We start from the raw sequence: 127,388 nt of genomic DNA on the forward strand, positions 1-127,388 counted from the left end.
ACATTATAGCGTTAGCGGACATTTTCAGCAGAGGACTAACATGATAACATCTTATTTATCACATCTTCATCTTATTTTTATTTAAACAAGCAATAAACTAAAGAATCTAAACTGAAAAGGCAAGTGTTAAAATTATTTCACGGTTTACTTCCACTATCTTACTATCTCACTTTACCCCGTTTCAGAAGTAGTGCAATGCACTCTGGGGGTTAGTAAATGTACTTTGGGCATAAAGAGACGGAGAATCAACAGGGTGATTGCAACTTCAACATGAACATTAGAACGATTCACAGGAATAAATACGAGTAGAAAACATCTAAAAGTAGATCACTTTGGGAATAAAAGTGCAATGAAAAAAAGAATAAAAAGAAAGCCACTAAGTGCAAATGCTCAGTCCATTATGAAGTTAACCATCCCTGACCCTGATGACATCTTTGCTCGAATGACAAAACGCTGGGTCAATAAAATAGCCCAGGTCAAAATAATGGCTCCAATCTATTCTGAGGTTAACGACCCCAACCTCAATGTAAAGCAATTCTTAAGGTGAAAAGTGGGACTTACAGGAAAGTCAATGAAATTATTTTGAGCACTTTCACAAAACGAATGCTAATGTGCTCTCATGTGAGGACTGATAATGTTTGTTCCTAATTTTCAAACGTTCCAAGATTTTGTAAAAGTTACTGGCGAACAAACAGAAAAAGGTAGCAGGGAGAAAGAAACCTCTCCCTCCGACTGTGGAAGAGTCAGCTAAGTGGATGCAGCTCTCTAGAAGGCTGAGGATGGTAAATCCACTCCTGCAGGCAGAGACCACATCAGCACTGACCTCCAAATAACCACAGGCCAAAGAACAGCACACAGGGTCAACCGCCCTCTGCAACACACACACACCAATTTGTGTACTGAACGCCAGGACTTGAAAGCGCACTCTCGTTCTGCACACCAGCACAGAGACGTCCACTCGCTAATACAGACACATCAATTAGCATGGTGCAAATGTCAGAGTTCAGAGCGGTGTCAAACTCTTGATAACAGTTGCACAAGTTGTGTAGGTGTTTCGCAGCACACTGGGGAAACAAGGGTACCCACTGGCCTCGTACCATATTCCCACACAGTGCTCAGAGTTTGATGCTTTGTTTGAATATTTCCAGATACATTGTTAATGTATGTAACTTCTGCTTTATGTCATGGCATAAATTAGAGAACAGGAAAACAGAAAAAGACATGAAAGAGTGACTGTGAGGAAGATGTGAATCTTGCACCTGCTCAGATATTCCATTTAGAGGGAAAGTGGCTGTGAATGTGGATGCCTATACATCGTGTGCACGTCACTGAGTAACTGCATGTGTGTGTGAGAGAAAGAGAGTGCGTGCACACACAGGCTGGTGGATCCCTTCAGGCCGGTGTGTGAATGACAGCGGGGGTTATGTAAGGAGCCACAGCGGGGCCGGAGTGGACAGTCCGACCGGAGATCAGGTCAGCAGAGTGTGACACTAAACACATCTCCCTGACACCACGCTGACACCCTCTGTCACAGACCCACACACTGTCTGTCAACGCTCTTCTCACACACACACACGCACATGCACGCACAGCGAGAGCAAGAAGTGTGTGAGCGGCTGTCTGTCAACACACCAGACACTGACCACCTCACTGTATGTGTAAGAAGGCAACAGAGAGAGACAAAAATATCAAGAGAGTAATAGAAAAAGGAAGGGAGGGAGAGGTGAGGAGTACGTCTACCTGAGAAAAGTGAAAGCTGCTGTCTACCGACCCAGATGTATTCATAAATTAAGCAATATAAAAAAGTCATTGTACTTTTCCTTTCTGTCAGGGTTGCTCACTTTTGTATACCTGAATTTATGACTTCTGTCTAATCAGGCGATTGTTCTTTTACGCGCCGAAGAATTCAGCAGTAACACCAGCGCAGAAAAATAAAAGTGATGCTCCAACTACCTTTTATTACGTCTTTGAACCGTACACTTTGTTGCCAACATTTTCACGCTCACAAAGTCAGGGTCTGTCACACAGTTGCTGTTCATGTTGGCATGAGCCGCAGCTCCCTAAATCCAAAGAAGGAACCTGCGTCTGGGTCTAATAAAAAAGGCCTGAAGGCAGGTCACGACCAAAGCGTCCTGCACATGCGAGAGCTGAAACGGATGGAGAGGCTTAGTGGCTCATTGGGCCGGGGTATAAACTGTACTGTGCACATGCAATGACACGGTCTGACCCTGTTTCGTGTCAGTGTTGCTATACAACCTTGCGGACAGGGAAGTGGAGATATTCATCATATTAAAAAAAAAAAATTGAGAAAGATAAAGATAAAAAAAATACTGCTCTGGCACTAAGTTAGTAAAAACTGCCTGAACTGAATGCACGTAAGACTGGACAGTAACTCTTTTTTACCAGTAGTTTCATTTTTGACACCTCATCCCGACACCTGAAAGAGTGACTCTGTGCTGCATGTAGTTATTTGGTTTGAATTTATCTCTAGCGGCTGCTATCTCAGCAGGTGTGTGTGCAAATGATGCTGTTGGCGGTGTACGAAACACAGCACAATTTAAAGCAAACACACAACATAGATTTCGGAGTGACATTCAGGAGAGAGTGTGCAAAACAAACACTCAACACAAACACGCAGACAGGGAATCTTGCAGGAAATCATCGAAAACACACTTAGTGCATTCATACGTGCACATCCACACACTTACTCACCCATGCACACACATTTTTCCTTTGTGAAATAAACTGTTCCACTATTCTGACTTTTTACTTCAAGTAACAAGACCTCCAAACACAATGCTTGAAAAATTATGAAAAAAGAAGAAGAAAAAAAAACTGAAAACCTGAAATCACTATGTGATGGTTTGATGTTGTTATTTACTTTACAGCAGGAGCGAACACTGTGCGTTTGTCACAGTCATTCTGCCAATTTGGACCACCTGCTGCAAGCACCCTGAAGGCAGCGAATGTTACCAAGCCAGTAAACTGTGACCAATTCTGCCTCTGCAGGTGGAGAAGGACACGCAGCCGCTCACTCTCTGCTTCTGTATCTCAAACTCCAGCACACGCGTGCACACACACACACACACACACACACACACGCACACGCACACGCACACAGTTTACAATTCATCAGAAAGTGTTGGGCCATTATTAGTGAGGTCACTCAGCACAGAACACAAATGTACATAATTATTTAGCTTATCTGAAAAAGCAAAGATTGGAATATTTGCAGTCAGTCAAACTAAATTGATGAAATGCACAACGAACTTTGTGTGAAAAGCAATAATGGTGCCTTCAAGGGAGAGCAAACATTTAGTCAAATTATCTAATCAAACGAAACACATCAATATTCATTTATAATAAATTTTAAATCTACACTTTTATGCAAAAATATGCACATTTATCTGTGTATTTTCTGTGATCCAACATACTGTCACACAGTAAAAGAGAACCCGGGAAGTAGAGGTCAATTTTAAAATTAAACTCTTCATTCTGTTGTTCCATTTTATCAATTATTACGTGAGGAGAAAATGACTTTGACTTTAGTCTCACTGCTAATGTAGTAATTTAGTAAGATAAATGTACTAAATATGGAACATTTCTGTTCTGTCCTAAATGAGACAGTAAAAAGTTCACCGCCGCTATTTTATCTCAGGGAAAGAAAAAAAGTACTTTAGGATTAGATTTAACAAAAAATAGAATAAAACTTTTAGATCTTTATCTTTTAATCTTTATCATGATGTGTACAAAGATAAATGTAGCAGGAGATTAACAGATCAAAATTCATCTGTTTTAATCTGACAGCAAAAATCTGACAAAAGGTGACAACTTGAGGTGTGTGTGAGAAAATCTAGCAAGCGAGTGGGAAAGTGTGTTTACACTCATGCATGCGTGTGTGTGTGTGTGTGTGTGTGTGTGTGTGTGTGTGTGCTGACCATAAGTTGTTAGATCCGTTATCTACTCACCTGACGGGCATTTCCAGCGTTCAGTCTGCTGCTGTTGAACTGATCCACTTTGTCTCTCTCTTCCTCCTCCTCTTCCTCCTCCTCCTCTTCTTCTTCTTCTTCTTCCTCTTCTTCTTCTTCTCCTCTCCGGTGCCCCTGCTCTGCCCTGGCGGTGCCCCCCACCACCACCACCACCACCAACACCACCACCACCACCTCCTACTCCACCAGCACCTCCAGCTTAAACACAGCAAACAAACACCGTGTGTGTGAGCCAAGGGGGCTGGGACAGGGGCAGCGTCAATCCCCTCACTTTCACAAAAGCCGTGGCCGCGCTGCCGGACACATCGTGGACTCCCGTTGCAAGAGTGTGTGTGAAAGAGCGAGCTTGAAAGAGAGAGAGAGAGAGTGTGCGCGTGTGTGTGTGTGTGTGTGTGTGTGTGTGTGTGTCTGTGTGTGTGTGTCTGTGTGTGTGTGTGTGTGTGTGTATGAGTGGCGCTAGCTGATGTAGCTCTCCTTGGCTCTCAGACTCACTTCACTAACACTCTGCTCCGCTGCTTCTTGGAGATGGACTCGGATTAGGACACAGCCAGTGTGAGAATCTCTTTCTCACTCTCTCTCCCTCTCGCTCTCTCTCTCCCTCTCCTTCTCTCTCTCTCTCTCTCTCTCCAGCCGGCATGCTCCCTCCCACCCTTCCTCTCTCCCGCTCACTCATTCACTCTCCTCGCTGAGCTTCTTTCTTTTCATTTCCTCTTGGGAAAGCCGTGCACACCAGTTGTCTCTGCCTTCAGCTGCTCCCTCTCTCTCTCTCTCTCAGTCACTAGTAAATATAAAAGGCATGCTTGTACAGCCCCTCGCCTCAGTCTCTCTCTGGCTCTCCCTCCCTAACTCGCTGTGTCTCATGCTTTCGTTTGCCCCCACCTCTCTGTGCCCCCCTCCCTCCTCCTCACTTTCTTTCTCACTGTCAAAGCTGCCTTTCAAATGCTGATTAGCAGCCAGAGTAAAAGAGAGAGAGAGAGAGAGGGAGAGAGGGAGAGAGGGAGAGAGGATGACTGAAACAAGTGGGAGATTCCATCACATCCAAACGTATTGTAAACTGTGACTCCCGTCCCGTACAGACACACACACACAAACTTGTTTCTGTCACTTAGCACGACATTGCATATTCCTGGAGACTTACCCTCAACCACAAAACATGTTTTACCTCAAACATATGTTTCATCATGGTGGTAACACATTTCTCCAAACTAAATGAAATGAAATCTTCCAAATCCACTAATACAGAATCCGCATTTTCTGCCTTTGTTGATCAATATAAAACATCATTTATAAGACCATTTTCTAATCTCTTCAAGGTTCAGAGATCAATTTATTTATCGTTAAAAACTTACAGAATTTATAGAGCTCCCATCCTAATAAACCAACACCAACCTGCCACCACTACTGACAAGGTTTAGGCACAACAGCTACAACTTTAGAGAAAGATTCTGGCCGTGGTTTAAAAGAAAACAGCGTTGACTGGCAGTAGGAAACAGGATGTGACCAGCAGTCATACAAATTTTTTGATCCGTCCATCCATAACATATACCAATGTCACGCTACGTCTGCCTCTGCATCTGAGGCAAAAAAAAAAAAGATCGAACTCGAAATGCCACAAGAGGTGCTTGTCAGGTACACATAAACATAGGTTGTTCTAGGCATTTAAACAAATGTCCATAAATGGAAGATGAGCCACTGTAACGTGACTGTGTGGAAGTGAGCAATACGACTACCTGTTGTTTTACTCACAACAGCTGCGGCGAAGTGTGTCACACACACTCAGCCTGCAAGCTATCCACATGACTACGCTGAAGACGGCCCCTTTACTTGAGAAAACAATGTAAAAACACTCCCACAAACAAAATCTTACATAAGTAAAAGGACAGAAGTCATAAAAGCAAAGTTTAAAGCAAAAGAAGTCATTATACAGGAAATGTCATATTACTGGATTACTATTACTGATGCTTTAATATTATGTTTTGGGTGACTACTTCATATATTGTTTTTGAATGAAGTATTACATCATATTTTATACACTGTTTGTCAATGTGCAAAGTAACACTATGTGTCAAATAATGTAGCAGAGTAAAAACTAAAGGAGTTTCTCTCTGAAATGTAGAGGAGTAATAATATAAAACAGCATCATGCCAGTCGATTGGCAAAGTGAAGGGCAGCAGAGAGCCGCTGCCCTCCTCTGACGAAACCTCAGCACCTCAAAGTTTCTGCACACACCACTGCTTGTGATGTCCGCTGCCAACAGATGACTATGAAGGACCTTCAACCATTTAATAAACTTACAGTTTTAAACCAAATTGCTCCGAGGTAAAAACAAAAACAGGGTCCCCTTTCCCGAAAGCGCCTTAAGGCTAAGATGATCTAAGTCCCAGTGTGAGTCTGTTGGCTAAGGTCTTAAGATGCTTTTGGGAAATGAGGCTCAGATATGGTCATTTGACGTGGCTGAAGGCTTTTTCCACAAAACCATCCACTTCTGGCTTTTTGCATCTGAAACATTTAGTGATCTTCTATAATGAATGCACAAGCCGAGCTTTTAATAAAGCCTGACTGGTCTTCCTTAATCATACGAGGCAAAAGTTTGGATAAAGTTTTGTGGTAAACATCCGATAGTGAGCTGGGTCTCTGGCAGGAGGCAAACTTTTCTGGGCACTACGTTTACTTGAGAATTAAAAGAAATGTGGATCTCTCTTAGTGATGGAGGCCAGTATGAAATTAATGGTCTAACATACTTAACGGTGTTCTGCCTTCCCACTCCGATATGGTCTCTAAAGTAGCATAAAAAGGAAACGCTCAAGTACCCAAATACTGTACTAGAGTACAGTATTTGTACTTAGTCACACTGTATGTTCAACCTATAGTCAACATGTGCTGAGACCCACATACACATAGGCAAACAACATATACGATCACAGATCCACACGCACACGCATCCACACACGCAGGCGAATACGTGAACAAATAATCACACTCAGAGACTCACTGAAGTACTCTCTCTCCCACCAATCCCCCCCCCCTCCTTCCCCCCTCCTCCCCCCTCTCCTCTGTTCGTTCCCCTTGCCCTCAAACACTACTCAGAATATTGATACATCACTCCCTCCTCCTTTTTCTCTCTCTCTCTCCGCCTCTCTCTCTCTCCCTCCATCACTCACTTTCTCTACTGAATACTGATAGGCTGTCTACTCCGTGGTCTGAGTTTCAAATCTCTCCCTCCCTCACGCTGCCTCCATCGCTGCACCCGCTACAAAAAAAAAGAAAAGAAAAAAAAAAAAACAGCAACATAAAGGAGGAAACAGCAGAAGTTAATGCACTGAGGTAGACATAAATTCACTTAAGTACCATTTCAGATTATGTCAAGCTAAAAATGGGCTTAACATTGTGGAAAAGAGGGGAGGGAGGTGACAGAGAAGGGGAGGGGTGGGAGGAAAAGTGCTGCTTTGGTTGGCTGTCTTGCCAGCGGAAACTGGCCGAGCGGCTCGCAGCACTGTAGTGAACAGGCAGCCGACAACAAAAGGAAAAAGACGTGTGAAAAGTTCAGGCAAATGAAGACGCATTCAGTGTTTTTTGTCCGACTCCCACCCTCCCGTCTCATTGTTGGGCATGTCGGCTATGGCGCGGTCGAGGTGGGGGGAGAGAAGGGAGTGAATGAGGTCGTCAAAGAGTCCCAGTGAGCCCCCTCCACTTCTCACACACACACACACACACACACATACACACACACACGCGCGCACACCAACACATACGCTCTCAACAGCTTGAAACAGCTGAGAGCAGGAGAGAGTCACAATAAGAGAAACAGAAAATGTCCTGCTTTGCTCAAATGGATGGGAAGGTGGAAGGGCCTTTCATGGTATTTGTGTGTTTAAGTGTGTGTAAGTGTAAGTGTGTGTTTGCGTGGGAGAGAGAGAGAGAGTTGGTTCTTTGGAGGAGGCTTTCTGTCTGCATTAGAAGTGCAGCGCGTCTGAGACACTGGGAGAGGGAGTGTGTGATTTTGTCCTCCAAGTCTTCCCCAGGCGTCCTTGAAGGAGACTTGCAGGGAATATCTGACTCTGTGTGTGTGTGTGTGTGTGTGTGTGTGTGTGTGTGTGTGTGTGTGTGTGTGTGTGTATCTGACTCTGTGTGTGTGTGTGTGTGTGTGTGTGTGTGTGTGTGTGTGAGAGCATGTGTTTGAGCCCTCATAGGCTTATTTTAGTACCGGAGGCTTGCCTCGCGGAGCAGTATTACAGGTGTTCCCTTCACAAATCAGGGTGCTCCTGGAAGTAAAAAAAACCACAACCCGAGGCCGGAGAATTAACCCGTCCTGATGAAAATGAAATGTAACGGAAGCGAGTGTGTGAATGAGAGTGAAAAGCCTTAGTCAGTGCGCGCGTGCGTCTCTGCGTGTGCGTCTGCACATGCATGTGGAATAGCATGTGACGACTATTGCAGTCAGCGAGACAGTCACACCCATGTCTGACCTTGTTTCTCCGCCTGTCTTCACATGCTATCGGCTGTGGTCAGTTCAATGTGGTGACAGAAAACTGCCTTTTCAGTCCAGTGACAGAAGAAATATCTAAAACCTTAGCATCTTGAAAGCGGCATTAGCTTATGAAAACATCCTCAATTACGAGGAATGGTTCAGAAAAATTTTAAACATATGTATTGAAAGAAAGATCGTTCTAGGTTTTTTAATCAAACTAATTACCGATTTATTATTGATGAGGCACCATTTTAATGTAACAGGTCAAGGACGAGACAGTTTTATCTCCATTAAATACTACTGAGTACTTCAATCTAGATCAAATATCATGTCTTATAAGCTGATCAAGTATTTTAAATGGTGTTGCCTTTTGCTGTAAAGCAACTAGTAACTCTAGCTGTCAAATAAGTGAAGCAGAGTATAAACCACAATATTACTCTCGCACATGTGTAGTACGAGTAGAAAATAAGAGTAAAAGGGAACAAATACATCTAACGTGTAAATAAGAACACTATGTACTTATACTATCTTCGATTCCTCCTCTGAAGCACAGGAGGCAAAGAATGACACTGAGATTAAAAGAATGAATGGAAATTGAGCGTAAATGTTTATTCCTGACCTTGGAAACTCGCTCTTAACTCCATCTGCTGATGAAGACTATGAGATGTGGTTGAAAGTTTTGAAAAAAGCTAGTAAGTCGACAAAAGAATGTAACATTTTTTTCAACATTCAGGGATTGCAGGTGACTACTACTTACTCAAACACAAAAAGCTGAGGTCACTAAACAACAGGGGGACAACGTGCGGCAGCTTCATGTTAAAACAGATTTGTAGTGGGTCTTCTGAACCGCCGCAGACTTTCTGTTTCCGTAGGAAGTAAACACGGTGAAAACTGGCTGATTCTTTACAGCTAAAACACACTGCGAGTGTGCAGTGAATGAAAATGAAGTTGCTCTGCTGAAATTCTTCCAAAAATAAACCTGACTACATCCGACGTATACATGTTGAAATTTGATTTCAACATACAGTATCTGTAATGTGTAGAGCACCCAAAGAAAAAAACTCTCTCAAAACAGTCATCTGCTGAATAGAGATTAAATAGAGATTATTTATTCTTGATAGTTAGTGAGTAATTGGAATATTTTCAGAGGCAAATTTAGTGCTTATTATACCAAAAAGCATTATGGGAAGTGTAGAACCCTTTATGAGAGAAAGACAAATCTGCCTAAAACAATGTTTGTTTTTAAATAAAAATATTGATGGTGTTGACATGATGCAGCCGTATGTGCAACACTGACAATAATTTGCTTTGTTCTGACATCCTTTTCTGTCAAGAGATAAAATACTTATCCCGACTCAGTAGCTGCCAGTGTAATATTTAAGACTGTTCATATTTAGCATAGCAGACTGCAACGTTTTCTTCACCTTCCCCTACAGCGGCTCACATGGATGATAAGTACGAAGGGGCTGTTTAAAGATAACTGCCATAGAGTAGATAATATTCCAAATCTATCAGACAATAATTCTTTGAGGGCATGTGGCCATTAAGGAGCTATTTCGCCTTTTGTTGAGTATGCTCCTCCATATTTCATTGAGATGCATATCTGCCTTTCACACTGTCTGCCTGCTCTGCTATTCTCTATTCAACAGTGACCCATTGCTCCCTGCCATACAATCCCTCACCTTTCTGGGCTTAAAAGTAATTACCACTTTAATTTTCTGTCTGCTTTTGTGCATGCCTGAGTGTATCTGTAACTGACTGGAGTGCTGGCTGTGTGTGTGTATTTATGTGTGTGTGTGTGTGTGTGTGTTTGGGGGGGTACATGTATGCATACAAGAGGCAATGAAGTGCATGTCTTCATATAAATGTGAGTAGAGCTGAAACAGCTAGTTAATAATTGATTTGTTGTTGATAGAAAGGGAATGAACTGACAACATCTTTCATAATTAGTTAAGTCACTGGTTCTAGCACCTCAAATATAAGGATTTGCTGCTTTACTCTCTTTTACATCTTTGTAAAGTGAATATACGTTGGTTTGGGGCTGTTGCTGAGACAAAGCAAGCCATCCGAAAATGTCACCTTGGAGTCTGTGAATTTGGGTTTTTTTTTTATTTATTTATTTATTTATTATTTTTCATTATTTTTTGACATTTTAATCATCATATTTTTCTATTTGTTAAAAGAGAAATTGACTGACTAACAAACAATTGAAATCATTAGGTCTGTGCATTCAGTTTTTCAGCGTGTGTACATTAATTTTCTTGCATCAGTCCGTGGTCTGTGCAGTGTGTGTGTGTGTGTGTGTGTGTGTGTGTGTGTGTGAGTGTGCGCATGTATTATTCACCTACATAAAATTTGTATTCAAATGTATGTGTGTATGTGAATGTTTTGGAACGTTTTGTTTATGCATGTTTTGAGGCATTGTGTGCATCTAATTGTGTGCATCTAAAAGAAGAAATGATTGTGTGTTTTTGTAGTTAAAAGTCTGTGTGTGCACGCGCGTGCGCGTGTGTGTGTGCGTGTCTGTGTGCATGTGTGAATGTGTGTTTATGGTTATCCTCCCATTGGCCCAATTACTCCAGAACCAAACCCCCCTTTGCTTCCCTGCTTCCCCCCTAAAATCCCTCACCCCTCTCACCTCACAGTCCCAGTGGTGGAACCCCCAAACACCCCGACCTTCCACCCCTCCACCCTTCCCTGCCCCGCATCCCTGCATAGCCAGATTGTCCATCACAATATACCCGACCCCCTCGTAGGACCTCCACCACCTCCACTGTACCACTGCTCCTCTCATCTCCAGAAGTCCCTGTAAAGCATCTCCATGTCTCCCACTTTGTCCCCCATCTACTATCATCTTGTCTTTCTCCTCCTTCATTTACCCCTTAAACTCCTCCTTTTGCCCCCCTCCTCCCAAACCCCCACCCCACCCCTCTTCGCTCCTCCATTCTTCCCCCTCTGCCCTCCCCAGTCCCAGGTGAGCTGACGACACAAGGAGAGCAGAAACACTTGGCGAATATTAATGGTTTGATCTGAATATTAATAAACCATGCATTTTAATGATCTTTAAAAAAAAACACACACACACACACACAAAGAGCCACAGAAAAGCGCTATACTACCAGGCTAAACACACACACACACACACACACACACACACTCACTCACATACACAGAAAGGCCTGTGCAAACCCGCACACACACACTCTGAGCTGAACTATCTGTCCTGCACTGTGTAGATTAGTTAAAACAGGGCCTTATCCTCCAACCTGCTGTTTAAATGCTGAGCATCACGTTCAAGACAAATGCGTTGTCTTTTTTTTCCTCTCAGTAAATGAAGACACCTCTCCTTTCCCACGTCCTTCTCCTCTATCTCCTCCTGTTGCTCTCTTCATTTTCTTTTTATCTCCTTCTACTTGTTTAGTTCAGGCAGCCCCCCCCCCCACCAGCCCCCCCACTCCCTCCCTCCTTCTACCTCTCACGGTTGCCTCATTTCACTCCCCCTCTCTTCCTCCTTACCCACTCCCTCCCTCCCACTCCCCCCAACCCCACTATCTCACCCTCTCTCACTCTATCACTTTCTCACTAGATTACCCCATCTCTCCCTCTCTCCCTCTCCCAGCCTCACCTACTCGATATTCCAGCCTTGTTCTCCTGCAGTCTCCAGCACAACTTTCTGACCCACTTCCTCTCCCCTCCCTCGCCCCCTGATCAAAGCCTGCAGGACGGCATTGCCTTGGGCAGAGGAGAGGGAGAGTGCGAGATGGGGGGATGAAGGGATCCGAGCCGAGAGAAGAGAGGAAGAGACAGATAGAGGAGGGATAGAGCGGCACGAGAGAGAGGGAACAGAGAGATCACAAGGACGGGAAGAGGAGCCAGGTGCCCTCTCAGCCCAAGGACAAAAGCTCTTCCTGGCTGATCACACACACACACGCACACGCACACGCACATACAGAGCGAGTCCTGTCAGCGCCGTCATTCCTGGTCATGTACGTTATGTGTGACGACGGCGTTGACATTAATGTAGTGTGATAAAAAAAGGCTTTTTTTTTTTTCCTGCAGCTCGAACCCCAAAACAGCTCAACTTTACAAGTGATGGCTATTAAAATTCAACAGGATGTTTAATAAATTACACTTTCAGATTACATGTTGTCCCATCTTGTTATTCTGTTTTGCATTCAGGCGTTGCACAGGTGAGCGCACTGACAATGTTTATCTGTATCTCAGCAGGTGTCAGTCAGGGTGTAAACCCTCCTTCTTAAGTCAATTTTGTCTCAAAGTTTTATTTTCTTAAAACAAGTGACTGAATCTATACGTGAAGTAGGATTTTTTTTTACTCTGTTTCAAGTAGTTTCTACAATCAAGCTGCATTTTTCCTTTTTTTGGAGCAGAAAACAAACGCTCGCTTCTAGAGAATTATAGTTCATGACTTGTTCTGACACATATAGGTGTTTAGGACTTTATAGACAGAAATAACTTAATAAGATGGATTTTTTTTTGCAGTGTACAGCCTTCCCTCTCAATGGAGTTGTTATAATTTTAAGAGTCTGTGTCTGGGTTTGGGATGTAGGATCTGTCCATCCCAGTGGCCGTGTCGGTTGGGCAGTCAGGGCGGGCAGAAAGGATGGAGGAACACCAGCCCATTTGTACCCAGAGCGAGGTGGCGTGTACTTTTAACATTCCCAGCGCATCCCGACAAAGAGCACTAATTATAAATAAATTAGGGACACGACACGGTGTGCCACAGGGGGACCAGCCAGAGCAGTCACAGAATAGAGAGACTGATAGAGAGAGAAGAGGGTGTGTAAAAGAAACAGAAAGAGGTTGGAGGGAGGGAGAGGAGAAGACAGAGAAGAGCAGACAGGAGAGATTTGGCAATGACATAGAGGAGCAAGTAGGAGAAGAAAGTAGATAAGAAAATAGAGGAATGGAGCATGGGGAGGCCTGGGGATAGAGGGAGTGTGGGGCGGGGGGGGTGTAAGCGAGCGGGTATACAAGCCCTGAATCCTCAAAATATAGCTTGAACAAACATCTACTGCCAAAAAACTGACAAGATTCTCTCTAGATGACAGAGGCAGTGCAATATGTTTGAACAGAGATAGAAAAAGGTGGCAGGGAAATTAACAACCAAAATGAAACAGGGACGCAGCGTCCCCAAAAAAAAAAAAAAGGACCTGATACAAGAAGAACTCTATAGGAAAAGCAAAATGGATCTGCCCCATATCTGTTATAAATACATTCCTGTTATTTTAGAGGTAAATAATACAAATCTGATTAAATAAATACTACACAATAATCATAAGGTGGCGATATCTAGCAAAGTGTTCTACACACACTAGTAGTCAACACTCCCAACCTGTCACTCAAGCTTATCTGAGATGACTTGTCAACCAAGCAAGTGCATGCCAAGAGACTGCAGTGTGTGTGTGTGTGTGTGTTTGTGTGCGCGTGTGTGTGTGCGCGTGTGTGTGTGTGTGTGTGTGTGTTTGCGTAGAAAGAAGAGAGATCCGTTTCTGTTTCTTCGTACCCGTGTGCGCACTGGTTTGTGTGTGTGTGTGTGTGTGTTTGCAAGTGCACAAGTGCTCACGCCTGTGTTTGTTTGTTGCATGGTGTGTCTTAAGAGGAAGTGCTCATGCTTGTGCGCGTGTGCGCAGGGAGAGCACCTCGCTGCTATCTAAATGGATCACACTTCAGAGTGTGCCACCATTTCTCAGAAGCTGCCATCTCCGTGCAGACAGACAGACATGGGGGGGGGGGGGGGGTGAAGGGGGGGGTGAAGGGTGGAGGGTGGGGGGCAGGCTCAGCCGACTTGCTCCACTCAAGGTTATGTCCTGCCTGAAGTTGAGAACTGATGACTGTCGCCACAGTAGGAAAATGTGCCAGAGTTCAAGAGGAAAAATAACCGTTGTCTTTACTTGGGGGCATTTCTCCGTGTGATGTGAATGTCTTAAATGATGGAGGAACAACCTGCCTGGATGATAAAGCCTGGAGACATTTATCGTCTGTGAACAACTGCTTTGTGTCTCTCAGTCGGGCTGTGGCACAGAGCTGGGGGTCAGAGGTCAGCCGACTGTGACACAGACAGCGAAAGGTCGACTGACTGACCTGTGATTGGCCCCTGACATGGCGACCCCCCACTGACACCATGGTAGCCATGGCTACTGAGCTGCAGACAAACATGATGTCAGTATGAGACTTGGTGGAGAGAGGGGTGGGGGGATGGGGGGGATACACAGACATTCACACAACTAACTTCCCATTAAAATCATTATCTTGCATTGAGGACACTTGCAGCACCTGATTTGCAGAACCAACATGCGCAGACAGACCTGCAAAGTGCAAATAACATAAAAGCATTGGGGTCCCCATTATCAAAGTCTATGCTTGTGTCTACAGTCTCTAAACTTTCTGCACAGAGGAGAGTTAAAGAAGAAGAAAGGTAAAGAAGGGAGGGAAGACAAGAGAGGAGCAGCTTGTTGCATTAGCATTCCACCAGCAGAGAGGCTGTCTGTTTGCCTCTGGCAGCAGCCGAGAGAGGGGGACACTCTCTGCATCCTCACACAGCCCGTCTATCTCTCCCTCTGTCACTGTCTATCTCTCGCTCTGTCTGTCTCTGCCTGTCTCTCTCTCTCGCTCTACTGTCTGTTACATTTCTCCCTCCACTCTGCCACTGCCTGTCACTGTTTTTCTCCACTCTGGACAATTTTCTCTGCAGTCTTCTTGTATCTCCCTATCACTCTATCTCAGACTGTCATCTTACTGTTTATCTTTCTCTCTACTAATTTCTACTTGACCCCTTTTCTCTTCACCTTTTCTTTTTAATTCATGACCTCATGTGCCCCCAACTGTCTCACCTTGAAATGATGCTATTCACTACCGAGACAAAATAACAGGTTGAGTGAGTCATGAAGCTACGTACTGTATCATGATGTTGGCACTTCAAACTTGTAAGGTTTCCATAATAAGTAACATATCAGATGTATCTATTAAAAAAGGCAGACCCAGTGAATAAATAATACATATTTACACATGCACAAATAAGCATTTTGTGCATGGCTTGCTGATATCAAAGACGCACTCCTACAGACGCTGTTATGATCACCTCATTAGATCATTCCATTAAAATGCTAAATGCCATAAAGACAAAATGTGAATTTGAATTTAAAATTAAATTGTATGACAACGTCGTCGAGTCACACAAGTGTAAATACAGTCATGTAGGTGAGTGCTGCAGGATGTCAGTCAAGTGCAAAGGCGACCTCCCCCTTTCGTTGCCATGGCGATTTTAATAAACACACGTCTTGACCACTCCACGCATGCAGATACATCAAAAGCAATCCATTAAATAGTATCATGTTCGTTTTCAATTATTCATTGAATGTATTAAAGGTTGTATTTTTGCATTCATTATTAAATATAATTCCTGCTGTAAATGAATACAAGAAAAACAGAGGAGCACGGCCAAACCAAAACTTTAAATTTCATCTTCTGTACAACAATCTGAAGGAAAAAGATGTTCACTCACTACCTTATCTTTATTGGACGATGACAGCGTGTGGATAAATGTACTGTGCAGTCCATAAGAAGCAGGACAGTGATTACATTGTTTTGGTTCTGTTCTCAAAATTGGATCTGAAATGAGGTTCAACTGCTGACCTTCAGTTTTTAGCTTTCAGCTAACAGTCTAGCAATCGTAACCATTTTCATCCACGGGATAACACTGCAGCAACAAGACTACAAACATAAAGACAATGCATAGTTTAAGGCAAACAGACTGTGTCTGGCCCAGTGAGTCACCTGACTTCAATCCAACTGCTCATGTGTTGCTGAAGACCAGAGGCCCGCACTATGAAGCAAGTTCAACATCCCCAGGATATTATGTGTTCATTATCTGACTTCACTAAGTCAAACAACAGTGATTATCACCTCCGTAACTCAACCCAGGTTTTCCCCGAGGGCGTTCACATAAAATGGGCGGTGTCTGCAGCATATGACCAATTGCACACAAGGACAAATCTACTGGCAACAGAGCAGCACGTTTTACAAAAAAAAAAGAGCAAACTGCAATATTAGACAAATCTGAAGAGCTTAAGCATAATTCAAAATGCAGGAAGGACAGCTGACCAAAAAAATCACAGACTGTATGACGTTAATAGATTCATAATATCACTGCCCCATCATTAGGGCACATAGATCTGACTGTGCCTGACAACTTTAGCCTCATTCTTTCAGCTGTCACCCCGGCAGTGTCAAATTGACTTGGGAGAAAATAAGAAATACATATAAAACCATAATTAAAAGCGATAAATAGACTTAACTAGTAAAACAATTACAAGGCTTTAGGGCTTCAATCAGTCTCTGTTGCAGGATGATATCAGTGCACAAAAGCACATTAAAATGTCTTTGACATTGCTTGCAGCCAACAGGGAAAAAACGAAATGAAGGAGACGGGAGGAGGTCCTCCAACATAGGAGCATACTCCTGCTGAGGAGCTGGCCCTCTGCAATAACGAAGGTCGCTCGTATAAAAAAATAGTCAGGGAAAGCCAAAGGGGTTCACCGGTCTCTGAACACTCTTGCCCTTCTTCGAGACCCTCTCACAATCTGGGCACCGAGCTTCCCGGGATCCTCTGCGAATGGTGATGCTGTTTTCCAAGAGAAGGGATTGGCGAGTAGGTTGCGCTTTTATACGAGTTGATACGTTATAACAAATATAAACTACTCCAGGGGAGGTTAGGCTTGCAGCATAAGTTACCATGGCAATGTACCCCAGTAAGAAGTTAACTAGCGGCCTAACCCTGAAAGTCCAGGGTTAAACCTGAAGTTACCTTGCTAACCCCAAATCCTGCTTCGTAGTACAGGCCTCAGACTGAAATCAGAAAGCAACTGAAACAAACAAAGTGAAGGTGGATGCAGTAAAAGCCTGAAAATGGCCTATGGTCCAATACAGAATTCTTAAATATGATGATTTTATTCACATTTATCTTAAAGTCTCCCACCACTCACAAATGTGTTTTGGTTACTTCACTTGAATATTTAACCTTCATGGTGCAGAATGATATATTTGCAGAGATTTTTTTTTTGTTTGTTTGTTTTCTGTGCTTAAGGCGTGTGCTGTACAAGATAATTTTGTGGCATCACAACTAGTTTGGAAGTGGTCCAATGGGCAACTTACACAAATGTAATGTGGAAACTTGAACCCTCCAGTGCACAAACAATGAGAATAGAATATTCACAAATTCTGGAGAAAGAAGATGTCATTTTTAAGTTTTTAACTGAACTTTTTTGGTTGAAAAACTACATCTATTCGTCTTAAAACATGTCTGGAGGGGATCTTTAACTTGTACTTCTGTCCCCCCACTAAGCAACTACAGTATGTACAAGAAGGGGTGCAGCTGTTACACAGCGCACTTGAACACTTAAAATCAAAAAAGCTTTGATCAGATAGTAAAAAGATTTCTTTTAAAAAAGGAAAATGAAGTATTAAGTGAGTTTAAAACAGCACTGAACAGGAAAAAGAAGAAAAAAAAAAGACTAAAACACAATATGAGAATGAAATATAAACAAAAACAAAAACAGCACAGAGCCAAAACAACAAAAATATGTCACTGTCCTACTACTTACAGACTGAGCTGTTTGTACAGGCGTCTGCACCCATTTGACTTGAATTGTCAAGAGAGGAAAAATGCTTTTCAACTTGTCAAGATCCAGTCTGTCTTCTCTGCCATGAAAGAAGTCAAACACTTTGAGAACTCAACTTTTGTCAGCATTTTCTACCGGCATGTGCGAGAGTTGTGAAAACCCAGCGGTTTACTGTCATTCTCCTCCTGAAAGCCGTGAACATTTGTTTTGCTTTGTTGCTAACTGCAACAAAGTGAATACAGCTTAAAACACATTTAGACATGAATGCAAAAAAAAAAAAAAAAAAAACCCTTAATGAAAACATTCAATCGCGACAGAAACAAAATCACCATATCAGTATGATGAGTACTCGCCCTAATACTCTGATGATTACTCTGCTTTATCAAATTTAATTGGATTATAAAGGCTTAGCCTCCAAATAGCTGTGGGTTAGTAAATCGCTCAGGAGCTGAGCTAAAGCCAAGCCAACTTTGTACTGTAGCCACCGAGACAAAATGCATTCAAACAAATTAATAGTCCATTAAATAAAAGCAAAGCTCTGGAAGCTAATAGTGCCTTAAAAGCATATTAGCATTAGAACAGGATAGACACTCATTTGTCTCATAGGAGAGCGTTTTAGCAGTGAGATACCCAGGGATGAGTTAGCAGCCTCGTGATTCTTTCTTTACATATATGTGACATCTGGCGGAGGTCTTTCGCCCAACAATGCTGTGAGTGATGGTTCCACCTAACCCTGACACGATCAATTCCTTCTTTTTTTCCCCTGTTTCTTTCCTTTTCCTGCTTTGTCACCAAAACTCATCCTTCTCATTTAAAAGGTACTGTATTTCCCTTGTCTCAATTAATCTCCCTCTCTGCCTCTGTTTGCCCTTCTGCTTTTCCTCTCCCCGCATCCCTGCATCCATCTTGTTCCTGCCCTCCCCCTTCCCTCAGGCCCAGCCACCACTCTGGTATTCCCAAAGTCATCTGCAATCAGACATCTTCAATGGATTAATTACACTGTCCTCACACAGCTTGATTGAGCATCTAACATCTACACCCCACCTCCTCAGACCCCGATTGCTCCCTCCTCACCTCCACCCACTTACAGACCTCGAATGCTTTCTTCTCACCCTCGTTTCATCTCTTTCATGCCCCCCTCCCCCCTAAAACCTCTACCTTCAACTCCAGACCCCACCCCAACCTCCTGTTCTCTAAAAATGACCACAGCGGTCGTCCCCCTGTTCTCCGGGCTACGGAGCCTTGCTAATTGGACATCGATTGGCGGGGCCCTCTCCATGATCTCTCCTGAATATCTGGATCACACTAATTGAAGAATTAACTTAGGTGAGACTTGGACCTGGAAAAAGGAAGAAGGAGAAAGGCAAAGACGGACAAAATGCCTCAGCTTAAAGAAATACAATACGGTACACTCAGGGGTGTATCCAGGCGCATGAACAGGCACTCACGTACAAAACGAGGAAAAGACATGCAAGGAGTCGGAGCTGCTTCAGAGATAAATAGGTATGGACATTTTGCCACATGGTAGGACTGCACTGATCATTATTGTCTGATTCAGAGTAAGTTTAACCAGCGGAGATCCCATTAGCTTCCTTAACAAAAGAGGAACAGTATAACTACAGGCCTATCGTTGCTTATTTTTAGCACACAAATACACACAATCTCTTTTCCACTCCTCCCACACACACACACACACATTCACTTCACATCAATCATTGATCCCAGACCATAACCCCAAAAGCAGAGTGCTGCTTTGAGTCATTCTAAAATCATGATGGATGACAACTTCCCAAAGCAATCCCTCTGCGTGCCAGCATCATTTAACTAAAGGCATCAACCTGCCCCAGCCAATACCACTCCTCTGTTTCCCTAGCCTGAGAACGCCGGACTCTGCCTTTCAAACCCCTGACATGACTCTGAAAAAAAGTCCTCCTGAAGAGACATATGAAGGCTGCCACAGAAGAATGAGCTTCACCCAAATTCCTGATCATGAATCTGTATATACCCCCCCCCCCCCCTCCCCAAACCCCACCCATCCCACTTTCTCAAGCGGTAAAGACGCCGAGAGATGAGACTGTGAGGAGGTTAAGCTGACCTCAGGCTCACGCTTTGGAGCAGGCTTACCCTGGAGTGTGAGATGACAAAACATTTAGCCCGATCTCACTTCCAGCTCACTGACAGGCTGAAACAAAAGAACAGCCTCGGAGGAATTTAAAATCATTGAATGAATGTCAATTAATTTCACAGGACGGAGTTGAATTGATTAGAATATAAAACAATCTTTCTTGAAAGCAAAAGGGAATTGATGTCCAAGGCCTTCAAACAGCGAGAGTGGGAAGACAGAAAAACGACTAAATGAAAGAAAAGACGGCTGATTTTGTGTGTACATGTGCATGTGCTTAACAGTGTATGTGCCCAGGTGCATGTATGTGTGTTGGTGTGCGTGTGTGTGTTTGTGTGTGTGTGTGTGAGAGCTCAGCAGTTGTGTTGCACGCTTGGTTGGCGGGGTGTGTGTAAAGTAATTAACATGATAGCCTCCCTCTCAGCCTGATAGCCTGTTCCCTGCAGCGAGGTCGTTCAACAGACACCAACAGACACCTGAGCTGCGTCTTAGACACAACCCTGGAGCGCATCTCTAATGCAAACACACACACACACACACACACACACACACAGACGTGTTCAACCCACATATGCCTAGTACCAACAAATACTATGAACATACAGCTATCAGCAGAAATGACATGGTACAGTGGCATACTGCACGATAGCTGACAAGCAGTTTATTCAAAATAAACTGACATTTATTAATTCACCTTGACAACCGTACAGATGCAGTGTAAAAGATATATTTAAGAGACAGTGTGGGAGCAGGAAATAGAGATAACTACAAAATCAGTGACTTCATACCACTGTCAAGGCATAAGGTATTTTATTTCAATAACAAACAATGTTAAGATTTTTTAAAGCACATCTAAACAAAAAAAATCAGATATATTTTGTTTAAAGTGGCTATAATTGATATTTGTATAATAACGTAATGTATCAGACATATAGAATAACAAGTCATTCATAGTGATGAGTGCCCCCCCCCCCCCCGGTCACTCTTGCCGCTCTCATGGTTGGCTACAAGCCTCTGAACATAGTGGAGCATTTTGCAGCTAAATAAATACAACAAAGTCAAAATGGTGGAAGCAAAGGGAGAGAGAGAGAAAGAGAGAGAGACTGGCTGACAGCCACAAGTTTATATAGTGGAGCCAGACCTGGTGAGAGAATCTCCCTGATGACACCTGCAGGGAGAGGCCTGCTCAGAGACGGTCGTCACTATGTTTACATCAGGAGTTTGTAGTTAGCAAATGGGGCTAAAACGAAGTCAATATTGGACGTACATTCAGGAAACACGAGTCCAAATTAATAATAATACTCTGGAACTGCCGAGTGTCTAAATAAGCAACTGTTTGTTAACAAGCTCAGCATATCAAATTAAAAAGTGACAATATGGCATTACTGTAATCGCAACTTGTTTGCTCCCAAGTGGCTAAAAAAATGAATCAGTAGTTTAAATCGTGAGGATTTCTGGGGATTGCCTAAATTCTGTGCTGTAATTGGGCTTTGCATAAGGATGAATTACACTAATCAGACTCATGACCAGTGAGTTATTGCCAGTTAACAGTAATTTTTATTTTAGCGCCACGTTCAGATGGTATGCCATCAGATTGAGCAGGATTGCTTAGAGTTGAGATGTTCATATTTTATCCGAATGTGGTTGCAAATGAACGATGCAGTCAAAACTTAGGGAAGTTCATCTACAAAAAACCTGGTAATAATTTGGCATTGTAATATATATGACATATCAAAAATAAACCAATTAATAACTTTTTAAGCATGATCCAAATATATTATGTGCCAAACTTGGTGAAGATTATGTTCTGTTCAGTTTGAAAATGACATAGCCAACAATGAAAAACTTGAATTATAAATGGTCACACAGTGGACATACCTGCACCAAAAAATACTTTTTTGGACAACAGTATAACTTTGCACCAGTGTTAGTGAAATCTGTAAGGTATATTTTGATCTTTCTGCCTAAAAAACCAAACAAAAACAGATGAGGAGACTAAAAACATAACCTCTTTGGTAGTGGTGATAAGACATCCCATATGACCGACCACCAGTGGCCAACACAGACCTGACAATACCCTTCCTTTTTTCTCCAGTACAATCTATTGTTTCCCTCTTCTTCATCCCTCATAACCCCAAGACCTTCCCTCTGGTCCTCTAATCCTAAAACTGTGGCTTTGCAGAGACCCCCAAATACCCCCTTCAGCCCCACACAGCCCTCATTTGCTAAAGGATTAGAGTGGGGGCACCAAGGTCAAAGTAAGGCCACCACCAGAGACCCTCAAAAAGAAGAAATGCACACACACCGGGGACCAAAGAGCCAGGGATACACAGGCAAACACACACACATTAGCATTATGTGAACTCTGCACACATTACGCTGCTTTAAAGCACACACAGTTTGAGGAGCAGAACCGCATTATGTATTCACATACTGTAGGTGTGTAGGCAGGACCCACATCGCCAGACACGAACTGAAACAGAGACACAAATTTGCATGAGCATGTGCAGAACTAAATAAATTGACCTTAACTCTCTAACTCAAAAAAATACGAATACATATTTGTGCGACTTTAAAAAACCAGGGTCAAATAACAACTTCAGAGAGAGTAGGAGGCTGCTGATAAATCGTAGCAGCTCTAAGGCGGCGTGAAGCACACCTTCGAAAGAAGTTTAAGCGAGAGAGAAAGACAGGAGGGAGAGTTAGCGAGAGAAGAAAAGTGATTGTCAGGGAGAGAAGAAACATCACTCTGAAAACTTCTAAAGAAGGCCCTGCTCTGGGTTTTAAATGCTCTCCTCCCTCTATCACTCCCTCTCTCTTCCCACTTTCCTCTCATCCCTTTCATGAATTAAAAGCACGGCCGGTCTGTGGGGAGAAGCATAGTTAATTCCGATCAGATCTCCTCCTCCCCTCTCTCCGCCTCCCCCAACCCTCCTCCTCTCCTCCCTGGGCGACGGTTGCCGTGCAGTCTGACAGACGGAGATGGGATCTGACAGTAAACAGGCGTGTGGATGCCCGGCGCGTGATTGACACGTAGGCAGGTCGGCGGGGGCCCGCCCCCCTCCTAATCCTGCCCTGTCAGCTCTAATTGGGGAGGTGGGGCTCTATGTCACCAAGGTGACTGATTGACAGGACCCCAGCTTTGCATAGATATGAGGGAAAGGTGGGGAGGTTCACGCAAGGCATAACACTGTTAACACTACTATACTGCTAATAGAGATATGTGTGTGTGTGTGTGTGTGTGTGTGTGCGTGTGTGTGTGTGTGTGTGTGTGTGTGTGTGGCTGTGTGTGTGTGTGTGTGTGTGTGTGGGGGGATACTGATGCCCAGATGCAGGTGAACACACTCAAGAACATGGCTGAGCACACAAATAAACCGACAGCAATAACCATGAGCAAAATCAACATGCATACAAGATGTCTGAACGAAGACTGCATCTACAAACACACACACGCACACACACACACAAACACACGTACACGTACACACACACACACACACACACACACACACACACACACACACACACACACACACACACACACACACACACACACACAATCTTTTGACATGCTGTGATGAAGAGCAGAGGTTGTAAAAGCTACAAGTGTTGAGATCCGGGATGCAGGGATTCAAAGGTCTTCACCATGTCGAGGCCAATGAACGACAGGGGCAGGGGTTAGACACTAACACTTCAACCCGTGAACACGCAAATGTACGTGCTAATGTGTTAAATGAAAAACTGTCTGAGAGTATATTTGTGTATATACGTGTTGGGGTGATGCATTGTGGGCACATTTAATGCTCTGTAAGACAGTGGTTCCAATCTTTGGGGTCACAATATGATTAACAAGACAGAAGGTAGAAACAAGCCATGCTATTACTCATGTAGCAGCTGTAATGTTTTTATCAGGTGTACCATCTTACTTTAGCGTGTTAGCATGTTGACATTTGCGAGTTCGAACCAAACAGTGAGTACAGCTGAGGCTGATGGGAATGGCAGTTTTGCGGTTGCTTAGTTATAAAACAAATTATGGGACAAATTGAAATGTTGACCTGATGATGGTGCAAGAGGGAGAGTCAGGGGTTCACCAGAGTCTCCAATATTCAACCTCTGGGCACAGTGAGTGTTTGTACAAAGCAATCCATCCAATAGTTGTTGAGATCCTTCAGTAGGGCTAATTACATAATACTTGCAGTTGCCAATTTATTAGTTAAAACTAATACAGTCTAATACGACAGCCTTGCAATTAATTCTACTTTCATGGGTATAAGGTTTGAGATGTGTTAATTCAACTTTATGACCATTTTGGAAGCAACTGAATTGTACTGAGTGATATTTGTATTGTGTGATGTGTTTTATAGCACATCGTCTCACCGTCCAAAGAGGGTAGACTGAGTAGGTAACAAGGCGTACCTAATAATCTCATTCTCAAAATTCGGTTAATTTTCTTTTAGACTTTTCTCTTATCTTTGTAGTTTTGTTTACATCCTCAGGCCTCTAAAAATGATCAAAATCTAAAAATCTGAGACGGAGAATCACTCTGGTTAAGCTGCTCACAACCTCACAGCAATGTACATCTTATGATGAGGGGTCCGAAGTGCACACTGTTTCATTTTAATGGATAAAGGTTGGGGACCATTTCTGTAAGAGGCCATACAATGATCTGCTCCAAGGCATCTGAATTTGTTGCTAATTATAAATGGTTAATTGTCGCACAGCATAGCTGTTATCTTCATGTATGAATTTATTTTAGCGTCAGTGTGTGTGAGTCCATGCGTGCACGTGAATGTGCACGTGCATATGTGTGTTTTGTGTGTTTTGATTGACAGCTGCCACTGACCTGTGCCAGCCAGAGTGCCATGCTGCGGGGCGGTGGGGTCGATCGCTACAGAGACGACCTTCGCCCTCATCTGCATCCTGCCTTCATTAGCAGAGCCAGGCAAGGAGCATAACAACCCAATAAATTAATAAAGAGAAAGAGGGAGAGGAGGGAGGCGGAAGGGAAGGAGGGAGGGAGGGAAGGGAGCAGACAAGAAGAGAGCAGGGAGAGCAAGGGTAAAATGGGAAGAGAGAGTGAGGGAAGGAAGGAAGCAGGCACGAGGGAAAGGGCAGGGAAAGAGCGGTACGAGAGGAAAGAGCGACGCACTGAAGTATAGAGGGCTGGGAGCGAGGACATGGAGAGAAAAGCTGCAAAAGTAGTGTGTGTGTGTGAAGGCTAAGGGTATGCGGTCAGCTCAGGTACAAAAAAAGCTAATGAACAAGAAACATAGAGAGACTGAAGAAGATGGGCAGAGAGAGTATAAGGTACATAAGTATTTAATATATCCCTATAGCAAATAAATCCAAATGTAGATAAAAGGGGGGTACTGTATATTGCAGTGATGCACTGAACCACAAGTCAACCGAATTTGTAAATTTACCCAAGAAGGACTGACAACCGATATTGCCAAAAATATCTCTGGGGCTGATTTAGAAATGTGGCTCCGAGCCCTGTTTAAACAGAGTATTGATACATTACCATCTGTACTGGCTCTTAAATGCCAGTATAGACAGAGACGTACTAACTGGTCCACAGACCAGCATTTTGACGGGGGCCAAATGTTCCAGATTTCCCCACTCTCATTCATGATTGGCCTGAATTTAGCATGGCAACCACATAGCAAATGTTTTAATCAAGATTGAGGTTTAATCATCTACGATTGTATTGGATGCATGGCCTTGCAGGTCTGGTTCACAAACAGACAGAGATGGAGGAAAATACCTCTCGAATACCTCCACGCTTGCAGTAAAACACACACAGCAGAGTCAAGGGGAAGCTCGCAGTGTAAATAAATTATGAACAAGTATGTTACGCGGGATAGACTGTTGGTTGGGAGCTTTCCCAAGAGGACTCTAGTAATGATGCTTTCTCATCTTCCAGCAGAGTTGTATAGCATACAACACTTTCCATTACTCCATCTTCATCACCATGATGGATTGAAATATGGCCTATCCTGAAATGCCAAGAGATCTGTGTTTTTAGACTGATCAAAGAGAAGTTTTTTTCCAACAATGAACGGTGTACTTCAAAATTATCCAGTGTTCTGCACAGAAGAGCTGCGGTGCTTAATATTTTTTTGTCTGATGTGTCCCCACAGACCTCTCAGATCAGCTCAAGTACCCTCGCACTGACACTACCAGTTATTTTCTAAATATGTTCATTTTGATTGGCCCTGATTGTTTAACACTGTCGATTATATAAAATTGGATAATGTAACAATATTTTTTTTCATTCAATCAAATTTTCAATGTTTACTTTGCATTCTATTACCATCCGGAATGAAAGGTGAAGAAGTTTCAACCATTTCTCCATTATGTTTAGCTGTTTTAACTGTTTAGACTTCTCTGTTCGCTTGCTAACTGCAGTAGTTTTCACACACTCTTAATCACAGCACATGGTGTTCAGATGTAATTTCTAGTTTTTCAAATAATTGAACCATACTGCAATCTTTCTAAGTGCCCCCTGGCAACTGCAGAAGCAGCTCATGGGGTAGTACTCCTGGTTGGGAATCATTGTAGTAGTAGAGGAATAAAATGGCACAGAGATCTAGACCAGTTCTGACTGCAACTTGTGTTAGCGAAGACTTTATAGACGACTCAGTTTGAAACATTGAGAGATGTTCACTGAGCCGATCACAGCCAAGTCAATCTGAATTTGGAGAGGCAACAACACCAGCACTCTCAGGAGCGACGTGCAGCCCACTATAACCACCTAATAACACACATCGCATGGACAGGACCCATCTGTTGAGAAGACACAGGTAAAGCGCCTGGCCCTGTTTTTTTTTTTTAATGTCTCTCTAAGTGAGAAGTGCTGGCTGTTCAGGGTCGAGGAGTGTGAGCGCAGAGGAGCGGGGCCTGCTGTGCTGGGGAGAAAATTCTCAGGGCGATCGATGAGGAGGATTAGGGCCGGCTTTGGGGCTCAGAGGCCTGGATCTGAGCAGTATTCTCAGTGGGGCCCCTGGGAGAGCTGGAGAGGAGAGCTGGAGGGGTGAGAAGAGGAGGGCCAGGAGAGAGAGGAGAGAGGGCTAACCTGGAACTGTCAGGAGGCTGAGAGAGGGTTGGCCAGGCTGGGAATAGAAGAACGGCCGGGGTCCCAGTTGACGTTATGAATGGCACTGAAATCCTGCCACCCACTCAGATAAACACACACTGGCCAGTCAGATTGGATAAGCTGCAGAGCAACAGGGGGAGAAGGGGAGATTTAATGTAAAAAGAGAGAGAAAACAGATTTACAAACATGGATGGGATTGGTTATTTTGTCTCCTTACACTCCATCTTTTAATTTTCTTCGGGCCAAATCGGTAGTTGTCTTCTAACTTGATGAGTGCAGCGCACAACAAAAGGCTCCCTCCGTCTGTGTGTCTGCCTCTGATGCTCATGATTGGTCAGCCCATTCGCCAGCTCGCCGCTCTCCCCCGGGTACAGACGGTTGGATCCATGATTCATTTTGCAATGAGGAAAAAAAAGGAGAGAGCGCATGTGAGAGAAGAAACAGCCAAGACCACTGGGAAATTATACGGTGGAGCGGCGTGGTGGATCTGGAATTAAACGGCATAATTAATCAAGCAAAAAAACAAGCACGTTGCTCATACATTTATTATTTGCATTTTTTCCACTTCAGGAGATGTAATCAGCAGATATACGTTGGGGCCCCTGATCCGTGTCACGGGGACCTGGAGGCCGAGCGCCTATTTCGACCACTGACCCTAAAAGCGTAAAGTGGGATCAGTTCTGCTCAAAGCTTGATTTTTTTCGGACTGACTATTATCTCCACACAATGCCCTCTGCCTCCAAAGTAATCTCCACAACAAGCAGAACAAGTCCCACAGAATCATGTTGTTGTCTCCCTGTCCTTTAAATTAGGGTGTCTGCAAAATTGGGTTCACAACTCTCAGCTCTCTGTGGAGTTGTTCTGCATTATGCAGTGTGTGCACTTGACCCATTGAAAAAAAAAAAACCTGGCCACTTTTAGAGAGATACTGCAGAAATATCACAGAAATATGATCAGATAGAAGTATAAGGGGCTGACAAAACCATGTAAACACCTCAGGAAAACCTTCATAATAACTAAATCACCAGTGCAAACACCGCTACAAAGGTCACATTAAGTTGCATGTCTATTAGCAGCAAGTGCTTAAACCCCTGCACACGACTGTACCTCCATCATACTGCATCCGTATGACAGTTTTTTGTCCCTATGGATGCCATTTTTTCTGTGTTTGGCATATGAGGATTTTCAAGACTGGCCCACTGATTTTGCAGTTGGGCACAGATGATTTGGCTTATGTGAAGATCTGTTAGCTGCCTTGAAAACTTAAATGTATCAATGCACTGATTGCCAGTTCTGTTTTATACAGTCTTTATCTGCAGCTGACAAATGACATGCAACATGACCTGATGTTTGCACTTTCTAATGATGATTTTTGTAATTTTTGCTGTGATGTTTTAAGGGTATTGTTACAAAAAGTTAAGTGCATAAGGAAACCCATTAAACACCTTTAACCCACAGTACCACTCTTCACATGTTACAGACACATCTATGAGCTACAACATGAACAGTTCAGCTACAGTTAAGTTCTCCTTTCATACTAATTCCATTAATTAGTGTTAGGACTATAAAATAAAAAGCAAACATTTGAGGAATATTGGTAAAAAAAAATAAAAAAAAATAGTGCTGCTGTGTCTTTTGTTTTCCTACCTTGTCGATCAGTTCACATCTTCTTAGATTTATCTTGTGAGGCATCAGGGGCTGGAAACCAGACACCTAAAAGAAAAGTTCACATACAGTTTATCACATTTATGCGCACTACATATATAGCTTTCCCACTTTGACTTAGTTGTATGTTGTTTTTTCTACTCATCTATATTAGACCTACCTCACTGGTCTTTTTGCGCTGCTGTTATACTTAATTTTCCTTCTGATGATAAATGAAGCTTAAGCTTATTTTATCTTGTTTTATAATAAGGAATGGTAATATGTCTGTGCAGCAGTCACACCATCTAGTTATAATTAGCACTATTATCTAAATTAGTAATGGCGGCAGTAAGAGTAACAGGTTGTTGTTATTGTAGGAATATTGATGTGATTTTCTCCCCATTTCTGAATTTACTCGTAAATTATATTTGCTCATCATGCATACCAAGATCTCCTGTGCTTCTGCTACATGTATCTAACCCTCATTATGTCCATTATGCATAAATACATCCGCCAAACCGTGTAAAAAACCTATCACTTTCCGGCTGGTCAATATGGCTTGTTCCTGGAGCGCCGTCATCAATCGAGGTATCAATATGGAAATACCACTGTGACCCAGACATTAATCAATGGGCTCCTTCGGGAGGAGAGGGAGGGCAGGGGCACCTAAAATCATCAATGAGACGGATCAGCCCGCAGTCAGACTCGGACAGTCCGTATTGATAAGAGCATTTCCACCTGTAGCGGCCGGAGCGGAGAGACAGGGCGCATCTGAATTCAATACCCGCCGCCGCAGCTGCGAGCTCGAAGCCCAGAAAGACACGGTTGAGCGGAGATACGTGCCTCGACTCATCATAAGGCCAGTCTCCTTTTCTCCATATATCCACCCCCCCACCACCCCCTTCTTCTCCGTCTACCTCGCAACTTTCCTTTTCTTGTCATGCTTCCACTAAAGAAGCACGTCACGCCTCTAATACTGAGCAACAATGACTTCAAATTAAGTTCTTTGTCTTTATTCGGCGGCTTACTTTGCCGAGCACCCCCACCTCCTCCGCCCCAACACAATCTCTGGAGTTTAGTCAAACCTATTTCCTCCTCCAACTTCAAACTGTGAGAGGGGAAGTGGAGCTCGACATCAATGAGAAAAGTCCTCAGATGCATTCATCTCTCTGTGAGCGCGGGATTAAAGCGTCGTCTCACTGCTGACATCCAAATCTTGACCCAATCAATTAGGCCCATTCTCTGCGTTTGCTTCCTTTACCCAGATACAGAAACAGCAATGGTTGATGGGTAACGTGGGACAAGTCAGCCCCCTAGTGGCGCTTCCGTGTATGCACAAGGAAAAGCAGCCAAAGTGCCTGTGGAGAAACATTTGATTAAATAAAAAAAGGGAATAGAATTGTGACTTAGTCAAATGGATTAATGTGGGCAGTGGAGCTCTAATAGCTGTATTAAGTTGTTTCACTTTGCAAACTGTGCAAATTCATTTCATACTTATGACTAATCCTGCCATTCCTGATGGGTTTCATCCCTACGTCGGCCAGTCAAGCAATGTTAACTATCCCCATATTTGACTTCCAATGACTTCCAATCAAACCCCACACCACTCTCTCCCTCATGACACTTCTTAAAGGTTAGAGTTCAAGAGTCGTGTGTCCTGTGTGCACACAGGCCTGCCCTTTTCATTCCCAATCAGCTGCTCTTTTTTTTTTTTTTTTTTTCCTGTGCCAGAATGGAGAGATGCACCACAAAGGTCATGGACATGGATTTCCTTTGGTTTGACTCAATGAAAAGGTCAGATGAGGGCACCATGAAATGGCAGTGAGGCCTTCACGTCGCCCTCACAGGGACCGCAGTCCTTACATCACCCTGAAATGGCACAGGCTGAGCCCACGAGGGTCTCGTGGGCCGCTGTGACCTCGTCTGGTCCCCCCATGTGGCTTCAGTGTCCCTCACCAGTGTGAAGAGACAACAGAGCAACAGTCCGGGGGCACAAAGATTATCGCATTTGTTTGTGAAACGTTTTAGAGCGCAGTGAGGAACAAATTAATGAACACGCCTTCTCATGACTGTAAATGCCTCTATCTATATTAAAATGAAATATATTCTACTAACAACAGTGTTACACAAACTGTACTGCAGCTGACAATAGATTTTGGAAATTGCTCTTTACTTTGTTTTCTTGTATCCAATATAAGTGTGTTTTTGTGTGTCGGTAGGGCCTGTCTTTGTAAAAGTGTATCAGGGTTGCTGTGTATTTTTGTTCCTGCAGCCGACAACAGTTTCTGAGTTGGTTGTAGCTCAGATTGGCCATTAATTGTAAGGTCTTCCACGTGTGGAAGTGTCCTTGAACAAGACAACGATTTTATCGTGGATTTAATTGTCATGTGTGCCCATCATTCTACACTCAATAACCCATAATTACAAAGTGAAACCAGGTATTTAAAATGAAAAACCGAAATCTCTCATTTACAAAAGTATTCAGGTCTTACTTTGGCAGCAATTATAACGTCAAGTCTTCTTGTGTGTTTAGAAACACCTGGATTTTGTCACATTATTCCCTTCTTTGTGGCAGATCCTCTCAAACTTTTATCAAATTGGATGCATGTGTGGACTGCCAGCCTGAGGTCTCTCCACAGATGTTGTATGAGGTTTAAGTCTGTTCTTTTGGCTGGGCCACTGAAGGACAGTGGGAGTCTTGTCCCAACGCCACTCCAACAATGTCTTGGCTGTATGCTTCAGGTCATTTGCATGCAGAGATGTGAACCATTACTCCGGTCTCAGGTGGCGTGCACTCTGGAGCAGGTTTTCGTCATGGACTCCCTACATTTTACATATATTACATTTTTGTCTCATCAGACCAGAGAATCTCTTTCCTCATGCTCTCTGAGTCTTTTGAATGCTGTTTGGCAAACTTCAAACATCCTGTCATATGCCTTTTACTCAAAGTGGCTTCCATCTAGCCACTCCACCATAAAGGCCTGATTGATGGAGTGCTGCTGTGATAGTCGTCCTTCTGGCAGGTTCTCCCGTCTCCGCAGAGGACTTCTAAAGCTCTGTTAGTGACTGTTGGGTTCTTGGGCACCTCCCTGACTAAGGCCAGGCGGCCAACTCTAGGATAGTCGGTGGTTCCAAACTTCTTCCATTTCCCAATTATTGAGCCCACTGGAGTCCTTGAAACACTCAAAGCTTTAGAAATGTTTTTATACCCCTACTCTCTGATCTATGCCTCTCCACAATTTTGATTTCAGAGGTCTGCAGAGAGTTCCTTGGACTTCGTGGCTTGACCCCATAAGGCGTCACAATATAAATCTGAGGGGTTGCAAGATGATTAACAGGATAGTAATGAGAGTAAACATATTTATGTTAGACTTAAAAATAAGTGTTGTAAGAATTTCAAATGAAGGAAAAACTCTCACTTTGGTAAAACTGGTAATAAGTACACACATGCAATGGTGGATGGACGAGATGCATGTCGACATCTAACTATTATTAAATAACTTATTTCTTGACTTTGTAAATACTTAACACAGTCTGAAGTTACTGGAACGAATGACAAATAATTATTTCCAGTCACTGCAAACTGTGTCCTGGTACATTCACTTTTCTCCTCAGACTTTTTCCATATCTGTTCCACATGTCAGCAGCTAATCACATGCAACAAGGAGACAAGAAAAGCAGGAGTTTTACAAGATTTGATTTATTAACTATGATACAGATCACATAAGGCCTTGCTGTATACACCATTCCCATTTAGACAAATTACCATACTCAGCAAATAATGACAGTTTTTTTGTTTGATGTTATCTTTTCAGTTTACAGTACTTCATTTATTATTTTTTTTAATATTTTCTCCCCCCCGCCCCATCATTTCTTAATATTTTTTTTTTTTATCATCTCTTTAAATAATGAGAGTGGTGGAGCCCTCTTCCTTGATCGGGAAGAAATCATGCACTATACTGGGCTGGTCTCTCAGTCGTTCACAAAGAAATTGTTAAAAAAAAAAAAAAAAAAATGCTTTGTATTTTTTAATTATTAAAATAAAACATAAAAAGAAACTTTTTTTTTCTATCACCACTGACTAAAGGGCAAAGTGTTAGACCCCTAACATACCAATAAACAACCATTTGAATATAGTTTTGCTTGTTTCTCATTTTAACTTAACAGACATCTGTCACCATTGTTGCAAAAAAAAAAAGAAAAAAAAAAAAGAAAAGCAATGCAGCCACATATTACCGCTGAACCAAAGTCACATTTTTAATTCAATTGTTCTTCTAAACTGTCACTTTGCTTCCCATCTTTACCTCGACCCTTTTTTCCACAGTCTTTGGCTGCCTCACAGTCAGTTCAGTATTAACACATTGATATACACAGGGAACGCCACTGGCCGACGTTCACACACACAAGTACCAGTGGTACCCCTCCTTCCTCCCTCCGTCTCCCAAATAATGATCCCATTCACCCATTTGCTGTCTGTCTGTCTTCCCTCCCTCTCACTCTCCCCCATCTCATCTCTCTCACACTTTCTCTGAGGATCAGTGTGTGTAATCTGGACGAGCTAACAGGGTTACACAGAGGGGTAATGACCGCAAGGAGAACTGCATTCCTCTCCTTCACGTTTGTTTGGATCACGCTGGTGTCTGGCCGTCTGCCAAGCACCGCTTGCTAGCATGTTAGCTCGAACCCACCCAAACATTCACTCTTAATAACTCTATAGCACACACACAAACACACAAATACACCCGCACATAAGGTAAATAGGTAGTGTAGACTGATAAAAGCTCCTTTAAGAGTTCAGTGATTTGTTAAAAGGGTTTTTTCTTTCCTTTTGGGCAGAGAGGGCAATCTAGGGAGACATGCAGAGATGCAATTTAGTGTCAAACAGAATAAGTGACCTTGGCGAGCATCTGCTTAGCGTTAACACACGTAAGTTCGCAAGCGCACACTCTTTCTCGAGCTCACACAAACACAGAGACACGTATGCGTGCACACACACACACTTTAAAAAGCTTCGATCAGGGCTCAGCAATTCTCCTCGAGTCCCATCTCGCTGGTTTCTATGGTAACAGCAGGCCGGGCCGAGGAATTCTGTGATGCTCCATTCCAGTCATGCAGACGGATGAATGGACTGTCTGTTCTGTCTGCTGTCTCTCCCAGACCCAACTGTCTCTCTTGGACAGGGAATGACTAGGGGGGAATCTGGTGTAGTGGTTACACTCTTGCAAATTATATTTCGAGTCCACTGAGAGCAGGTTTGAGTCTCCTTTCCAGAGGCATAACACTGTGTCCTAAGAGGACAGCATGCTGAGGCCTGGAGTGGTGGTTGCCAATTATTTCCAACCATAAGCCAAAGCCTCCCACCTGTCAAGGCTTGAGCCTAATTCCCAGCTCTTACTTTCTGGTCTGTAATGCTACATTGTGCCACAATCATGTAAGTCATCATTTCCTCATCTTGGAGGTGGTATGCACTTCTTTACAAATGGCTGGGTGTTTTGGTGCACACAGGGAAGTGGAAACTAATAACAAAAGACAGAGAGGCAATTTCATTCACTGCATGTCTAACCAACTGCAATGTGGCCACATGCTTTGTGGCAACAGAGCCTGGATCTATGTAATCTCAGCTGATGTGTACCAAATTTAAAACTGCGTTTTTTTTTCTTTTATTTACACTCTTACACTTCATGAGCTCTAAATTTAATTTCATCAGACATACAACGAAGATGAATCTCGACAATTGGACCTATAAGAGAATCTGATGCTACAAAAACCACAGCAGGAAAATGGTGCTACGCCCATGCAGTAGTGGAAGTGAGGTTATGGCTGCAATATTAATTTCTTCCTCTAGATGTCAGTGGTGTGCTCCCAGAGAGAGAGAGTGAGAGAGAGAGAGAGAGAGAGAGAGAGAAAGAGGGTAGGGTGGACTGACAATAAAGTGAACTGTGGCTGTCATGTCATGGCAGCTCCAATTTAAAATGTGCCTTCAAAGTGCTCAGAAAAGTGCTTTTTGAACAAGGTCCTTACTATGAAAACTGCAGCACTGACTCACTTTTAAAACCACCACAGCGTGAGTGAAGTAACATGACAGGTGAAGGTCCAACACTGGAATTATTCCCACTATCTGCCTTATACAGGTAAATTCAGGTAAAACAAAAAGGCATGGATACAGGTGCAGACAGACAGATAGTCAGCCAGCCAGACACTTACACACAAGTCCATTCATTGACAGATAGGCTCGGGTCTGTGTGTTTTCTCAAATGAAGAACATAACAGAAAAACACCATGGGAATGTGAATGTAGAATCGAGATTTAGACCAATTAAAAAAAAAGCAAATCTACTTTTTAAGCTGCTTGCTTTGTTTGTTTACAAGGACAGGGCATGAGGTCAAAGTTCAAACCGAGAGAGATGGGTGGAGCCAAGGGTTTGAGGGCACCCATAATCCTTTGCTCCAATTTGCTGCCCAGCAAGATCCAGTCAGTTGAGATTTTTGTTTTCTGTGCTTGGCATACTGTGTCGACTGAAACTGATTTTGTCTGAGTGTCTGTGTGTGTGTGTGTGTGTGTGTGTGTGTGTGTGTGTGTGTGTGTGTGTGCGCACTTGTGTGTGTGTGTGTGTGTGTGGTTGACAGTTAGGAATGTGTGAGTTGCGGAGGACAGAACATCCTGTTGGGTGAGTAGCAACACGTGTTTCTTATTTAAGTCCTCTCCGTACAGTGGTGAAATAAACAAACGTGTTCAGGACTCGCTCTCTGCCTCCACTTTGTCCCAGCCACGGCCTCCAGGTAGGTACAGCAGGTAGGTCCGTTTGCAAAAAAAAAAAGTTTGCCGGCCAACAAAATTCCCAGCACAGTTAGAGGCTATGGGATTGAGGAGAATGGTTGTCGGAGGCACAATGGCCACTGGATGTTTGTGTCAAGTGTGTTGCTGTTTGTGTGTGTGTGTGTGTGTGTGTGTGTGTGTGTGAAGCAATCCCAACGTATCAGAGTTCACATTCCCCCTGCACTTGACTTCAGAGTCCCTCCCTGAGTCCCTTTAACAGTTACTGGCAACATCTCACTCTTCATTAGTGTGTTTGTGTGTAGGTTCTCTATAAGGCAAGGAGGGCAGGTCTAGATGAAGTGAGACTGAGAGACAAAGGGATAAAGTGGGGAGGAGGGAAAAAGATCATTCTGTCAGTTCAGAGGCTCATCAGTGTTCCCCTTTTCTGTCTTGTGTGTGTCTGTGTCCATTATTCTAAAAGCAACGGAGGCTCAAACACCCCCTTCTTCTCCCAAATATGTAGGTTTTTCTCCCTGTACATACTGCGGCTCACTCATTCTCTCCCATCTTCTCCTCCTACCTCCTGTTCTCATTTCAATTTATCTTCTTTAGTCCCTTCCCAAACTTCAAGATCTCTATTTCTGAACCCTTAAACCTTTCTCAATCTTGTTATCTTCCTCGTTTTTTTCCTTCTTCTCTTTCCCTTGATCCCTGGTTCACAGCGTGTGTTGTTCCGTAGGGGGGTGGTGAGGATGCAGAGAGGGCGGCAGCAGGGCTGGGATTGGGGACTGGGGGGTAGGAGGTGGGGAGTGGGGTGGGGACTGATGTTGGTGTTGATGGTGTTGGTGGTGTTGGTGGTGGTGGTGGTGGTGATGGTGGTGGTGGTGGATAGGAGGCCCATAGTGTGGAATGACAGGAGGGGTGGCGGGGAGGACGTAGGGAGTCGGGGACGGAGTCGGTGAGGATGAGTAGCCTCCAGCCATGCAGGAGTAGGCGGAGGTTCCTCCCCCAGAGGAGAGCGTAGAGGTGGGGGAGCCAGGGAGGCCGTCTGCCAGAGGCTGATTGTAGAAGAAGTACGCGCACTGGTGGATGAAGCTCTCGATGATTGTCTGGTAGGTGCGGGTGGCAGTCAGAGCGTCCATGGTGGTGAAGTCTGGTCTCATCAGTGTGGGCCAGAAACAGATGGACAGGTTCTCACTGGTCATCAGGTTTACCTTGTTGTTCTGACTCACCCTGGAAAACACAGAGAAATCAAAATAATGAAATGAAGTGACCACAATTAATTTCTTCAGTTTCCACAGGAAACTTGTGATGCTTCAAATGATCTGCTGCTGAGAAAATCTGATGGTGTCCTCTAAAATCTCCACATAAATCAAATTACAGAGCAGGCAATGAAAACAGCTGGGGTCTCTTTTCTAAAATTGTCAGAAGAATCTACCGAGGTGGGTACTGTGCACTGTAGGTTTGCAATGAAAAATTTTCATTATTTTTTTTAATTTATTTATTTTTTGGGGGCTTTTTGTGCCTTTATTGATATTACAGTAGAGAGAGACAGGAAATGGGGAGGCAGAGAGAGGGGGAATGACATGCAGCAAAGGGCTGTCCAACTTGAACCGGGGCCAACTGCAGCGAGGACCTTAGCCTCTGCACATGGGGCGGATGCTCAACCAACTGAGCTACTCGACGCCCCCAATTTTCATTAATGATTCATCTGCTGATAATTTTCCCCACATCCTAGCTGATCATCATCTTGTTTTGCACACCTAACAGTCCAAAGGTATTTAGTTCACAATGAAGCAGAGGAGAGCAGAAAATCTTCACACTGGAGAAGATGAAACCAGAAAATTCTTAGCATTTTTGCCTAAAAAATATTAATCAATTTAAAAAAAAATCAAAAAATGTGTATTAATTTCCTTGCAATTGACTAATTGATTACTGCAGCGCCAATATTTTGTCTTTTGTCTATACTTAGGCACAGTGGTGCTGTAAGCTAAATGCTAACGCCAGCATGCTAGCAAGTTCACATTGTTTATGGAAATGTTTAGCAAGTCCCTTTGTTTAGCTGGTTAGCATGCTAACATTTGTTAATTAGAACTAAACAAAAAGTACAGCTGAGTCCGATAGAAGAATGGTTTAATACTAAATACCTGTAAAATTAATCAAAGTATTAAATTAATTCAATTCATTTAATGAAAGTCAGGAGATCAAAAAAGGCAACAGGCTTCATCCTCTGATGACCATGAATGTCTCTATAAAATTTCATTTCAATCCATACAATAGTTTAGTCTGGACCAAAACAGTGGACCGGTTGACCAACACTTCCTTTGCCAGAGCAATGTGCTAACATGGCTAAAAATTCCACTGCTTCAGATATCAAGTGCTTATACGGTGCCCAGTCCACACTTTCATCCTGAAAAACTGTACTATATTTTATGTTATACTGGTTCCCAATCTTTTTGGCTTGGGGCATTTTAGGATGATGCAGTATGTTGTTATTGTAGACATAAGTTGTGAACAGCTGAATCAAAGAGTGAGTGAGTTATACGTCTTAGACTGTGAAGGACTTTTATAAGCACAAAGCAAACATATATTTTATTAGACAATAAAAAAGCAAAAAATAACTGTGTAAAAGACATGATTTTCTTGCTCTTTTTTCTCTTTTCTTTTTAATCTTCATGTGAGCCCTCAGATTTATTTTAGGTCCTCTTGGGGGTCCTGAACCTCAGGTTGTGAACCACTGATCTATAATATACTTGAGAATACAAAGTTTACCTTGTATCTCTGAAGCACAGGAGTCAATTTGTCATATGTAAGATGACATAGCTAATAACACATAAACATCAACATACAAATAGAGATTAAATAACCACTGCGTTCAACCTCTATTCTGTCAATATGCTGGTTTCGGTGATGTCACTGCTAGGTCACTTGACCGGCGGTGTAGTCAGCACGGCTGTCAGAGGCCGTCTCTGACCACATCACTCACTCACTTGTTCAAGTGGCTGATGACATATTTGAAGACCTCGTAATTCTCCTTGGGGAAGCGGCGCAGAATGTCCTTCATCGTCTGGAAGCGCTGCTCCCTATCGTTGATCTCTGAATGGTGGCAGAGAGAGAGAGAGAGAGAGAGAGAGAGGACAGGTTAGATGAGGGAAGAAAAGTGCCTGAAAGAAAAGATTAGGGGAATCTGAGGAAAAGATGTCAGGGCAGTGAGAGGGGAGAGTAAAGAAAAGGGATAGGGGGGTGAGTACAGTGGACGAGAGGATAGTTGGAAGAGCATAGTGAAAGCAATTGGATTCAGCTCTCACAAAAATCTGTGCAGGACACAGTGATTTGATCCTACAATAGAACGAGTTTCACACATCCCTGTGATGAAAACAGAAAGACACACACACACACGATTCAAAAAGGACTCCATACTACAGTTCTCAGAAAAAAAAAAAAATCAAACAAAGACCACACACATTCCAGAGGAGAAACATACCAAGCATCCGCCCATCACAGTGTCCTACAGATTACAGCAACTCACACACAAACACACACATCCACTGGGTGTGTTAAGCCTGATGGCAGCAAGGAGTGAGTCAGAAGAGCTGACGTCACCCGCTAACACAGTCCATCCTGTGTGTATGTGAGCGAGGCAGAGAGCAGCAGTGAGAACAGCAGATGTTCTCCTCCACATCACAAACATGATTTACAATCAGAGAATTTGAGTTTGTTTTCCCACAATGAGGTCAGTGTGGATCAAAAACAGATTTGAGGCTGAATGACTTCACACAGCCCCAAGTCCCCCCCCCGCTGTACATCCATCATCAGTAATCAAAACGTAACTTCCTACAGCTTATTTAAAGTAATGTCACCATGACAACAGCCACCAAAATCCACCAACCCAGCTTCTTCTAAACCTCCTCCTTTTCTCCACCTCCCGGGCTGGTAACAGTTTAAAAAAAATTAAATAAATAAATAAAATTCTGAAATGCCAAGCCCAATTTGCTATTTCCTACCAAATGAAAGCTGTCTTGTCTCTAACTCCACCTCACTTTTCTTTTTCACTCTCTCTTCTTTTCCTCTGTTGCAGCGCAGACTGCAGGAGCTTTATCAGGTCTCTGTCACGGCTGAAGGGTCTCGCCGGGGCCGTTAAAAACACAAACTCGTACACACACACACACACACACACACACACACACACACACACACACACACACACACACACACACACACACACACACACACACATTTGCACACACACGCAGAGCTCGGTGAGTGACAGCCTTGCAGCCCTGGGGTAAATCTCTCTGGCAAGATGCAAGACTAAGCTATGCCTTAAATCTCCATTCCGACAGATTACAGGACACAAAGAGAAAAAGAGAGGAGGTGGAGAGCGCAGGAGCAGCCTCATTTATCTAAAATATGACTGTTTTCTCATGACTTCATTCAGACTGCTGTTATCCATAGCGCTCCTGCATCCCTCCATCATGTGCAATCATCCCTACATCCTCCTGCTTGTCCTTAAACCCTTAAAGCCTTGAATATTCTCTCCTCCTTCCCTTTCTCCTCCCTTCTCCAACTCCTCACCAAGTGGCAAATCCAATTCTCCCCATGGATGGAATAGGATTGCAAGAGTTTTGCTTGTTAGGTTAAAGAAAAGTTACAATGAAGGGAAAAGGATTTCAGGCAAAATCCAATACACCTCAGGTTTTAGTGAACAACTCTGCCCACATCCCTGTGCACCCTCGTCCCCTCACACCAGAGCCCCAGGACTTACTGAAGGCCTCCACCAGCTCTCCCTGCATGCTGTAGGGCACCAGAGGCTCCGGGAGCTCTGAGAAGAAGGCCTTCATGGCTCCTGCTACTGTGTTCATGGTGAAGTCTTTCTCCACCAGGTCCAGGTTGTGGTCTGGGAAAAAAAAAAAAAAAAAAAAAAAAAAAAAATGGAAAAGGAAATTTGAATCACACATCACAATCTTACATGTATGCAGTATATAAGAGAGGAAGCCAAAATAAACACCTTATAAACACTTTCCAAAATAACAGCTCTGTAAAAAAATACCACTCTTGTGAAGCCTGCTTTGAAAATGTTGAGTCACCCACAGACTGGGCTGTGAATTGATACACAACATGAGACAATATAAATTTGTCAACCATTAGAAATTTTTGCTGTACCGTTGGTACTCAAACTTTTCTTCATTTAATGTCCACCCAGGAATTTTTCAGGGCAGAGGACTGGCACAATACCATCAAAGTTGTACCAATATAAAGGTGAACAAAACCTTGAAAATATGTCTCAAAACTCAATCGCTCTTCCTGCCTTTGACTTTTATTTTATATTTTTGTGCAGCAAAGTGTCAGTTTGCCTCAACCTGGGTATGGTGGTAGGCATTGCTTTCACATGCCTGCACAAACAGGGCTGCCATAATCACTTAATCACAATTAAGAAATAAAAAAAAAAAAAGCATCTTTGCTGATATTCCACTGGATCATTTCTGTTGTTAAACGTTCTTGAATAAAAGAAGAAAGACACACAGCAGAGGCTAAAACAGTAAAACCTCTAGACCACCGCTATGAGTGTGTATGTGAGGAAGAGGCTTAATTAAAAAAGCCATTTTCTGGTAACTTTTTACTTAACAAAAGGTAGTATGTGCAGAAAGAAAAAAGTAATAGAGATATGGTTAGAGAGTTCTTGAACAGTCAGAGGAGAGCTCCCACTTAGAGCGTTTCAAAAGAGCGGTGCTTCTGCGGCTGCTTTCTGCTGCAATGAGTTATTTGAATCTTAAGGGAACTTATGAAGTGCCGTCTTCAGTGCAGCAATGAGACACCTGTGCTGTAGTTGCACCTGTAATTGTCTTGTCCCGATGGCCTGAGGCTCAGAATGATTCAAACCGGGGCTTCAACTCTGATTACGGACGTACACGTACACACACGCATACACAGGCCATCTTGCTCTGCTATCTATCTCGGCAGCGACATGCTTCATTAACCAAACCAATCTGGAGGTAATTAACTGCCCGCACCAGACAGACACACGCATGGAGACGCACATTGGGAGCATGTGTGAGCATGCACACGTGTGAACATGCACACGCACATGGGAGCAGGTAGACGATTGAGGAGGCAGCTCCATTGTCTAAAAGGAAGCAAAGGCCAATTCCCTGGCTAGAGTGAATGCTCCCTGGTTAATTAAGGGGATTCAGGCTTGTTATAGATAGAAGCAGACATACACACGCTTGCTTTTTCTTGATACCCAGCCTGTAAGTGTACTGCTGAGGCACGAACGAGCACATGTATGTGTGAGCACTGTAAGGAGAGAGTAACACACCTTGGTCAAATTGGCGCTGCATGCTCTCCATCTCTGCCTTGTTCCCGCTGACCCTGTAGATGCCCTCTGTGCTCAAGCCTGGTGGAGAGAGAGAGAGAGAGATAAAGAGGAATGTTATGAGCATGTTATTAGTTATTATTGTGTTTAATTTGCAAAAAAAAAAACTATCAAGTATTCATAGTGGCTGATCAATCACCTCTAAGATAAATCCCTTTGATACATTATGAGGTATACAGGTTCATTCTGAAGGGCTGAAAAAGAAGAGCTACTGCAGGCTGCTCTAATGGCTTCTCCCCATGTCCTCTTCCATCTAAACACAGTATAAGCACTATTTATTAAACCTATAAAGCACTCCTGCAGGCCTGCTAAGAGCCCACTGGTGCACTGGGACAAACTGAGGCTACCTTAATGCCACACACTTTAAAAAGGCAGTTCTGAGACCATCTGGTATCAACTTCAATCTTAAGAGGTTATTTACTTAGGATTTGCAGCTTTTCTTTAGACATTCAGACAGTCAAACTGCATCCATATTTACTGAAGTGTCACAAGAAGGTTTTGTGCCAGAAAACGGAGGAAAGGCAGCGCCACTAAAATTTGCATGTTTGAGCTCTTGTAACATGCATTTAACGCATTTCTGTTTTAGAGGCGCAAAATACACCCACTGGCAGCAGCAGAGCAGAGGAGACTGTGTTTGATATTTTGACATCTGGATAAAGGAGGTGTAAAGTCTGCGGCAGCGTTTTACTGAACACACACAGAGGGAGAAGTTTATAGGTAACTTTGGTCCATCTAACTTTAGTGACAGCAATAAAGGATACTGCAGCAAATTCAAAGATGCATATAAGGTGACTTAATGAGAGTGCTCCATTCATCTACAACAGTACAAGGCAAAAGAGCAGGAAAGGAGCGGTCTGATATTTTTACTAACATATCATGTCACTTACATATGTAGTCTTAGTAAATACCTCACAAATTCAATGAATTTAATTATGGTGATACAGAACTGTGCACCCCTTGATAGTAATTTGCAGTACTTCCCCTTCAGTCTTGTATTTTAGCAGTGCAGCCACGTACTCAGGCACGAAAAACACAAGCAACCGAGTCAAAGCAGGACAGTGACAGAAAGGAAAGGCACATGGATAAGTGGTGGGAGAGAAAGCTCACTTCATTTTGGTTCATTAATACTTTTTCCCAGTTTACAAAAAGATTAGATTTCACCTCCTACCCTTGATTCCCTCTTCGTTCACACTTTGCTCGCGATTCAGCAAGACAAAGAGCGATCCAGAGGGAGTGAGGGGGATAGGGAGTGGCAGAAAAAGAGGGAGAGATAGAGAGAGGCAGGGAGGAAATGAGAGAGCTCTCAGTCAAGGCATACGGCATCGATCTCCTCCTTCTACCAATCAATTATCCACAAAAGCTTTTCTAGCCAGACACTAGGAAAACAGGGATGGGAGGACAGATAGGGAGAGGGAGAGTAGTGTAGCAGTGGTGGGGAGAGGGGAGAGGGGAGAGAGAGAGAGATAGTGGCAAACAGGAAAAGCACCCAAAGATGAGAAAAGATAGTGGGGGGAGTGCGAGGACACATAGGAGTCAGGGTCAGACCGATGAGAGAGAGAACGAGAAAAAATAAAGGGATTAAGATAAGGGGGGATACATAGAAGGATGGGAAATGTGCTTGAAACAACAAAACACAGAGAAGATGGAGGTTGCAGGAGAATGTAAAGAATGGAAGGGGAGCCTCAAAGCAGTGGGAGTGGAAGAAAAGTCAGCAGATAAAGAGTTTTTACATGATGGCTTGGAAAGGTGAGCTCTCCAAAACAGACAGCAGCATCCTCTTCCTCTGAGGTTCAAACAAAACACTAGCACTTCCTGGGGTCAATGTAAATACAAGCACTTCCTGCAACAAACAAATGTTTTGTTCTGTATCCTCTTCTTTAGCCGTGATGAAAAGTATAACTTCTTCTGATAATGTTCCTTTCTTGACGGCTAACATCAATCCATACTACAGTGCATATTAGGACAGATAATTCAGCTTTCGGTGCCTTTATCGTCATGCACTGCACACACACACGCATATAAGAACCCAAACACACAACACATCTATGGTGACTTCAGAGCTTCCAACAACCCTAGAGTGACCAGACAAACACTTGGGAACCTGCAATCACAGAAACTCTAAGAGTGCGATAAATGCTCCTGCAGTTAACAGCTGTGCTCCTGTCTGACAACACTCCAGCTGATCCCGCATCAGCCCAGACCCCAGCGATTCTCTGGGTTCAGCAGCCCAGAGGCTGATTTCATAGTTCACCATGGAGACAGGCAGTCGCTGGGTGCTGCCCTTTACGTCGCTATGGAGGCTCCTACGGCCAGCAGATATGCCCGCACACGCTAACACACATTCATCACCTCGGCACCCAAGAGCAGAGCGCACTGCGGCTACCACGCTGAGAGAAAGCCAGAGCTGAGGAGAGATAACAGCAGTCACTGTGGATTGATTTTATATAGCTGCTTTTCTACAAGCTCAGAATGCATGAAAATAACACAAAATACCACATCCACTCCCATTATTCTCAAGGACAAAGGGAGTGAGCTATGAAGCATGAATAAGAGAAGCAAAAAAAAAAGAAAGACTTTAGTATAGAAAATATAAAAGCAGAAAACTGAATTTTTCTTCAGTACATTAGCACATGAACTGCCAAAATGTCGATAGTGCCAGCATTCAAATACATTCAGAATTTCTGTCTGGCTTGGGACACATTTTTTTTATATCACAGTGCCCAAGTCAAAGTCAAGTTTTGTCAACACAAGACTGTAAGAGGATTATCAGCGACGCTGGGTTTGGGTTTAAGTTAGCTGTGAGTATTTTCGTCTGCGTTAGAGGGTAAAGGGAAGGATGTGGGTCAAAGTTGCAGGTCCAGGGTCAGCAGCCCCACAATGTCACTCATTATCAGCTCACACTATTGTGACAAACACAGTGTCAGCGCTGTGTGGTAATTTCCTGTGTGTGTCATTATACGCACAGATTGTAGATGCAGATACAGGATAAGTAAAGTCTGACTTACCAGCAACTACAATCGAAACTCAATAACACATTGTAACTCATTTCCCCTTCCAGTCGCAGTGATTCCCCGTCTGGGTCTGCCATCCTGCACCACATGTGTTAGTATGTAAACAAAATGGTTCTGCGCACATACTCCTAGTGGATCTTACTGTAAGATGTGTGAGGCTGCACTACTCACACTTGCATACACACACAAAGAACAAAAGCTAAACACACACGTAGAAAAGAGCTGAGCCCAAACGTTCATCCAATTTCCTACTTTGTGATATTGATCGGACAGAGGGAGCTATGGGGCAGAACATTACCTGGCAACCCCCTGGCTAAAACAGGCCCGGACACACACACACACACACACACACACACACACACACACACACACACACACACACACACACACACACACACACACACACACACACACACACACAGCATTGATGACAAGAGGAAGGAGAGAAAGCAATGATTGGGGGGAAAGAGATGGAGGGGATAGCAGGAGAAAGAAAAATGAAATTAATTGAGAGAAGTGACAATAGGACAAGGGAAGAAATAGAAATATGGGTTAGGAGGATGATGAAAGAAATCACATCTGACAAGTGAAGGTACTGAGAGAGACAGAGGGCGAAGGATGAGTGGATCAGGAGAAAAAAGGACACGCAAAGAAAGGAGGGGAGAGGAAACAGAGGATTAGGAGAAATACTGAAGGAATGAGTGAGGGTAAAAAGTGGAAAAACACCTCTGAAGGAGCTGTACATTCATCTTCATGTGCACACACACATACACAGTGTGTAAGTGTAAAAACGCATATTCAACCAGTTCTTCTCCTTCATCCAGAAGTAACTGTGACTGCTCCAGTTAACAGCTGAACAGGCTGAGGTGAAATCTGACGCGATGCCTTGTTATCTAGAGCTTTGCCCCTACACTCCTACACAGAGGAAGGCGCTGGATGTTTTGTAAGGCTGCAGTAACCCGCAAATACAGACTCTTTAATCAGGACAGAGATTACAGTGGAATGCAATGACTTGTCAGCAAGCAACAGCAATGTTTTGACAAACTCACTCGCTCAGAGGCAACTCACATCATGGAAGGCAATAAACAGAGAATTTTATGCAATGGAGTGAAGATAATTTTAGTAAACATTACTTAGATGTGTAATAAAGTCTCCTAACACATTAACCACATTAAGTTAGCTGTAAGACAAACATTCAAACCCAAGTATCTGGGTAGTAACAAACACAGACGTCAATGTCCATCTATTTTTCCTGGGAATATGACGGGGTTTAGCAACCATGGGGAAATTTACATTTTACAGTTAAACTTATAAATTCTAATAGGCTGATTCCATTATTTTTTAGACCAAATATTTTTCCGACGTAGGAATTAAAAAATCCCGCACACTGTTTAACTTGGAATAAAGAATTTGTTTGCAATGGTTCAGTGCTAGATTTTCATCAAGCAAATGCTTTTTGACCATGAGGAGCCATCTTAAATAGAAGAGGCTGTAAACCTGCAACCACTCACATCACCCCACGAGCAATAGAAAGTAACAATTATTAAAGCTCAGTTCACTATATAACAGTTTCCGATATCTTACAAAAGGGGTAGAAGATTAAAAACTCCATGCAGTGACAAATAATAAGTGTGCCCTTAATTTTTTCCATGTTGACTAGGTAAATTACTGTAAAAAGATAAATGATTGCTGAAGGCGCATAAACTACAGACTTAAGAAATATATACTCATACAAATCCATCCCCAAATGTTTCAGGTTGCATTTGTAGATGAACCTCTAAGGGATTAATAAATGTTACATAAAATAAATAAGATCTCTCAAAATTCAAGCGGGCAAAAATATTTAACTCACAAATCAAATGTACCTGTACTGTATCATGTCTGCAAGTAGTTCCTTATAAAAGGCCCCATAAAGATGGCAGGGTCAGACTTGATGATATGCAAATGTTTTTTAAAGCAGATCTTATTGTAGCAGTAGGATACATGTAACCGAGTGTGTCTTCCTGCTCTTACGCACCTGCCTCACTAAATAGATGTGAAGTGTTCTTCTGTTTTGAGACCAAATATTTTTGAAACCAGTCTAAATGGATAAATAAATAAGCATTTCACTATTACTATTAGTAGGTAAATGTAAAATAGAGAAATTGTTCTGGGACGGGTTGTTTAGATAGGTATTAGTTAGTTCTGTTGAGCTGATAAGCTGTTGGGATTTTAAGACCACAAGCAAATCCTCCACTTAAGTAAAAGAGCAGAAAATGCAATTAAACAGCAAAGTAAATAAATAAAATCTGAAAAATTAAACGAATACAAAACCTTGAGAAGTTTGGCAGTAGAGGGGTGGGAGACTGACTCATGACTTCACTCTTTCTACAATCCTGGTCACAGCCCAGCCAAGAATAAGGAGATGTGTGCTAACATCTATACACATGCATTGACCCCCCACTAAGTCGCCTCTGGTTTAACGTAACAGCTGGTGGCAGGGTGAGGGGCAAGCTGGCAGTCCTGGGGCAGTGGGGCACCAGACCAGACTGACAGGGGGTTTGGCATCTGGGCAACAGGGTACCAAGGTTAGATGAGGCTATCCAACCACAGATGTGGTGGATAGCTGAGGGGAGAGAAATGGAGAGGAGAGGAGAGGAGAGGAGGGGAGAGGAGAGGAGAGGAGGGGAGAGGAGGTTGTTGATGGTTGGTGACAACAGACTGAAGACCCGTTGGCTAAAACACACCAAACCACCAGCTAATATACGTCATAGTTAAGGTTAACCTACAGTATTTCAGCTAAATACATACAACCACTCTAACATTACACTCCATTGCTTCAAATCCTCCTTGGCTTTTCTCATCATCCCATTCATCTGACTGTGGCTCTGATGACTCACTCTAAAGCTAGCACAAAATACTTTGACTGTGAGACAGACAGCCACCGTGATTGGCTATTACTTGCACCAGTTTAGGAGCTTCCATACAAACAATCAGTAATGATATTCATGTAATATGCATATGCAAATAAGGACCTTTATCATAGGCTTTATTACACTTAATTTTGCTTTTATTGACTATTGAGGTTATGGAGACGTAAGGTAACACCAAAACCTGATTCATGTCCCTGGAGTTGCCCACGAGTAAAGCCTACATCTGAGCCAAACACTACGCTTTATCAAACCTGAACAAAGAATAAGGGAGACACAAAAGCACAGATGCATGTGCACGTTCACATAGACACAAAGTCTGAGCACGATTCAAGGAGGATGACAGAATTACACTCTTAGCGTTGGTAGGTACAGTAGGTAACAATTCCAGCAGGAAGGAGGATTAAGATAAGGCAAAAATGCAGGGAAATAAAAAAAAATAATAATAATGAAGGGAGGCAGATGCAGCACACACAGAGCAAGGATGGATCCTTTGAAATCATTTTATAACTAATAATAATAAATGACTGAAAACAACAGCCGTTGCTGTGTATGACCGGATGCCATTAAGCATCTGCAGGCGCCTTAATACGTAAAGTAGAACAGATTTGTACCTGTCGTTTCAATGAAACGGATGCACTTCTCAATGAAGACTGGGATTGGCCTCTCAGGGGTGACCACGGTGGCCAGTGGCATGCCGAAGTAGTTGCTTTCATTGGGTTTGGAGATGGAATGCCTCGGTTTCGCTCGTGGTTTCTGGGAAAAAAAATAAATTAAAGAAAGACAGACCAGATTGGTGGGAGCACAAAGCATCAACATTATTTGAGCCTGATTGACATCGACACTGCTGACACAGGCACACATTTCCAAAATGACACTGAACCTAGAGGCATTGTTATTAGAATGACTTGATTGAGATGGAAAAGACCATGACCTTATTTTAAGGTGACTGTTTTTATGTTAGAATCTATTGAGCAAAAAGGCCAACACACACACATGCAGACACACACATCCCGCACATTCTTTCATACCTTGAAATGACAAGTAATCATACATTCTTGTTTTGAGCCCTGTTGCATGCATCAGTGAGATATATATCATTTCCTTCATCACTCCAGTCTCTTCATCCTTGCCCTGCTTCCTTTGGCATTCAGTGTTTCTCTTTTGCTCTCGCTCCACTGCGCTGCAACTCTCAGATAATCAAACTCTCTTATTCATTGTTTAATTACTTTCTAATTCCTGTTATTCTCCTGTTAAGAGACCTCCAATTCACTCCTGTAACATTCTCTGCCTGCTTCCATATGGCTGAGGCATCGGCAGTAATTGTACTGCGCTTTAATGGTGTTCGGTGGGAATGTTTTGAAGGCCCCTGAGGCCTGGATCTCTAGTAAGTCTGTCAGCCCCCTGAGGCTCTGCCCTGGCAGGTTGGGTGGTGAGGAAAGGATGCATGGTTGGCTGGGCACATAGACTGTGGGTGCAGTGCAGGGCTGACAGACAGACGCAGGAAAGGAGCAGGAGTGCTCATTAGAGAGAGGGGGAGCCCTGCGTGCCCTCTGCTCCAGATACTGGCCTCACTGCACTCCACCAAACATGTTCGATAACACATATACACACACTCACTTACAGCGCTACTGAAGGAAACAAGCAGGGAAACACTAATTAAGACTGACCAGATCAACAAGGGCTCACCTGGGCTTTTTCTGCTACGTCTGAAAACTATTCTGTTATTTTACTTGTCTTTCAGCCGGCTCAGTATTGCTGAGCTATCATCTTTCATCAAGTGTCTACCTAATAGAGCCTAACTGATACATCTGCAGCCCCTATATTATTGGCTAAAATGTGGAGATATAGAGATACAGATACATTGTTATCACTGTATATGTTAAGAAATACCAAAAAGACATGGCTAAGCAGGAAAACTGCAGTAATAAATGTTTTATTGATAGCATTCTTATATTTGTAGCTTTTCTCAGGTTCTATTCAATTCACATTCTTTATACTTTAATTTAATGTGTTTTTCTTTATAGTTAAAATGCAAAATGACTTGTATTTTATGATGTTTACAGTTCAAAGTAAATGTTACATTTCCTGTTATTTTCAACTGCAAGTCAACCAAAATTGGGTCCCTTGTTGACTTTGTCATTAAAAACTGAAATCATGTAATGATCTTGGCTATTCTACATATACTTAATTCCATGATGCATGTGTCTCTGCTATGATAAACTATGCTGCAGGGGTGTAGGGCTTAAACAAATCTAAAAATGCAGATTCTATACAGAATAGAGCTATACAGTGCTCTCTGAAGATACATAAAAACGTGTTTATGTGGAGTAAATCATACAGTTCTACATGGGTAAAAGAGCTTTACTCTGTTTCTAAGAAGATCATGCTGTATATTTAATAAGTGTTGTTATGTTAATTTTCAAAAAAGTGCCCTTTTATTGTAGTTTTGAAGAAAAGTGGTTTGAAAACATTGTGAGATTGTGAATCACATGTCATATCTTCTTTATCTCTAGAAGCCAAAGATCTAGTGTCACATTTGGGAGCTGGTATTCTTCCTCTGGCTACTGACGTTTGTCAATTCAAAAACTTCCAGAAGGATTGCATGATCTTTGTGATGTGGGTGAAGTAGAGAGTGAGTTTTTTTTGCAGTGTACAAATTATGATCATTTAAAAAGAGCAAATTCTCCATGAAATGGCTAGACAAAACCCTGAAGTGTTCTGGTGTAAAGATGATCAAAAATGTGTTTAATGCCTTTGAATTTAACTTTTCTAACTTTGTCTCAAAATCCTGGAAAAGAAGGTGAGATAGATTTTTAGCTGGTATTTACTTTCTGATTTTTTCAGCTACAGATTCATCAGTAATTTATGAAATCTGTTATTCATTCATTAATTGATTAATTCAATCATTCATAACTTTACTCAGACATGTCTTTTATACAAATTTGTTGGCCTGTACAATCCAGTATTACAAGGCTCTTCTATCTAGAGAGTTTTTCTATAATAAGCTGCAGAGAAAAGGGCACTGTCACTACTTCACCTGTCAAATTGGGGCTCAAGTGACATGAAAAAATGTCAAGAGATAACTTCGCAACACTGACAGGTCTACTGGAAGAGTCTACACTTCATTCAACAACGCTGACAAAGATGCTGTGCTGAAATATCTAGGTTAAATAACAGAAAGGCTTTCCCATCAAGTCAGTGACTTTTGCCCAATTATCTTCCCATTATAACCACACAAGAGCAAATTCCTAACTGGAAACTCCTTCACCTATCGCTACCTCCCCCACTGCCCTGGCCGATCCCTCTGTGACACCCCCCTCTCTCACATACATACGCCTTTACACTTGTGTTTTGTAGCTGAAGATCTGTGCATATAGGCCTACATTACATATAAAGTGTGCACTCATGTGTTCATATATGCACAAAAAAGCCCACATGACTATTTCACTGAATGAAAAGGGGTAGTACTAAAAAGACACAATGCTACAAGCCTCACTGGCAGCTTGGTTTTTTAGCTCCAAAGTAGCAGCTCATAATCTATTTGTGTCCTATCACACTGACTGTGCTGTGTATCTGTGCCCTATCTCATTTTAGCAGACTGTCTCTATACTACCCCCCCCTCCTTCTCTCTTCCACCCACTTTTCTGTCTTACTGTCTTCTCCCCCTGCAGTTTTGCCTTCTGGCCACTCCTTTTAGTTGCTGACTGAGACAGGATATGTTGCCAGCGCTGAGAAGACAAAACAGACCTCTACCACAAAAGACAAACGAAACATATCCTTAATAATAACATACAGACACCATGGTGAGCGTTTACATACACTGCACACTGTAGGATGCTGAAACCCGAAGCCACCATCCATAAAGAAAAAAAAGAGTCCCATCATTTCTAAAGATTCTCTACAGCTCCATTTTATTTTTTTTCCGAGGTTGTGTTTTCTCTTTTTTTTTTTTTGATTGTCTCCCTCCCTCTTATTTCTTGCATGAGGACACTAGACTGGAACTAGGTGACTGAGGAATTTGAAGCATTCCTCTTGCTGGCTGAGGAGGTTTGAAAAAAGCTGCAGGGGAGAGAGAGAGGAAACATTTCCGGCCTCTCACTGAGGGAGGGAGGGCGGGACAGAGACACAGTTGGTCATTGCCTGAGGTAAAGAGGGTTTTTAAAATGGGCTCTGAGTTTACTTTCAATTATTTGTTCCTACCTGTCATGACTCAGATTGGTTGACAGTACCCTAAGGTTCCAAACGGGAAAATGTTTATACTGCATAAACCCAAACCTTCACTCTAAAACCAACTGAAAATCTGAGTTTGCGTCAACCCCCGACAAGCCCACTAACATGAACGGCTGTTTCTATTCCAAACCCTGGTCACTGCTACAATGCATCTCCCTGAGACGACCAAATAACTCAATAAGATGTCATCCTGAGGGGATTTCAGGCAGCAGCAGATTGAAAATGGGCTTTAATCTTTGAGACAGCTGCTTAGAAAAACAGGTGATGGAACTCTATCACTTTGTTACAACCACAATCAGGCCATTATGGTCTGTAATGTTGATATCCAGATCCCAGACCTGCTGTAGGGCACAAATCTGAGGCACTAATTAGAGTAATGATGATGACACTGATCTAAATTCTGCTGGCTTTCATTTTCTTGGGGATTTGTTCAGGAACATGTAGGTTAATAATGCATCATGTGACACTTTATTGATCCCCTTTCGACTTGCCCCCCTCTGAGTACACGGTCAGAGCACGGGGTCAGGCAAAAGTCAGTGCTACTGGAACTTGAACACTTACTATCATGGGGCTTGGATTTGACTGTCCACTTCACTGATAGTCAGTTTGATCAATAAACTACCCCGCTGCCTGGCATTTGAGATGGGCTTACACAATTTTTTTCAGACGGACAAATGGCACTATGTCAGTTAGCGCATAAAGGAAAGGATGTGGTTTAGGCAGTAAGGAGCTATGGGAGATGACAGCCTTCACACAGGTACTTGGACATTACAGCTGTGTGTGTGAAAACATTAATCATCCTACTCCTGTTCCACCCTGCTGACAGCCATGGTAATTATCACAGACGCACGAGCACGACATCCACAGCTGTAACTCCTATTCAGCTGGCACTTCTGTGCCACGCCATGTGTTTGAATGAACAGCATGCCAGGTTGATAAGCCTAACAGTGTAAGGTCAAAAGTATCACCACAGCACATGTGAGAGACACGGACAGAAATGAACAGGAGAGGGGTAGACAGAGGCAGACAGAGGAACAAGTGGGAGGCACCGGTGTGTGCAAAAAAAAAAAGCAAAGCCTCCAGCAGAAAAATAGAGAGGAAAGACAGATATGAGGAGAACATAATGGGAAGAGAGAGAGAGAGAGAGAGAAAGAGAGAGAGAGAAAGAGTGTGACAGGAATATGAGAAGCAGAAAGTATGAATCAGCAAGAAGGGAAGACAAACACTGTGAATATGAGAGAATGAAAGGAAGGAAGCAAAGAAAGCCAAGCTGACATGGAAGAATTGGGAGGCACATACTTCACTGAAATACCCCAACGGTGAACAGTAAAAAAACACTGTCTCAACTAGATGATACTAATGCTGATCATAAGATCACTACTGGCATGTGCACTGCATCCTTTAGCAACTATCTTGTCAAAGGATGCAGTGCATGTGCCATCCAGACAAGAAGCCATGCTACAAGCGAGGCTGAAGGCAGGGTTTCACATTCCACAATCGGGTTTTGTAAATTACAATTAAAGAGTCAATGTTTTATTTCTGGACACAACTCTGTGCTGAAAGCCTCTCATTTTTACTACGATCATTTCCTGAACAGCAGGGGTGTTAACAGCTAATGTGCCGAGATGTGACATTAAGTTTAATTTCTCTTCATGTGCCACTAAAATAAGAATTGTAAGATGGATGTTGATGCTTTCAAAATCTTGGTGAAATAAATGTCAAACACTATTATGTCAGCTCTATTATAATGGGAAACCTGATGCAACCAAGCAGACATACACATGTGCATGAGCAGATAAAATAGCACAGTGTATACACTGTGGCTCTCTCCCTATTCATTAAGAGTTTCTGGCTTCTGGTTATAGAAGTTTAGTGACTGGAATTTGTCTCTTTTTGCTCTGATGATCTGGCTAGTTTAAAGGGCTCCCACAGAGCAGGCAGGGAAAAAAACATGGCAAACATGCTTTCAGAGGGACCCCTACAGTATGTTTTCACTGAACTAAGCTTCAAAAAGTAGAGCGATTATACTGAACTCACTAGGTATTCCTAAAACTTAGTGATAATCAGAATTATCCACCAAAGCAAACAGGTGTTGAATCTCTGCCAAGGACCAATTATACTGAGGATTTTGGACATTCTGTCCAAAAACAAATACATCTGCATACATATTGCAGATAAAGTGGTACAACATCCTGTATCACTGAAGTAGTCATTGATTTGAGTGAGACATTAAGTAGATACAATTTACAAAAAGTGTTTGGCTCAAAATTTCTGCTATTAAAAGACACTTTACCTGCCAAAATTCTTAACTTTGGCATGGTACTTTTCAGTTGGAAGGTTATTTTAAGCTTTAGTTAAGAAAACACGTAACATTTTTAAATTAATTAAGTGATGTACTTGGGCAGTGGATGTGTTCCAAACAAGTTAACTGTTGTGTTCAGGAACAGTCAGATCAACTAATTAATTTTAAATCTTCTTAATTTAAGATGTGAAACTTTTTTTTGTTACTTCACATAGTAGAGACGTGTTTGCATAATGAACCCATATATCATTCATATTTAATATAAACATACAGATGCAAAAACACTAACCTTCGTATTTCTGCGCAGGCTCTTGAGGATATTCCTCCTTTTGGGGTCCTCACTCTCTTCAATGGAGTTGTCCTTTTGGGCTCCTCCCTCATCCTGGCTAGCCTTGGGTGGACCCCCCATCTCATCATCACTGCCTATAGAGAAGCTTGTCCTAAAACTGCTGAACTTGCCCAGCCGTTTGGATCTGTCTCTGTAAAGCTTAGGCTTTACCCCAATGGCGGACAACTTTCTCCTGCGCTCGAGTGAGCTGCTATCAGCCTCACTGTCTGACCCATTCCCCCCAGCGCTCCCGTTGGAGTGACCTTTGTTGGCGTTGCGGATAGTGATAATCTTTCCTTGTGTGCTGTCGTGAGGGACAGAGTAAATATTCTCCTCTTCTGTGGGTCGAGGTTTGCTCACAGCATCCATGGGCTCTGCGTAGTCTGAGGGGTCATAGCCACCGTCGCTACCTGGAGCCCAGGTGACAGCTTGGGGCAAGGAGCGGCGGTTGGTGCCACCTTGCTGGTCCATGTAGGGGCTGAGATTAACTTTACGGACAGGCTTGGGCTTCACTTGAGGAGGAACCTTGTTGTTAAGTTTGCTCTCAAAGGTGCTAAGCTCAGAAATGACAGAAAAAGTATCACTTGAATCCAGATCTGGCAACTTGAAGCTTCCAAGGTGAGAACTGAGACTACTATCCTCCCTCAGGGTAGGATAAGGAGGTGATGGGTCGATATCGTCCTCTGAGTCCATAAGAATGTTAACTGGACTAGGAGAGCCACAACGAGGGCTGATGCTCTCATTGGTACATGCCTCAGCCACATGATCATACATGTGTGTGGCCTCAACAATAGTGCGCTTCTCTACCACCTCTTTGAGGAAGGGTTGGAAAAGATCTATCTTATGAAGTCCCCCTACTACCCCACCATGTCCACATATTACTGTGTTAAACCTGGCCTCTATTTCATGGGCCAGTTCATCTCCCTGACTGACCTGCTCCTTAGCTGACTCTGAGTCTGACAGCTCCATCTGGCTTTCCCCTACTGCTAGCAACTGGACTGGGATGATGTCTTGGACCTCACACAGGAAAGCACATAATGTCTCCATAGAGGCCTTGCGGCGTGCAGAGTAAACTGCGATGTAGCCGTGAACCAGCCTGGTCTTACGGAGGGAAAATGAGGAATGGAAAGAGAGTATTGACAGCTCAATATTCTGCCTCTGACCTCCTATACTGAGATCCAGCAGAACGGAGGTGCCACTGCTGAGAGTAGAGGCAGGACGACAATGCTGGGGCAACAGGAAGGGAGAGAGGAGCTGGTCTAGGTCATACGTGTCTCCACACATCAGGCACATGACTATCCTCAGGTCTGCCTCCAGCACTGGCTGGGACTGAGAGTCCCTGAAGGCAGAGGATGGAGGGGGCAAGGGTGGGGAGCTGCTCCCTACGCTTCTCCGTGATTCTAAGAGTGCCTTCAGCATCTGGTTGATCTGCTTCTCACTGACATTGCGAGTGTAACCCATACCTGGAGAGGCAGGGTCTAGGTATGCACACTGAAGCTTTCCAGACACCTGCTGCCCTTGTTGGATAAGAGTCTGAGCCGTCTCCCCCCCAATATCTCCTATGGACCCCACCCCCCGCTTGGTGACCAGAAGGAGGGACAGCGGGAGTTGGGATAAGCTGTTTTCCCTTTCCCTTCTGTTTATAGTTGACTCCCTAAGCTTCTCTATACTCTCGACAACATACGAGAGGGATTCCTTTGAGTTGTACAAACACAGGCAACCATGGGGTGTGAACGTTGGTGTGTGGAAGGAATTGACTGGCAGACGTACGTTGCCCTCGATAGGACGAAGGGTTAACTCATACATCTTGCCATCTAACACGTACCGGTCATCACTGGTGCACAAGGCCCTTATCTCATTTGCCATTTCTCTGGCTAACCCATCTTTCCCTAGGATGACAAGATTTATCCGTTCAGCCCTTCCCCCATCCAGTCTTGAACTGTCTGATGAGGGGTAGCGAGTAGGGAATCTGGAGGCCAGTATCTGCTCTATCTTACTGTCCACACAGTGGGGACTGTTGGGACATGTGTCCTTTGTGGGGTGGTAGACAAAGTGGATATGTTTCAATACCAGAGCATCCCTTTCTGCCTGCAGCTTCTGCAGGGCTTTAAACCTTTGCTCCTCCCCCAACACCTCCTGAATGGCTCCCATTTTCTCTTTACTTGGCTTTGCATCCACTTCTAGCTCATAAAAGAGCTCAGAGTATTCAAGAAGCAGTTCCTGAAAGTCCTCTTTGGCTCTGTCAATTATTTCCTTCTGGTGTTTGTTGTAGATATCCAGATATTCAGCCTCATCCAGCCACTGGTAGAAGTCTTCATTCATGATGAAGCTTCGGGCTTCCTCCCAGGGTTTCCCTGGTGTGATGAAAGGAGAGACACTTAGCTTCTCCTTGAACTCCCATCTCATCTCAGCCCGTTTGCGCTCATTCCTTAGCTGCTCCAGGTGGGTCTCATAGATAACTTCAGCTGCAGGGGTCTCCAGAAGGTCCTGGGGGATTCGATCATCCTCCATGTTATCAATGTGTGGTGTGGTCTCCCAAGGGGTGTCATCTAGCACTACAAACCAATGGGAGAATTCTCTCTTTGTCTCCAGGACTTTCTGAACTCCAGACCAGCTCAGGTGATCTATCTCATCCAACTCTGGTAACAGTGAAGACAGGGCCTGTGGTAGAGTAGTTAGATAGGCCTTCCTGCGTTTCTCTATATGCTCTTGTTTAAGTCTGTGCACATGCTGCTGGAAAAGCTTCTTGGCTTTAGCTGTCCCCTCAAGGAAAACATAGTCCTTGTACTCAGGGGCAGACTGCATGCGGCGACTGACAGTGGGCCATGTCTCATTGTGGTTCTTCACGATGCGGTTGACCAGCCACTCATAGCGGTCTTTGGCTGAGGCAATTTGTTGACTCTGCTGTTTCAGTGCCTCAAAGTAAGGGATAATTTTGGGCTTTCCCCTACCCTTGTCTATTAGCTGAACCAGTGTAAGAAAAGCTAGGTCAACATTGACATTAGAGCGTGCTGATGTTTCTACCACCTGTAGGTTCTTCTTGGCGAGGGCAAAGGTGTGTGAGTCTTTAATATAGCGCTCAACTCCTTCATCACATTTGGTAAGAACCAGTACCACAGGTTTCTTCGTTTTGGCTAGCTGGTTGTACAGGTTGGTGACAAACTTCATCTGGTCCTCAAAGCTACGGTTCATACCCCTGCTAACATCCACACAGAGTAAGAAGCCATCCACCATAAGCTTGCCTTCAGGCATCTGTTTCTGCTCAAAGTCCTGCTCCAGCCCCAGCTGATCTGTGCAAAAGTACATCAGCTTCTCAGCTGAAGCTAGCTTGGTGGAAGCTGCCCTCTTGATGTAAGGCTGGAGTGCCGTGCTTCGGTGTGGCTGGAACGTCTGATCATCAATGAACTCTGTCTGCTCCACCACATTCATACGGCATTCTGGCCCCTCCTCCATCGTCCGCCCAGCCTCACCCCAGAACAGGAAGTGGTCATTGTTCACCACACGGCCTCCAAAGTCACTGGTGCTGAGAACGGAGGTATGGTCTAGGTAGAAGTCATCTGCACTTGGCCGGACAAAGCGGTTACACAGGCAGGACTTGCCCACACCACACTGGCCTTTCTCCTTCTCCGTGCCGGACAGCCCAACCACGACCAGGTTGTAGGTGGGTGCCCGGACATCTTGCTTTTTGGCCATCATCATCGCTGGCAGAGGCTCATCCTGCCATGCTGGCCGCTAGCTTTAGGGAGAGGAGGAGGCTGCCAACGAAGGATGGTTTCCATGCAAGGGGAGCTCACTGGGCTGGGGTCTGGCCCTGCATGATATATATATAGAGAGAGAGGGAGAGAATGAGGAGATATAATTAATCTAGAGAAATACAGAAAAAACATTCCATTCCAATGACAGGCTTTATTATTAGAGAGCTATTGTGTCTCTCATCTAAATTCCTACTGTGTGCCTATGGGCTGTTAATAATGTTTAATCTGTGATCCTATTTCTCCACTGAATGTTTCCTGAAAAGATTGAGGTCAGAGGCAAAGCTGCTGGAATGCTGCACATTACTTAACTCAGCTGTAGCTGAGTAAAAGGCAATTTTTCCCCATTTAACTCATTTAATTTTTACACTGCCAGGACTGCACTGCTTTCACTGGTCCCTTCCACATTTCATTCCCATGTTATTTGAGACTTGATATGTGTTTTGGCTTATTATCTGACATCTTACAGTATGGTTGGTCGTCTCACTGCCAGCAGCAGTAGAATAAAGTTATGTGGGGTTTTCACTATCGCAGAAAACAGACACATGAATGTGCAAACACATGCGCACACGCACCACCACATACTTTTGAAAACAGGCACACTAAGCGCCCTGCACCCTAAATGAAAGACACACACAAGAAGATGAAAGCAGATAAGTGTTCCAGAGCTGAAGTTACTAATTGGCCAACTAGGGAAAGCCATCTGCATTTAAAAAGGCTGCACTGCCTGTTGGCTGACTCGTCTCCATCAAAAACATGTTTTCCTATGTTCCTCACCCAATAGCACTCTGCAAACAGATCAGAGTTGGCTGATGTACCATCACTAATGCCTCAACATATTTACCTACAGTAGAGGCAACAATTTGGTGCTGTGCTGACAAGAAATAGCGCATATACTTAAGAACAAACATAGAGGCTTAATTGACCAGTTGCAATATAATTTTATCCACTAGTAGATCAGACCTAAAAATAAATTAATGAGGGAGAAGACAAGCGGCGGGGGTGCACTTTATGGAATGGCCTTCTTTGACAGCGCAATTTGTAAGGAACAAAAATCTTCCAATGTTGTGAGACAGCCAGCACAGAGACTTGCAGTATGAGACCACCCCTTCCATGTCATAACTGAGGCGTTAATGTAGTAAAACAGACATTAAAACCACGATTAATCATGAATAGCTCTTTTGACAGAGAACACAAAAGCAGACAAAGCCTTCATTGCTGCTGAATTGAGTTTGTCAGACAACAGAGAACCGTGGATGCGCAAAGATGAACTTCAAAGTGTAACACTGCTACACCAGAGGGCTAGACAATGAAAAGGAAGCAGTAGGAGGAGAAAGAAACTCACTACACTGGATCACACTGTAGATAAAAATCAACCCCACAACTACCATGTATCAACTATTGCATATTGTGTATGCGAGTGCAACTAATTGAAGTTCAAAGCTGACAGTCATAGCAAAGCTTTGAAACACAGATCTCTAAAGCAAAGTCAAATCAGGCTATGAATTAATACTACAGAGACAAGACCTCCCCAGCGTTTCACCAGGTGTAAAACCAAGTGTCAGGAGAAAAGGGATTCAATATCAAAAAGAATGTCTTGTGTTTTGATATTTGTAGAGGAAACATGCATGAAAAATGTATCAAGGTGCAGAGACACATACCCAGTCCCTGCAATAACAAGGTGTGGTGTGTGTTGTGCTCAGCCCAGAGTTGCTGGTCAATATATTCGAATAAGTGTATGACCTGGGAAATACGGTTAATTCGTGGTCATGCTCTTTCTGGACTCTCTTGTATTTTTTACTCGGTACGTGTGTATTAGCTTGTCTGTAAATAGTTTAAGCAGGGCAGTGTATATACAGCCTTGACTAGATGAGAAGAACTGCAGGTGTGGAATCTATAGAGCTGGAGTCAGCAGGTTAAAAGCGCACCTGTGTCCTGACCTAGTCATGTTCACATTACAGAGCAGACAGCCTCTACTACAGAACATGTATCCAGCCTGCTAATCAACTTTTTCTTTTTTTTTTAAATAGTGTATCTACATGATCCCCTCCTGCGCTACCCAGTGACCAGATGTAAAAATGGTCACATGTTAAATATATTCCATATGAAGTCCATTAATAATCAGTAATGGTTCATAACTGCTGTCTTTTCAGTTTTGTGCTATTGCAATTATGTGTGGCAGATCTCATTTACTGTATTCTCAACTTGGATATTTCCTTTTCCATACATATTACCTATGAAAATCTATACATTTTTCCCATAGAGACTTCAGGTAGCTGTGTGAGGTCTGCTGTTGCAAAGGTTTCTGTGAACTGTATCTCTGCACAGAGTGAACTGTTGTGACATGCTTGAAGTAGCTGCCTTCTGAGCTGACAGAGGGTGTTACATTAACAGATAAGTATGGAAGTCATGGTGTAGACCCAAATTAACACAAATGACCTAAATGAGCTTACACATAAAATGCACACATGCATGTGCTCGTACACACACACAGCTCTGATTTTATCAACATCGTAGTGATCACCGTGTCATGTGTGAAATAGGTCATTTGTGACCAGTTGTGAGAGTGTGTGGATTAAATATAGTCAAACACTCCTAAACTCCCCATGGAGCTGGAGGCAAGCCAAGCTCAGCGCTCTCACAGATGCATTGCTAACATCTGCTTCAATGACCCCACCTATCTTTTTCTAAGAATGTCCCGATGTGTGCACTGTGTTCTGACACACACACAGTGCACAAGATCTACAAGTTCATACACATTTTGTGACAGTCAACTAACGCAGTACTGCACTACAGTGCAGGTTAGGTGTGTGCTTATGTGACAAAGAGCTGTGGCACTTTTGCAATAACCTCAAAGGGAATAGCAAACAAAGCGGTATTGCAGTCTTCTTTTTCTTTTTTTTTTTCTGGTCTGTCCGAGTGAGATGTCAATGCGAGAGGCAAACAAACAGCTCAGAATTCAGTCTTAAGTGATATGAGGATGCAATGGGTTAGAACACAGCAGCAGATGATAATGGAGGAAAATAAAATGCCTCACGAGACTGACTGCTGTGCCCAAGCCAAACTGACAGAAACATAGATTATACAACCTCACAATTCAGCTTGTTGCAACAGCCTGTCTACTGGCAGTCTAAGTGCAGCATTTCATACACAATAGATCTAGTCATTTAGGGAATACACTTCCTCTTTCCGCAGACCTATAAAGACACCGCTGCCTGTGCTTTACTAGCCTCAGTGCGGCAGTCCAGTTGCAGAGCAGTCAGGCAGCCAGTCTCCCAGTTCACCCTGAGGCCTGGTGTCTGGTGCGCATGTCCAGCCACATACCATTGTCTCGAGGCCCAGGGCTGTTTAGGGCTAAGGCAGTGATAGGTTAGGGCCTGTGTTGCATCTGCCTCTGACCTTGAAACATGAGGATAAGCAGAAAAGGAGAGGTATAGAGAGTATGAGGAGGTGGAAGAGATGCAGGAAGGAGTGGAAGGCATTGGGGGAGGAGACAGGGGGTGGGAAGTTAGTGCAAACGGAGAGGATGGGGGGTATAGAGAAGAATGGGTACAAGGGGAGGGGGATAGAGGTCAGCGGCCTGGGTCATGTGAGCTGCACATTGGAATCCCCTCAGGCAAGAGGGGCAGGGCGTGGTGAGGCCTGGATGAGTTGGCCTGATGAGAAGATAGGATGCATCTGTAGGGTACTGGAGTGAAGGCTGAAGTTAACGCTGGGGCTGCAGGGCGTGAAGTTCATCATAACACGTGCTACAAAGGGCAGCAGTGAAGAGGCTGTGTTCACTGCCCATGAAGAGAGACCATGTAGCTTTCACGGGGTGGCTGCATTCCTTTCATTACAAAGTTAAGAGGAGTTAGCAAGGGAGCGTTGCACAGGAGTTTGAAAGTAATTGTCAGCCAGGCCTGTTTTGATATACCAAAAAAATCCTTACTGCTTTGACAGATTAGCTGAACTACAGACTAATCAAGGGTGTAAGCAGGATCTCAGGAGTATGAGGAAAATCCAAGTCAAGAAAAGTAGATGTTAGGGAACTAATAAATGCTACACAATGTAAAAGTAAAGCAGTTTGGAGATTATATGAATATTATATGTCGACAATAAAGGAGGAGTTTTTCTAATATAATACAAATGAGGGTGAATATAGAGGGGGGTACTTTGGAAATGTTCTTTATGGTTTTCCTTAACACAGTGCCAAACATATCACACATTTCTTGCTGACTGCCACACAGCTCACATTGAAAACTGCTAAACGAGGATAAACAAGGAAGCCTGCTTGCACGGTCCCCCAGCAAGCCCTTCGGTTGTACAGTATTATACACTCAGGAAGGCAGGGAGTTGACAGAAACAAAGGTCATGAAATAGTCATGAAGCAGTGTAATGGTGATGATGATGACAGAAAGGCAGCAGGGAAAAACTCTTATTCTGTAAGATACAGGATTGGCTGGCCCTCCCTTTGCTTAAGTACAAAAAAAAAAAATGGTTTTCTCTCTATTTTTCACTCCCTCTGCCAGATGTAAGTCTGCAGCCAGTTTTACTTCCGTTCCCTTCTTTTCTCTCTCTCGCTCTCTCTCTCGTGCTCTCACCCACAACATAATCGTCATCATACAGATTTCCCATCCCCATCTGTCAAGATTTTTTTTTTTTCCAATTTTAACGCTGTCTCCATCAGTCTCTCCCACACTCCTCTTCCCTCCCATCTTCTCGCCCTCTCTGGAGACTTGTTGTCCATTAGTAAGAAACTGGGGTCGTGGGCAGAGGACTGAGCTGTGGGTGGGTGGAGGCAGTCCATGCACTGATACCACTTCCTGTCAAGCTCTCTCACTGGACACTGGAGCATGGATGAATACACCAAATAAAGAGGGGGTAGGTGGGGTTGCTGATGAAGACTTGTCCAATACAACATAATGTAAATGTATAATGTGTAACCAGATATAAAATTACTCAAATAAATACTGTATACATTCATATGCAAATGCCACCATCCACCACATTCAACGCACTTTACATGCAGTGCTCTGTGTCACTGTATTGAACACATCCACAACAACAGAAGTCATTTGTCTCTTCCACAAATGCGGCACATCCATCTATCACTTGCCAAACAGGAAATACAAATTTCCTCGCCGTTTCCATCCATCCCGTTTGTGTTCACACACCAACAGAAAACATAAACACTGCAATCACACCATTGCTAATTCATTTCACATGTGGCCAGGCACACAAAATACACCAACCAAACCACACAAGCCTATCCAACAGTCATAAATTATTCCTACAAGAAGAAAACACATAGACTAACCACAAAAGATCAGCACAGTCTGAGTCAATCCACATCTCCCTTATAAAATACAAAAATCAAAAATCAAAAGTCAAAAATCTCATCTTTATAAAACACAGAATATCATTTTTGTGCACAATATTAATGCAGCAACCAAACAGCCGTCACATATCCACATCCTGATCCAGCAGAGCTGGTCAGTTGTGACAGGGATTATGGACACTCTGTGGATTAGCCGCGGCTATTTGCATCTTTCCATTTGCAAGATCATAAATGGTGGTGCCTGTGCATTAGCATGATCTGATGGCATGGTGATATAACCACATGAAAAAAGAAGCAGATAACAAATCCCCCTACGGCTGCTCTATCACGCTGCACACTGACACATGTGTACAGGCACACAGCCATGCTGACACAGAAACACACATACAGTATGGGCATGAAGTAAATGATTGGTGATTCCATAACTTCTAATACTGCATTATTTCACATATGATACACATCACTTATTCCAAATTAACAGCTCCTGTGTTCCAGGTGTTCAGAGTATTATAGCTTTTCGTAAGCTACCGCCATGTAACGTCGCACTAGGCTCTCAGCTATAAGTTGACTTCCACTTCCTCCCTCCGTCTGGCACTGCGGAGATAGAGAGCTAGCTACTGATAGACCCCCTGAGGAGAGAGGCAAACGGACAGACAGAGGGAGGAAGGATGCAGGATAAGAGCAGAAAAAAAGCCACAAGAGAGGCAAAGACCATAAACAAACACTCGACAATTGAGAATGAAAGATATCAGTATAAGAATAAGACAGAAGGAAGAGGGCAGAGAAGACCATATTCACAGCGTAATTTGAAATTCAAGAGTATAACTGAACAGTTCAAGGAGCGAAGACAGAGAAAAGAGCAAGGTTTAAGTCAGATAAAGAAAGGATCTCGAAAGAATGGACAATCTATTTAGAGAGTGGAAGGAGAGAGCGGGGAGGGCAGAGAAGGAGTATGTAACTGTGGTTTAACCTCTTCAACTGCGCCAGAAGGCCTCACTGATAGCACAGCTAAATATAATGTGCTAGAAACATGGACAATGACAGCTATAAATTTGAACTACTACCACATAAATCCACTCCCACGTGCGCACACACATGCACACAAGCACAAATACTCAGTGTTGTACATCCTTCAATGATAAGGTCATTTCTCCCCAAAGCTGACAGCATGCGAGTGAAAAGTGAGAGGTTACAGTGTTTCTCTAACATAGGCTCTGTGACCTTCACACGTGTTTGCTGTGAAGTTTTCATTAATTTCAGTCATTTTAATTCATTTATCGAGCAAATATTCCAAACACTCTGATTTGTGTTTCTCAAATGCGAGGATGTGCTGCTGCCTCTCTCTATTTTTATGTCATTGTAATTTTAATTTATCTTCTGCTTTTGGAAAGCTTCACCTTAGGCTCTAGGAAATTATGTTAGGTATTTTTCACAATTTTTTGGTGATTGCTAAAAAATATGAACGAAAATAATCTTTTGTGGTGGCTGAACTGACAGGTAGAAACCAAAACGCTAAAGTCTTTGCATTCAAAAGACACACTATGGTACATGGAAACATTTGCTCCAGAAATTCCCTGTTCATCAGGCTACACGACATTATCAACAACAACAACAACAACAACAACAACTGTTGCTTTACATGCAAGGGCAGACAGACAAGCCTGTGTTTTTCTTTGGCACAAAGGCTCATCTGTGGGCCTCTTCTCTCCCTCCCTCTTAATTCCCTTTGCCAGACATGAACTGGCTTACTCCTCATTTCTTTCAATGCCCCTGGCCCTTGTCTAATTCTCCCAATATTTCCCTCTCTCTCTCTCTCTCTCTCTCTCTCTCTCTCTCTCTTAGCATGCTCCCTCAGCTGTCTTCTCCATGCAATAGCACCTAACCTCGCAGCCCAGCCCCTGTCAGACTAGCAGACTGTCTGCTGGTGATATTAGCATGCATCTGATCCCTGCTCCCCTGCCGAAGGCTTGTCAGCATCAGCACAACTGTATACACACATTCAGACATCCAATACGGTTGTCCTGTCCTCGCAGCCAAACTTGATGCAACAGCACAAACAAACAGCTACAACACAGGAAGATACAGACTGTACACAAATATGTTCAATACAATCAACAGGAGAGGGTATTAAATGCAGACGGGGCATGAATGCGCTCACACATACAGAAAGTAGTTAAATATTTCAGCATTTTGCTCTCTTCTTTAAGGAGGAGGATTGGGAGGAAGCTCTTCAAACCCAGCTGCTAATCTTCCACCTGAATAAGCCTCCAATTCTAACTGCTAGTGTAACTGGTTTGACAAATTGTGTGTGTGTGTGTGTGTGTGTGTGTGTGTGTGTGTGTGTGTGTGTGTGTGTGTGTGTGTGTGTGTGTGTGTGTGTGTGTGTGTATGTGTGTCTCATTTCAGAAATGGAGACATACTTCAATACAAACGGCTCGATATCATTTGGGGAACATTTTCTTACCTTATATTTTCAAGCAAGGCAAAAGTCCTACATTTGTCTGTGTTGTAAATGTTCATGTCTTGGTGCATTAATGTAAAATGAAAATTGCTTCCATCGCATCCTCACTGTTTACAAATAAAATCAGACTGTGCATTATAGATTTCCTCAATAAAAGAGCCCATAAACCGGAGAAGCAGTTGTTGCATGAATAGTGCAACTGAACAGTTGCTGAACAGAACTTTGTCCTCATAATTTCCTGAATAACTACCAGTGATGACGCCCCACTCGCACTCTGACCTCATTCACTCTGATTCATGTTGTAAGAAAACGTCTTGATGGAACAAATGTTGCAGTTATACATTTCTTAGATCTTCAATAACTCGACTCAGTGACTTGTGCTTATTGAAAACCACAGTCCTCCCTCCAAGGCAGAGAAAGTATCCACATAAAATACTATGATTTGTGAGCGACAGATCAACTGCGGGCATTACCTTTAATGTAATTGCCATTATTAACCCATTTTCAGTGGAGCGCTCATCCTTAGCTAGAGTGGCTTCCTAATAGATGCGGTGGGTGTGTTTTCCAGATGGTGAATGAGATGGGAAAGCTGTGCACACTCGCAGAGCGATGCTGCTGCCACCAGAGTTTAATTTTTATCACTTTATCTACTGCTGCAAAGATTGTGACGCCCAGACTAAACTCTCGGTACAGTCAGTCTTGATTGCAACAATTGCTCGATTGGAGCCACACAGCTTCCATTGTTTTGCCTTACTATGGCAAAGTTTCCATCTGGCAGCATATGGGCTGCATTCACCTGTGTCTTTTTCGTCCCCTGCTTCCTGCTTTAGATGGGAAGTGGAAGGGTGGGGGGAATAAGGCCAGTGCAAAATGGCTGCTGCTGGGAGATTTGATTTCAAAAACCATATTTCATTTTCATTCATTGGCAGCTCTCTATTTGGCCTCATTACACTCCCAAAATAATTGATATATATTGTTATATATCAAATAGAGGACCGTTAATAAACTGCAGCACCAACTGAAACTTGTCACCACACAGGATTCAGAAATATGCAGCTTCCAAGACTTTTACATTTGAATATTTTTCACTCTGAAGTCAAAAAAACACTGCAGTTTCCTTCTAATCAGTACTCTATGAGGATATGAGGACTATGAGGATAATGCTGCTAAACTCTTCCCATCTGGACGTGGAACCTGCAGGCTTTGTATATAATCAGGTGCTATGATCCCTACAGGGAAATCTTACATCAACCAGAGATCACCCAAACTGTTACTAGTTGACAGATGGTCTTCACAGCCCTAGTCCTTCAACAGCCACCCAACACCTCCACCATATGCTCCAACGTTGATACGGCACGTTCACATCTCACACATACACATGCCCTCTGATTCAGCCAGCTCTCTGTTTGAATAGCACAAGTTTAAATAAATAGTGTTTTTAAAACATTTTTTTTTTATTTTTTTTTATCTTCTCTGCCAAGAGAAATGTTCATGCGCTGCTGAATCTTGAGACCAATTAAATGTGAAAATGACAGAAATGAAGGAACAAGGATGGGCCAAGAGGGAAATGGATGATATAAACCAGTTCACTACAGAATGCTGGAAAGTCTCAGAAACAAAGCTGGCTGTGAAAACACTGTATGCCAGCAGCTATGGTATGCCACTGCAAGGCTGTGAATACCAAGCTGTATGCAGTCTGCTCCTGTCATGTTCTCATGTGTGGAGCCTACGTGCTAATGGGCTGTCCCAGGCAGCAGCATCCTTAATAGCATCATCTCACCCTGCCAGTAGCACGAGAAGACAAACTAGTCAATAGGTGCCACTTCCACTCGCATCTCAAGTCAATCCTCTCAATCCTTCCCTGCTCTGTGAAAGGCTAATAAAGCAACCAGCAGTAATAAAAGGTACGTCTGGACTCTGCACTGCCAACTGGTTTTGACAGGCTCTCCTATAGTTAAAGGCACAACCCAGATTCAAACAATAGTTGTAGACAGAGCATCCCAATACTGGCTTTGTCTGTGTAATTATTTTTTCATTGAATTGGACACTCTTTGCACCCACAAACCGATCGACTGAGCTAGCGATGGTGGTGAAAAACACCTTGTTATTATAAAATGGATTTGAGAACTACAAATGATTTTTGAAGAACTTGCATTGTTTGTCGACACCAGAGCAAAACTGTGTTTTTCGTTTTGAGGGGCTCAAAGAAAAATAAATTATTTTTCCATCAGTGAATATGAACTTTCAAAACCTTCGGTGTTCCAAACTATTAAAGAGAGATGAAACAGAACCAAACAATAGAATGAAAGTTTGTTGGTTGTGGATGTGTTGAAAGGGGTCGATGAGTGTGTGAAATCATAAATGAAGCAAAGTGAGGTAAGATGGGGGAAGGGGAGAGAGAGAGAGAGCGAGAGAGAGAGAGAGAGAGAGAGAGAGAGAGTGTGAGAGAGAGAGAGAGAGAGAGAGAGAGAGTGAGAGAGAGAGAGAGAGATATGGGGGTGGAAAGAAGGAGGTTAACACAAGCAGCTTCTGGTAAGTGCTTAGCACTTGCGGTTGGCTAATGGTACACAGACAGGGCTACTTTACGATCGCTCATCTGCACTTCTTGCTGCCGCTGTGACAAGCCTCAACACGAAAGAAATAAGGCCCTGTTAAAAAGGATAGACAACCACTTTCTCTACTTCTTAGCCCTCCACCTTCCCCACAGTTGTCTCCGCTACCATTCAATTTTTATATTCTTGTCATTTTCCTCTTTAAATTGTTCTCTCGTCACTTTGTGCTCTATCTGTCACCATGTCATTCATCCGTACTCTGTGCCATCTGGAAGCACAGTAGCATCATGCTGCATGTCCTAGGAACAGGGAAACCTTACAGAGGGAGACAGGTGTTAGAGATACACGCACACACACCCTAAATCACCCATTGAGGAAGCTAGAGAAAGGTACACCGCACGCTACAAGAAAGGATGACACGGGGGGGGGGGGGGGTCCAGAATGAAGTGGAGGACCACTGCCAAAGACGGGTGAGTCACCGCAGAGAGAAAAAAGCTAATGATACAATTGAAAACACCTGAACCTGCCACAGTGTCAATTAAAGATAATGACTTTTTACTGGTTGCCACAGAAACCAACTGTTGGCACGAAAGCAGATGGCCGCACAGGCGTTTCCCCCCACTAACGTTCCTTCCCACCCTCTATCACTTTCATTCTTTCCAAGAGCTTCACTCTCTCTTTCTGCCCTCCTGCGAGCGCCACCACAAAGTGCAATTCATGCAGGGGCAATAGACAGCAAAACAAATAAACCATTTCCAACACTTTAATTACTCCTAACTAAAATACCCTCTGCTTCGTCTGTTCACTGACAACAAATGAACCAGATTCAGGTGCAGAGATGAATAACCGAGATGGAGAAGTGGTGAGCAGGGTTAACTACAGTAAATCTCCTGCAGTCTAATGTAGCTTGTAAGTTCTAACAGAGTATGCATATGTAAACACATCATCTTTTAGTACTCTTCTCGCAGTGCTTGTGTGAGCACATGTGGGAGTGTCACCTCTGAGCTCCTTCTGCAGTCTGAGTGGAGGAAGCTGACAGGCTCTAGGGCAGCTAGTCCAGGGGTTACAGGGGTTATGCTTGGTCATCCATTTTAAATCAGTCTCCAGACAGACACTACAGCGCCATTACAGCTCAAGACTTTGCTGCTCTGCGCTGATCTGCCTGCAGCTGCAGCATTAGTAGTGCCCAAGGCCGAGCGCTGCCTGCCGAGACTCACTTAGTTGTGTCCACTGTGCAGTTGGTCCTGTCTACAGCACCGTCAGAGGAGTGTAGCCTTTCAGGGTGAGGGTAAGATATTACCATAGTGAGATAAACATTTTGCAGAGGGGTAATGTGCATGTACAACCACAAAACAGCTTCGTTAACCTCTGTCTTGTTGTCTTATTTGATGTCCAAGTACATAAATGACAATTCTGTGGTCACTGCACTCTTGTTATCACATTGTTGCCAGACATTTGTATTCTGTGGATATCACATTGCCAATGGATGTATGTTATCACTATAGTGTGCACTATTAATGCAGTAACATGATTTTTCCATGAGGGGAGCATTGAGTGGATGATGACATCACATACAACAATAGTTGTATTTTTTCACTCCGAAAGACATGATGCCACTTTCTACTGTTAAAAAAAAAAATTTCTTGAGCTAAATGTGCTTGTTTAGCTTGTTTTTACTAATTTGTGTTAAAGCCAAAATATCAATTTACGTAATAGTTTTTTTCACCACATGGTGCCGACTCAACAAGACTCTACTTGCTTTTGCTACCAGGTATTTCTTTTTCCAGTGCAGATAGTATCCCCTTGATACATTGACATTGCTATAGTGATGATGCACAAAGCTATTGTGACATCATCTTCAATGTGACACACACATGAACAAAAGAGGATATTGAAGGGATATCAAACAGTGAAACATCTGCATCTCCTGAACTGGTTTTGCAGGTTGCCATAGTAAACGTATAGCACAGTAACCAACAGAAATGTAACAGGCTGCTGTGAGCAGTGTACAATTGCTTGGCTGTTTAAAAATGGTGGTTTTGTAAAGTATGTCTCATCTCGTACAGTGATGACACAGTAGTGATGATTCTCTCTGAACAATCAGTGGTCTGCAGTGTTTTCATGTCACCTCTTGGTATTGCATCAACTCACTTGGAACCTCATTGTAGGTGATACCAAAAAAAGTTTTTGCCCAATGGAAAACCAAAAAAGGCGAGTAGAGTTTAGTCGAGCGGTACAATGCAGTGGAAAAGGGATATAAGACATACTGTATCACTACAACATTATGACACATGTAGCCAATGCACCCAATGAGGTGCAGAAACTCATTTATAGTTTGCATATTTTATTCTCTATGTGTCTGAGCGTTAATTCGCAGCTTAGCTTAACATAAAACCTGGAGGTGGGGGAAATAGCTAGCTTGTCTTACTCCAAAAACCACAACTTGTCTTTTTTTTTTTAACATTTATGTTTGTGCACATGTTAAACAAACAAGATGCAATATGTTAATTGTGAACTTTAGAGGTGTCAGTGGGAATATTTTTGAACTGTGGACAGAGTCAGGCTAGTTGCTTCCCTGTGCTACCATTCTTTATGCTAATTTAAGCGAATCGCCCTCTGGGTCCAGCTCCATGCTTAGTGCACAGACATGAGTATCAATCCTCTCTCTGCTAGAAAGCAAATAAGGGTAATTCCAAAAATGTCAAGCTATTCATTTAATACTGCATATATTTCATATTTCTTCCTGGGCTAGAGACCTTCCAGCCCGGCCTCCCAGAAACCTTTGCTTGTGTTGAGAGTGGCAGGTGGAGGCCACCAGGGGTCTACAAGTCTGGATCTGTTAAGACAGGTTGAAGAGTAGATTTGCAGACTGGAAGATAAGTCTGAAGCGACACTCTGCAATGCTGTGCAACACACATGCAGCCATATAGAAAAAAAAAAAAAAAAAAATCGATCTTGAACTCTGTTGACCTCATCCTCCTCCTCATTTCTAAAAGTTACACATGCACTATATTATTTATTATTCTTTTTATTATTTATTTATTCTTCAAACTAGTTTTGATGCACTGCTCCTTCTCCAGGCCCACAGGAAGAAAATGTCTCAGGAAAAGGCAGGGGGTGAGAATTACACCATTCTCTCTGCTCAAACAGGAAAGGAACCAGGTTGGATTTTACAGCAGCTCTCCTGGCTCTAATCCAAGCGTTAACCCCCAGCCTCCCACCCCCTGAACACACACACAAACACAAAAACACACACACAAGCGCACACACACACACTATTAAATTCCCATACTTAGTGATGCCAAGACTCCTTTCCACTATTCCCCTCCTCTCTCCACCCATCCCTTCTTTTCCCGCTGATTGGCACTGTTGCTCCACACTACCTCATATCCCAGGGTTCTCGTATGAGCCCACTGGCCAATCACGTTACCTGATATGTTTCCAAGTTCTTCAGGAAGGCAGAACAAGGATACCAGGATGAAAAAGTGTGCAGTCATTCATGCTGTGTTTTCCTCTAATATCCCCTCTCTTCTTAAAAATACAGAGGTTAAACTAAACCTGAATTTTCTGGTAATACTTTTAAAATTGAATTGATAAATATATTCATAAACACTTAGGTCTGCTGAAAAACTACGGTATTATGTGCTACCAACAATTTATTAAGTATTTATATATTCCTCATGAATGCTAAATAGGAGGCTTAAAGCAAAGTGTTTCCAATCTAGCCAAAAATAGGGGCAAAAACATTCCTGTTTTCAAAGTTGTGAAGACAGCGCATGAGACTATCATGATTTGCAGAAATGAAACCAAATATGTTCATGTCAAAACTTCCCATTCGCAGTACTGTGCCGGTATTTCAGCAGCCTCCCCACTTGATAGCGTTTCAGATGCAACACCATTATCTTTCAGTGCTGACGTCATGTTAGATAATGCTCACCTCACAAAGAAACAAATGCACGCACCCGGCTAGGCGTACCATCTTTAAGCCTTTCTAATCCTTGATCTCAGACAAACGGGGGGGGGGGGTGCACACTCTTGTCTTACTACACCCTACCTGTCTTCCCCCTGAAGACGCGAGTCTCCCTATTGATGAATGCAGGCTAAGGTCGGCCACTGTGATTGTCTTGTGAAGGTAAAGCGGGATTATTTTGCCAGTGTCCACTCGACACTCATCGGGGGACTTAAGGTTCTCTCTTTTGTATTTATCTCTCTCTTTCTCTCACAAATCTCTCCAGCTCACTTTCTTCTTTTTCTTCCTCTCCTGTCTCCATGGGGATTTGAGCAGAGAGAGATAGAGGATGGGGGAGGGGGAGGGGGTATGAGCCAGTCAACAAGTTGCAGTTTTTTGTTTTTTTTTTATATCAAGAGATAGAGGAAGTATGTGTGAGCTGTGTGTGCAAAGCTGCGACAGTCACAGTGACCAAATGACCTTGAGTGTGCTCTTTCATAAAGCTAAACTACATAGCAGGGGGGCACAACTAAACATTTAAAGGCGATACAATCTTCTGGAAGGGGTGGGGGCGGCGGAAAGAAAGGAATAAACGAATTAAGCCAGATAAAGCCTTGTTCCTATTGCACTCTGGAGACTTGCTGCCATGGCGGTGGAAAGGGAGGAAGAGAAACCTTTAGAAGCCACTTGGAAGTGAAAGAAAGGGAAAGTTGTGAGCTGAAACCCGTTACTAGAGCTGTTCACAACTTTATCACAGAATAAAAACGTCTTCTTTTAGATTGGCCCATACTGCAGCTACAAACATGTCTTCAACTTTTCAATTTTTTAAACAACACTGATTTAAAACAATGTACCTACATATTAGTTCCTAGCATCCAATAACCTTTAAAATCCTTCAGTGGCTGTGGCGCACGGCAGTAGCAGCAGACTGCTCTTGGCTCCCATCCCACAACCCACTCTGATGTTTAGGTTTCCAAGTGAGGCTCTTGCCTCAGTAGAAACAACCTGTGATGGAAGCTAAATCAAACTCTTGGCACAATCAGGGGAGTATGATAATGAATGAGCAGAATTAAATGAGAAGAATTTAAAGACAAATGACACGCAAAGGAACGGTGAGGACAATTTAAACACAATCTGACATTGTCCAGACTGGTAAATATTCCCCTGTTAAAATAAATCTACTATTCTTCCTTGGCTGCCTATTAAACCCTATCCCCTTCATCTCCCCATTAACTGGCCTGTCAGGTTGTCTGTTTGCTGGGCTGCTCTACACAATGACATGTTTACCCCCAGTCAGATTCCCATTTAGATCCTTGATGAAGCAGAAGGAGGTGAGAGTGTGTCTGTGTGCCCAACAATAACATAAGGCCTCGCTGTAATTTTGCTATCACCTCCTATGTTTCTAAATGCTTTTCTAAATAAACAGTGGAGTGAGTGAGTTTAGTCTGATTCCCGACCTGTGCCAGAATATTATCACTGAAAAGAAAATAAGCAATAATGAACAAGGTAATGAAAACAACAGTTGTTTAACTGAGTAAGATGATGAGTATCCTGTATTGTACTGTGTCTGGTAGGTGTGGGGCTTACACACACTGGCTACACTCAAACCATGCAAATTACCCTGCCCCACATCTATTGAGCAATCCTCCACCTGCTCCAATGATACCAGTATATTCAAATCCAAGGACATTAACAGGATGTTGAAAGACCTGAAGCACAGTGATACCAGTGTTTCCACTATATACACTTTGCAATGGCGGCCTGCAGCAATTTCCAGAGACGTTTTATGTGCCTTATGACGAAGGAGCAGAAAAGTCTGCACCATATCATCCAACATCAAACTTTTGAGGTCTGCGCTGGTCAGTAACATCTCCATCACAGCCAGAGAGGGCAGATGCATTGCAGAGAGAGGCTGGAAAACACTGTAGCATGAATCTACACAAATAATGAGTCTCACTTAACTGGGAGACACAGCAACATTTAAAACTAGGGTTGCGTGACCTTATGCATAGTCAGATCCTCCTATCGTCACCCTGTGAAATTGCCAAAAGCTGATTTGATTGCGCAAAGCATTAATTATTTACATTTAATAATCACAGCATTCACAATATCCACTCAAAATCATCAGGGGGAGACACATATAAACAGATGTTTATGGCTTGCAGTTGACCGTCCCTTCCCGTCCCCCTTAGGGCCTAAAGTTCTATCTACAACCATGAAAAGCAGCAGTGACATGTTTTGTCCATCTGTCTATTGAGCTCCTGAGCTCAGTTTAATCACAGCGTGGTACCTACGAACAACAACCCACCACTGCCCCCAGACACTCAGAGGGATGCTTTCCAGACGGTAAACCCAAGCATTAATGCATAGAAATACTACTCTAATTGACTCTCCTAGAAATTACAAGTCATTGCCGGAACACAGTTTCCTATAGCACTGACGGTATAAGGCTCAGCATCCATAGAAAATGTTGCCAGTGGCATTACAGGCTTCAGCTCTGACCAGAATACCTCACTGCAGAGAAAAAGCCAATGTATGATCAGGCAAGATGAGGGAAAATGTGTGTAAATGTTGGTATGGTGCTCGGAGTTATCAAGGAGTCATGATAAATGTTTGGTCAAAATAGGAACTCTTATGGCACTCCGTTAACTTCTTGCGTCCCAGAACAGCCTGCTTCCACACCCACTGAAGAAAGATCACAGTCTTATTCATCTGCATAAAGCACAGGAGAGAGGGCTCAAGTTCTCTACTCTCCACATAAAAGTGTGTGTGTGTGTGTGTGTGTGTGTGTAGTGCATGTCTTCCAAGAGAAATCCCAGTGGGACCAATATCCATGTGTAGACCAGCGAGGGAAAAAAAAAGAAAAAAAAAGCCATCCACACTTGAGCTATGGGTTTTCTCATATCACACACAATCTGTAAGCCATACAGCCCGTTACTTGAAGGCAAATTTATGCACACGTCACCGAATCATGAATGTGTCTGCAGGCAAATTTTTTGGCTTCTGCTTTGACAGCATTTTCTCAGAGCCCACTACTCACACACTGACATATCAACATGCTGGCACAGGAGACACCCTCTCTAAGCGGCCGAAAGCCAAAGACACACACATGCTCACGTAATTATCCATGCAATGTGTGTGTGTATGTGTATGTGTGTGTGTGGTGCAATCACGCGTCCACACAGGTGCATGTCTGGAGTTCTACGCATGGCTTATACACAGCACTCAAACATCCTCCGTGTTAACACTTGTTCACACACATGGCGCGTGAATATCTTAACACCCTCACACGTAACAATTGTTTAATTGAAGCTACATTAACACAAAACCCACCCACGCTCACTCCCTGTGCAGACACACCAAACATGCAGCGCTTGTGGTATAATAGGAGAACACGCAGCATAAAGGCAGCACAAAGAGCTGGACCTGACTAGTGACAACACTCCCATTCATCACCATGCCCCTGGAGACTCTACATCGCTTCACAGTGACAGCAGTCAGCAGAGCGCGCGCGCACACACACACACACACGCAGTTGTGTTACCAAGAGCACAGCACAACGGCCCATGTCAGCATCACCGCCAATCGAACAGGGTTACTTGTGTGTTTGTGTGTGTGTACGTGCTTGTATCCACATATATTATTCATCTGCATGCGAGCACATGAACGAAGTGTCTCTGGTAGGAGAGATAAGGGGCTTCTTTATTTCAGCCTTTCGCTTGTGTGTGAATGAATGTGTGCATGTGTGTGCTCTTCCCATCGTCTATTAAACAGACCATTTGTAAAAAAAAAAAAAAAAAAAAAAAGGGAGTGGAAACATACAGAGACACCATGGAAGGAAGCAAGGGGGTTTCTAGGGCAAGGAAAAATAAGAGGAGGCAGAAAAGAGGGATCAATTATCAGACAGAGGAATAAGAGAAAGTGGCAAGAGAAAGGCAAAGAAAGAGGAAGTGAGGCTTGGAGATGGCAAAGAAGGAGCTCAAGGGGGCTTATCGTCGTCAAATTTTCATTTTTGTGTACAACCTTGAATTTATCAAAGGAGATTTGTAGAATTCAGACACGTACAGTACACGAAAACACCGCCTTCCCATTCTAGCCCACAGTACTCAGCATTCATCCGCCCCATCAGCGCTAACAAGCCAATACTGTCAACACTCACAGTGGGCTTTATTCCATCTACAATGCAGTCTGCTTCCACAAAATCAAACATAGACGCTGGCACAGGCATACAGACTTGCACACATATTCTCACACAAAAAAACATCTCAGGAAGAAAGGCCTGGAAAGCACAAAAAAATCATTCTTTTTCAAACTGATATGAAAAAAAAGAACGCCAAATTTTCTGGGCTCTCTCATCATCCTCCATCTCTCTTTCCCCCGGACAAACCGCAGAGTCTAGTCATCAGACATGCAACGGACAGAGGATGGGATGAGCTAGTTTTTGAGAGCAGTTGAGGATTTATGTTTGAAGCGGTATTGAAGGTGTTGAGGATCTTTCTGTGCCCATGCTTCTGCATGTATTTGTATCTGTGTGAGGAGAGGGTTTAAAGCCTCAAAGTTTCATCTAGGGACAATATGGCAGACCTGAATGATAAACTGATTTTATATTGAAATAGTTAAAGAGCCAAAGTTTTAATTATAACTTACATAATTAACAGTGTCTTAACAAGCCGCTGGAAAGCAGAGTTTAAGCCAACAACTGCTGATTTCAACGGCTATAATGACAACGGTTATTGGCAAATTTGCTCAGCTGTAGCTAATTAATGTTAATTGAGTTAACCCACGATACACTGTTGTCTCATTATAATTATAAAAGGCTCTCTACATGGCTGCAGCTATAGTTTTTACAAGGTTGTTGAAGAAGAAACGCCACGCTGTATAATTTAAAAATCAAAGAAAACATTTCATTGATTTCAGACAGGTACTAGCAGCTAGCTGGACAGTTGTTGAGTGCAAATGACAGACAGCTGGTAAAGGGAGTCGTCGGAATCTGCCACTTAAACGTTTTTAAGCACATCACTTCGTGTCTTTAAGCTTATCAGTTTAAAAGCTCTACAGAATTCAAAGCTGTGAAGCAGCAGCTCGCCTTGTCAAGTCCATGAAGCCAACGTTAGCTAAAGCAGCTACAGTGCAGAGGCTGTTAATTATAGCATTAAGCGTAGTCTGTTATTACCATGACTGGCCCTGCAATGCAGCTGTTGAATCTGAATATTACTGAGTGATGTCAAGTATACAACTTGCATTGTTTTATGTGAAAACCAAACAAGATACGTTTGTGCTGGTGTGAGGTATAGTTATTATTGTTAAATTTTTTGTCGACCATAATTACAGGCCTGTGGTTTAATTCATAGAAAAATAATTGTAATATGGCTCCTCAGTGAGCACACCCACAATCTACAGGAACCTGCAGTGTGACTACCAGAGCATTCAATCTGACTTCTAAAACAACTCAATGGTCCTGGTCCCTCGGGTTTACAGAGGAGCTACATTTGGTGTATGTATGTGCAGACATTGAAGGAGAAACTACTGCACAGAACTCCTTCCATATTTTACAAGAAAAGCTATTAAAGCCCATCATGCATGTATTAAAGCGGTGCAGCGCAGGGATTCTGGGATTTGTCCTGTCTGAGTATTAACATGTTTCAAGCACAGAAATCTCAGGCTGCTATCTTGTGGGCTGAAACAAAAAATGGTACACTAACTATATGCATAATAATGCGTGTGCACATTTATACACACACACACACATACTTCCACAGGCAGAAAGACACACACACACAAACACCCACAATAGAAAGTCGGTCAATGAATGGGAGGGGGCAGGCAGACTAGCAGGTGCTGTGTTGGTAGAAGATATGGCTTCTGTCCACCTCAGCATTTCTAAACACTCACAGTTATCTTCCCTCTCCGCAGGAGGAGAGGTCATTTCTTTTTTCTTTTCTCCTCTGCATCACCGTCCTCTCCTCAATTCTGCTTTCCCCCTCTGCGCCTGCCTTTCCTCCCGTCTCATTTATCTACTCCCCACCTCTTCTTTTATATCCTTCCTCCTTTAGCTTTTTTCTTTTTTTTTTTTTTTTAAGAGCCTTCTCCTGCTTTTCCTTTTCCACTCCACCCTTCTCTTCTCCAGTCCCTCTTGCTCTTCGTCATCTTCCGTGCTCTCAGTGGAACAGCCCATTCAGCAGCAAAACAAAGCTGCCTAAAGCATCACACACTGGCTAATCAAGCGAGACCAGAATGCTGCAACCCTCAGATCCACTGAACAGCACCATGATACTGGGCAGCACTGGGACCCCGGCACGGGGAAAGGAAGGAAGTTTGTCACATAAAGAGGAGAGGCAGTGGGAGACAGAAAGGTTTGAGGAAAATAAATAAGCACAGGACAATATTACCTGTTAAGTGTTTGCGGCTGATAAGAGCTAAAAGCTATTTCATTCCAAAGGTCCAGGCCTTGTTTATATGTGCCTCATCTAAATGAATTTAAATACACACCAATACATCCAAGAAATAGTGAGGAGAATGAGTTTGACAGTACAAAAGGCCGTGAGCGCTACAGGTGAAGGCGAGGTGGGTAGGAGGGCAGAAGGAGAGGCAGAAAGATAATGGGGTGAAGAAAATTCTCTGACAGGCCATCACCAGTGAGGCAGCGCATTCATGACGATGATGAAACCCAACAATGGTCAGCTGCAATCTCCTCCTGGATGGAGGATGAGGATTTTCAAGCTAGCATGCCAGCCGCTCCTCTGCGGAGGAAAATAACTGCTGTTCGTCTTCAGGGAAAACTCAAAACATGACAAAGAAACTGGTCCTGCAAGATGCAGAGATAGAGGAGATATGTAAACACGCCACGGCAACAACAGGGGGGCACATCAAGAGCTGGTGTAGGAACAAAGCGTATTGTAAGCTGGCAAAATGTTGAAATCCCTCACCCACCTACGGATAAATATTCATACACATGGCCAGGGCGCAGATTTATCCCATGGTTGGATTAGTGGGGAGAAGTGTGTTAGTGACATGAGAAGCACTTCTTCTTCACTCCTCTTCTTACTGCAAGAGGCTGAGGGGCGGCGTAAGAACAAGGGCAGGGGAGAATGGAAGCAGGACTGTCTGCTACAGCGATGGGAATGTGCTAAGATACAGCATACTCTGGCAAGTATCTTGTGATAACACTTCCCCCGGGTTCTCAGTCTGGCTTCAGCCTTTTGAATTTTGGTCATAGTGAACCATTAGTGCCCTAACCTCAGACAGCCCTCATTGACCTCACAGAAATAATGAGTTAGCCCGAACTTCTCCTGCCTTTTACATATTTATATACATATACATAATTTATCACCAGTATTGTATTGGTGTTATATACTATTGTATGAGCATTGTACAACCACCCTCGCCCATTATATTCATTACTATAATTTTTTCAGAGTTTGAGTTTCATCTGTCATATTACCTTTCTCTATCACCTTAACCCCCTGTTACATCACAAATGAATTTTTGTAAAGATTAATCAAACAATATATAACATGTAAGTTAGTGAGCTTTAGAGTTTAAAATAAGCAGTTTGAACTGTTTCTACTCCTTTTGCTAAACTGAGCTAATCGTCTGCTGCAGCTTCATATTTATTGGACACATTTGAGATCGCTATCAAACTCGCCAAGAAAAACATATTTCCCAAAATGCCACACTATTCTTTTAAAAAGGTAAAATCTTACCTTTCTAAATGAGTTTCATTTTGAATTAATAATTTTCATTCATTTCAATCAACTGCTCAGGAAATACACCCCTGCATGTTCACAAGTGTTCAGATTACAGGCAGAGAGGCTAAACTATAAGTACAGTTTAATAGTCGTTTACCTTGAGTTGTCACATCCGTAAAATTATGTCCATTTCTGGGGTTCGACATGCTACATTTTCTGATGATATGCTGCTGCTAAACAGTAACAAACCACTGCTCTAAAGAAACAATCACACAGCAAAGTGCAGGAAGTATGAACTGGTGATAAAACAGTTTGAGGTGTTAGTGGCTTGTAATGTAGGCAGGACAGAGTGTTTGGGTGTGATGGAAGACATTAATGCTGTTCAAAGGAAAGAGTGGGATGGTAGGGAGGAAGACAGGGCAGACTGTGCTGCGAGCAGGAGAGAGTGTGATGGCAGGTAGCAAAGAGGAGAGCATAGTGATGAGACAGAGAGCGCGAGTGATGGTGTGGAGTAGAGGAGAGCGTGATGGTAGGATGGGATTTGAGTCTTTTAACTTCATTAGTTCCGCCTCAGTCTGGGGTCTGTAGATTATGTCTAATTAAGCAGCTTAACATGGCTTAAAAAGCACCACACAGAAAGCACAAGAGCCTTATCTGTCAACCTGCTCAAACGATTCTCTGCTTCAGCTTTTCTTCCCGTGGCAGACTAACATAAATTCCCTTTGCATGGCCTTTATGCAAGAGAGATTAGAGGCTCTGACATTGGCGCGAGCTGGATAGCTAGCAGCCGCAGCGATAGCAGTGTGGGCTGTGGAGAGAGAGAGAGAGAGAGGCAGAGAGCATGTGTGGCGAGCAGTGGGGAGGCAGAGGGGCAGGCAGATGCTTCCTTTCAGACTGCAGGGGGAGAGAGTCAATAAAGAAGGGTGGGGCTCACCAAACATGAGTCCCCCTGTCATTCTAATCATTACTGGTCCAAGCCAGAATTTGGCCATATACTCTGCTCGTTATCAGAGCGTGTAACAGGATATCGCCAAGCAGGCAGCAGCATTAGCAAACAGACCAAGACCAGGGTGGTCCAGGTAACACTCGAAAATTACATGGAATTAGTTGCCTAACAGTTTTATGAGCCAAAGAGGAGGAGAACATTTAGTGTGTTAATATACAAACTAGCATTCCAGTTATGATCAGGATGTGTACAATCATATATCCTGGTTTCAGACACCTGGTTGAAACCCTCATCCTGGCTTTAAGGAACCTGGATACACTAGCTGCAGTATGATAGAACAGAAAGGGAGTTAGTGTCGCACCTTATCACACCATATCCTGATTTCTGATCACTGCCTTGTACGCAGACACACCCTGGACTCCAGTTCTGTAGTACTTAGTAAGTAAAACAAAAAAATGTAATGAGAGATTATATCATGCCGATTATGGCCAAAAAAGATCGGATGATCCAAACTGAATGTCTGAAACCTCAGAGTAGAAGACAAAGCGCTCCGCCTCAAATGATTAGAAACCTGGGTCATGTTGTGATCTGTATACGGAGGCGTGAATAATCAGGTTTTTCATGTTCCTTGTAAATGTCTTTCCCCAAATATGATCAAAACCAGCATAAGACTCAAAACTCAGATACTGCCGTGCATGCAAACATACTCATTATAAAAGAAGTTACAACGGCAACAACAACAACCTTTACCGCACAGATATTTCTGCTGGCTTGAGTTACTGTAAATCTTATTTGGTGAATGACTACATCACAGCAGCGAAGCAGTAAAACACACTTTTAGAAGTGTTTTTGTGTGCATGTGGCCTCTCCACCTCTTCCTATACACCACCTGTAAATTATAGAGCTGGAGTATCGTTCAGCGGTGACAGCAGCACTGTGTGACATCAGAAATGCCTGGCTGCCATATGTCAGCGCTGAGAGACTCCACTGGCAGTTTTACGCAACCGAGGAGGAGTTAGCGGTAGCTGTAACAAAAACACAGGAGGTCACTGAGAGTTTGGCTTCACTCAGCCTTCTATGCCAGGCAGCGTTCCCCACCTCAGGGGAGTGTGTACTCAGACAGTGATTTAGACATAGACAAAAACACTCCCTTCTTTTTCAGTATCCATCTCACTCCCTAATCTTTATTTCTGCCGTGGTTAAGTTCTATCTTTTGTGACACAGGTATGCATAACTAAAACCACATGCAAAACACAAATTCCCTCTAATCCACAGACACCATCTTCAAGGTATTTAGGCAGGATGTACAGTGTTGTGTCTTGTGTGATTTCAGGCTGGGCAAGGCAAAATGGCTGCCCTGGAAACAGGTCCATCTTGTTAACATGCACAAACACAGCAGGGGATAGTGGAAACTGTTCACACACATGCTGTAATGCACTGATGTTGATGAGTAGCCCGAAAGCAAAAGCCATAGAGCTATTCTTTCTGACACCAACTCAGTGCACTCACTCCAAATCAGGTCTACTGCAGACACACAGAGGTGCACAAAACAATGCCTTTACATGACAAAAGAAAAGAAAGAATTAGAAGAGAAAAGAAGAGAGACAGAGAAGTCGAGGACAACAGATAGAGAGAAGAGGAGAGGAGAGGAGAGCAAGGTAGCGATAAAGAGATAAAGTCAAAGCCTGACTGATGTAGTGAAGAGAAAGAGAGTGCGGGACTTCGAATGGAGGGAGAGATGAAGAGAGAGCTGCTATCTGATAGAAGGGATTTGCCCTTCCCTGGAACAGTAATTTACTAAAGCCATTCTACAGAGGCCCATCAGTGGCGATCTGCTGGCAGATTAGGCGACAAAACCTCATCCCTCGCTTTCCCTCTAGCCAATCAGCGACAGGCAGCGAGCACAGGGCAGAGGATGAGGGGAGGACAGAGGAGAGGAGGGGCAAAATTTCCTGTCTCTGTCTGTTGAATTTAGGGAGGCCACATACACAAACATAGTCACACACATGCACACAGAATACATACAGGAGATTGGATTGGAGTCGGAGCTATTACTGTTGCATTTTCCCACCCTCAGGACACAGCAGCTAACGCTGTTTGGTTGCAAGAGCTTGGGATTTGTCATTTATAATCAGTTTTCTGCTCTTGTTTCCCCTGCACTCGCTTGTCCTTTTTGCAGTTTGTATCCTGCCCCAAAGGCCCTCACAGCATTCTTCTGTTGTATCGGTCCACTCACTCTCTCCTTCTCCCCTCTCTCTCTCCCTTTGTCGTCCTCCTCCCCACGCCCCTCTCCGTCGCCCTCTCTACATGCACTGCAGAGGCCCGTAAAGTGTGCCCCAGCTGTGCAAGCAGTGGGAACTGTTTACCATGGTACATCATCAGGGAGCCCTGGGAGCATCGCCCCACAAGCTCACAGGGCTCTCACAAACGTTGCAGAAGTGTTTAGCACATGGTGTTGAACATTATAGACCCTCTGAACGAGTCAACGACCCAGCGTGCGCTAAAACAACCTTTGCTTGAAAAGTGGCAAACTCCCACAGTGTGAAACGCAAATCTCAACTAACCATATTCTTCACGGCTACTGTATGTAGCAAAAACAAGCAAACTCTGCAGAAGAGAAAAACAAAATACTGCCGAATGACAAGTCAATTCAAATCTGTGACCTCGTGGCATATCATATGGTTCCAGCTGCTTATAGACACACACACACTCATGAATGAGCTCTTCTTGGCAGTGAAGCCTGAACCATTGACATCCTGTCTCTCCCTCTTTAGCACTGACATGTGAAAAAACAAATAAAGTAGAACAACAGCTAGTTGTTCCTTCCCTCTCTCTGCCATCACTGCTTCCCGTCTTCCCCTTTGGAACTGCTGCCCAACCTCACAGGATCCCCGAGGGCCTCCAGGGTCCCCTAAGGAGAGGGCTGACATCACCCACCCATGTCTCCTGTCAACTATGACCTCTGGAGGAAAGGCAGAAGAGGAAAAGGCAAGGCCCGAGATGTAAACTGTGCTCCGTGGTCCAAAATCCGCACCTGAATTCTCTCAGAGTTGCACAGTTTCCTAGAATCTGATCTACTGTGGCCAAACACTGACAGACTAGGGACAGAGAGAGGGTATATTGATATGGTTGTGAAGCAAAACCTGAAATATTGTGAATGGCAGACTGAGTATGTTGAAACAGAGCTTGCTCAAGGTCTGTGTTAATGCGTAATACCTTGAATTGTGGTTCAAGGACAGGTTAAACTGGTCTCAGGCACTTGTTTGGTTCGTTCTTCCAAACAGTACACAAACAAGAAGTACCCTGCAATCAAAAGAGCATGACTCAAATGATCTGACATGTTTAGGTCAACACCTATGCTGATGGCTCTGATATACTCTTAGATATTCTTTTCCTTTTCATTCTTCTCTTCCTATTTTTCATGAAGTCTTGTTTATTACGTCTTGCTATTCCTCCCTATTTCTTTTCGACTCTTGATCTTTCTGACACCCACATACACATTTTCACAATATATACCCTGCAGGTGGCAGAAATAATGGAAGCATCAACATCCCTATAAAGATTTTTTTTTTTTTTGTCATTTCTGGCAGACATTTGACAGGAAACTCATAACGGCAAGGTAATTGACAATTACTGCTATCACAGTGATACCGAATGTTCATTTCCAAGATTACAACAGCAGTGGAAAACACCATTTCAATCACAGGTCCCAGACAAGACCAGATTCATGCCTGGCTTTGTTTAGAATCATTATTTTAAAAGCTACCATTTGTTACATTGTGTATTTCACTAAATTAGGATCACATTTGTCAGAAAAATGGCTGTTGCTTTCTGTCACAAAGGGGATGTTTCCACCGTTCCATCACCATGTGTATTTGTTGTGTACTGGTGGTTAAAAGCAAAAACAGTTCCAATTTTATGATGTAAAACAATCTTTCTTTATGTCATCACTCATGCATGATATCTACAAATCTGGGCAGCTCACAAATGGAATGAAATGGTAAGTACAACATAACCTGGTCGATGCTGTTTTTATTCTTTGTGATCTTGTCTTGTTTGTTTTCAATAGTTATAATAATGTCTCACAATTGATGTATGACTAATGTGAAACGTAGTGTTCAATCCATGTCTCATTGTTAAAAGGAAAAATATTAGAACTCTCACACAATACGTTAGCAGAAAATTAGAATGGATTTCCACTTATCAGCTCAAACAACTCATTCTTCTCAAGCAACTTTAATTACTAATTTTCAATTGTGCTTATTAGAAGCAGTGGTGGTGTTTAAAACTTCATATGGATATTCTTGTTCTTGGAAACACAATAGAAGCTCTGGAATAAAAATTTGTTGGCTTGACTGTAGACTAGGAGGCTGGCAATGCCAACAGCCTGAGTTTACATTAATGTTGCTTTTTGTATAAAGTATTTTGTCCAAGCTACAGTATCTGCCACTCACGTGGTTAGTGAGGAGGTCCAATCCTGGCTGAGGATCTGTGTTTTACTTAAAAAGGATGATGATGTCTTCTCATTGACCAGATATGATCAGCAACTGAGAACAAAAGAAATTCTTACACAGCATTTCCCGCAATCACTGTAGGATGAATAACACATTAGTCATTCAGAGACATTAGTGATTAACTACTTTGCCTTTTGAAGTAACTGCATGACTGAAAACATAACAGCCTGCATGAACAAATACTGACAGGTTTGCCCCACATGCAGGAGTAAGATCCAGACAAGTGAGAGGGACCGTTTCCCTCTTGGTTGGGGTCCACTTAGAACGGACATGTCAGGTTTAGTGTCATTAGGGCTGCAACTAACAATTATTTACATTATTGATTAATCAGTTAATCATTTGGTGTAGAAACTGTGAGAAAACGGTGTCGACCAACAGTCCATAATCCAAAGATATTGAATTTACTGTGATGAAAAACAGAGAGAAACAGAAAATTTTCCTTTTTGGGGGGGATTTTTGCTTGAAAAATTACTTAACTACTTATCAAAAAAAAGCCAATTATTTTTCTGTCGATCACCTAATCTGTTAATGTATGATTGTCTACTAATATTATAATATTCCTCCTCTGTAGTTTCATTTAATTAATTAATTTACTTGTTCTTGAAACATCTTTTGAAAGGGTTTCAGTATATCTATTAATTATAATCATAATTAATTTTTAAAGGGACATGTAAAAGTCATTATACTAGTCACGGTTAGAACTACACAGCCTGTAAGTAAGAGCTATATAATGTTTTCTGTTGCTCTGGTGAAGCTGGTGTCTGACAGGTCTGGCAAAATGACTCAAGTAAGCTTGAACACTATTGAATTGCATTACGGGAAATGTAGGATCCAGTGTTTTTGGAGTTTAACCTATACTAGAGACAAAAAGTCAGTGCTTCTGTTATGAAAAATCTGAGCATTCATTTTTAAATCTTAAAAATCTCTTAAAACTTTATGGAAATGAATTACTTAATAGCGAGAGAACTCCTTTAATGGATGTGAATCATTTTCTCATTACTTGAAACGGTGCATTAGACATTTCATTTGAAAAGCTCACTTCCAGCTGTCCAAATAGCAAAATCCAAATGCTGATCCAAATGTAAAGAGGGAAATGCTGCCTCCACTCTGCAATATAAACTCCCAACTCTGGCATTACACTGGGGATAAGGTGTCTGTGTAAATCTAAGACTGTACTGACACTGTAGCTGAAATAACAAATTAACATCCAATAAGTCATCTAGAATGATGACAAGAAGTAAATACATAAACTGCACACACAAATTTGCCCGGTTGAGGTTCTCCTTTCTCCATCTCATACTCTTTCTGGCAGTCACATGAATTTAAGCTACAACAGGCCCAGCTCGCCCTGACCTGACAAACTGCATTCCCAACGACCTTTTCCCTCATTGGGCAAAAAGGTCTGCATTCTCTTCTCTCCGACAACTGTGACTAACACGAGCCGTGGTTTGGTGAAGGCTGTCCTCTCTCTGAACAACCCTCAGACCAAAAACAACTCCTAGAAATGTTTACATTCTTTGCCCATGTTTCCCTTACTTTTATCTCCACAACTTATGGCATACATGGAAGTCAGCATAGCAACAAAGGAAGAGGCAGGACTTGAGCAGACTCAGCTTTGCAGTTTGTGGCCACTTACAACCAAGGATAATGTGTTACTGTAGAAGTATTATTAGAAACACTAGCAAAACCTTTTGTGAGGCTGCCATTCTAAAACAACACAACTGTCTCACTACTGTGACACATGAACAGTAACTTCACTTCCACTTATACTACATGCACCATATCACATGTCAACTAGTGTATACCAGCCGTACTGTGACTTCAAATACACTTAGTGTATTCACTTTAGCTCGTTTGTGTGAAATTCTCTCTGACTTTCTTCACTCACCACTGGTTCAGTCAGCTGATCCTAGATTATTGTAAACTGAAATACATTTTAGGAGTGAAAAATGAATTGAGACACATTTTTCCAGTCCTCATCAGGAATGTTACAAAATGGTGGATCCTCAGGAGCTGCTGGAGCACTGCAACAGGAAATGAACTCTGACATAAGAGCTATGGACCTTGGGGCCTGTACTGCATCCTGGGAAATTATGGCACTGAGAAGAGAAATGACCCATGTCACCCCCCATGAAAACCAAACTTGGTGCAAAATCTATTTACAATCCTCTCAAATGGCACAGTGGACATGCATCTTTACGGCATTCACAGCAGCACTTTCTAATTGCCTCGAGATTCAAGCATTTAAGGTGATTCATCACTAGGAGTATTTATTTAGCACAAACAAATGTGCTGTTTGCCCAACAGTAACAATCAGAGTAACAAGGTCAAAAACAGGCCAACGCAGGGACTGGCAGGCTGTCAGAAATTGCGGTCTTTGTTTCATGCAGATGGACCAAACAGCATCACAATAAAGGCAGCCAACAACGAAAAGGAAAGGGAGGGGGCAGAGACAGAAAGAGTGCAAGCAGTAATAAGAATGACAGTGTTACCATCCTAACATAACACAGTACCACTTGGCTCAGGCTGCTTTGGGTGTGCCTGCTCTATCGGTAAAATCCATCTTTCTCTCTGACGCCGCCGTTAGTCGCCGCTCTCTGTTTTATGGCCATTTTCCCAGCCGTGAGACAATAGTATGGACATCATTAGCTAAGTGGTGGCTGGATGACAGGCAGTGGCGCTGCGATCGATAACGGCAGGCCCAGCCATCTGCAGGCTGAGCCGTGCTTACTCATCAGCCCTGGGCTTGCATGAGCCTTCACTGGGGCCAGAAACTGGGACTGGGCCAGATAAGGGATGTGGAGGTGTCAGGAGCTCGCTGCCTGTGATAACAAATGGCTATGAACAGCCACCTTATCTTCTCACCTTAAAGAGGATATGATGTCCACCGTCACACAGCTGCCTAACGGCCAGAACCACTCTGACAGTTATGTTATGAGGGTGAGGAGGGGTCAGCTACTGTTGGTCACATTGTGTGTAGAGTAGTGCACATAATGTTTCAGGTCTCTTTAATGCCCTCATGACAACGGTTAACCATTTCCACTGCCAATTTCCAAACTTTCAAAGTTGAGCCGCATCAACCATGAATACTAAACAATAACAGCCAGGTTATGATTTGCAAATGTTAAAATGCCTGGGGCAAGCTCTAAGTTAAGAATAGCTAATAACAACATTGTGAAAAAGTTACTTGTCCAAACACAGGGGTTTTGTGTGTTCCTGTATGTGTGGGAGAGAGACAGTGTCAGCACATGTTCACTGGGGAGATGCCAGAGGCCACCACAGTGGTGGCCAGATCCCCCTGAAGTGGCATCTGAGACAAACTTCTAGTGACAAGGTGGTGCCCTTCCTGTGTCCTTAACCACAGCTGACAATAACACTGCACTGCGCTCCTAGGACAGAAAAATTGAGGGATGAAAAGAGCCATGGGAACAGAAATAAACAGAAACAGAAATATTTTGGTCATGATGTGAAAAAAAGAAGTCACAGACAAAGAGGCAGAGGGAAAGCCTGAGCAATCGATAGAGCTTAAGAGGAGTTTGAGGAAAGTAAGAAAAACCTGAGGTCAAGTGAGGCTCTTTCAAAGGCCTCTGGTTGTCTGGGTCTGCAGGCCTTTTCCCTTCCCTCTCCTCTCTACTTGTGTCCCTGTCCCTCTGCTCTGATGCTTATCAGTCTGTGATTAAACTTGCCAACTTTAATTAGAATATGTTGCAAGTAGAACACCTCACTGCCTCCCACTCTCCACCTCTCTCTTCTCTGTCTGAGTGCTGCAGATGTACAACAGAAGACACTTCCAATAAAGTTGTCAGAGCACTGGGCAGAAGCAGCATGTTTAAGACAAGAGAAGATAAATAAAGACAACATGCCGGTATAACACACAAACTAAACATCATGTTCCAGCGGTGTCAATTTGCATTAACCATGAGCGTTCACATACACATACCTGAAGCGGTTATATTTTTGACAAGGCACAAACCTAAACCCTATGAGACAGTGATGACTTACAGTAGAGTGCCAGAGACTAAATTAAAGTATCACCACAACTTTACTTCCTGCCTCTGCACACAGTTTGCTGTTTGTAAACTGCCAAAGACTAAAACCATCCCTTCACCATAATTCACTAGACAACTAATCTTATTATGGCTAATGTGTAAAAATTTAATGAAAACGCGAATAGCTGTAATTAGTCACACAGTCTATTGCTTTTCAATTACAATGTTTATAGAACAGTTTGAGCAGAGAAGAGGAGCAGAAGTGGGGATGCTAAGTTTTGGCTGGTCCACAACAGCAGGGCCAGCTCTATGAATGCAAATGTTACTGACTGTCTCATTGACTCACTGACTGAGTGATGAAGTTACACCATTGGTCAGCCGAATGCCATGTGACTGAGTGCCTGGTCGGTGGGCCGGGTTATGGAATTTCCCCATTGGTCCTTGATGATTTGGTAAGGTTGGGCTTTCCCTCCAGTGACAAACCTGTCTATGCTGATCACACAGCAGCAGATGTGAATGAGCTTCTAACTTTCTGACTGGTCTTTAACTTATGTGTTTGGTGACACATAAGAACAGCAGCTCGAGAATGGCTTGGAAGTGACTGCTGGTTAATATGCAGCCTTAATGGGCTGTGTTTCAGTCACTATTTTATCCTTGCTCCATTGTCTGACAACAGAAACAGAAAAACATGTTAAGGAGTACAGCTTTATTGGTAATTTGGCCATAACCAGATGACACTAGGCAGAATTCAAATAGGACACAGTCTAGCCATATACTAGGTTTTGACTTAGTCTAGTATTTTATAATATTATACCTGACAGGTAATTATGTATAGCCAGTCTTCACAGATAACACCCAACCTCAGAGTCTCTCAATGGCATACAAGTTGCTGTTGTTTTTATTCCTATCCCAACGATGATTTCCAAGGAAGTGTAAATCCTACTGACCTGTTCCACAGCAGGCAAGGCTAATTATCGTGAAATTATTTTCCTTGATAGAAACATAAAAAATTTTCAATAAATGTTAGATAAAATTAATGCTTATACCATGCCCACAAATTAATCACGAATGGCCAATCATGTCGCAGGAACAGAGGTCTGCATTGCGCAAGTTAGGATGCACGGTGACGGGTATAAACACAGGCCAGCTGCAATATTATTTGCAGACGCATGCAGTGGCTGACGAGCTTGAAGTTGGAGTGGAGTAAGCAAATAAGAAATGAGCGACACCACAGAAAAAGCAAAAACAGAACAATGTGCACTGCAAACTGTGCCGGAGACATTTTCCATCAAAGACACAAAGACAGGCAGCACCACCTGTTTCATCATTTGAAACAATATCACCCGTTAGAACACACAGAAAGTTAGAAATTACAGGCCCAAACAAGTATTAGTGAACCCTCAACGAGTGCCAGGCCAGTACAAGTGTACCAGTGCCAAATAGTGTCTATTTCTTTTTATTTATTTTGCAGATCATGTTACATGTGTGCTGTATCACACTGCAGAACTTAATTTTCTATTCACTTTGTTGAGTAAAAAGGACTGAAGAGGATTTTTTAATGTTTGTACCTCAGAGTTTTTAAATGTTCTGCTGTTTGGCAAGTGTTTGTCATGTTCTGACTAAATAGAACAGAATAGAATAATGTGGCATTTATCGTGATAAATATCGATATCGACTGATATGGAAATTTTTTAATGCAGCACTCCTTCTCTCTACAATTGAAAATGATGGAGATTCATTGAATGATCAGTGCCTTTATCGTATGACTGATGAGCTTCCTACTGAACTAACCAGTTGTATCAGACTACACACAACTTTTCCTGCAGCTGGAAGAAGGTGTGGCACCAATGGCACCTGCCCCAAGCATGTGTAGTAAGTATTCAGAAAACAGACAGTAACTGGAATTAGCAGTTACATGACAAACAATCATCTGCAGAAAGGAAGTGTTTCAAATGGAACTGACTACTTTATTCAGACTGGATGGTTACATTGGATATTATACTGATTATTAGAAAAATACTAGACATAAAAGCAGGTATATTGGAGTCCAAGGACCCAAGGAAACACAAAACCAAAGGCGCATTGTCTCAGAGTAATCCAGAGGAAGAGGTCATCACTGAAAAGGGCTTAAGCTGGTTTAAATATGCCTTTATTTGTATGCTTGAGCAGACTGAGATGCCCTGCAGACAACACTGCCAAGACCTGCTCCAGCCTTGGACTACAACAGATGTGGAGACCAAGTGTGCACTGAAACTAATCTCAACAAATTATTTTGCATCTCATTTACATGTGTCAACCCCTCTCCTAGCCTGCACTCTTCTCTGCAACAGGTAAAAATCCAATGTATCTATTCAGTTCTTTTTCCTGTTAACTAATTTGTTACTTACTGTAGAAACAACCACAGCATGATGTATGTAAGAGGTATAGTTTTATCTCCAAATTAGAAATAGATGATATTATATGCAGAGGGGTATGTGACAATGACATAATATGACAAACTATTATCTGTGAAAGGGATGTTTCTTATGGCACTGGCTAGTTTATTCTGTTCAAAGTGGGTAATTGAGGCTTTTTTTCTGATTTGGCTATTATTCTGACTATAAGTAGAATAAAACAGACTCCATTGTTGCCCTCCTCCGAGTCTTTCCCCTCACCTTTGACCCTCAGCTCTCTTCTTCTCCTCGCCCTATTCACTTCTCCTGGCCTCCCATTTTCCCCCCACACAACCACGCATCGTATGGGGACTTCCTATAGGAAACTCCGGGGCGCCATGAGGGAGAATCTCCAGAGAGAAAGTCAAACAATGACACACAGGGACTTCTCCTCATGACTCCAGCCCAAGTTAGGCAATGGAGCCTGGAGACTTGCGAATGAGATGAGGGTAGGTCAGCACGACAGGTTGGGACAAAAATAAAAAATAAGTGCTGGGTTGGTGTGGGAAATGTGTGAGTCTGTGTATGTGTCCACAGACGACAAATATGCTCAAAGTTATCCTTTAATACTTGCGTAGGTGGATTTCAGGGCAGTCTCTTTGTCTCTGAGGGTGAGAGGTTTCCAGCGTCTACAGCCTCTCAAAATCCCAAGTACAGTCAGCATAAACACTGAGTCACTCGAAAACAATCAGACGCCATTATACCCTTTACATGATAATGTAATGGAGCGCTTTTTGTATTGATGCATAACAAGCCTCTCTTTTCAGACTAGTCCCCTACACAACCCACAAAACTTGGAGAACTTTAGGGTTAAGAACCGTGTTGGCACTGCATGTAGGTGGGACAAACTTTTGTGTGTGCGATTACAGAAGCAGAAGTCCAACCTATTGAACTCTGGGCAGTGGCCTCATTTCATTGGCAGCGACTCAATCATAACATCTTATCTACGGACATGCTGAGTCATGGAATTCAGCTGTGGCCAATAGCCAACCAGCAGGGTTACTTATGGCTGTCATTGATTGGTCGATCCCTGAGCACAAAGCTGAAAGGGCACATACCAGGAACACAGCCTGAAGCAGAAACTGGCAGCAGTTTGCTCGCGTTTTACTTTACTCTCTCATTCTTGTAGGTTTTTTTTTTTTCCTCCAACTGACTACCTACTTTGTTGTGTCACTCTCTCACTGTTCCTAGTTCTAGTTTCTCCCAGTTCTCCCCTCATGTTCCCTCTCTACAGCCTTTCCAAATTACCATAGCCCATTACCCTTGTCCCTCTGTTGTGTAATTGTATCTGGAATAGCAAAGCAGGGCCGCTCACATCCAGAGGTCACCATTCCTCTGTGGCTTACATCCTGGTCCTTTATCTCCATGGTCACCGTGCTTCCAAACAGTGTCAGTGCCTTTGACAAAGAAATGAATGTGAAAGCTAGTTTTAAACTATCTCAACAGAGCCCTACAGTGACCATTCAAACCATTAATCATATCTAAAGCCATTACTTTCCACTAGTCTTATGCATTAATAATGCATTTGTATTGGAAAAGCAATACCATAATAAGGTGGGATCGGGATATAGAGCAAATGCAATCTTTGTTAATGATTGATTTCATAGGTGACCCATTTGTTTCTCATGCCCTCAAACATACACTACGTACAGCCAGCGTTGCTGATTTGGGGTCAGCTCCCTCATACATAATTCGGTCATTCAGGATACAGAGTTAAACTGGCTCTAAAACAGAATAGGGGCACACTACAGAGGCCTTTATATCAAGCTGTCCCCATCTGCAAATCTGTAATGAGCAAGGGAGCTGAAACAGTGGGGAGAGAAGAGAACCTCAGTTCAACTGAGGCAGGCACACTTTCTAATGGAAATTCAGATACAATCATCCCAGAATGCACTTCTCTCTGCCTAATAATCGGCCACTAGAACAAGGCAGCCATTGAGAGGAGAGTGACTGTAATCTGGTCCACCAAACTCCAAAGCTGCCCGCTATAATTAGCTCCTTTCTCCATCAAACACAGGCTTACACTGACTCACAAGCAAACCTCTCCTGTATTACAAGTGAGAGAAGCAATTTACCGATTTTCAGATGAGCAGGGAAATTTTCCATCCTCGGCATATGGAATCACCCTGCGTTGACAGGTATGCTCGCTGTGAAATCTACAAATGAGCAGGTGAGAGTCCACTGTTTCATTCAGTGACACCGTGGTTTGTGGTTTGTGGGCTAACATGGAAATAATATGGTATGGGGCAAGTTTTCAAAGTGAGTGGTACAAGCCAGAAACACACTGTTCCTTTATTAGAATAACTTGCTCAAAGCTGGGTTTACTGATTTAGGGCATGTTTCAGACTAAAAAACTCAACTACTTACCAATTACCTTTCTCATTTGATTACTGGTCCAGGACTAAGAATTAGATATGATATGAGGAATATCAGATATCCCTCCGCTGTGTCTTTTACAAAGCATATCAAACCCTGTGTTTATCTGTCCACATAATATGGGACAGATTCTCACTTCCAGTGTCCTCATCATAGGATGTATCTGCATCTCTGACCTACATCCTGACGAGCAAAGCCTGCCTTCCTCTAATCCCACGAACATGTTCTAGCCCTGGGACTCACAACACGATCAGCAGCCCAGAGGCAGGCAGGCAGGCAGGCAGGCAGGCAGGCAGACAGACAGACAGACAGGGGTGAGTGGGTATGCTGGTAGCTAGCCTGCTGCCTGGGCAAATGGCACGGCTATTAGGGGAAGAAGAGGGTTCCTGGGGAGGTGTGACTGCACTGCAAAGGGCCCAATCAAGCAGAGAACAGAAGTGCTGACAGATGCTAATGCATTTACCTGAGAGTAAAGAGGCTGTCTTACCAAGAAATAGTGTGTACGTGTGTGTGTGTGTGTGTGTGTGTGTGTGTGTGTGTGTGTGTGTGTGTGTGTGTGTGTTTACTTCCTCTTTGGCATGGTCCTCCCAATAAGGTTGATTAAGATCAAAGGGAGAGAAACTCATCATAAAGTACTCAGCCAGAACATCAACAAATGCAGGGTTATGAGTCAATTCAGGTCCTGTTCACACCATGCAATCAACATGCATCTTGGGCGATCCAATCACAAGTGGACTGACGCATTGAGGACCCAATGAGATCCAATTGCTCAGACCACATTTGGAGGTGGTCAAGGCCGCATATGGCTACATTCTTTTAGCAGTGTGTACGCAAATGTGTCCTAGGCCACATTGAATGACCACCTACTCAACTGACGTCCTCTGCATGAGTGGAATACGTATTCATTCATGTGCCAATGGTGTCATATTAAAGTGCAACAAAAGGGAACTTTTTTATTTATTTATTTATTAAAAAGTCCCATAGAGATGTATTATGAGTGTGTCTTGGGCGATTTGGTTTGAAAGGAACATGTCAAGGAATAGACGCAGTCTGTATTGTTTTGATTTCTTCTTCTTTTTTAATTTCCAGCAGACTATGACACAGGAAGTGCATTTCTGCCTGCCGCCGGTTAAATACCACAACGCATTTGGTCTTTGCAAATGAAATTAATGTAAGTGTTTAGAGCGGGGAAGTGAGATCGGATCACAAGTGGTCACTCGAGACGCACGCAGAGACGCATTCTGATTCCAGATGTGAACTGACGTACTTAGAGCTGTACACTTGTGATCACATCACTCAAGACACATGTTAATGCCCAGTGTGAACAGGGCCTTATTTGCTTGAAAAAGCATGAGCTTGCTTGAAAAGACAAGTTCCTCTCTCTTCTTTTTGACAGTGACACAGCAGTATCCTCTTGCTACGCAATTCTGTGTTAAGGCCATATCCCAAACCTACACAGACATTCCCCCACTTATCTCACCCTCTGAAATCTTTCACGCTCAATCTTAAATCAATATTTCAGAGTCAGGTGGAAATATCACTTCGGAATTAAAGTACTGAAGTCTAGTGGAAGGACACTGACAAAAAGGGAGTGGCTGACAGGGCAATGACCACTTCGCAGTAGCTGTGAGATTAAGCTGTAACACACTGGTGACTAGATCTGGCACAAAAACAGATTATTGGTTGTGTTAATTGTTACCATCAGGTAACCCTAATCATCCTATCTGTGGTTCATTTTACAGCATAAACGGGTAGACAGGCAGCATCCAGAGATTCAAGGTACATATCCCTACCTGAGATATTTAATTGGTGGAGAATCAGCTAGGCAGCTAATCTAGAAAGATTTGAGTCATTTGTGTGACAGGTACAATTATATGAAAAGGGAACAGAACAGAGTTACAGGGCGTATACACATTAGGCAACTGTGTCACCAGGAAGCCCTGTACTGGCAGCTTTGATGTTTTCAAAGTTTAACATGAAAGAATGTCTTATATTATGACCTAAATCTGATAAGGGCCAAGGGTTGTTGCTATTAAAATGCTAATCATGCCAAATTAAAAAGCCCAGGATGTTACAATAATGGATTTAAAACTTTAAAGATAATCTAATTTATAATCCATTTAATTGTTATTTTTAACCAGGAGATGATCAGCACATTAATGAACGAACAAAACATGCAGACACAGCACCAAACAGTTGCTTGACAGTCCTATAGTCCAACACAAACATCCTATTTCCCCTTTAACAATGCAGTCCTGAAATTCAAGGTATACTGGGGAGTCTCTCTAGACCTGACAAGACCAATGCATTCCAGGTGTTGTTGTATAAACATATTTAATGTTTGGACAAAATCCATTTTTATGACCCATTTTATCCTCTGTAAACTTCCCATATTAACAAGCACAGGCTAACCCTAACCTACATTAGACTGCTTGCTTTATTTATTTATTTATTTGTATCCACCCATGCATCATCATTAAAATAATCATTATTATTACTACTAAGGGTTTCAAATCCCACCAGCCCTCAAGGGGGGGACAGGGGTTGACTCCCAGTTTCTTGTTATTCGCAGCAATTTCTTCTCAACCCCAAGCTGCAATGTGGGGAGTAGTGAACGCCTTAAAAACAGCTTTTCAGCATTGTTTCGCTCTTCAAATTGTCCATTCACGTGTATTATTTGGTGTAAAGGGAGAGTATATTATACATACCATAGCATTCCTCCCTGTCCAGCTCGCGTCCACTCCTTTCTTTCTCCCTCTGCGACTCTGCGACTCACAACCGGTGAAAGACTTTTTAAAAAACAGACAAAAACACTCCCTACAAGCACTCACATCGATTATTTTCCGCCTCTTTTTCAGTAAACGGGCTGTCTGTCCATTGCTCCCCACGTTAAGTGCTCGTTTTCATCAGTCCGAAGTTTTCAGATGCACATCTCTCCTTTTCTCTCTCTCTATCTATCTATGTCTTAGAAGAGGGGGGAACAAACAACTAAATTCTCGTCAAGAAAAGAAAAAAAAAATGCTGTTCAAACTCGTCTTTTCACCACGGCTGGAAACGAGGAGAAAAGGGGGAGGCGTTGGAAAGCGCTGTTTCGGTGTGTTTTTCCTTCTTGGTTCACCACCACGTTGTTTTGACCAATTATTATTTCCTTTGTTGTGTCAAAAATAAAAGAGTCCGTAGAGAAACGCGAACGCAATGTCCTGCCTTCATTTAGCAAAGCGCTGATTTTTGGTGTACAACAGCTCGTCGGTAACCGTTGTGTTTTCCTTTCTAATGTTAAGCCCCTTACAGGCTAAATGTGTGACGGTGTGTATAAGTCTATTTTTTTCAGCTTCCCAATAATGGCGGACCTTCTCCTGAATCCAGCATCTCTCCTCCTATTACGAGAGAACAGAGAGAGAAAGAGAGAGAGTCTCTCCCAGCGGTTCATGGACACAATTACAACACACGCACGCTGTTTATGATACCGCTGTTCACTCCGCGGTAAGATGTAGCCCAACGGTGACTATTACGTAAAAAAAAAAAAGGAAAAAAACTCTTGTTAAATGTATTTTAAACAGCCCGAGAGAATATACATTATTGGAATTCATCTCCGAGTTGATTTTTTTCTTTACTTTTTGGTGGTTTGATATATTCATTCATACAAATTTATTGTAAAGTAAAGTAAAAAAGAAGAGAAATGTGTTGAATACAAAAAAATGTATAAAAAGATTAATTTATAAAATAAAAAAATCACAGTAAATGTGAATTAAGGCAACTGTATGAATAAATGGTATTTTAATGACAAATTTGCAATGTTCACTTTGTTTCAAAATCCTTTATATAGAGTCGATGTAAGATGCATTGTTATTTTCATAAACTGACATTTATGAAGTATTTTTTAATATATCAAAACAAACAACATAAACAATATTATTGCCAGGCACCAGTACAACAGTCACTGGAAGTCAGGGACTTATACATTTATAATAAGCATACTGTACAACAACAAAAAGGGGGGGGGAGACTAAGGAGGAGGTAAAGGTGGGGGAGGCAAACCAACTGCATTTTTCAAACATACTGTCTATAGTAGCTATGTTTTCCACTTTTTCCACCTTAAAATAGATCATCTCTCAGTATTAGAGTCAGTCTTTACATCTGATGGATCTCAAAATATGATGCACTATCCTAGATTAAAGTACCCAACAGTGTTTAAAGTAGTTAAACTTCACCTCAACTTTCTACAACAGTAAAATACTGCTGGCATCATAAACAATAATAACCCAACAATATTACAATCTGATAATGGCCATAATCTGTGATGAGTAGGGGTGGGGTTTTTTCACGTCAAGCAATCTCTGAGATGGATTTTCAGTTCACTCTCCTCAGAGCCCCTGTTAAGTTGTTTTTATTGGTGGTTGTTTGTCTTATGATGATCAACTGCAGATCTGAGTTTACTTGCTTTTTATGTGCTACTACATCACTGATGTCAGGCCACCCTGGTCTGTTCTGTTGCAACATTGTTTCTGAGCTACAGAAAAATGTGTTCATGTCATCATTAGGGAATTTTATTTTTTTCTACTTTTTTACTTTTTTTAACTTTATTTTGGGCCATTTGTCCTCTTGGCCCTATGTCTTACACATAACTTCCTTTCACAAGTGATCTCCATTTCCCTGTAAAAGCGCCAACATTAGTCACCGACTAACAGATTCCAATGTTCCATGGCTGCATCACGTGTAATAGGTTTGTTGTGCGTTCACCTGAGGACTCCTACCTGAAACCTTATCGAGCAGCACAGAAGGAAAATATTTATTTACTGAGAAAATCAATCACCTCAAAGGTTAGTCCTAATTACACGGTATGCATAGTGCACTGAGTCCCCCGCTTGGTAATAGAATTCCTGTGTCCTTTGATCATTTCAGCCACTCAGTGATGAAAAATTTAAGATCCTAAAGAAGATTTCATACTTATTTTGGTTTGTTTTTTCAGGAAGACAATGCAATTACTTCCACATACTTGGAGAAATGTTTGCAATGTTGTACAAGACAACTGCCTGCACTAACAGTTCAAACAGATGTTCAGTGTCTTGCACTGGAGCTTTCTCCTGGAATTCTCCTCTCTCTCCTCATTAGTCCACCCATGAACTTCCTAGAACATGTAATTCCAATCTGGTAATCTAAACTCTGTGATGTGATGGCTGTAAAACATTTATTGATTTGAAATGGAATTAGACATTTTAGTGGAAATTTAAAACTGAAACATCACACCCTAGAAACAATACAGACATCATGTCAGAAGCTTATCTTTTAAGTTCCAACAAAAGTAAAGCTGTTACAGTATTCAGTATTCATGCATTTGAAAACCAAAACATAAGAAATAATGTGTAAATTTAAGCTCTATTATTCCTACATGAGCTGTACAGTTATGATGTATAAAGTGCACTATGTGTGCTTTGACAGTTTGAAATGTGACCCACCGTTAAACACACAGCCAGGCAGGGTTCAAGGTGCACTGCCCTCCGTTTGAATAAGTCCACAAGCTTCTGTCCAGTCACATTAGTCACTGTGTTCTCAGCAATATTTGCATGACCCCAATCATACAGAGCAAGATTAGAAGGGGTCAAAGTTTCTGTTGAATAATCTGCCTCTGTTTTACATCCCATTCTTCTACCACTGGGAAAGGCTCTATCATAAAACTTTTGTTCATTTATGACACCCACTGCTTATTTGGGCTATTTCATTTTCATATAAAGATTACCACTGGGTTGGACACACCATTATAAAAACACAGCTGCAAGCATTATGTAGAAGAAAAACTTGACACTTATCGTTTACTCACTGGTTGGTTTTCTCTTTCATTTTATTTCTTTTCCCATCCCACCTAAACCCTCTCTGTATTTGCAGCTGAAATATTTCTGGGTCCCAAGGGCAAGCACATTCCTCCACTCACAGTTGTGCAATCCCTGACAATCACAGTTCCCCCATCCCCCTCTGACTCCCTAAACGCCCTGAACGCTCAGAGAGGCGAGCTGTCCAAGCTGTCTGGGCAATGTTCTGCGGTGACTTGGCTGCCCAACCAGACCTGTAAACAAACTCTGAGCCCTGACTCTGCAGAAAACAACCACAAATAATGTAACCTCAAGAGGCTGGAAATGTATATTGCTACTTTTGCATTCTGTGTTTGAAAATAATTCTGAGGTGTGTCACAAATGTGGTACATGTAACCACACACACAATGAAACACAATTTTTAAGAAGTGACTAAAATAGGCCTACTATTTAAAAAAACGATTTATATTATATATATCTTTGATATGTTACATGTAAATACTGTTGTTTGTTTCATGTAAGACATTTTGATGTTACTTGAGCTGGATAATCTTATTTATTTATTTTAACTTAACTATGTCAAGTTTTTTGTTTCGTTCAATTTAGTGATGTGAGGTGGTACACTATTACATAAACGTTTGCCATCGTTATCTATCTTCACAGTTAAATTCAGATTTAGTAACTACACGTCTACACACAGACTGCTACAGAAAATAGCAGTAACATCCCTTTTGCTCCTCATGTGATCCAAAGCAAAATACAGAGCAGAGGGACACTGGTTCTTGTAGTGCCATATTGTCTTCAATGTGTTCCAAATGTTACAACAAAAACTACAGCCCCCATCATGCACCGTAATTTATCGACAGTTTGCTCTTCCTGTTAGCTCTGGGAAGATAGCGGACGAGCGGTCGAAAAAATTACCGATGTGTTTATAAAAAATCGCAGCATAATTGTTCAGGAACGTGCTATTGTGGAGTTTCTAAGGTCCATATTTAGGAGACGAAAATGGTAAATATGTCACAGATCAATACTGCTCTATTTTCTTCTCATAGCAGTTGCGTGTTAGCGCTAAATAACCACTTCATTCAGTCAGTAGGAAACTAGCTAGTTAGCTAGCTAACTAGCACGCTAAGGCCACAGACTTGAAGTCCCAATGTTTTACCACAGAGACTAACCACCTCTTAGCTGAAATACATCACATGTCAATCATTTTTACCCTGTCTATTGTCTAGCTCAATCATGCTGTCAAAATAAATGGGTGTGGTTAAGCTAACGCTAGCTTTCACGTTTGCTAAAGCTAATGCTAATCAGTAGTTACCTACAATGAAATAACTGTGGAGTTTAATGAGAGCCTCCTTGATGTCCATTAATTGGGTTGCTAGATATTAACAGCTTATAATGGTAACTATATAATAAACGGATGATAGCTAGTTGCCAACAGTGTAACGTTAGATTGTCGTGTCTGGTCATTGAATTCTCTACGTTTAATTCAGAGGTGCAGGAGGTAGCTATTCTAATCTTTTAGTTAAATAGTATTACAAATACCAAAAGCCTCAGCATATTCTATTCCACGTTAAAGTAGTGCGTTCAAAATCCCATGTAAAATTGTGAAATTATGATCAGGAAATGTACTTACATTATCAAAAGTAAAACTACTTAATGCAGATAAATGGCCCTGACTGATATGCTATTAACTTATATCATTTGGTTAATATTTTTGATGCAAATAATGTGTTTTTCACAACTAATGATTACTTTCATAATGTATTCATTTTGATTTTTCTTGATTGATTTTGAAACCCGTGTGAAATGTGCCTCAGAATTGCACAGAGCTCTAAGTGAAACCTTCTCAATGCTTGTTCAAAAAATAGTCCAAACCTAAATATCATTATATAAAAAACTCAAATTAAAATAATTAAAGTGAAAAGCAAAAAAATCATCCTGAGAAGCTGGTACCATGAAGAGTTTGGAATTTGTGCTTGAAAAATGACTTAAACAGTGATCAGAATAGTTGCAAGTTTCTGCTCCACTTTACTGTTGGGTAGTGTAATTTATGACACACATACATGATATTTTATAAGGTCTTCATAAGTTTTGTATGGCAAATAAATGTAGTGGTGTGAAAAGTAAAATATTTCCCTCTAAAGGTAGTTGAGTAGTAAAAACTTTATAGTGGCTTGAAAAAAAATGAAAGCACAAATGTATATTTAAGTACAGTACTTGAATAAAAGTAAAGTTATATTCTGGCAGAGGAATGGTTACAGCGAATGCCATACAATCACAACATTCATGATCAATTTCGACCAGGAACCTTTGTTGGGTGTTGTTGTGTTCCCCTTCTCTCTCCCCCATGTTTCCTGTTTGCGTCTCTATTCCGGACTGCCAAATAAAAGCAAAATCTGCCAAAAAAATCTAAAAAAAAAAAAAAACTAATCATGTTGTAATCTAATTTTGTCTATTTTCTTCTATTTTTTTTCCATATAGATCCGCTTTATCCTCATTCAGAATCGAGCAGGGAAAACACGACTGGCCAAATGGTACATGCAGTTTGATGACGATGAGAAACAGAAGTTGATTGAGGAAGTGCATGCTGTGGTAACTGTCAGGGATGCCAAACACACCAACTTTGTGGAGGTATGGGATCAGTCTGTATCTTATGTATGCATGTACAGTTGTATGTATCCTTTGTTTTTTTTTGGGCAGTTCAGTGACATGCCCCAATTTGTTACTGTTAAGTTGAACCAGAACTTTTTTTCTAAATCCTATTTAGGACCACAGTTAAACGACTGAAACTACACTGTCATTAAACATCTCTGTTGTGGTTACTTTACAGTAAAATAATAAGGTGACTCATGTGTGTCCCACATTACAAGCTTTTTCCACTAGCTACTCATAAGAAATTTGAGCAATTTCTAAAGCAATTTGAAAAGGAACCTTTATAACAATTGGGTGGCATTATAGAGAAATTCACTGTTAACAGAAAACAAAATCCTTGTCTGCTTATCAGTTTTATTATGCGCATTGTTCCAAAGCTATTATAGATATACTGTGTGTGTTTGTCTTAAAGCTGGGAAGCTTAAGTAAATCTGCTGTTGTCATAATATGAGAGCGACCAAATTGTTGAGAGGCTTTATCTGTGTTTTTCTCACAGTTCAGAAACTTCAAGATCATTTACAGGCGTTATGCTGGTCTGTACTTCTGTATTTGTGTGGACGTCACTGATAACAACTTGGCATACCTCGAGGGAATCCACAATTTTGTAGAGGTAACTGACGCGCACAACACATGATATATAGATTTAGTAAGTGAACTATGATGATTTAGTTCTTATGGTCTGATTGTTTTCAGGAATGTCTGTTGTTGATTTCGATTTCTGTTTGAGTTTTCTGTCTTCTACTGACTTGCAGCTCCTTATTATCAAACCTGTGAGAAGTGTGGACTGGAGTCTAATTAGAAGTTAATTGTGATTTATTCAGGGCTCAAGTTTGCTAGTGATACGCCTTAAATTAATAGACATACAATGCATTTTCCACAGTAACTGTATGATTTCACAGTGGTATTTAAATCACTGTGATAAATATCACATTATGTTTTGTCTGCAACAGAATATGGATTATCAGATTGTTGCAAAGCCAAGAAATGAGTCACAGTTTAAGCGTTTAGCGTGACAGTCCATTTGAGTACAAATTCCAAAACACTTAAATAAATTTCCATACAATCAAATTTACATTCTTATGTTCAGGGAGCAGCATTATCGACTTTTGATAAGTGTTTGATAACGCAAGGTCAAGTGATGCTAGAAATAAGTTGTCAGCAATAAAACAACAAATTGATTGGCAAATTGACTAATTACAAACTGAGTCTGATTTCACAGCCTGACTGCACAGACATTGTGCAAACACTGTAATGGCTAACAACTGGCTGCTCAAGATGGCAGACGGTGCTGATAGCAATGAGCAAATAATTTCAGATTTGGGAGCTAATGCTTTCATAAGGTGCAAGCATTTTGGTCAGATAAAAACTTTCCAGTTTCCTAATAATATATGTGCAAGTTACTGTATGACCTGCTTCAGCACATTTGCCTCCTGCCAGTGCTCATGTTGACCAAAAAGTGCTACTGCAGCAAAAACGGCAAACTAAATGCTTTTCAGTATTTTCTGTGGCTCATCATTTCAGATGTGCTTGATAGCAGATCTACTAATGATTTCATCTTTTTTTACAATTAGCAGACATTGCATCACAAAAAGTGCTTTTCAAAACTCTGTTTATCAGTACATGGGAATAAACCATGAATAATCCCAGTGTATTTAATTGCGAAAGCATAGTCATTTCAGTTCATAGACTAAAAAGGTTATTAGGAGCTGACTTTAAGGATAAGGCTGGTGATACTTTTTCCTATTGTTAACAAATTCCATGAAAAGACCAGAACCAACAATAAATTGATCCTTTTAACAAGTTGCCTGTGTAACCATAGTTTGATATATCATATCTGTCTATGCCGTAGACCTTCATTGTTATCTGAAAAGCATTAAAGATACTTAAATAAGCTGCACTGGGTGATGTAAACATCTTTAGTACAATGATTTGATGATGAACATTTTTTATTTTGTGTCGGTCTACACACTCTGTTTTGCTGGTGTAAAAAGTCCATCAATCCGCTACAGAAAATAGTTCCCAACTGATATATTATTTACTCCCGTTTGAGTGACGGGTACAGTGTTACAGTGCCCAGCAGTTTTAGGAAATAAAAAAAAATGAAACTATATGTTTGTCAGGGGTTTTTATAGACTTCTGTCTAAGTAGGACCAGTGGGCTTAGGGCTGAGACCCCCAGACAGAGTAGGGAGGTCAGAAAGTATTTAGAGATGGACTGATAAATTGTTGGTTTTGGCCCTTTCATGAAATTTGTTGACAAAAAAGGAAAATATGGAATAAAACCTGTCTTAACCTTTTAAAGGAGAATGAATAGAGCTCAGTAAAGTGAATCAGTCAAGCTGCTTTTATTTATGACAAATAAAATAAATGAAAGTTAGATGATATTTGATGATAATGGACCCAAGACTTTTTTTCTTTGGTGAACAGAGTTGTGACTCAGCTCACGAAGGGAACCAAAGACCTTTGACAGTGTGGTTTTGATGAAAAATTAGTGTTTCATTGGGGAGCTGTGTGGAACAGCAGGTTACATCGGACTGCATTGATCATTGCTCTTGTTTTAATTTGTCCTTCACACAACTGCAGTAGTGTATTAATGCCTGCCACCATGTTGACATTTGTTTCTGCAGCAGAGTTTTTCAAAGACTGTAAATCCATGATAGAAATTCCATACTTACACAACAGGTTTCTCCTTTGGAGCTGATAATATCATGAAATTTTGCAGCAGAAAATTTGCATACCAACTATGTGTTGAATGAAGACGAGTGAAGTGAAACAGAAATGTCTGAATTATTTTATTCCAATAAACAGAATCTATATATTGGAAATATTGACTTTGTCAGGCAGTAATTGAAGAAATTATTCTGTCTTTGGAGAACCAAAGATTAGGTAGTGTCATTGTTTTAAATGATGGATATATCTTTTAAAATAGAACTATTTTATGTGCTTATTATTTCATTATATACTTTAATCAATGACTTAATCAGCATAACTGTCTATGTTTATTCTGAATCTTGGTAATTATGTAGAGGCATTAGGCATCTCAAGTGCGTCTCATTCTATCACATAGTTTGTTAATTGCTGTTTAACAGCTTTTTCTTTTTCTAAACACATTCACTTTTATAAATCAAATAGTACCAACTTTAACTGTGATCTTGAAGTAAGAGCTATTGTTTGTGTAGGGCTCAGACAAACAGTAAACGATTTTCTATCCAGAGCCCTCAGGAGTGAAGGTCATTTGATGTAATGTTTGACTATGAAGGAATGCAGGTACATGCATTCTGAAATACACAGCGGTCTACATTTGTTCTTTCTAAGCTTGTTGCTGCATATTGCCAAATGCTTAAAGAAGAAATAACAAATATAAAATCAATACAATTGATTTTCTTTTTTCTTTTTAGATTATTTTTTATTTAGTCCCTGTACTCACTCAAGATTAACTGGACATAACAACTCAAACAGGACACTGTATCACTGCTTAAAATGATTTGACCGCGTACATTTTAATTTGGCGTATTTTGGATGGAGGTGCTTGCAGCGGAAATCATCTTATTACATGGTTGTTAAGTGGCTTCTGCTCTTATTACAGCGTCATTATATTTCTACACTAATGCATCACATTACAACACAGAATTACTAGATGTTTTCTCAAGGTAGACTATTTCCCTGTCTCTTGTCTGCTATCTGATTTAATAAAAGGTGTCCTCTCTTTCCTATAAGGTGCTGAATGAGTATTTTCACAACGTGTGCGAATTGGACCTTGTCTTCAACTTCTACAAGGTAAGGATAAGGAGAGATTATCTTTGTCTTGTGAGATCTTCAAATGACTTAATAAACACCTGGATCAAACACAAGGTGCAGAGGAGGACAAAAGGCAGATGAGAATATGTTTCTTTCATTACGCTGCCATGGCAACCGATGTAATATTTACAACTAGAGCAGTCATTTGTTATTCAGTGAGATCCATCTAAATGATCTTATATATTTTTCATAAAATGAAATGCTAAGCAACAAACACCCCTGAATTCCCTCCCCCCAACTGCTGCCAGTGTTCTTGCTAATTAGCTAAGGTGTCTGAACATCCACCCACATGCGTAACTTTAACGAAGCACAATGCATTTGCAACCACAAGTGGACCAGCATTTTTGGACAATGTGAGGAACCTAACCTGCCTCTCCTTCCCATCCACTGATATACTGCTGCTCCAAGGTAAAAAAAAAAAAAAAGGTGTGGTGCAAGGCAGCTGATTCATCCAGTCATATTTATCACGTGTGCTAATGTTAACCACTCAGTGTGTCATCCAGTAGTTATTTTTACATTTTGACAACACGGGGAATTTTTCCAGGAGCCCCAAAGCTTTCATGTGTAGGGAAGAAGATAATGTCGTTTTGGTTTCAGTTTCATCAATGCCACATGCAGTTTGTAGTTATCTAGTCTATTTTAGTCCTTAATTCCCGTAATCCTCTCATGTCTTTTGATCACAGTGTTGGGCCCTGTCTGCCCTCTAATGCACTTCCTCTCTCTGCACTCTAAGGTGTACACGGTGGTGGATGAGATGTTCCTAGCAGGGGAGATCAGGGAGACCAGTCAGACCAAGGTCCTCAAGCAGCTCCTCATGCTCCAGTCGCTCGAGTAGAAACCAGACAACCATCTGTCCTACCTGCCCAATAATCTGCTGCCCTGGCGCCTAAACCAACCTGCTCCTTGTTCCTGTCACTCTGGAAAGGACCCCCCCCAGCGTTTTCCTGCCTCCACAGAGCCAACACTTAAAGAACTTCAGGAGGGGGGTGTTTAGAAATAGAATATTGTTTACATATGGATATATAATATAGAAGCTTAATTCATCTCTTTGTCATAGCAGTCTATATGTTGCAGTATTCTGTAACTGTTGTACTGCTAATGAAGTCACCCAGTATAAAGGCTGTACATTTCAACATGTTGACATTTCATACACCACCTGAGTTACAGTCATATTTGTATCGTGTTCCCTATCCCCAAAGCCAGAGGCTGCAGAAATGCGTAATTTCATGTAGGTAGTCATTGCATTTATCTCCATGGAGCGTGGAAACACTGATGTAGAACCACCAGTGTTGCACTGCTCTCTCCTGCCCTCCTCCTTTCCTATTCATTAAACCTCAACATTCATTTAATGGCACTACTGTAACTAACAAGCACCATATATAAAGAGAGACCTCCTATAATGATTCAATGTGCACTGAGAAATAAAAACAGCCTTGCAGCCGTTTCTACAAACTCACGTAAGGAAAGACCTTGCAAGTTTTGTGGTATTGGACTCACCATGGCTACGCTGCATTTTATGTCTGGATCATAGTACAAGCAAACTACAACTAGAAAGCCCTTTAGAGCAATTGACCCAGCACGGCAAGTTCATAATTGAATGGAGTGTACTTAGGATGAGAGCCATTTTGACGGTGTGTTATGGTAACCTGTGCTGTGCCAGACATCCTCACAGCTGATAATGATAAATGGTGTAAGTTATGTTAGCTCAGATCACTTCTATAATCATTTTATAAAAAAAACAAAAAACAACTAATATTATATGGTGCTTGTTGGTCACACATTAAACACTTAAAACACAAATGCACTCAGACAGAAGAAGACCTGGACATAAAAAGTATATTTTACATAAAGCAGTACTGTGAAGTTTGCTTTGTGTACATAGTGTGTAACTTGCGTGTATTGAATATTGTGAAATTAACACAATCATTCCAGAAAAAGTGGTTCTTGCTCACTATATGGTCTGAGCAGTATTTACATGTTTAAGATCAATAAATTCCTCTAGCATTGCATAAAATAACTTTTTTTTAGATTCCTCTCACAAGCCTCATGAAATCTGACAAAGAAACCCACTTTTATTAATTTCCCTTTGCTGGACTTAAATGTTAATGAAATTACGTACTCTAACCGTATCCAGTCATGAAGGTGGTTTCAAATGTTACTGTTGTTGAATGTTTGTATTTTTTTTTTTTTTTTTTTTTTTAAATGATTAGGTAATAGTGAAATATGTACTGCTTCCCTTCTACACTTTTGTGAGTTTGTTGTTGGAAGGCGTGTGTATGTATTACTGTCTCCAGTTCAACTACCCACATCAATATGTCCCATTATATGTAAATAATAAACAGATGAAGTGATACATGAACATAAGCTATTTCTGATTAATCCTCTATAAGAAGGGAATTTTCTTAAAATTAGATCTGGATCTAACTTATCCCACATATTGTTATAACCTTAGCTTTAACAAGACTACAAGAAAACAATAGACTGAACCTCTCCTCTAAGTGCCATTGTCTTTAAATACAGGAGCTGGAGATTTTTCTGTCCAATATTTTAGCACCATCTAGTGGTAAAACATCAGCTCTTCCACAATAAATTATGCAATTTGGTTATGAGGTCATCCTGACAGCCTGACTACAATCAATAACTCAGTCAATATATCCACTTCAGCTACATTAAACCACTCTAGATGTTACTCCATCGACCCAGGAACATAAATCCAGACAATTGGACAAGGAGGGCATTTACTCTTCATCATAGGAGTCCTCTGATATCCTAACCTCACCCTGACTGCCTTTGAGAGAAATGATTTGACTGAAGAATAGAAGATGAGGCAAATGAATCACGTACACGGATTCAATTATTAAATTCAAGGGTCTGTTAATTCAGTAGGGATATAAATCTGATGTGTAATAGGTTGTGCTCACATTTGTGCACACAGGAGAGAGGGCAAAGACCTGAGATTTACCAATATTCACGATCGGATGTTTGTTAACTACCTGGAGCCACAAACTGACAGGAGCCTACAGCGGCTAAGAGACAGGCACCGATATAAACATCAACATCCAGAAGACAAGTGAAAAGCATTTACTGAAAAAACAAGCAGTTTACTGGGAATTGCATAATCATTACAATCAATGAGCAACACTCACCCTCAATTGACAATAGACAAATCTTATTTACAGCATAGGTTACTTGAGATGTACAGTAGTATTAAGGTTGATTATATAACATTAGTTACTAAACAACAACTGAGTTGGACTGCATTCATCAGGACTGAATTCAGACTAGAATAAGTGAAAAAAAAACAATGCTTACCATATGGCTATTTTGACGAGTGCTTAATATGAACTGTACAATAAATACATACAAATGAATGCAAGCTCACTCTGGTTCAACAGGCTTCACCCATTGAGATCATCTGATTACTGAATACAGATGATGATAGAACTTGTGACTGTGAGTGATCAGTCACTGTCGATGGCCTCCTACAGCTCAGGAAGTCAACATCCTTTCATCGTTACCTCCACGTCAGCAGTGAGCAACAAAAAAATCAAACCTCAGACAACAGTCTTGCCTCGTAACAGCAGAAACGAGGAAATCAAACTAAGAATCTCAGTTGTTATTTAGTAAGAAATTAAAACATCTACAATTAAAATCTTTATTACAGTATACAGTTCAAGTAAAATAAATTGTACAATTCTATAGTTACAGCATATAAACAAAAAAAAAATGAAAATTCAAAAGTAAAAGTGCACTTGCAGAAGAGACAAACTATCACACAATGCCAATATTTTATGAAAACATTTTTTTTGACCATCTGTCTCGTGATATCCTATACTATCTCACGTTTGCACAACTCACCATGTCTCTCCCTTGAGTGCTGGCTCACTTGAGCTTAAACACATATGGTTTGTCTGGGAGGCCATATGCTAACATTTGAAGAGAAGACATGAGATAAGTTTGCAGGCAGTTTGTTTTGATCTCCTCTTGGCTGGGTCAGTATGACCTGCTCTCTCAGTGGTTCAGACAGACGCAGTGCCTTTGACTCAATAGTAGGGCGGGGAGTTTGGGTTATTAACTTAACCTCATTCTCCTCCAGCAGCACCACAAGCCATACTGTCAGTGTTACATGAAGAGAGGAAACACGTTTCAGTGGAAATTCCCCTTTTCTCTCTGGGGCAACACAGGGTCTGCTCTAAGGACAAAACATCTGGGTCGGCTCGAAAAGTAACAGTAACATTTTGCTGCAGAGCAGAGCTACTTCTGTGCTTCACAAGTGAAAACTACTTTGAAGGTTAAAAACAGAATGAATTTTATCAAGGCAAAGCCTTGCATGATTAAACAATGTCAAACCTCTATGAGGGAACTGGGTGGGCGGCATGAAAGTTTCCCAAACATGGCACTGAGGCAAAACCAACTGTGGTTTCCTGTGACGTCCCTTATACAGTATGTGCATGTAGAGCATGAATCAAAGGGAGGTCATGGAGAAAAAACCCAGCAGGAGGAGTCAAAAACATTGTTAGCTTTGCAAAGATTGTTGATCCTTTCTTAATCTTTCACTGTGATAGGACCAGAGACACAGGGACTTGAACATGGTGTGAATCAGATAATACAAATCTACAGACTTTGGGGCCTTTGGAGTAAAATAAAGAGCAACAATTCTCTTTTTTGTGCTTTCAACCTGACCCACAGGCTTGTCTATGTGGATGTAGAGTGGAGTGACTGGATCATTCCCTTTGACAGTTTAGAGACATGATGACTGGGAATAATATACTGTAGATCCACAATATCAAGTATATTACTAAGGCCAATACTCTACGTCGTAACAGTGCATTTTAAGGCAAACCAAAAATTTTAAAGACTCGTAACACACGTCAGAGTGACTAAAAGTCCTCGGTTTTACATTTGGGGTTGTCTGACTTTAAAAATCTGAAATACAGTTTAATCTGCTGAGTAGCTGTTTCAATTTGCAGATCAGATGAAAAGCATTCATGGACAACAACTGCAGAAACCTTTGTAAAGATTTGAATAGCATCTGGTTTAGATTTCTATACAATAATTCTTACCCAAAATCTGTGCAAGTTGACTTCATATTATTTAATAAGAGGTCACTTTTAGACTATTTATCACTTAGTCACTATCAACAATAGGCTGAATTTATGGTAAATACAGTTAACTCAAACAATGGATAATAAAAAGCTAAATACCAAAGGGTGCCTTCATGAATGTTAAAACGCTGACCAAACTAATCATGAATCCCGTCCAGATTGCCTGAACAAGGAATATGCGCAAAATAGTTTACCAATAATAATTTACAAACAATGACGTGCAAACGCAGAAAGCATGTAGGTTCTACTAAAACCAGAATGAAAAAGCACAGAGATAAAACAACAGTAGGGCAGCCAATACACACAACCCTTCACCTGCCTGGTAAGTAACTGAGAAATTGATTTTTGAAGAAGAGAATTCTTCGTCTTTATGATCCCGGTGTGTTCACACCAAGTGGTTTCCCTGTCCAGACATAGGTGCAAAGCTGACCCCCTATGTAAGAAGTAGAAACTCTTACCAGAGGTCAGGGGTCAGGGGTTGCAGTGATCTCCACGACCACTCATCCAGGTGATCCAAGGTGTGTAAGACTCTCTGCAGAAAGAAGGGTCCCACACACCAAAAAACACCTGGAGCTGAAATGTTGAAAGAGAAGGGATACGAGAAGGTGATCACTGACAGGCCCTCATCAATATTGAGGCAAGTAGAAAAATCAAAAGAAAGAGATTTCAAGTAAAGTCTCTTATTCAAAAGTACTACTGTTACAGCCTGAGGTGAGTACACACCACTGACCTGTAGGGGACGTCCTGTCTGTGTGGGCCTGTGGGCTGAGGTGAGGGTGGGGCCCCGATCCCTAGCAATTACACTGCTGCTTATTCTGTGTGGTGGTTCCTCTAGGCTGTCGCAGCTGCCTCAACGAAGCATCTCCATATTGGATACCTGAACCCATCCTCTCTGGGTCCAACTCACCTTTGAAATGAACCGCAAAAAACGTGTCAGCAATGCGGACATATACAGACAAATACGCTCGACTAAGTGCGGATCCGCAGGGCTTCATGCACAGAGATCATAAGTACAAATGGCTGCATTCTCTCACACAAACACCCAACCTCTTCAAACAAAGAAAAGAAGTGTACCTGAATCTATCTTGTTGAGGATGGTGCGAGCACACTTCAGAAAACCCTCCTCAACATTTTCTCCTGTCAGAGCACTGGTCTCTAGAAACATCAGCTCTTTATAGACATAAAATAAAACAAACAATGAAAAAGAGGAGAAAAATACAGAATTGAAAGTGTAAATGAGAAGGAAAGTGGACAAAATAATAGAGACAAAAATGTGTGATCGATTCAGCATCAGTCACCATTCTCCTGAGCGAAGCGTGAGGCCTCTAGGAAGGTCACCTCTCTGTCTGCGTCCAGGTCTTTCTTGTTGCCACACAGGATAATAACAATGTTGGGGCTTGCCAGTGTCCGTGCATCTGTCAGCCAGTTGGTCAGAGCATTATATGTCTCCCGGCTGTAAGACAGGACACATGGACACATAGTGAGGCATAATGGCCAGTTTACCAATGAGGGTATAGGAGACAGTTGACAGTTTACCAGAGACCAGTTTACCCACTTTATCCTGTTTCATGGAACTGAAAAAATTTATTTTGATGCTTCATCACAATTTTGTATACCACATAAATAAGACAATAGCTGCATATTAAATTATAATGAAGGAAAAAAGTAACAAAACTAGTCCCGCTAAAAGCTAACTAGCCTAGCTTAGCAGAATAACCTCTTGTATTCATGTGATTTCCTGTGGTTGAGCTTCTTTCAAATCACATATTTAAATGCATTTAGTTCACAATTACTTCATTAAAGTAATTCCCAAATGTTAATGGACAACAAAGCTGATGCACCAAAAACATATTTTGTGAGTAGCTATTGCGTTTTTCTTTAGACGGACCAAAAAGACTGCAGTTTATAAATGTTTTGTAGAATTTATTATTAGCCTTCAAACTTTAAACCCTATAACTTCACTGTTTCTCTAGTCACTGCCTTTGTAAGGCCAAGTTGGGCAGTGAAGATAGAGTCACACAACTTTCATGGAGACTTCTTTGTGTTGTCGCCACTGGTCACCATGGAGACAGGACCCTGGTGACCATGGTAACATGAGGCCAGTGAGGTGAGCAGAAGGGTGTGGGTCAGCAGAGTGAGCAGAGAGATGTTTAACAGCTGCTTTCAGAAACAGCCAAAGAATGACACAACTCCTCGTCCGCACACTGATGGGACCGAGCAGCTCACGTACGCTCTCCTTTCAGCTCCTTTCCTGTCCGTCCTCCTGCTAACCTTTTCACCCGTGAGAAGTGATACATGTCTCCACTCACTCTCTTGTTTTTCTCCCCTTCAGGTGACACTTTCAGTGATAGACTTTTGCTTTGTCGACTGCTGTTGCCTGCCAGAGGATGCCTCTATATTCCAGCTCCTGCCACTCTGCACTCCACCACCCTCCCCTCTACAAAGACCATACATTCCAACAAACACAAACTATATTACATTCCTGTCTCTCTGCATTACTGAATTCACTCAGTCCTGATTTCACAATCCCTCCATTGTAACCCAAAGCTTATGAAATACAGGCCCATGATTGGGTTCTGTTGTTTATATCTCACTGTATGGGTCCAAGCACATAGTCATTAAATTGCACAATTTCTGGAGATGGTATGGACACACTATAGTTTTTCACACACAGACTGAAAACAACAATATAGTGTACAATATAAAGTGAGTAAAGGGAGAAGTGAAATACTATTTACGGTAAAGCTTCATGGGTCAGTAAATTTCAATTTCAAGTTCAGCCAGATCCAATTTCAGCAGTTCAAAATATCACTGCTGTGAATATCTAGTAGTATGCTCCTCTATGCTATGCAATGTTGTGTGTTTTTTAGCGGTTTATTTACTATTTTGTCCTGTAATGAAAAAAAAATATCAACAATATAGAGAAAGTTATTATTTGTGAATGTTAATTCTGTTACACAAAAGGAATAATTTGTGGGAAGGCAGAGGGCCAGTAAGTGCAGCAATTGTTTTACCTGGTAATATCATAGACGAGGAGTGCTCCGGCTGCTCCTCTGTAGTAGCTGCGTGTAACAGAACTGTGGAGAAAAAGCAGAAATCTTGGTCAAAATGAGGCATCCACAATGTCAGTGTCAGCTGGTGAGTTTTGGCTTGGACAGATGAATGAGAAACTGCCGGTTGCTTTTAACTATTATCATCAGTCAGGCACTTAATTAAGCATCTCCACATGCAACTGTGGGTAATTGGACATTTCCCAAAGAGCATGTAAGCTCAGTAATTCACGTTAACCTTGTATTTGTAAAAACTTTGCCAAACCCTTAGCGGGAAATATTGCAGACCATTACCGGAATCGCTCCTGCCCAGCGGTGTCCCAGATCTGCAGTTTGACCGTCTTTCCGCCAACGTTGACCACTCTGGAACCAAACTCCACACCGATGGTGTGGTTAGAGTCCTGTTTAACTGCGACAGGAACGCAGAGAGCAGAGAGTGAAAAATGAGAAAGGTGATGTAAAAGTACGGCAGAACATCAAACTTCTGCACACTCCTTGTAGTAATGCAATTCCTTTGCAAAATGATGTGGTGTTTAAAGAGATGTCATTTTATTTATACAACAGGTGTGCACTACCTCAAAGGAGACGTTCGAACTCTGCTCCCAGAATCTTTACTTCTAATCTATAATATGTTGGTTTGCTGTGCTTGTTTAAAAGACTTAAGATGTTATCTTCAAAGATCATATCCACATCAGAGCAAATTTCTGTTTATCGTTTACTGTTAACTGTCATGTAACCATAAAAAAACCACAGCTGAAACGAATCACTGTTACTCCAGGGTACAACCCCCCCCCCCCAAGAAATCAAACTCCATTTAAATAAAAATTGGAACATTAAGCACATATTTTCTTTTTATATCCTGTTAGTCCAGGAAAGTCTGAACCTGAGAACTCTGGTGTCTTGTGCTATATCTTGCTGGCTTGATAATTATCTATGGAGAATGTGAGGAATCTAGACAGACACAATTCATCCACTCTCTTTAGTTTGATTCCACATGGAAGTCAATGAATAACTTTCTCAGGACGAACTTTGAAAAATTCAGTGTAACCTCACAGGGGAGTGAGAGGGTTTATTTAATGTGTGTGAGAATGGAACAGCTCGGAAAATCAACAGCATTAAACACATGATCGTTTCCATTTCTGTGTGTGCATGTAGCAATACAATTATGAATTCATTGAGGAATTCACGTATTCCTGAGGTGACTAATGAGCTTTATAGAGTGAAAACTTACACTTGTTCTCAATGAACTGGTGGAGGAGGCAGGATTTCCCCGTCCCAGCACTGCCAATCACCAGGAACTTAAACAGGAAGTCTGAAAGCAGAAGAGAGGAGGTAGAGATCAATGCAACACCCACGTCAGGAGAGAATCTGAGCCTGCTGCTCTCTGCACTTCCATCCTCAGAGACAATCCTGAGATTTCCTCTTAATCCCATTGAGCTACTACTTTCACAGTATTCAACAACCTTAAATTAGCCTACTAATCACAACGCCTTGCATGTAATCAGTACAACATGTTACTTATGATTCTAATTTAATATGCTTGTTTGTCTGAGGTGGAAAATGAATGTGTGTGTTTAGGCCTTGAAGAAGCAACAGCACTTAATAACACAAGTCATCAGAGCAAAGCCAGAGCTTTAGAGTTATTAAACATGGCTTAGGGTAACTGACTTGTGCAAGGATTGAATGACCACAGCCAGCTGGTTGTACAGATGTTGTTGTTGTGGAGAATGGGGCCTTGCTCTGGAGAGTTCAACCCAACCTACGCATATGATAGAAAATGACTCGGGGCCCCTGACACGTAAGGCCAGTACAGACAGTCTTTGTGTGCTGTGGCCAAAGATAGTGCAGGGGACAGTTGAATACGTATGCTGCACTGCAGAAACAAAGTGATGACTGAGGACGTGAAAAGTGTGCATATGTGTGTGAGAATCATAAGCGAGTCTGTGTTAGTGACTAATGCATGGAGAGGTAGTAAAAGAATAACAGGAAATCCTCGAGTGATGCTGTGTTCCTAAGACGGTGCAAGCAAAGAAAGATTGCAAACTACACCTTTCCTCCTGAGAGTCTGCTTCAGTTGGAATTTGAAGGCAGAGTGCAATTTTAGGTTTAAGCTTAAGCGCTGGCTCTGCAGGCAGAAGTGCTGGCCTGGCAAATGATTAGTGACTGCTGTTGAGATTACCACCCAGGTGAACATCCTGTGAATATTCAGCTCCACACAAGGTCAACAGACACAGTAGTTTAGAAAAAAAGAGGGGCGGATGAAATTGATCTTTAGTTCCTGTGTGACATTTATCCTAATTATGCTAGTGCTTTTAGAGCCACCTTCACCGGTCAAAACACACACACACCCAAACACACACACACAACTACCATCTCAGTTTATGGTGCACCTTTGTTTGTTGAGGCGGGTGTTTTCTCAAGTAACACAAGCTAGAGGTCAAATTCATGGTAACAGAACAGCTACGGCAAAGCAAAGGTGCCTACAAGCACTTGCAGTTTTCTTCAGCAACAGCATTCAGCATTACATCTCCACCACATGTTGTCAATGGCCATGACAGCAGAACTGACAGATTCAAAGGCAAACAGCTCTGTTTTAAAAGCTTGCCTCAGCTTTTTAGTGTCTTCCCAGACATCACATATTCCCATGCGAGATCTGCATACAACAATCAAGCTGTCAATATGTCAAAGCAATGAGGAGCAAGGAATGCAGTGCTGCCCTCTCAACAGCAGCCTTTCAGGCTATTGTATTCTTTCACATCAATATTAAATAACTCCTGAGGGAAAAAGACTAACACTGTTATCTGCATTCACTTACACTGTGACAACACTTAACACACTCAGGCCCAGATCTACCTAAGGACTATGTCTGGTGTGTCCTCTGATCTACTGACAAACTGCAAAGGGCGATTACACTTTAAGTTACAGGAGATGTTGCCTTACTGAATATTTATCTCAACTCAAAGAATACAGTGCAAGACAGATGGAAAATATGGAAACTGGAGAGATTAGAATGAATTTCACTTGTAGTAAAATGATATAAAAATGTAATGAGTAACACTGGCCAAAAATCAATGCAAAGCAACACAACTGTCATTTCATACAGTGGATGAGTGAATCAATAATTTGATCAAAATGAAAAAAAAAAAGAAATTTAATTGTCATATTTTGATAATTGAGTTATGAATTCAGCAATGTATTTAGCAAAAACATAAGGCCAGTAAGGCCTTCCTGACATTTTATAGCAGAAACAATCCAACAATAATGACAACAACAAACACATAGTCAAGTAAAATGGCATTTTTCAAAATAGTATCAGTGTAAGGCTTTATTTCTGAATGACTCTGAATAATTGATCCCAGAACATGTCTTGTTAAAATTGGCCAGATAATTTCTTATATACACCACATTCTGAAACTTTACAAGATAAAATAATGACAGAGTGCCACACTGAATAAGGACCAAATTAATGAAAAATGTAATGAATTTCATCTGGGATCTATTTAACCTGGCCATGCACTTATTGTATACCTTAAGGGTGCAACTAACAATTATTTTTATTATGACCCTTTACATCAAATAGTGAAAAATGGCCAATATAATTTCCCACAGTCCAAGGTGGTGATAATTAGTTTACCATCATATATCACAAAGAAAAGTAGTAAATCCTGGCATTTGAGATTAATCGACTATTTCTTGCAGCTCTGGTATTCATATACTTTTAACCAGTTCCACTATTGGCCCTACAGAGAAGCGAAAGCACAGGAGACTGAGACAGAAATCAATAAAAGGCCATTACAGCTACCATTAGCACAGGCACTTTAACATAAATACTACCCATTGAGATGAAGTTTCATACAAGGAATGATGGAGAAAGGGAACAAGTGGAGACAGATGAGAGTGTGTGCATGAGAGCACAACAGCAGAGGATGATGGTGTGCCATTTCAAAACTGGGTCTATTGTGTCTGGTCAATTGGGCTACCAATACTATCAGACAGAGTCATGTTTAACGTATTAATGCAGAATAATAATTTCTGTCAGTAGTACTGGTGGTCAGTCACAATGTCAGTGTCCACAGACAGGTGCAACCATGTCTCCTGTCAGCATTTACTTGTAAAGTAGACTGTATGAACTGAATAGAGAAGTGAAGTTACTCGGATTGAGGATGTGAACAGACGTGGACATACCTAACAGCTGCTGCTCTATAGGTAAGTCAGGGATGATCAGTCAAAGTTATCTGACTTCCTCAAATAGGCCCTGTAGCTAAAGCTACCTTTCAAGTATAAATACACAACACCTAGGACTAAAAGCAAACAGTCTTGCAGCTTACAAGGTCACCGTGTCTGCTTCAGTTTCAACCAACTCAGGCTACTCAGCATCTGATAACACATCCCTCATGTATCAACATGTTACTGTGGCTTCGTGTCAGAAGTTTGGCCAACTTTTACCTGGGAATGTATCACCATCTGTTTGCTCATGTTAATGGCCGTTTAAGGAAGCATTACACTCCGCCATCGTTGGACAGATGTGTCAGTTATTCCACAAAAAACGCTTTAACTATCCCCGTTTTTTTGAATAAAATGCCAAAAGCAAACGTTAGTTATCACTACTTAAACCGACAGACATGATGAGGTGGCAGGTTAGCCAGCAGCTAACCTAAGCTAACCATGTAGCCAGCTAACTAGCAGCGTTGCTAAGAGCCCGTCTATCGCAGGAGAGCACGGAGCGGCTAGCAAGCATGAAATTACAGTCTGCCGCCCCGTAACAACATACCGTATGTCTCAGACATGTTGACCCTTTCTGTATGAAGGACTCAATCGGGCCTTTTTACTGTCCTCTCGGTACTGTGACAGCCGTGCGCTCGCTGGGTTCACACCTCTTCGGGGTGTTTATCTACGATGCTAGAGGTTTCCTTGATCCCTTCCTAGCTTCCTTTGCTCCGATCACAACCAAATATAGCGATTGCGTGCTACGTCATTCGTAGTCTAGCGTGGCGTTCAGGTGTTGTTGGTCATGTTGGAGTTGCACATGACCAACCCGACCAATTGGACGAAAATAAGTTTGGGTTTATTTGGAATAACAGAAATGTGATGAGTTCCGGTTTGTACGTGCTTTGTATTTGGAGTAAATGTCGGATGCATCAATAATACCCCCTGAGATTGCATGGAAAATTCGATCAAATTTGCTTATTTATCATCATATTCGGACTAGTTTTCTTCAGCTTGTTAAATGTGTTCCCGTAGATTTTAAGATAAAAGAAAACATATAAAAGCTTATTATACTACAATTTTAATTTTATTTTGTCTGTAATTTACTTATATTTGTGACAAGTCTTTGTGAGTTATGAAAAGAAAATACTGATTTAAAGAACGGGAAGGCAGCATTGTCTCACCGCCTTTGCCCAGATATTTCTCACTGAAAAACAAAGCAGCTTTTATTCAGAAAATGCTGTGCTAGTCTAGTCTGAATAATCTGATTAGTTATAGTCTAAAATTAAACATTACGAATACACTGTTGTTTATAGTTTTAGAAATATATGTCTGTAATTGCAACAACAAGCCAGAGGGTGGCAGGCAAAGATTAAGGGACTTTAGGACTTGAGACAGCATAGTGCAACCTGGTTAGATACTGCAGCCTCAACACGATGTGACATGACATGATCTCACAATTTTGGAACATTTTGTTAATTTTGTAATTTTGCACTGTTGTATATCAAATGTCTGCTATGGGCATTTATATATTGCCCATTCTTCTTGTACAAACCCCCATTTTTTAGCCAAAAAAGAGATCAGTACATAAACATGTAGTGTCAAAATCTGTGGTAAAGGGAGTTATGCATAAATGTGGTATCTTTGGCAAGCAGATGACCACTTTCCCCTGGAAATAATTGCTCAAACCAATGTCTTTTGAGGTTTTACAGGAATGAGGAATGTCTGTTTTCTTGTTCTTTGCTTATTCATTCATCACCTTTCCATACTTCCATACGGACACAAAATCACACAGAGCCCAGGGCGTGGAGTGCAGGACCGCCCAAGGGCAACAGGTGATAAATTACAGAGCCTTCCACTCTGCTACTATCTCTCCGAGTTCCTCCCTGCCTTTGTTCAGCTTTGGCAGATCCCCTCATCCTCCCCAGCCTTGTTAAAAGCTCTTTTCACTAAGATTAAAGACAGAAGGAAACACAAGGCTCAGCATCGTGTGGGGGCACGGATGTTTTCCTAAGGTGGGCTACAAGAAATGCCGGCCTCAAAGGTGTGCAGCGGGCTGAAAGAAAAGCTCTTCCGTTAGGTGCTTACCTTTGTGGGTGTCTTATTATTTCTTTGTCCTAATTCTTGTCCTCTTGTTCATTGCAGGTGTCATCATCAGAGCAGACATTTGTTTGGATTTCAGGGCAAACAAGATGCTTGTGTGGGACTGTGTGTGGGTTGTTTGGGGATTTTGACCTTGGACTATCCTGTCACTAACAGCTCAAACTAGCAGCAGACAGGCCTGCTGGAATCACGTGTACTTTTAGAAAGACATGTCGAATAGAAAATAGCAATGAAGGGGGGCAGCATAGAAACAGAAATCAGACCCTTTCATGTCCTGTTGAGACAGTTTCAACCTAAGATCAAAACAAATGTGTTCATGATGAGCACATTGGGGAAGCCCCCACAAAACCCAACACCATTCACAATGTTTATTACAAACAATGAGTCATTTTCCAGAGGATCATTTGAGTGAATCACTTCTTGGGACAGGTGAGCTCTGTGGTTGGCTGGCATCACTGTAAATATAAAGGTGTATGCCACATCATGAGTCATTGCCCATACAGTAAAAACAGTGGGATTCTTGACAACCTGTTGTTTTATATACAGAAACAAATGGATTCTATGAAGTAACAGCTATTAAGACACACGGTGCTGTAAACAAAGCCATAAGGTGTGAATGTATTAATGGGGAGAAGCAAGAACAAGAGTTTTGTAAAGGTATCTAAAACCCAACTGTCAAAAACCTAACAGAGCGCTTGGACAGACAGTTACAGTATGTGTGTTGGAGTGGAGAACAAACTGTACAGCTCTGGTTCAGTCTGAGGGGGTGTATTTGTGTGCATACCTACACTGTGCAGTAGTGTCTTTGCATGTGTTTGTTTGCACATCCAGGACATCTCCTTCATTTTCTATCCCACCTCACTGCACTTCAATCTGCACTGCCCAAGTCAGTAAACCCCTAGTAGGTTGCAACACATTAGAGCAGAAACCCCAGGCTATTTGACTGTAAGTAAAGGGAATGTGGGCAACATGTCAACATAAGGGGGACTGCAGCCTTTGAAATGACTGAGAGGAGTAAGAGAGCATCTCTTAAAGTCATACTGAGGGTTACGTATAAAAGAGAAAGGTCTGGCATATCAAGTTCCTTTTAGCTATTTATAGTCCTAATCTCTTTCATCTTTCCATTATCAAGAGAGATGTAATGTGGTGGAACCCCCACAATCAGCTATAAATAGACAACAGACTACTGTACTACGTTTTATCTATAAGACCATAAAGGGACGACAATCTTATCATGCCCATACTGTTTTTAGAACAAAGTTTTATTGCGTTATTTTTTTATTTATTTAGAATATTTCCTGTATCCTCCTGTTGTGACAGTTGCTCAAATGTCTCTGTCTGGTACGAAACTTGGAACATGTGAAAAAAAAAAAGACAAAGAAGAACAATTAGAAAAAAAAACAGTTGACAGATATAATGCAGCTATGACAACAGGTGTTTGTTTCAGTTGTTTCCCCAGAAAGGCTACACTTTGTTTAATGATTAAATCTTGGTTAAGTTGGGAAGGCATTTATGTTTCCAGAGAAGTCTACCACTTCCCTCTTGATAAGTCATCTTGATGTGCCAGTTAAATAATGAGAAGCAACTTCCTTTATGGCCGAAGCAGATTGGGAGTTGCGGAGAGGTGATCTAAAATAGGAGGCATTACAGCCTAGCCAAAGCCCCACAGACCTACTGGTTTTACACTTCAGTGTCACAGGGGGACATTCAGTTCGCTTTTACTAACTGGGGTATTTTTGTGTCAATTTTGTGTCCGTGGTGCTTCTTCCCAAAGAGTTAATGTTATCAGCGATTCACTTCAACAAGCTCAGTTTTTTGTTACTTTGGCCGACATGGATATCATGAGTAGATCTCTTGGCTCTGTTCAGTTGGTGTTTGCATGCTTGGCAATATGTCACTAATCATCATCACTCCAAATCTCCTCTGAGCTCGTTGTATTTTTGAGGGAAGTGCCGAGGTCAGAGCCTAGACGCCAAATATCGGCTCTGTGTATTCACATAGTAAATCCATTCCACATGAGCTGGCAGGCCGGACAAAAGGATTTATGACCCGCAAAGTAAAACATTAAGAGAATTTTTCAGGGGTTCAAAACAATTATGCTCAAAGAATTCTGATCAAAATTGCATTTTTAAAATACACACAGTTGTCAGGATTAGGGACATATAATGCTAATGCAGTTTAATACAACAGTCCTTCAACAAATCCTACATCAATGGTTTCAATGTTCATTCTTCTGTTAAACTCTACAGTCATTTTTGAGGCTATACTTTTGTCCATCCAAATTCTTTACTCAAGGATAGACTAAATGTGTGGATGTTAGTAGGTTCTTCAACCAATATCTTTTTGCAGAGAGAGAGAGAGAGAGAGAGAGAGAGAGAGAGAGAGAGGTTAGTTTAAGAGAGAGAGAGAGGTTAGTTAAAGCAGAGATGTGGTCGGGAGAGGTCAAGGGTTAAGAGCGTGAACAGGACCGGCTATGTTAGTGGAAGGAATCCTGCTGATCTCTTCAGTGGCAGATCACTATCTAGGCCCCAGCAGCTTCTTCCATATATCTTCCTCTATCTGTACGCAAACTCACCTCTCTTCACCTTCACACCACCAATTCTGCTCACCTTCCGCTTTTCACACTGTCACATCACAGCCTGGAGGAGAAGAGGAGGGAGAGCCAGAGGTTGTTTGTGGTCAGCAAGAAGGTTTCTTTTTTTTTCACTTGGCAGTAAAATGTGGAAAAGAAGAGATTAAGCCTCGCAAGATTAAAACCTTTTTTTTTTTATATGCAGCGATTACAATGAAATGTTTTTTTTCAAAGTGAACATTTGTGAAATATTTCACAATTGACATGTGTAAATGGGTGTAAATAATCAATAAAATGAAGCTTGAATTCTGCATGTGCACACTGACAGGAACACTTCAGTACAGCACAGTAACGCCAGTGCTTTTTCTACCGTGACGAAGTCAAAATATCAGATGTGGAAAAGACTTATATTTTGAAAAATACCCTTAATCTTGGGAAACCGCACAAAAATGTACAAAGCCTTCATCATACGTCTGCAGACAGCTCATGTTTTTGAGAATTGAAAAGAGCACTGTAGAAAACTTAAGTTGGGGTGAGAGAATCATTTGCTGGGGGAGGAAAAAGAGAACAATGAAGAAAAGTGGGTGCTGCACACACATCCTGAAAGAAGACAATGCAACATATTCTACCCTGTTTGTGCTATAGGTTCCTGTTGTTCAAAACATGCATTCTCCTACACGCTTCAGTCGAAGTTCAACTAAATCAAGTAGTTATTTTCACATGTTGCATCAGTCAGCTGCACAAAACCTTGGAATCATCAGGCCGAAGTTTGGCTAGAATCATCAAAGAGAAAAAAAAATTATCACATGATATTCAAATTAGTAACATGCCCTAATGTGTTCCTATCTTCTACTTGGCCCCATTAAAATAATCAATCACAGTCTTTTGCCTCATGTTATGACACATATTGACATATGGAAGGTCTTATCATCTTCTCTCTTTGCATGACTGCTGGATGTGACTTGTTAAGGAATCTTTGCATGATATCATTCACAATGAGTGGAATTCATAAAGATCTGTAGTAAAGATCGTCTTGCAGGTCCCCGAGGGAAAAAGTGAGAGGGTAGCCAGAGGCACCAGAGCTCCTCACCTCTATAACTGTCATATTTTTTTTTTCATTTATGCGGTATTCTGCAAATGTGATTGTCAGTTGCTCTTTTAACACACACTTAACTGAAAAGACCCCTCCAGAAAACATCAATGCCTTTCAGAAAAACACGCCAGACTGCACGTACACAAAGGCTGATTCTTGCCTGGAAGAAAAGCCTATGTCCTTTACATTGTATCTGTGTGTGTGTGTGTGTGTGTGTGTGTGTGTGTGTGTGTGTGTGTGTGTATGTGTGTGTGTGCAGAGGAGGGAGGAAATCCCTGCTACCCACCACGTCTTGACCTATTATCTCTCACTCCAGAATGCATTTATAATATAGAGCAAAAACAACCTCAACAACATCACAGCCTAATTAATAGTTACTCAATCTGTGCCTTTGACGTCATCTTTTCTTTCCCTGAATTGCTTTCTCTGCCACTAACTCCTCTATCTCAGAGGTTATCTCTCATGTTCTCAGCGGGCTCATATACCTCCCTCAGGCACAAACATATGCCAAACCCTTCTCTATCTTTCCTTTTCCTCTCACACCTGTCAGACAGGCGGAGAATGTATCTTCTCCACAGAGATATAATCCCATAATTATTTGATTGTCACACTTTGTAATGTAAAGACAACGTGCACCGTCTATGGTTTGCTATTATATGTATGAAGTAATTACAGATGTTACACAAATCCCTGCCTGAAGGGAACAATTACGTATTACGATTATAATCTTCTAAAAGAAGGCATGTTGGTAAAACAAAAACCCAAACTGAAGTTGGTAAAAATATATATCTTTAAAAGTTCAGGACAACAGGCACAATCTAGGTCAGCGGAACTTGTACGTAATGAAATTCAAAAGTGAGGAAGTGAGCAGGAGCCCCTCTCAGAGACATGGTGTTCATTTGTGTGCTCTTGCAGGTTCATGCACGCCCTTGGCCGGCCCTGCAGCGATGTGTCAGTGAGAGAAAACAGCCGCCCCCTGAGGATGATGTCAGGGGCCATGATGGATGACATCACTGACCACAGTACCTATAGGCCTATGTCCACAAATCAAAAAGATGCACATCCTCTCTGTGTCTCAAATCGTTGGAGGGATTTCACAAGATGTTCTCACCACAGAAATGCTCTTGATTCATTTTCTGACTCTCTTATCAGCTATGTGGTTTTTGTTATGATTTGAATTCATTAAACCAAACACAACTAATCATGCAAAGTAAGATCTTATCCATTTAACTAGTTATTGGTGTTGGAACTATGACAGATTAGTCTATTTGTGAGCAAAAATGCCAATTAAATGGCTTCTTAAATGTGAGGATTTGATGCTTTCATCTGTTTTGTATCATTGTAAATTGAATATCTTTGGGTTGTAGACTGGTATAGACACAATTTGAGGTCATCACTTTGGGTTCTTGGATATTTTAATGAACAATTTTCACTATTTTGTATACAAGTTACAGACTAAACAATAAATGAATGAAAAACTGAATAATTGATAACAAAATAATCATAAGTTGCAGCCCTATATGCAATAAATGCATCTGTAAACTTAAAAGATCTTCTGTCAAAAGCCTGAACCTGCTAATGTGTCCTAATTCCACCTCACAAAATCTCCTCTCTATTTGTAACAGGAGAGAGGGTCATTGACCTCAGTAGGGTGGGTCAATCTATAGCTAATGGGGACACCCAGAGGCCCAGGTGTGCAACACCTGTGCTTTGGTCAAACCGCTCTTTGCAGGTGAGTGTTGTCACCTTCATCACCTCCCCACCACTCCACCCCCCCCCCCCCCGCTGCCCTCCTTTAAGCTCCTCTAATTGTGTTCTCATCCCACATCCCCTCAGAAAGCTCTGAACACAACCTCAGCCCCGCCTCATGTTGCTGTTCTCTTTTTTTCCCCTTTCTTCTCCCGTAGAGGAGAGTATACTGTGTCAGTGTGTGGCTGATAGGACATACTGTTTGATGTTCAATTACTTAAATTCAAGTAATTCGAACTACAAGATGATCAGATGTACAAGGTATGGGTTCACATAGAACACATTTTCTCCTCTCAGTGATGTGCTTTACTGTTATATACACGTCCACCTCCCCACATGAACAAACTCACTGATTAAACTTGCAGAGACACAACACAGGTTCCTTCACCAGTGAGAAGGAACC

General features: G+C 42.1%; 4 protein-coding genes across 5 annotated transcripts in view; 1 reads left to right on the forward strand and 3 right to left on the reverse strand.

The window, feature by feature from the left end:
* The window catches only part of npas1 (neuronal PAS domain protein 1), a 64,099-nt gene extending 35,206 nt beyond the window's left edge, over positions 1 to 28,893 (reverse strand). Inside the window, exons 1-3 of one of the 2 annotated variants that reach the window (XM_056374903.1) lie at positions 27,531 to 28,893; positions 27,293 to 27,433; positions 3,969 to 4,187 (exon numbers count right to left, since the gene is read on the reverse strand). The gene's annotated coding sequence lies outside the window, so the exon portion shown is untranslated. Of the gene's footprint in view, positions 1 to 3,968; positions 4,774 to 27,292; positions 27,434 to 27,530 lie in introns of those variants that run through there. The other variant, XM_056374904.1, reaches the window with a different exon arrangement.
* A 3,746-nt stretch (positions 28,894 to 32,639) lies between these two features.
* On the reverse strand, positions 32,640 to 98,345 carry arhgap35a (Rho GTPase activating protein 35a). The gene is made up of 7 exons (XM_056375209.1): positions 97,557 to 98,345; positions 54,831 to 58,680; positions 48,621 to 48,762; positions 42,030 to 42,107; positions 40,479 to 40,610; positions 38,704 to 38,809; positions 32,640 to 36,946 (listed from the first exon to the last, which is right to left on the reverse strand). The coding sequence occupies exons 2-7, from the start codon at positions 58,566 to 58,568 to the stop codon at positions 36,430 to 36,432; spliced, it is 4,713 nt and encodes a 1,570-aa protein (XP_056231184.1). The 5' UTR covers positions 58,569 to 58,680; positions 97,557 to 98,345; the 3' UTR covers positions 32,640 to 36,429.
* A 3,176-nt stretch (positions 98,346 to 101,521) lies between these two features.
* Positions 101,522 to 109,471, forward strand: ap2s1 (adaptor related protein complex 2 subunit sigma 1). The gene is made up of 5 exons (XM_056373790.1): positions 101,522 to 101,663; positions 103,140 to 103,289; positions 103,807 to 103,920; positions 107,027 to 107,086; positions 107,841 to 109,471. Exons 1-5 carry the CDS (start codon positions 101,661 to 101,663, stop codon positions 107,940 to 107,942), a joined length of 429 nt encoding a protein of 142 aa, XP_056229765.1. The 5' UTR covers positions 101,522 to 101,660; the 3' UTR covers positions 107,943 to 109,471.
* rab4b (RAB4B, member RAS oncogene family) lies at positions 109,279 to 120,212 on the reverse strand. The gene is made up of 8 exons (XM_056373789.1): positions 120,034 to 120,212; positions 116,494 to 116,574; positions 115,557 to 115,671; positions 115,227 to 115,289; positions 113,511 to 113,665; positions 113,287 to 113,382; positions 112,943 to 113,119; positions 109,279 to 112,785 (listed from the first exon to the last, which is right to left on the reverse strand). The coding sequence occupies exons 1-7, from the start codon at positions 120,047 to 120,049 to the stop codon at positions 113,004 to 113,006; spliced, it is 642 nt and encodes a 213-aa protein (XP_056229764.1). The 5' UTR covers positions 120,050 to 120,212; the 3' UTR covers positions 109,279 to 112,785; positions 112,943 to 113,003.
* Positions 120,213 to 127,388: the final 7,176 nt, after the last annotated feature.

Source organism: Seriola aureovittata, chromosome 4 (assembly GCF_021018895.1).
Source record: "Seriola aureovittata isolate HTS-2021-v1 ecotype China chromosome 4, ASM2101889v1, whole genome shotgun sequence".
In the NCBI taxonomy this organism is placed as follows: Eukaryota; Metazoa; Chordata; class Actinopteri; order Carangiformes; family Carangidae; genus Seriola; species Seriola aureovittata.

What these genes read in the sequence shown, in the direction of transcription:
- arhgap35a (XM_056375209.1), bottom strand. Translation starts at nt 58,568, where the DNA reads ATGATGATGGCCAAAAAGCAAGATGTCCGGGCACCCACCTACAACCTG. An exon ending in GCCTGCGCAGAAATACGAAG is followed by an intron (nt 48,763 to 54,830) that starts GTTAGTGTTTTT and finishes TTTTTTTCCCAG; the next exon opens with AAACCACGAGCGAAACCGAG. An exon ending in CCGTTTCATTGAAACGACAG is followed by an intron (nt 42,108 to 48,620) that starts GTACAAATCTGT and finishes TCTCTCCACCAG; the next exon opens with GCTTGAGCACAGAGGGCATC.
- ap2s1 (XM_056373790.1), top strand. An exon ending in AACACACCAACTTTGTGGAG is followed by an intron (nt 103,290 to 103,806) that starts GTATGGGATCAG and finishes TTTTTCTCACAG; the next exon opens with TTCAGAAACTTCAAGATCAT. An exon ending in TTGTCTTCAACTTCTACAAG is followed by an intron (nt 107,087 to 107,840) that starts GTAAGGATAAGG and finishes CTGCACTCTAAG; the next exon opens with GTGTACACGGTGGTGGATGA.
- rab4b (XM_056373789.1), bottom strand. An exon ending in GCTGGGCAGGAGCGATTCCG is followed by an intron (nt 115,290 to 115,556) that starts GTAATGGTCTGC and finishes TTTTCTCCACAG; the next exon opens with TTCTGTTACACGCAGCTACT. An exon ending in ACGCTTCGCTCAGGAGAATG is followed by an intron (nt 113,383 to 113,510) that starts GTGACTGATGCT and finishes ATGTCTATAAAG; the next exon opens with AGCTGATGTTTCTAGAGACC.